At 43.9% G+C, this 144179-nt stretch overlaps 6 protein-coding genes across 12 annotated transcripts in view; 3 read left to right on the top strand and 3 right to left on the bottom strand.

The window, feature by feature from the left end:
- Nucleotides 1-27115, top strand: part of LOC311136162 (protein Shroom3-like) — a 116433-nt gene extending 89318 nt beyond the window's left edge. Inside the window, exons 11-17 of the mRNA XM_084170253.1 lie at nt 5866-5948; nt 9123-9375; nt 9922-10577; nt 10805-11209; nt 20751-20856; nt 21086-21370; nt 23042-27115. Of these exons, the coding sequence (XP_084026379.1) occupies nt 5866-5948; nt 9123-9375; nt 9922-10577; nt 10805-11209; nt 20751-20856; nt 21086-21370; nt 23042-23431 (2178 nt within the window). The 3' untranslated portion in view covers nt 23432-27115. The remainder of the gene's footprint in view (nt 1-5865; nt 5949-9122; nt 9376-9921; nt 10578-10804; nt 11210-20750; nt 20857-21085; nt 21371-23041) is intronic.
- A 1323-nt stretch (nt 27116-28438) lies between these two features.
- Nucleotides 28439-32560, bottom strand: sowahb (sosondowah ankyrin repeat domain family member B; the record flags this gene model as incomplete). The annotated part of the gene is given in 3 exon segments (XM_084170003.1): nt 28439-30090; nt 30092-30136; nt 30140-32560. Coding segments are annotated over 3 exon segments (2595 nt in total). The 3' UTR covers nt 28439-29961.
- A 9641-nt stretch (nt 32561-42201) lies between these two features.
- Nucleotides 42202-57592, bottom strand: ccni (cyclin I). 3 transcript variants are annotated; one of them, XM_084169939.1, is made up of 8 exons: nt 57166-57592; nt 56525-56690; nt 54777-54911; nt 52048-52122; nt 51446-51586; nt 46907-47143; nt 46204-46527; nt 42202-43242 (listed from the first exon to the last, which is right to left on the bottom strand). In XM_084169939.1, exons 2-8 carry the CDS (start codon nt 56645-56647, stop codon nt 43072-43074), a joined length of 1206 nt encoding a protein of 401 aa, XP_084026065.1. In that variant the 5' UTR covers nt 56648-56690; nt 57166-57592; the 3' UTR covers nt 42202-43071. The 3 variants fall into 3 exon arrangements, with proteins under 3 accessions (XP_084026065.1, XP_084026066.1, XP_084026067.1); XM_084169940.1 differs by having other exon boundaries at nt 46175-46527; nt 57166-57391; XM_084169941.1 differs by lacking the exon at nt 52048-52122 and having other exon boundaries at nt 57166-57252.
- Nucleotides 57593-58320: 728 nt separating this feature from the next.
- ccng2 (cyclin G2) lies at nt 58321-64168 on the top strand. Of its 5 annotated transcripts, none has more exons than XR_014613826.1 (9): nt 58464-58535; nt 59351-59494; nt 59830-59970; nt 60155-60405; nt 60977-61055; nt 61162-61260; nt 61607-61809; nt 63045-63474; nt 63650-64168. XR_014613826.1 is itself a non-coding variant. In XM_084169942.1 (8 exons), the coding sequence occupies exons 2-8, from the start codon at nt 59390-59392 to the stop codon at nt 63181-63183; spliced, it is 1017 nt and encodes a 338-aa protein (XP_084026068.1). In that variant the 5' UTR covers nt 58321-58535; nt 59351-59389; the 3' UTR covers nt 63184-64168. The 5 variants fall into 5 exon arrangements, 1 of the variants encoding a protein (XP_084026068.1); XR_014613827.1 differs by having other exon boundaries at nt 63045-63570; XR_014613828.1 differs by having other exon boundaries at nt 63045-63591.
- Nucleotides 64169-64440: 272 nt separating this feature from the next.
- On the bottom strand, nt 64441-76660 carry taf1c (TATA-box binding protein associated factor, RNA polymerase I subunit C). Its single transcript, XM_084169938.1, has 15 exons — nt 76226-76660; nt 75944-76058; nt 75761-75813; nt 75577-75672; nt 75420-75487; nt 74566-74813; nt 74096-74224; nt 73655-73772; nt 73284-73355; nt 70637-70772; nt 70183-70311; nt 69377-69557; nt 68927-69064; nt 67776-68668; nt 64441-65441 (listed from the first exon to the last, which is right to left on the bottom strand). The coding sequence occupies exons 1-15, from the start codon at nt 76358-76360 to the stop codon at nt 64680-64682; spliced, it is 3273 nt and encodes a 1090-aa protein (XP_084026064.1). The 5' UTR covers nt 76361-76660; the 3' UTR covers nt 64441-64679.
- A 7375-nt stretch (nt 76661-84035) lies between these two features.
- On the top strand, nt 84036-141642 carry LOC311136091 (phospholipid-transporting ATPase IC-like). The gene is made up of 28 exons (XM_084170174.1): nt 84036-84169; nt 95092-95272; nt 95687-95784; nt 98281-98394; nt 102481-102579; nt 102942-103003; nt 104050-104122; nt 104222-104292; nt 104802-104884; nt 108400-108558; nt 108868-108956; nt 112085-112275; nt 112776-112984; nt 113225-113268; nt 113368-113524; nt 113801-113989; nt 114190-114302; nt 114629-114793; nt 116670-116781; nt 117116-117191; nt 117304-117436; nt 126176-126464; nt 127991-128214; nt 129737-129820; nt 130609-130854; nt 131039-131177; nt 139494-139624; nt 139923-141642. Exons 2-28 carry the CDS (start codon nt 95119-95121, stop codon nt 140142-140144), a joined length of 3726 nt encoding a protein of 1241 aa, XP_084026300.1. The 5' UTR covers nt 84036-84169; nt 95092-95118; the 3' UTR covers nt 140145-141642.
- Nucleotides 141643-144179: the final 2537 nt, after the last annotated feature.

The following is a 144179-nucleotide window of genomic DNA, read 5'->3' as shown; positions in this document are numbered from 1 at the left end:
AGCTCATCTTAGCTTGGTGGTTCCAGCTAAAGCAGCTGATGCCTTCCTGCTGTGTGACCTGACTGACTGTGTCTGAGCTGGGGTTGGTGTCTGAGCTGGGGTTGGTGTCTGAGCTGGGGTTGATGTCTGAGCTGGGGTTGGTGTCTGAGCTGGGGTTGGTGTCTGAGCTGGGGTTGGTGTCTGAGCTGGGGTTGGTGTCTGAGCTGGCCTGGCTGGGAGCAGGCACATAAACCAAGGGCTGGATGATGAGTGTCCCAGGGGTGACAGGGCGGGTCTATATAGTGACCTAACCCTGAGGGGTGACAGGGCGGGTCTATATAGGGACCTAACCCTGAGGGGTGACAGGGCGGGTCTATATAGTGACCTAACCCTGAGGGGTGACAGGGCGGGTCTATATAGTGACCTAACCCTGAGGGGTGACAGGGCGGGTCTATATAGGGACCTAACCCTGAGGGGTGACAGGGCGGGTCTATATAGGGACCTAACCCTGAGGGGTGACAGGGCGGGTCTATATAGCGACCTAACCCTGAGGGGTGACAGGGCGGGTCTATATAGGGACCTAACCCTGAGGGGTGACAGGGCGGGTCTATATAGTGACCTAACCCTGAGGGGTGACAGGGCGGGTCTATATAGCGACCTAACCCTGAGGGGTGACAGGGCGGGTCTATATAGTGACCTAAACCTGAGGGGTGACAGGGCGGGTCTATATAGTGACCTCCATAGAGATAAATAGTTAAATAAGTTTATCTCTGTGGTGACCCTCGCCCCTCGCCCCTCGCCCCTCGCCCCTCTCCCCTCGCCCCTCGCCCCTCGCCCCTCGCCCCTCGCCCCGGCCTGGCCAGCAGCTCCACAGACAGGAAATACCCCAGATCCTCTGACTTCCTGTGTGGTGCCACTGGTCCAGGGCTGGCAGAACACTGACTGATCACAGACTGATAAGACAAACACACACACACACATACACACACACATAAACACTCACACACACACACATAAACACTCACACACACACAGCAGTGGGCCAGGGAGGAGCAAGCTATAGATACAGTTGAAGTCGTAAGTTTACATACATTTAGGTTGGAGTCATTAAAACTCATTTTTCAACAACTCTACAAATTTCTTGTTAACAAACTATGGTTTTGGCAAGTTGGTTAGGACATCTACTTTGTGCATGACACAAGTAATTTTTCCAACAATTGTTTACAGACAGATTATTTCACTTATAATTCACTGTATCACAATTCCAGTGGGTCAGAAGTTTACATACACTAAGTTGACTGTGCCTTTAAACAGCTTGGAAAATTCCAGAAAATGATGTCATGGCTTTAGAAGCTTCTGATAGGCTAATTGACATAATTTGAGGCCTACCTTCAAACTCAGTGCCTCTTTGCTTGACATCATGGGAAAATCAAAAGAAATCAGCCAAGACCTCAGAAAAAAAATTGTAGACCTCCACGTCTGGTTTATCCTTGGGAGCAATTTCCAAACGCCTGAAGATACCACGTTCATCTGTACAAACAATAGTACGCAAGTGTCCATAAAATGTACATAGTATGTATAAGCATGAAGTAGAGGCCTAAGCATTGTTGTTCACTAGTTTACTCAAATTAGGGAAGGGATGGTTGGGTTGGAAAGTAATAAAGGGAAATATATATATTTTTAAAGGATATGTATGTATATATATATGTATGTATATGCGTATATGTATGTATGTGTATGTATGTGATCTACACCCTAAAAAAATAAAAATAAAAAATAAATAAAAAATTGTACGCAAGTATAAACACCATGGGACCACGCAGCCGTCATACCGCTCAGGAAGGAGACGCGTTCTGTCTCCTAGAGATGAACGTACTTTGGTGCGAAAAGTGCAAATCAATCCCAGAACAACAGCAAAGGACCTTGTGAAGATGCTGGAGGAAACAGGTACAAAAGTATCTATATCCACAGTAAAACGAGTCCTATATCGACATAACCTGAAAGGCCGCTCAGCAAGGAAGAAGCCACTGCTCCAAAACCGCAATAAAAAAGCCAGACAACGGTTTGCAACTGCACATGGGGACAAAGATCGTACTTTTGGGAGAAATGTCCGCTGGTCTGATGAAACAAAAATAGAACTGTTTGGCCATAATGACCATCGTTATGTTTGGAGGAAAAAGAGGGTAGCTTGCAAGCAGAAGAACACCATCCCAACCGTGAAGCACAGGGGTGGCAGCATCATGCTGTGGGGGTGCTTTGCTGCAGGAGGGACTGGTGCACTTCACAAAATAGATGGCATCATGAGGAAGGAAAATTATGTGGATATATTGAAGCAACATCTCAAGACAGTCAGGAAGTTAAAGCTTGGTCACAAATGGATCTTCCAAATGGACAATGACCCCAAGCATACTTCCAAAGTTGTGGCAAAATGGCTTAAGGACAACAAAGTCAAGGTATTGGAGTGGCCATCACAAAGCCCTGACCTTAATCCTATAGAACATTTGTGGGCAGAATTGAAAAAGCGTGTGCGAGCAAGGAGGCCTACAAACCTGACTCAGTTACACCAGCTCTGTCAGGAGGAATGGGCCAAAATTCACCCAACTTATTGTGGAAAGCTTGTGGAAGGCTACCCGAAACGTTTGACCCATGTTAAACAATTTAAAGGCAATGCTACCAAATACTAATTGAGTGTATGTAAACTTCTGACCCACTGGGAATGTGATGAAAGAAATAAAACCTGAAATAAATCATTCTCTCTACTATTATTCTGACATTTCACATTCTTAAAATAAAGTGGTGATCCTAACTGACCTAAGACCGTTTTTACTAGGATTAAATGTCAGGAATTGTGAAAAACTGAGTTTAAATGTATTTGGCCAAGGTGTACGTAAACTTTCGACTTCAACTGTAAGTATGATTGTCTTTAGAAGCTCCCTTCGGGCCACAGCAGCTGTTAGGTCAGTAAGGCCGGTCAGGAAACCACCGCTGGGTCCTGAGGATGGATGGTTATCAAAAAGTCCTTTATCTCCCAGAGCGATTACAGCTAGAAATAACCACTGTCTCTCACTCTGTGGGAATGAATAAAACTGCTTTATCATGGGTAGAAATGAAAGAGTTTTGTAATATATATATATTCCTCTCTTTTTCCACTACCATAATAATAATTGTTGAAAACAGAAAGACAGCTGAAGCAAACACACACAGCCTATAGGACAGGGTTCCCCAAATTGAGGCCCGTGGGTGTTTTTATTTGGCTCCCCAAGTTATCTGAGCAAGAAATAAAATATATATATATATATATATCATTGTTTGCCATAAAATACTGTAAAAACACCAGGAAATCAGCTCCAAGTGATTTTAACTTTGGAAATCTGTTCCCAACTATCCCCACGCATAATAGAGAGATGTGATCGTATACAAATGTAAGCAAGGTTCGAAATGATTGTTTTAGTCTAACAATATATCGGTTAGGGCTTCTTGCAGTCAATTTGCAGTCTACAAATTATTTGTAATTATGTTCTGGCCCCCTGACCATCCGCTCAAGAAAAAATCGTCCCGAGGCTGAATCTAGTTGATAATCCCTACGATAGAATAACCTCTCAGAGGTCCTGCAGTGTACTGTAGTAAATGTAGCTATGCTCTCTGAGGTCCTGCAGTATAGGGTTGGGCAGTATCCAGATTTTCATATCGTCATATCGTCCTTCCCTTACCCGGTATTACCGGCTTGGTACACAAGGGGGCGCCAAAAACACAAAGCCCATTGGGCGTCTATTACCAGAATGCAAACAAAGCTGGAAGCTGCTAGCTAAATATGCTAACGAGCGCAAACTAAAATAAATGAATTGCAAAGACAGGCAATCCAGCGCATAAAGTTATACATATATAGGTAGGAGCTACCGAATGTCATTTTTGGTGAGTTTGGACATTTACAAGCGAATGTGAACGAGAGACATTGTGCATAATGAACAAAGTTTTGACGCATGCTTGTCTGAAGGAAGAACAGCACTGGCTCTGAAGCAGCATGTCTACAGGCTGTGTCTGTCTGGAGTCGCTAGGGCAACGGGCTTGCCTGCTCTGCTCTGCTTGGAGAAGAGAGGGGGAGGAGCAGACAGGACAAAAACAGAGAGGAGAAAAAAATGGAAGGAAATGAAGATATCAGTGGCAGCTGGACAGATAACTCATCCAATGGGCTTTGACTTCTCAAACACAACAGAATGCTAACGCAATATGATGTCCTGTCACCTTATTAATTCAGCCACTTACTTAGATAACAAGTTAAACGTAGGAAAAATATATAAAACACATAAGATATATCTTGCTGCGTTTCGTAAACTCAGATCTAAAATGCTTCTTAATGTTATTTCAGCTCGGTATCAGACTAATGTTGTGCTTCAGTTGCACTTTAAACTGGGATGAGAATTCACGTATGGGCAGAGTATCAGCAGAAAGCGCTCTGACTGATGTGGAGCGACTTTTATCTGTTGTAACCAGCCTATTTTTCTCCAGTAAAATGCTACATTAACTTTAAGCAAAACGTTAGGAAATGTAGCTGGCTACATTATTTCTATGATAGGCCTAAACATTAGAAATATGATGGCAAAAAAAAGACGTTTTTTTTTTTTGCAAAAAAAGACGTTGCTTTTTCATTTGTAAGCTCATTTACTTGTGCGACTGCCAGACAAATAGCATTGCACTTCTGTTGTCATCTGATGAAAATGAAGCTATTTTATGCCGAATGTGTTGCACTAATGTAAAATCTGTGAAGGAAAACTATAGTTGCACGTCCCTGATCACGCTATTGAAGCAAAAATACACTGTTGACTTTCATTATAAAACGCGACCCCTGTTAATACACAGCTGGACTCACCTGCTCCCGCTTTCTCCCGTTGTACTATTTACAAACAAACACGTGACTGGCTCAACAGTGCTGGGGAACTACGGTAAGGTTCATAATGTAAAATAATCTGACAGATGAAATGAAGAACGCGACCTGCTTTATCTCCTAACACATTGCACAAGTTGACTGCAGGTATTAACTTAAATATTCAAATGTATTGAAAAACTTCAAAGAAATCGTGTAAAAAAATTAAAAAATACATCCCATGGCTATTTCTAAATACCCGGTGTACGGTATATACGGTATACTGGCCAAGCCTAAATGTAGCTATGCTCTCAGGGGTCCTGCAGTATACTGTAGTAAATGTAGTCGTGTATGTATTTAGGATCTCAAAGGGGGATCTTGTGACTGCTTCTCACAGAACCCATACCAGTCAGGACACACACACACACACACACACACACACACACACACACACACACCACGTAATTAACTCTTAGGGTAGGTGTTGATTCAGGGGAACACATATGACAGGCACTCATTAGCAATATAGCCTAGTCGTTAGCTGGGTGAGTTGGCGGCCCGCGCAGTGATGTGGGCTGGTGTGGATAAAATGCCAGGGCCGAATTCTTGTCCCAGTCCGCCCCTGGGTTGACCTTATCCTCCTCCTCTCACCAAGTAAACTCTCTCTCTCTCTCTCTCTCTCTCTCTCTCTCTCTCTCTCTCTCTCTCTCTCTCTCTCTCTCTCGCTCTTTCCTTCTCTCTTTCTCTCCCTCTCTCTCTCTCGCTCTTTCCTTCTCTCTTTCTCGCTCTCTCGCTCTTTCTTCTCTCTTCTCTCTCTCTCTCTCTCTCTCTCTCTCTCTCTCTCTCTCTCTCTCTCTCTCTCTCTCTCTCTCTCTCTCTCTCTCTCTCTCTCTCTCTCTCTCGCTCTCTCTCTCTCTCTCGCTCTCTCTTTCCTTCTCTCTATCTCTGTCTCTCTCTCTCTTTCCTTCTCTCTATCTCTCCCTCTCTCTCTCTCACTCTCTCTCTCTGTCCCTCTCTCATTCCAGGACTTCATGGCAGGAGGAGATCAGAGGATGTTTGGGATCTACTCTACTGAGCCCAGGCATTTCACAAACAACGACAACAACAGGTCTGTTTCCATATAGATAGCACCCTATTCCCTAATATAGTGCACTACTTTTGACCAAGGCCCATAGGGCTCTGGTCAAAAATAGGGTACCACTTTAATTTCAATGAACTATCTACCAACCCTAACCTTTAACCCTTATCCTAGCCCTAACCCTAAACTTAACCCTAGCCTTAACCTTAACCTTTAACCCTTATCCTAACCCTAAACTTAACCCTAGCCCTAACCTTAACCTTTAACCCTTATCCTAACCCTAAACTTAACCCTAGCCCTAACCTTAACCTTTAACCCTTATCCTAACCCTAAACTTAACCCTAGCCCTAACCCTAACCTTTAATCCTTATCCTAACCCTAAACTTAACCCTAGCCCTAACCTTAACCTTAACCCTTATCCTAACCCTAAACTTAACCCTAGCCCTAACTCTAACCTTAACCCTTATCCTAACCCTAAACTTAACCCTAGCCCTAACCTTAACCCTTATCCTAACCCTAAACTTAACCCTTATCCTAACCCTAAACTTAACCCTAGCCCTAACCTTAACCTTAACCCTTATCCTAACCCTAAACTTAACCCTAGCCCTAACCTTAACCTTAACCCTTATCCTAACCCTACACTTAACCCTAGCCCTAACCTTAACCTTAACCCTTATCCTAACCCTAAACTTAACCCTAGCCCTAAACCTAACCCTAACCCTTATCCTAACCCTAGCCCTAACTACACTGCTCAAAAAAATAAAGGGAACACTTAAACAACACATCCTAGATCTGAATGAATGAAATAATCGTATTAAATACTTTTTTCTTTACATAGTTGAATGTGCTGACAACAAAATCACACAAAAATGATCAATGGAAATCAAATGTATCAACCCATGGAGGTCTGGATTTGGAGTCACCCTCAAAATTAAAGTGGAAAACCACACTACAGGCTGATCCAACTTTGATGTAATGTCCTTAAAACAAGTCAAAATGAGGCTCAGTAGTGTGTGTGGCCTCCACGTGCCTGTATGACCTCCCTACAACGCCTGGGCATGCTCCTGATGAGGTGGCGGATGGTCTCCTGAGGGATCTCCTCCCAGACCTGGACTAAAGCATCCTCCAACTCCTGGACAGTCTGTGGTGCAACGTGGCGTTGGTGGATGGAGCGAGACATGATGTCCCAGATGTGCTCAATTGGATTCAGGTCTGGGGAACGGGCGGGCCAGTCCATTGCATCAATGCCTTCCTCTTGCAGGAACTGCTGACACACTCCAGCCACATGAGGTCTAGCATTGTCTTGCATTAGGAGGAACCCAGGGCCAACCACACCAGCATATGGTCTCACAAGGGGTCTGAGGATCTCATCTCGGTACCTAATGGCTCTGCTGTAGCCGGCCGCAACCGGGAGACCAATGGGGCGGCGCACAATTGGCCCAGCGTCGTCCAGGGTAGGGGTGGGAATGGCCGGCAGGGAGGTAGCTCAGTTGGTAGAGCATGGCGTTTGCAACGCCAGGGTTGTGGGTTCGATTCCCACGGGGAGCCAGTATGAAAATTAAAAAAAGAATAATGTATGCACTAACTGTAGGTCGCTCTGGATAAGAGCGTCTGCTAAATGACGTAAATGTAAATGTAAAATGTAATGGCAGTCAGGCTACCTCTGGCGAGCACATGGAGGGCTGTGCGGCCCCCCAAAGAAATGCCACCCCACACCATGACTGACCCACCGCCAAACCGGTCATGCTGGAGGATGTTGCAGGCAGCAGAACGTTCTCCACGGCGTCTCCAGACTCTGTCACGTCTGTCACATGTGCTCAGTGTGAACCTGCTTTCATCTGTGAAGAGCACAGGGCGCCAGTGGCGAATTTGCCAATCTTGGTGTTCTCTGGCAAATGCCAAACGTCCTGCACAGTGTTGGGCTGTAAGCACAACCCCCACCTGTGGACGTCGGGCCCTCATACCACCCTCATGGAGTCTGTTTCTGACCGTTTGAGCAGACACATGCACATTTGTGGCCTGCTGGAGGTCATTTTGCAGGGCTCTGGCATTGCTCCTCCTGCTCCTCCTTGCAGAAAGTTGGAGGTAGCGGTCCTGCTGCTGGGTTGTTGCCCTCCTACGGCCTCCTCCACGTCTCCTGATGTACTGGCCTGTCTCCTGGTAGCGCCTCCATGCTCTGGACACTACGCTGACAGACACAGCAAACCTTCTTGCCACAGCTCGCATTGATGTGCCATCCTGGATGAGCTGCACTACCTGAGCCACTTGTGTGGGTTGTAGACTCCGTCTCATGCTACCACTAGAGTGAAAACACCGCCAGCATTCAAAAGTGACCAAAACATCAGCCAGGAAGCATAGGAACTGAGAAGTGGTCTGTGGTCACCACCTGCAGAACCACTTCTTTATTGGGGGTGTCTTGCTAATTGCCTATAATTTCCACCTGTTGTCTATTCCATTTGCACAACAGCATGTGACATTTATTGTCAATCAGTGTTGCTTCCTAAGTGGACAGTTTGATTTCACAGAAGTGTGATTGACTTGGAGTTACATTGTGTTGTTTAAGTGTTTCCTTTATTTTTTTGAGCAGTGTATAACCCTAACCCTTATTCTAAACCTAACCGTAACCTTAGCAAGCAGTTGCTTATCAACAGATAGTTTGTTGATAGTATGACCATCTGTAGAGCGTCTACGACTATCCAGATAAAGTGACCAACAGTAGTGCACTATAAAGGGAGTAGGGTGATGGGCTCTGGTTAAAAGTAGTGCACTATGAAGGGAATAGGGTACCATGGGACATTATTCTTTTAAACGCAGAAAATCTGGTGTTTCTATGTCAAACAGTTTTGTTACATTTCAGTCTTCTGTGATGTATATAAAGTGTAATATTGGGATGCAAACTCAAAATTGAATACATTTCAACTCCATATCTAACATGGTACAGGGGTCTTCTTTTTTTATGCCCATAACCATGTGTGTGAGGTGTATACTTTAGTTTCAAAGTAGATTTGTTTAATAATAATAAATAATAATATGCCATTTAGCAGACGCTTTTATCCAAAGCGACTTACAGTCATGCCATGAAACACTGTGTGACTCTGATTTAGACTGTTTGGGAAAGAGAGGTAACATGCCATGTGTGTGTGTGTGTGTATGTGTGTGTGTGTGTGTGTGTGTGCGTGCTTGCCTCCTCTGTGTGTATTGCAGATCTATGGACGACCAGCATTCTGACAGACCCGTCTCTGCCTCCCAGTCCCAATCTCAGTCCCAGTGTGTAGAGACCCGCTACCTGCTGAGCCAAAGCCCGTCCCAAAGCAACACCCCCGTGATGAGGAGAGAGAGACAGAGGAACCCCGACCACCAGCGGGCCCTTAGTGCCTCCAGCCTGGCTGCCTCTGTAGGTCTCCCCTGCCCCTTCTCTCCCCCGGGGACCAGCCCTACTACCAGCCTGGACTGGCAGGTATGTCAGTCTGTCTGTCTGTCTGTCTGTCTGTCTGTCTGTAAAATCAAGTCAACTCAGAGTTTATTTGAAGTGCATTTAACAGGGGTCACAACACACTTTACAAAATTCAAAAGAGGAACAGGGGAACACCATCATCAACAAAACAAAACAGGTCAAACATTGAGGAGCAGATAGTCCATCCTGTCTGAAGTTTGTCCTGGGATATATGTTGTAATACTGTCTGAAGTATGTCCTGGGATGTGTTTGGAGGGTTAATATAATTGGAGGGTTTATATAATTGGAGGGTGTATATAATTGGAGGGTTTATATAATTGGAGGGTTTATATAATTGGAGGGTTTATATAATTGGAGGGTGTATATAATTGGAGGGTTTATATAATTGGAGGGTTTATATAATTGGAGGGTTGTCTGTCTTTTTATGTATTTGTATATGTATGCCAAGAATGCCTGTGTCGTTGCCAGAAAAATGTCCCTATGGAGAAAATAAGTATTAATTAATTAATTCATCCATCCATTAATTCATCCATCCATTCATCCATTCAGGCCAGTGAGAGGTTGAGCCAGGCCAACCTGGATGCCATAGCCTTCCCCACCCTGCTGCAGACCGCCACTCCCAGGAACATGTCCCCAGAGGTCCAGGTTCACCCAGAGGTCAGGAGAAGCCCCACAGCACATCTACAGCATGGCATGGCCCAGGGCCAGAACCAGAACCAGGGTCTGCAGACCAGGACCAGACAGGGCTCTTCAGACACCAGCCCCTCAGAGGAGACCCTGAAAGACTTCCCCAGAGAGAAAGATGGGCCCTGCCCTCAAGCTTCAGCCAATAACCCAAAGACCACCCCACCCCCCATCCTGCCAAAAGCCTCCCCACCAGCACCCCCATCTAAAACCTCCCACAGACCACACACCCTGTTCTCCCTCCGCATCTCAGAGTCCACTCTGCAGGAGACCTCGGCCCTACAAGTAGCTCCACCCCTAGCCCCTCCCACAATCTCCCTACAGGACTATGGCGAGGTGTTCCTCCAGGAGCCGGCCCCTCCCTCCCCTCCTCCCCGTCCCCCCATCAGGGAGACGGATATCACAGAGGACTTCCCCCCCCCTCCTCCCCCTCTCCTGCCCCCCTCCTCACCCCCAGACGGAGAGGAGGAAGAGGAGCGTAGGGAGAATCATCATCGACCTGGGCTACAGCACCTCAACAGGTACACACGACCCTGGCTCCCACTAACACACATCACGGCACAATAACAATGAATGGTGCATTCCAGAGAGCCATATTACTGTACTGTATATGTATATGATCTAATGTAAAGGGACATAGTAACACTGAAAATATTCTAATCATCAATGTTAAAGCTTAGAAAAACCTAGACCGTTTATCCATCCAGTGTTGTGAACCGCTTGTCTGTTTGTGTTTCTGTCCATGCAGCTGTGAGTTCCCATCTCTCCCCTCCTCCTCCCGTCAGACAGTCCCCCCCTCTATCCACCTGTCTGGTTCTCCGGGACCTAGCCTAACCCCTGAGCCCCAGCCTGAGACCCCCACCCATCAGACCCCCATCAGCAGTCTCCCAGAGCCCCAGCAGGGGCCTAGCGGTGAGGAAAGCCTGGGGCTAGAGTACCATCTCTTGGCCAGGAGGGAGAGGTCTGCTGGGGAGCTGAGGGTGGAGGCCCTGGCCAGACAGCTGGTGTCCCGGGGGGATAAGACCCTGACCCCGGTGCTGGACAGCTGGGCAGAGGGCGGACAGACCATGGACCTGATGGAGGAGATCTTCCCCGCGGGGGGAGGGAGGTTACTGTGGCAACGCCGTAGGATCAGCACCTGTCTGGAGGACAGGTGAGGGACGGTTGAGGAGCGGGGGGAGGAGAGGGGAAGGGATAGGAGGTGAGCCGGGGGAGGAGAGGTGAAGGGAGATGAGAGGGGATTTGGGGAGGTCTGGTTATCCAGAGGGAATGAGGAAGTGTGAGTGTGTGCATTAATGCATTTGTGTGTGTGTGTGTGTGTGTGTGTGTGTGTGTGTGTGTGTGTGTTATTCATCCTATGTAACTAAATAATAGGTTAGACCGTTTGATCAGGGTTCATTACCAGGAGATAGAACAAAGGCCCTTTGTTGTTGAGGCTCATAACATTATGGCTCAGTTTATTACAGACCCCTGTTATCACAAGACAACTCTTAGGTTTTAGAATAGATACTGACATAAGAGCAGCTAGTTAAGCAAGGGAAAGTCTAGCATATCTCAGGGGTTTCAAGGTGAAATTGCAAAAACTATTTTCAAGTCAATCTGTTTTGTTTTCATCATGAACATATTGGATAACAGACAGGATAACAGTTGACTCTGACGCCACAGAATGATAACTGTTCATAACTGCTGATATTCTGGCTGTAAACTACAGCTCTCTGTCTCTGTCTCTCTCTCTATGTTAGAGCTAGGTAACGTCAGATCATACTGTCTCTCTCTATGTTAGAGCTAGGTAACGTCAGATCATACTGTCTCTCTATGTTAGAGCTAGGTAACGTCAGATCATACTGTCTCTATGTTAGAGCTAGGTAACGTCAGATCATACTGTCTCTCTCTATGTTAGAGCTAGGTAACGTCAGATCATACTGTCTCTCTCTATGTTAGAGCTAGGTAACGTCAGATCATACTGTCTCTCTCTATGTTAGAGCTAGGTAACGTCAGATCATACTGTCTCTCTATGTTAGAGCTAGGTAACGTCAGATCATACTGTCTCTCTATGTTAGAGCTAGGTAACGTCAGATCATACTGTCTCTATGTTAGAGCTAGGTAATGTCAGATCATACTGTCTCTCTCTATGTTAGAGCTAGGTAACGTCAGATCATACTGTCTCTCTCTCTATGTTAGAGCTAGGTAATGTCAGATCATACTGTCTCTCTCTATGTTAGAGCTAGGTAACGTCAGATCATACTGTCTCTCTCTATGTTAGAGCTAGGTAACGTCAGATCATACTGTCTCTCTCTATATTAGAGCTAGGTAACGTCAGATCATACTGTCTCTCTCTCTATGTTAGAGCTAGGTAACGTCAGATCATACTGTCTCTCTCTCTATGTTAGAGCTAGGTAACGTCAGATCATACTGTCTCTCTCTATGTTAGAGCTAGGTAACGTCAGATCATACTGTCTCTATGTTAGAGCTAGGTAACGTCAGATCATACTGTCTCTCTCTATGTTAGAGCTAGGTAACGTCAGATCATACTGTCTCTATGTTAGAGCTAGGTAACGTCAGATCATACTGTCTCTCTCTCTATGTTAGAGCTAGGTAACGTCAGATCATACTGTCTCTATGTTAGAGCTAGGTAACGTCAGATCATACTGTCTCTCTATGTTAGAGCTAGGTAACGTCAGATCATACTGTCTCTCTCTATGTTAGAGCTAGGTAACGTCAGATCATACTGTCTCTCTCTCTATGTTAGAGCTAGGTAACGTCAGATCATACTGTCTCTCTCTATGTTAGAGCTAGGTAACGTCAGATCATACTGTCTCTCTCTCTATGTTAGAGCTAGGTAACGTCAGATCATACTGTCTCTCTCTATGTTAGAGCTAGGTAACGTCAGATCATACTGTCTCTCTCTATGTTAGAGCTAGGTAACGTCAGATCATACTGTCTCTATGTTAGAGCTAGGTAACGTCAGATCATACTGTCTCTATGTTAGAGCTAGGTAACGTCAGATCATACTGTCTCTATGTTAGAGCTAGGTAACGTCAGATCATACTGTCTCTATGTTAGAGCTAGGTAACGTCAGATCATACTGTCTCTCTATGTTAGAGCTAGGTAACGTCAGATCATACTGTCTCTCTCTATGTTAGAGCTAGGTAACGTCAGATCATACTGTCTCTCTCTATGTTAGAGCTAGGTAACGTCAGATCATACTGTCTCTCTCTATGTTAGAGCTAGGTAACGTCAGATCATACTGTCTCTCTCCATGTTAGAGCTAGGTAACGTCAGATCATACTGTCTCTCTCTCTATGTTAGAGCTAGGTAACGTCAGATCATACTGTCTCTCTCTCTATGTTAGAGCTAGGTAACGTCAGATCATACTGTCTCTCTCTATGTTAGAGCTAGGTAACGTCAGATCATACTGTCTCTCTCTATGTTAGAGCTAGGTAACGTCAGATCATACTGTCTCTCTCTCTCCATGTTAGAGCTAGGTAACGTCAGATCATACTGTCTCTCTATGTTAGAGCTAGGTAACGTCAGATCATACTGTCTCTCTCTCTCTATGTTAGAGCTAGGTAACGTCAGATCATACTGTCTCTCTCTATGTTAGAGCTAGGTAACGTCAGATCATACTGTCTCTCTATGTTAGAGCTAGGTAACGTCAGATCATACTGTCTCTCTCTCTATGTTAGAGCTAGGTAACGTCAGATCATACTGTCTCTCTCTATGTTAGAGCTAGGTAACGTCAGATCATACTGTCTCTCTCTATGTTAGAGCTAGGTAACGTCAGATCATACTGTCTCTCTATGTTAGAGCTAGGTAACGTCAGATCATACTGTCTCTCTCTATGTTAGAGCTAGGTAACGTCAGATCATACTGTCTCTCTCTATGTTAGAGCTAGGTAACGTCAGATCATACTGTCTCTCTCTCTATGTTAGAGCTAGGTAACGTCAGATCATACTGTCTCTATGTTAGAGCTAGGTAACGTCAGATCATACTGTCTCTCTCCAGGTTAGAGCTAGGTAACGTCAGATCATACTGTCTCTCTCTCTATGTTAGAGCTAGGTAACGTCAGATCATACTGTCTCTCTCTATGTTAGAGCTAGGTAACGTCAGATCATACTGTCTCTTTCTATGTTAGAGCAGGGTAACGTCAGATCATACTGTCTCTCTATGTTAGAGCTAGGTAACGTCAGATCATACTGTCTCTATGTTAGAGCTAGGTAACGTCAGATCATACTGTCTCTCTCTCTCCATGTTAGAGCTAGGTAACATCAGATCATACTGTCTCTCTCTATGTTAGAGCTAGGTAACGTCAGATCATACTGTCTCTCTCTATGTTAGAGCTAGGTAACGTCAGATCATACTGTCTCTCTCTATGTTAGAGCTAGGTAACGTCAGATCATACTGTCTCTCTCTCTATGTTAGAGCTAGGTAACGTCAGATCATACTGTCTCTCTATGTTAGAGCTAGGTAACGTCAGATCATACTGTCTCTCTCTCTATGTTAGAGCTAGGTAACGTCAGATCATACTGTCTCTATGTTAGAGCTAGGTAACGTCAGATCATACTGTCTCTCTCTCTATGTTAGAGCTAGGTAACGTCAGATCATACTGTCTCTCTCTATGTTAGAGCTAGGTAACGTCAGATCATACTGTCTCTCTCTATGTTAGAGCTAGGTAACGTCAGATCATACTGTCTCTCTCTCTCCATGTTAGAGCTAGGTAACGTCAGATCATACTGTCTCTCTATGTTAGAGCTAGGTAACGTCAGATCATACTGTCTCTCTCTCTCTATGTTAGAGCTAGGTAACGTCAGATCATACTGTCTCTCTATGTTAGAGCTAGGTAACGTCAGATCATACTGTCTCTCTATGTTAGAGCTAGGTAACGTCAGATCATACTCTCTCTATGTTAGAGCTAGGTAACGTCAGATCATACTGTCTCTCTATGTTAGAGCTAGGTAACGTCAGATCATACTCTCTCTATGTTAGAGCTAGGTAACGTCAGATCATACTGTCTCTCTATGTTAGAGCTAGGTAACGTCAGATCATACTGTCTCTCTCTCTCTATGTTAGAGCTAGGTAACATCAGATCATACTGTCTCTCTCTCTATGTTAGAGCTAGGTAACGTCAGATCATACTGTCTCTCTCTCTATGTTAGAGCTAGGTAACGTCAGATCATACTGTCTCTCTATGTTAGAGCTAGGTAACGTCAGATCATACTGTCTCTCTCTATGTTAGAGCTAGGTAACGTCAGATCATACTGTCTCTCTCTCTCCATGTTAGAGCTAGGTAACGTCAGATCATACTGTCTCTCTCTATGTTAGAGCTAGGTAACGTCAGATCATACTGTCTCTATGTTAGAGCTAGGTAACGTCAGATCATACTGTCTCTCTCTCTCCATGTTAGAGCTAGGTAACGTCAGATCATACTGTCTCTCTCTCCATGTTAGAGCTAGGTAACGTCAGATCATACTGTCTCTATGTTAGAGCTAGGTAACGTCAGATCATACTGTCTCTCTCTATGTTAGAGCTAGGTAACGTCAGATCATACTGTCTCTCTCTATGTTAGAGCTAGGTAACGTCAGATCATACTGTCTCTCTCTATGTTAGAGCTAGGTAACGTCAGATCATACTGTCTCTCTCTCTATGTTAGAGCTAGGTAACGTCAGATCATACTGTCTCTATGTTAGAGCTAGGTAACGTCAGATCATACTGTCTCTCTCTCTATGTTAGAGCTAGGTAACGTCAGATCATACTGTCTCTCTCTATGTTAGAGCTAGGTAACGTCAGATCATACTGTTTCTCTCTCTATGTTAGAGCTAGGTAACGTCAGATCATACTGTCTCTCTCTATGTTAGAGCTAGGTAACGTCAGATCATACTGTCTCTCTCTCTATGTTAGAGCTAGGTAACGTCAGATCATACTGTCTCTCTCTCCATGTTAGAGCTAGGTAACGTCAGATCATACTGTCTCTCTCTATGTTAGAGCTAGGTAACGTCAGATCATACTGTCTCTCTCTATGTTAGAGCTAGGTAACGTCAGATCATACTGTCTCTCTCCATGTTAGAGCTAGGTACAGTGAGGAAAAAAAGTATTTGATCCCCTGCTGATTTTGTATGTTTGCCCACTGACAAAGACATGATCAGTCTATAATTTTAATGGTAGGTTTATTTGAACAGTGAGAGACAGAATAACAACAAAAAAATCACGAAAAACGCATGTCAAAAATGTTATAAAATGATTTGCATTTTAATGAGGGAAATAAGTATTCGACCCCTCTGCAAAACATGACTTAGTACTTGATGGCAAAACCCTTGTTGGCAATCACAGAGGTCAGACGTTTCTTGTAGTTGGCCACCAGGTTTGCACACATCTCAGGTGGGATTTTGTTCCACTCCTCTTTGCAGATCTTCTCCAAGTCATTAAGGTTTTGAGGCTGACGTTTGGCAACTCGAACTCCACAGATTTTCTATGGGATTAAGGTCTGAAGACTGGCTAGGCCACTCCAGGACCTTAATGTGCTTCTTCTTGAGCCACTCCTTTGTTGCCTTGGCTGTGTGTTTTGGGTCATTGTCATGCTGGAATACCCATCCACGACCCATTTTCAATGCCCTGGCTGAAGGAAGGAGGTTCTCACCCAAGATCTGAAGGTACATGGCCTCGTCCATCGACCCTTTGTTGCGGTGAAGTTGTCCTGTCCCCTTAGCAGAAAAACACCCCCAAAGCATAATGTTTCCACCTCCATGTTTGACGGTGGGGATGGTGTTCTTGGGGTCATAGGCAGTATTCCTCCTCCTCCAAACACGGCGAGTTGAGTTGATGCCAAAGAGCTCGATTTTGGTCTCATCTGACCACAACACTTTCACCCAGTTCTCCTCTGAATCATTCAGATGTTCATTGGCAAACTTCAGACGGCCCTGTATATGTGCTTTCTTGAGCAGGGGGACCTTGTGAGCGCTGCAGGATTTCAGTCCTTCATGGCGTAGTGTGTTACCAATTGTTTTCTTGGTGACTATGGTCCCAGCTGCCTTGAGATCATTGACAAGATCCTCCCGTGTAGTTCTGGGCTGATTCCTCACCGTTCTCATGATCATTGCAACTCCACGAGGTGAGAACTTGCATGGAGCCCCAGGCCAAGGGAGATTGACAGTTATTTTGTGTTTCTTCCATTTGCGAATAATCGCACCAACTGTTGTCACCTTCTCACCAAGCTGCTTGGCGATGGTCTTGTAGCCCATTCCAGCCTTGTGTAGGTCTACAATCTTGTCCCTGACATCCTTGGAGAGCTCTTTGGTCTTGGCCATGGTAGAGAGTTTGGAATCTGATTGATTGATTGCTTCTATGGACATGTGTCTTTTATACAGGTAACAAACTGAGATTAGGAGCACTCCCTTTAAGAGTGTGCTCCTAATCTCAGCTCGTTACCTGTATAAAAGACACCTGGGAGCCAGAAATCTTTCTGATTGAGAGGGGGTCAAATACTTATTTCCCTCATTAAAATTCAAATCAATTTATAACATTTTTGACATGCGTTTTTCTGGATTTTTTTGTTGTTATTCTGTCTCTCACTGTTCAAATAAACCTACCATTAAAATTATAGACTGATCATTTCTTTGTCAGTGGGCAAATGTACAAAATCAGCAGGGGATCAAATACTTTTTTCCCTCACTGTAACATCAGATCATACTGTCTCTTGTTGGAAGGTGATTGGCACTGCCGTCCACTGACATGATTTAACATAGCAGCTTGTAGAACAAAACGTGTCCATGCTTTTGTACATTCAAAAAAGGCTCAGATCCTATACTCTAAATCAGGGCGCTCCAACCCTGTTCCTGCAGAGCTACCATCCTGTAGGTTTTCACTCCAACCCTGTTCCTGAAGAGCTACCATCCTGTAGGTTTTCACTCCAACCCTGTTCCTGGAGAGCTACCATCCTGTAGGTTTTCACTCCAACCCTGTTCCTGGAGAGCTACCATCCTGTAGGTTTTCTCTCCAACCCTGTTCCTGGAGAGCTACCATCCTGTAGGTTTTCACTCCAACCCTGTTCCTGGAGAGCTACCATCCTGTAGGTTTTCACTCCAACCCTGTTCCTGGAGAGCTACCATCCTGTAGGTTTTCACTCCAACCCTGTTCCTGGAGAGCTACCATCCTGTAGGTTTTCACTCCAACCCTGTTCCTGGAGAGCTACCATCCTGTAGGTTTTCACTCCAACCCTGTTCCTGGAGAGCTACCATCCTGTAGGTTTTCACTCCAACCCTGTTCCTGGAGAGCTACCATCCTGGAGGTTTTCACTCCAACCCTGTTCCTGGAGAGCTACCATCCTGGAGGTTTTCACTCCAACCCTGTTCCTGCAGAGCTACCATCCTGGAGGTTTTCGCTCCAACCCTGTTCCTGCAGAGCTACCATCCTGGAGGTTTTCACTCCAACCCTGTTCCTGCAGAGCTACCATCCTGGAGGTTTTCACTCCAACCCTGTTCCTGCAGAGCTACCATCCTGGAGGTCAGGGCTCTCCAACCCTGTTCCTGCAGAGCTACCATCCTGGAGGTCAGGGCTCTCCAACCCTGTTCCTGCAGAGCTACCATCCTGGAGGTCAGGGCTCTCCAACCCTGTTCCTGCAGAGCTACCATCCTGGAGGTTTTCGCTCCAACCCTAATCTAGCACACCTGATTCTAATAACTACCTGGTTGATAAGATGAATCAGGTTAGTTACAACTGGGGTTGGAGCGAAAACCTACAGGAGGGCAGCTCTCCATGAACATGGTTAGAGAGCCCTGCTCTAAATTAATTTAATACATTTTAGCTTCAATTGTCTTTTGAAATAAATAGCTTTTAACAAGTTAATTATTATTTACAACCCAAAAAGATATATATTCTACATATTCTCTGCTGGGTTTTTGAGTGTTTTTGGGAGATATCTTAAGAATTTGTATCAAAAATACGTTTAAATATTAAATGTATTATATTAAAATAGAACCAGGGGACAGTTGGTTTGTTAGACTCCTCCGTGTCAGTGGAGGATTTAGTTGAGTGTGACTAAGTGTGACCTGATTCTACTGTGGAATGTTGTTCTCTCTGTAAAACATTCTGCCCTGCCTGTCCATGTCCGTCCTGCCCAATAGGCTAACCATGAAAACAAACCAGCCACAGCACATTCCTTATAGTAGTGTGTGTGTGTGTGTGTGTGTGTGTGTGTGTGTGTGTGTGTGTGTGTGTGTGTGTGTGTGTGTGTGTGTGTGTGTGTGTGTGTGTGTGTGTGTGTGTGTGTGTGTGTGTGTGTGTGTGTGTGTGTGTGTGTGTGTGTGTGTGTGTGTGTGTGTGTGTGTGTGTGTGTGTGTGTGTGTGTGTGTGTGTGTGTGTGTGTGTGTGTGTGTGTGTGTGTGTGTGTGTGTGTGTGTGTGTGTGTGTGTGTGTGTGTGTGTGTGTGTGTGTGTGTGTGTGTGTGTGTGTGTGTGTGTGTGTGTGTGTGTGTGTGTGTGTGTGTGTGTGTGTGTGTGTGTGTGTGTGTGTGTGTGTGTGTGTGTGTGTGTGTGTGTGTGTGTGTGTGTGTGTGTGTGTGTGTGTGTGTGTGTGTGTGTGTGTGTGTGTGTGTGTGTGTGTGTGTGTGTGTGTGTGTGTGTGTGTGTGTGTGTGTGTGTGTGTGTGTGTGTGTGTGTGTGTGTGTGTGTGTGTGTGTGTGTGTGTGTGTGTGTGTGTGTGTGTGTGTGTGTGTGTGTGTGTGTGTGTGTGTGTGTGTGTGTGTGTGTGTGTGTGTGTGTGTGTGTGTGTGTGTGTGTGTGTGTGTGTGTGTGTGTGTGTGTGTGTGTGTGTGTGTGTGTGTGTGTGTGTGTGTGTGTGTGTGTGTGTGTGTGTGTGTGTGTGTGTGTGTGTGTGTGTGTGTGTGTGTGTGTGTGTGTGTGTGTGTGTGTGTGTGTGTGTGTGTGTGTGTGTGTGTGTGTGTGTGTGTGTGTGTGTGTGTGTGTGTGTGTGTGTGTGTGTGTGTGTGTGTGTGTGTGTGTGTGTGTGTGTGTGTGTGTGTGTGTGTGTGTGTGTGTGTGTGTGTGTGTGTGTGTGTGTGTGTGTGTGTGTGTGTGTGTGTGTGTGTGTGTGTGTGTGTGTGTGTGTGTGTGTGTGTGTGTGTGTGTGTGTGTGTGTGTGTGTGTGTGTGTGTGTGTGTGTGTGTGTGTGTGTGTGTGTGTGTGTGTGTGTGTGTGTGTGTGTGTGTGTGTGTGTGTGTGTGTGTGTGTGTGTGTGTTTGAGTTTCACCCAAATAACACACACACCCAGAATACCATACTAATTGTTTTGGCATCAGACACACTATTCAACAGACTAGTGCTTGTTGCTTACTGCTTGTTTTGCAGTATGTGTCAGTTTCCTTATAGTAGTATGTGTGTGTGTGTGTGTGTGTTTGAGTTTCACCCAAATAACACACACACCCAGAATACCATACTAATTGTTTTGGCATCAGACACACTATTCAACAGACTAGTGCTTGTTGCTTACTGCTTGTTTTGCAGTATGTGTCAGTTTCGGGTCAGGAGTTTCAGGATCTAATGTATCAGTGTATTAATGCTAACTGTTGCTCCATTCTTGTGTCTCTGTTCCAGGCAGGGGCACCGTACTACTATGGCTGACCCTGTAAAACAACATATTTCACTGCACCTATCCAGTGCATGTGACAATAAAACATATATATATTTTTGTTCATTTTCTTGTAGAAGGCAAGATGGTGTCTGTTGTATAGGAAGCAGTCTGCTGCAGAGAACAGAGGGGGGAGGAGAGATGGACACGGATCTGGACGAGGCAGACCTCAATCAGAAGAAGGTTTGAACTCACTTTACATTCATCATCTTCTTTTTTGCGAACAATTGTTTTCATCAGATGAAATCAAAGGCAATACAATTACATGAATCTTTGAATGAACTGATTTTATATAAAAGTAAGGAAAATTAAAGACAAAGCCCATCCAACCTATGGTCCTCGGGATCCAGGAGATCTCTGGGTAAAGAGGAGTGGAGACAGTTACTCTGTGCTAACTCCTCCCATCCACTAGGTGGAGCTACTCCAGGCCATGACTCTGAGCATTGCCTCTTTGCGGGAGGAAAAGGAGGTTCTGGCGGAGGAGCAGAGGAGGTTCCGGGCCCTAGGGGGCCATATGGAGAGCCTGGTCCAGGAGCGCTGTAAGCCCAACGAGAGGGAGAAGTACAGGATGTTCATCGGGGACCTGGATAAGATAGTCAACCTGCTACTGTCTCTGTGTGGCCGGCTGGCCCGGGTCCATAACGCTCTCTCTGCCCTGGATAGAGAGGAGGAGACAGAAGACAGCCAAGAGGAGAGGGTGAGATATTAAACTACACTATACACTATACAATACACATTAAACTACACACTATACACTACACTATACACTATACACACTACACTACACAATACACTATACACTATACACTATACAATACACGATACACTACACTATACACACTACACTACACAATACACTATACACTATACACTACACACTACACATTAAACTACACACTATAATACACACTATACACTACATACTACACCACACCATACACTACACAGTATACACTACACACTACACATTATACACTACACTACACTACAATATACACTATACTACACTACACACACTACACACTACACTACACACTACACATTAAACTACACACTACACACTACACAACAATATACACTACACTACACACCACACTACACACTACTCTACACTACACTACACACTACACTATACACTACACACCACACTACTCTACACTACACTCTACACTACACTACACACTACACTATACACTACACACCACACTACACTACACTACACACTACACTACACTACTGCTTTATCAGCCTTACACTCCTCTTGTCTTTTGTTTTGCTGTGTTAAAGAGCGGTGACATCATGGTGCCACCTCCCTTAATGACGGGACGTGACGCTGTTAAAATGTGATTTACTTTAGTCACAGATACTACGGGGCTCCTCCCCTCTGAAACACGGATTCATTCTCTGACCTTTCTGCTCTGACCTCCTGAGAGGGTGTTCATTGTGTGTGTAGATACACATTCAGCCTGGGTTGCTTTAGTTTAACCAAATGGCATCATGTATTATCAAGGCTTTACTAATCTAGTGTCCTATCTCACTAATACTGAACATTTTTCCGGAGATGTGTCACATGACGGCCACTGGGTGGTGCCAGGTCATCGTGTCTCTGTATTGACTAATCTATCCCTTCCCCTCAGGAGTCTACAGAGGAGCAGCCAGGATGTCTATCTCTCTGTGTAAAGACTCTATTCACTTATCACTAACAGTCTCTACCCTCACAAGTCTGTGTAGTCAGCACCAGGATGTCTTTAATAATCTATATATCTCTGTTAACTCAGGAGTCTACAGCAGAAGCACCAGGATGTCTTTAATAATCTATATATCTCTGTTAACTCAGGAGTCTACAGCAGAAGCACCAGGATGTCTTTTAATAATCTATATATCTCTGTTAACTCAGGAGTCTACAGCAGAAGCACCAGGATGTCTTTAATAATCTATATATCTCTGTTAACTCAGGAGTCTACAGCAGAAGCACCAGGATGTCTTTAATAATCTATATATCTCTGTTAACTCAGGAGTCTACAGCAGAAGCACCAGGATGTCTTTAATAATCTATATATATCTGTTAACACAGGAGTCTACAGCAGAAGCACCAGGATGTCTTTAATAATCTATATATCTCTGTTAACTCAGGAGTCTACAGCAGAAGCACCAGGATGTCTTTAATAATCTATATATCTCTGTTAACTCAGGAGTCTACAGCAGAAGCACCAGGATGTCTTTAATAATCTATATATCTCTGTTAACTCAGGAGTCTACAGCAGAAGCACCAGGATGTCTTTTAATAATCTATATATCTCTGTTAACTCAGGAGTCTACAGCAGAAGCACCAGGATGTCTTTAATAATCTATATATCTGTTAACTCAGGAGTCCTTACAGCAGAAGCGCAGCCAGCTGTGTAGTCAGCATGAGGATGCCAGGGAGCTGAAGGAGAATCTGGACCGGCGGGAGCGTGTGGTTCTGGACATCCTGGGTGGGTACCTGACCGGGCCGCAGCTAAGAGACTACCAGCACTACGTCTGTATGAGACCAGCCCTGCTGATCCGACAGAGACACCTGGACGAGCTCCTTAAGCAGTGGGACGAGCAGCTCAGCAGGCTGGCCGAGAGTATCTCTCCTGGGGAGTCGGACCACCAGGGGCCTCCTGGCGACCACCAGGCCCAGCCCAGCTCATCTATCCCTGGGTCTAGCCTCGGCCCTGGCCCTAACCTTGGTCCTACCCATGCTGTCCGCTCCACCACTGTAACATCACTGTGACTCATGTCACCCCAACAACAACACTGTTCCTGGTCACTACCAGGGAACACACTACAGCCGCCCGTGTCTCTGACACAATGGGCGGAGCGCCATGAGTCTGGCAAGCAAGATACAACAGTACTTGATGAAGAGAGAGACAGAGACACAGAGACACAGAGAGACAGAGACACAGAGACACAGAGACACAGAGAGACAGAGAGACAGAGACACAGAGAGACAGAGACACAGAGAGACAGCATCTTTCTCCATATAGAGCCGAACTGGATGAAGGATGTCACCCTGTCTGTCCCCTTGTTGCAGACAGACAGACAGACAGACTATAAGACGTGAGCATGACCGATGCGTTCTTGTACCTCAATATATTTATGCCTCCTATGTTACTCAAGCTTTTTCACACATCTGTGTTCTGACTGGCCACTCGGCATGTCTTTGGTTGATTCAATACACTGTTGAAGTCCCTAGTCGTATTCATACGAGCAGATCAGAGCTTTGAGAGTAACGATAGTGGATGTACAACTGCCTGTCAATAAATGTTATTCCCCATATATATATATATATATATATATATATATATCAGTTTAACCATTACTACTGCCGTTACATTTGTATATCACTACAGCTGAGCACTTTGTTTTAGCAGTTTAACTACTGATTACACAGAATGGTCAGAATCACAGAACTAGAATAAATTATATTTCTCATTCTATTTCTATGGTCAGGAAGTTCTATTTCTATGGTCAGGAAGTTCTATTTCTATGGTCAGGAAGAACCAGACCTGTTTTCTTTAGCAACACAATAGCACGCGCTCACGCACATTAATATGTAGTCACAATCTAAGGCAGATTTAGCTTCAAGTACTTGTAATTCAGACACGAAAATGATAGTTCATGACAAAAGCTACCATGACATTGACAACTGCTATAATTATTTATATTATAAAAAAGGAATGTAAGTGGCTGTACATTTGGTGTCAGCTAACCTCATGATTTTTAGTATGTAGATGAAAAAAACATTTTTTTTTTTTTTTTTTTACTGAAACAAATTTGTGAAATTTTTAATCAAATGTGATTTCTCTCAGAGAAGGCAAGATGATGTCATAATGATGTAATGTTCTAGAACTTGTTCTATAATGTTTTAGAATTCTGATGATGAAATGAGGCAAATTTACAGTGGGCTTTCCAAATGACCTCTGTTCACATGGTCTTCCTCTAAAACAAGGCAGGCTTCTAGAAGGTAGTTAGATGTTCCTTAGCAAGATTGTTGCCCAGTAAGTACATGCATACTGTGGACGGAGCAATCTCATGGGCAGTGGTATCAGTTCTTAGGATATCTGGGTACATCAGAATAGATAATAATAATAAGGGTAAAATAAAGTAGCAGCAGCAAATGGGGTGTGTGTGTGTGTGTGTGTGTGTGTGTGTGTGTGTGTGTGTGTGTGTGTGTGTGTGTGTGTGTGTGTGTGTGTGTGTGTGTGTGTGTGTGTGTGTGTGTGTGTGTGTGTGTGAGAGAGAGAGAGAGAGAGTGTGGTTGAGTTGTCAACTAGCGTGACTCCAATGTGAAATCAACAAAACATTTCACCATGTCATTGGATTTAGATTGAACGTTGGGTGAAAAAAACAAAACGAAATATCCTTTTGTTGATTACTTTTTGCAAATCAAATTAGTTTTCTACGTTGATTCAACATCATCACATAGATTTGTTGGGTTGAAATGACGTGGAAACAACCTTGATTCATCCAGTTTTTGCCCAGTGGGAAGTGAGTGGAAGGTGTCAGTGTCTGTGTTGATGGTGTCAGTGTGTGTGTGTGTGTGTGTGTGTGTGTGTGTGGGTAGTGTCAGTGTGTGTGTGTGTGTGTGTGTGTGTGTGTGTGTGTGTGTGTGTGTGTGTGTGTGTGTGTGTGTGTGTGGGTAGTGTCAGTGTGTGTGTGTGTGTGTGTGGGTAGTGTCAGTGTGTGTGTGTGTGTGGATAGTGTGTGTGTGTGTGTGTGTGTGTGTGTGTGTGTGTGTGGGTAGTGTCAGTGTGTGTGTGTGTGTGTGTGTGTGTGTGTGTGTGGATAGTGTCAGTGTGTGTGTGTGTGTGTGTGTGTGTGGGTAGTGTCAGTGTGTGTGTGTGTGTCTGTGTGTGGATAGTGTCAGTGTGTGTGTGTGTGTGTGTGTGTGTGTGTGTGTGTGTGTGTGTGTGTGTGTGGGTAGTGTCAGTGTGTGTGTGTGTGTGTGTGTGTGTGTGGATAGTGTCAGTGTGTGTGTGTGTGTGTGTGTGTGTGTGTGTGTGTGTGTGGGTAGTGTCAGTGTGTGTGTGTGTGTGTGTGTGTGTGTGTGTGTGTGTGTGTGTGTGGGTAGTGTCAGTGTGTGTGTGTGTGTGTGTGGATAGTGTCAGTGTGTGTGTGTGTGTGTGTGTGTGTGTGTGGGTAGTGTCAGTGTGTGTGTGTGTGTCTGTGTGTGGATAGTGTCAGTGTGTGTGTGTGTGTGTGTGTGTGTGTGTGTGTGGGTAGTGTCAGTGTGTGTGTGTGTGTGTGTGTGGATAGTGTCAGTGTGTGTGTGTGTGTGTGTGTGTGTGTGTGTGTGTGTGTGGGTAGTGTCAGTGTGTGTGTGTGTGTGTGTGTGTGGGTAGTGTCAGTGTGTGTGTGTGTGTGTGTGTGTGTGTGTGTGGGTAGTGTCAGTGTGTGTGTGTGTGTGTGTGTGTGTGTCTGTGTGTGGATAGTGTCAGTGTGTGTGTGTGTGTGTGTGTGTGTGTGTGGATAGTCAGTGTGTGGATGGTGTCAGTGTCTGTGTGGATGTGTGAGTGTGTGGATAGTGTCAGTGTGTGGATAGTGTCAGTGTGTGGATAGTGTCAGTGTGTGGATAGTGTCAGTGTGTGTGTGTGTGTGGATAGTGTCAGTGTGTGTGTGTGTGTGGATAGTGTCAGTGTGTGTGTGTGGGTAGTGTCAGTGTGTGTGTGTGTGTGTGTGTGTGTGTGTGGGTAGTGTCAGTGTGTGTGTGTGTGTGTGTGTGTGTGGATAGTGTCAGTGTGTGTGTGTGTGTGTGTGGATAGTGTCAGTGTGTGGATAGTGTCAGTGTGTGTGTGTGTGTGTGTGGATAGTGTCAGTGTGTGGATAGTGTCAGTGTGTGGATAGTGTCAGTGTGTGGATAGTGTCAGTGTGTGTGTGTGTGTGTGTGTGTGTGGATAGTGTCAGTGTGTGTGTGTGTGTGTGGATAGTGTCAGTGTGTGTGTGTGTGGATAGTGTCAGTGTGTGTGTGTGGATAGTGTCAGTGTGTGGATAGTGTCAGTGTGTGTGTGGGTAGTGTCAGTGTGTGTGTGTGTGTGTGTGGATAGTGTCAGTGTGTGTGTGTGTGTAGAGTGTTGTAACTCCTTGCTTGTTTTCCCTCCCCAGAATGAACTATTGCCAATTGATATTGTTGTGTCCTTTTGAGAGCACCTTTTAAAGCATTTACAGATTATCCTAATTCGAGTCAAATAAACTGTATCGAGCACATATTCGTGTTAATATTTTCACCAATAATGGTGCCATCCAGATTTTTTTTCTTCATAGCTTTTCAGAAGCATAACTGAATTCTCAGATTTGATAGTTGTTGATTTTCCTAATCAAAATTCCATGTATCAATCTTGCTTCACGACGCGTAGGAGAGGGAGGCTGATTGGAAAACAGATCCTTTGTTTTACAAATAAATCTATTTTTAAACAGAGCCTTTGTTGTCTTTGTGGCAATTGTACTTTGACTAAGTATTCTATGATGTCATCAGCCATGTTGTATCTTAGAATATTATTGAGCTCCCGAGTGGCGCAGCGGTCTAAGGCACTGCATCCGTGATTGGGAGTCCCATAGGGCGGCGCAAAATTGGCCCAGCGTCGTCCGGGTTTGGCCGGTGTAGGCCGTCATTGTAAATATGAATTTGTTCTTAACTGACTCGCCTAGTTAAATAAAGGTTAAAAAAAAAATGTTTTATGAGATTAGATCAATTTTATTGTCCCTGAAGGGACATGTTAGCCTGGTCCCGGATCTGTTTGTGCTCTTGCCAACTCCATTGCTCATTGTCAAATGACAACCCAAACATGACAATGATAGCACCAACGGACTGGCACTCAGGCTAGGGACACGGAAGTCAAGTCATACTGCAACATGCTGCTTGTGTGAAGAGTGTGTTGCAGTTCACATTCCTCGTTCTATGTTTCTCATTTTAGAAGTTGACTGACTGTCCTAGTGACTTGACTTGTAGACCATTTGCCCTCACACATTATCCCAGTGTAAGGTGATAGCTCAACTTGGCAGTGTCAGACTTCTTACCCTTCCTTCCACTGTTAACGGGATAGTTCACCCAAATTACAACAAAAAATGTTTTCTCAAATTGTGATTGTGAAGATCAACGGTCACTTATAGATGAATTGAACATGATGCACGTTTACCGTGAACGCTGTCTCCGCGGGAACATCGAGCCCTAAACCAAAGCATGGATTGCTGTCATACCTTGTCCATAGACTCCCACAGGGTAAGGAAACCAATGTCTGGAATTAGGATAAACTATCCCTTTAATTCTCTCCTAGCTGCACAGCCTCTTGGATTACAGGGAGAAGAGAAACAGTCAAAAGAAACATGCTTGTTTATCAGGTCTGCATTCAGCATGGCACAACATTCTGGAACGTTCAGATAGAAATCGGTTTTGTAGAACAGACATGCCTCTGACATGTAGAGTAAATCACGTTCTGCTCTATTCATGATGTTTCTATCTGCAACGTTCCAGAAGGTTTGTTCTGGTGGTTCACAGGAATCAGACTACAAGGATGCTGCTACTACAGCTAACTGCAGAGGTTGGCACAAACCGGTATCATTTTTTAAAAACATTTTAGTCACATACATTTTCATACTGGCCCCCCCTGTGGGAAACGAAACCCAGGCGTTACAAGCGCCATGCTCTACCAACTGAGCCACAGCTATGGTATGTGCTGACAATAATCTTTGAAGAAATGCTAACAACTATAGCAGTTAATATACAATGATATGCTTTTATTCATACAAAAAGAAAGCTGTAGACATATAGATATATTATCACAGGTTATCCAATACACTGCTTGATTTAACTGCAGCCTTCCTTCCATACACACCCAGTGACTATATATATATTTTTTTTTTTTACTCTTTTTTTTCCATCAAGAGCAAAACAAATGTACAGTAAATGTAAGTTTTGAGTATTAGGCTGTGCGTCCCAAATAGCACCCTATTCCCTATATATGGGCCCTTGCCAAAAGTAGTGCACTGTATAGGGAATAGGGTGCTATTTGTAAATTAGCCTTTGTTAAACTTTAACTTGCAGAGAGAGGGTTAACACAGGTTAACGTTTGATTTTCATCAAAGACAGTAGTGTTGGATACAAAACAAAGAGTGCTTAAAAGGGATACTTCTACTAGCAGATACAATAGACTTTCAGTCATTGCGTTAATGTTAGTTAGCATTGGCTCGCAAAACTTCCTCTAACTTCCTTCATACTGGACAAAGAGACATAAAAATGGTATCCACACGTTCATCTCACTCTGGGGAAGTAGACAAATGGCCTCATTGCGAAAATCCAGAAGTATCCCTTTAGGGAAATGGCTTTAGAGCTACATCAAATACCAGTTTGGATTATTTTAGCACCTCAGGACATTATGCATCATGAAAACATCATTTAAGTGCACATGGAGAAAACTGTTCATACGAGTACTGTCTAAACTTTGTGGTGTCAATCACAAGTTAATAAAGCCAAGCAATCTATACTGAATGAACCTCAAACATTGTGCATGATAAGCAACCTGGTGCAACTGAAGGGAAGGATTCCTGACATTTTAGTCCTGTCAGATGATGCAATATACTCCGACAGGCCTTTGAACAAAAAAATATGTCCTCTCACTACCACATTCCAGTGTCAGGTCACATCACACCACTTGAACTCTGAACCCACATAAGCCCCGACAACTGACACACAGTACACCTTTGTTAGAGAAAAAGCTTTTTTTTTTTTTTTTTTAAAGTATTCTTTGGTCATTGAAAATGAGCACACTAGAATGGAAGCCATTTCCCCAGCAGCAAATAAACAAAAGCTTCTCACCACAATAAACTAAATTGCAAAGCAATTATACTGAGGTGTCATAATTTAATACAATCTCTTAAGAACTGCAACTCACACATAACTGATTCTATTGCTTTTTTTCATGATAGGATTTCACAAGTGATAGTTAATACCACGTCATATGCCAAATCACAATACGTTAATTTAGACAATAACATAATCCCCACCCTCTTATTCAATTATTTCATCTTAGATTTTTTTTAATGAATGGAAAAAAACATTTGAAATAACCAAGAAAGTTTTAAAGAGACAAATCAAAGTCGTCAAGACCCCAAACGGCTTACTTAGTAAGAGGCTTGAGCTGTGTGGCAGGTCTTGTCAGTCAGTTTGGTAGGTCTTTGTCAGTCAGTTTGGTAGGTCTTTGGTAGGTCTTGTCAGCCCCTGTAGCCACCCTCAGAGCAGGCAGACCCACCCTAATGCTCACGCTATTCTCACACAAAGGAGTCGGGCGACTGAGAACCCTCCCATCCTGGGAACTTCATTAGGGTCTTATGCTTGAGGAACTCAGTGATGGACGTGGACTTCTTTACCGCGGCCGAGGTTGTAGGGGGCCTTGGGGGGTCTCCCCCCTGAGGACTGGGGTGTGGAGCTACCCCCTGTGGAAGTCTAGCAGTGAGGGGCCCCTAGCATCTGTAGCAGGTCCTTGGGTCCAGTCTGGCCCAGATACTGCCAGGCCTTCTTCCCACTGGTATCCCTGAGGGCCACGTTGGCCCTGAACTTATAAACAAGCAGCCGGATCATCTTCTTGTTCCCGTGGATGGCGGCCAGGTGAAGAGGCGTGTAGCCACAGGTGGTCTTAGTATCCACGTCCAGTTTCAACCCGGCTTTGTTGACTCCGTACCAGAGTGTGTTGAGGACCCGGTGGTCTCCATGTTTAGCGATCCAGTGCAGGATGGTGTAACCAGTGATGAAGTCTCTCTTGGCGAGGAGGCTGGGTTCATCTCTGAAGAGGGTGTAGATGTCGGTCCAGGTCCCAGCGGCGCCCTTCACCAGCCAGTCATGTTCCTTGGCCTCCAGGGGGACCAGATTGTGGCGGTGGAAGTAGGCGCTGTCATGGCCGCCAGAGTTGGAGGCTCCGTTCAGGCTCTTGTTACTGGAAGCCCTGGAGTGCATCTCCCGCCTCAGGTCTCTGTAGCTGGTTGTGCGTGAGGTGGGGGTGGAGAAGGAGTGGCTGATGCTGAGGTTGGAGGAGAGGAGGAGGAGGCGGTTGTGCCGTGCCGAGACGACGTCCTCCGGGAACAGTTGGTCCAGGTCGGCTCCGAGGCTGCGGCACATACGGCTGCGGAACCGGCTGCTGATTCGCCGAACAGGGGGTCGGAGGAACGGCTCGGGGTCTGAACCAGGAAGAGAGGTGGACTCAATGGACTCGGACCCGTCGTCATCATGGAGATTACCTGTGGAGTGGTGCCATGACGATACTCTGTCCGCCTTGTCGTCAAGGTAACCGGTGGAGTGATGGTGAGGCCAGGGGACTCTCCTCTCAGCGCGGTGCATCTGAGAGAGCATTTGGGCCTCCTGGCCACGGCGGAGAATCTCGTACACTTTGACCCTCTGCTGCTCACCTGGGTAGTTCAGGTCCCGGTAGCTGAGGGTTTCATCGCTGGCCCACTCCTCTCTAGGGGAGCCCTGGGTCCACTCATCCCTGGAGTCCAGTGATGGGGGTAGGGGGAGGCTGCTGTGGCTGTGACTGGAGGAGAGGCCAGAGCTGGCCTGGTAGTGGTGGTGGTGGTGGTGGTGGTGCTCAGGGTTCCCAGAACCACCAGTAGACCCAGCAGGAGTGTGGTACTGGTAGGCAGAGTCCAGGGGTAGGCTGTGCTGGAAAGGCAAGGGCTGGGTCCTGGACTGGGCAACAGCAACTCTTCTCTCTTCCGGATACTGGATGTCAGGAACAGGGACTGGGACTCCATCCTTCTGTGGACTAGGTAGGCCGCCGTTGGTCTGCGTCAGCTGAGAGGCAGGTGTAGCGTGTAGCGGAGCCGCTGGGAGTCCATCTTGTTTTGGTCTGGGCCGCTGTGGAATCCTATGGTGGAGGTGGTAACTGCCATCCAGGTTGCCGTTGCTCCGCGTCACCTGGAGGCCAGTGGGAAGGGGAACGCGTGGAGCTTCAGCAGGAGGACTGTGACCATCAGCTATACAAGGAGAGGAGCTGGCATGCTCTAGAGTGGTGAACAGTGGCCATGCTGCAGATGGTCTTCTGTGGTCAGCTTCAGAAGTCTTCCTCTGCGGCTGCACTGCATTCTGTTGCACGTGTGTCAGGTGAGGCGCCTGAGGTTCCACCTCTGTGTATAGGAACTCAGGGGGCGGATAGGACCTCTTCCTCTTTGGTTCTTTTGACTGCTGGCCAAGTTTGGAACCACTGATGTAAATACCTTTGTGATTCAGGTCCCCTTCTGCTTCAAAGCTCTGACCACTCCCATCTTCTGACCTCTTTGATATTGCTGCATTGTAAGATGGGAGGAATGGTGCTTCTCGGTTGAATACAGGAGGTGGAGCATGGTCTAGAACATGTGGCGTGGAGCTTTGGATAGGCTTTTCGAAATTGATAGTTGTTTCCACATTGTTGTTGTTGTTGTTGACAATTCCAGCCGAGGCTAAAACCTTGTCGGCGAGTTGGTTGGTGTCGCCTGGTGGAACGTGTAATTCATAAAAGTGCGTCTCAATCAGTCCCTTCTGACCTCTCTCCTGGTTTCGGCTTACGGGAGCTCTCGGTGAGTGGTCTCTCTCTCTCGGTCTCGCCTGTGGCGCAGGTTGTTGTCTAGCGGGGGGCTTTGCTGAGTGGTATGCGGCAGCGATGTCTCCAGCAACCTGCCCCAGACATTTCTTCCTGAGCACCACGTATGATACTCCCTCCTCTGGTTTCACCACAGCCACAGAGTTCACAAACTTTTTAAACAGTTGCCGGTTGTGCGTCTGGTTCTCGTGGTCCCGAAGGAAAGTTTTGAAGTGCGCCAACAGTTCAGAGTTCTTCACTCTCCCACCCTTGAATTGGAGAAAGTACAACACCGAATCCTGTGTAAAATCGGTGGCCATTCTGTCTGTTTGCTCCAAGTTTCAAAGTTCAATTGATTGTCACGTTTTTTTTCTGCGCCAGCAACAATTAACTCCACCCCATCCGAACATGTTTAACTCCACATGCACACCTGAGCTTTAGTCAATATGCCGTTAGCCTTGCTCATGAAATGTTACGATATATAAATTGCCTACCATATGCTGGGACCGATGTAAAGACAAATTCAGGTTGGATATTCCCCTGTATTATTCCTTACGTCCACCAACAGCAGTTAGGGACCGTCAACATAGTGACAAATCTAATTTTTCAGATTTCAATAGCTCTTTAACCATTACTCCTAAAACTTTCTAAACGGGTTATAGCTAACCCTATGGCAGAGACACATATCGCACTATTTAACATTTAATTTAAAAAAAATTAAAAATCAATAGCGCCTTGGTCATGTGACCCACACTCCTCAAACACCCTTTTGCATCTCATGAGATTTTAAGATAATTGTTTAAAGTTTCACATTTCAATAACTCCTTAGTCATATGACCTACAACCCTCAAACTGCTGTCAGAATATCCACTGACTAGCCTTATATATTGCACACCCTTTTGTTTGTCCATTTTCATCTCAGGTGATTTTACATTAATTTTTATATGTTTTTCATTGTTTTCGAATTTCAATAGCTCTCTGGTCATGTGACCTACTGACCTCAAACATTTACATTTTAGTAATTTAGCAGACGCTCTTAGCGACTTACAGTTAGTGAGTGCATACATTTTCATACTGCCCCCCCCCCCCCATGGGAAACGAACCCACAACCCTGGCGTTGCAAGCGCCATGCTCTACCAACTGAGCTACAAGGTTCAGAATGCCCACTGACTACCCTTCTATAGGCACACTCTTGTTTGTGTACTGTGATCTCACGCTGTGTTACATAAATGTTTCATAGTTTTGAATTTCAATAGCTCCTTGGTCATGTGACCTACTGACCTCAAACAGGGTTCAGAATGTCCACGGACTACCCTTATATATTGCACACTCTTGTTTGTGTACTGTGATCTCACGCTGTGTTACGTAAATGTTTCATAGTTTTGAATTTCAATAGCTCCTTGGTCATGTCAATTACACACCTAAGAAGTATTCTGTGGATATATACCCATATTGCATAACCTCTAGTTATGTATCTTCTATATTGTTGTACATTAATATTAGTTTGACAATTAGGGTTCAGTCCAGTGTTGTGTTGACCCTTTTCTTTAATGTTTATCTATAATAATTGGTAGTTCTGAGTACTTATTTTCCCTTTCCTTAAGTCTTTATTTTGCCACAGTATTTAACAGCGGTACACAATAGGAGAGAGAAAGAGAACATCTTCTTTCATCGTTAATATCAACCATAAAGGAAAAGGGCAAAGTACATTATTATTATTTTTTAAATAACTCTTAGTTATTAATTGTCCAAAGCAAAGATGGAGAGTGAACTGCACGGCCAGTAAGGTAGGTTGCAGTGGGTTTGCTGGTCAATACACACACTACCGTTCAAAAGTTTGAGGTCACTTAGAAATGTCCTTGTTTTCGAAAAGAAAAGCAATTTTTTTGTCCATTAAAATAACAGTGTAGACATTGTTAATGTTGTAAATGGCTATTGTAGTTGGAAACGGCAGATTTTTAATGGAATATCTACATAGGCGTACAGAGGCCCATTATCAGCGACCATCAGTCCTGTGTTCCAATGGAACGTTGTGTTTCTTGAGACTAGTTGAGTATCTGGAGCATCAGCAATTGTGGGTTCAAAACAGGCTCAAAATGGCCAGAAAGAAAGACATTTCTTCTGAAACTCATCAGTCTATTCTTGTTCTGAGAAATGAAAGCTATTCTATTCGAGAAATTGCCAAGAAACTGAAGATCTCGTGCAACGCTGTGTACTACTCCCTTCACAGAACAGCGCAAACTGGCTCTAACCAGAATAGAAAGAGGAATGGGAGGCCCCGGTGCACAACTGAGCAAGAGGACAAATACATTAGAGGGTCTAGTTTGAGAAACAGGCGCCTCACTGGTCCTCAACTGGCATCTTCATTAAATAGTACACGCAAAACACCAGTCTCAACATCAACAGTGAAGAGGCGACTCCGGGATGCTGACGTTCAAGGCAGAGTTCAAAGAAAAAGCCACATCTCAGACTGCCCATCTTAATCTTTTATTTTTATTGGCCATTCTGAGATATGGCATTTTCTTTGCAACTCTGCCTAGAAGGTCAGCATCCCGGAGTTTGCGCTGTTCTGTGAAGGGAGTAGTACACAGCGTTGTACGAGATCTTCAGTTTCTTGGCAATTTCTCGCATGGAATAGCCTTCATTTCTCAGAACAAGAATAGACTGACGAGTTTCAGAAGAAAGTTATTTGTTTCTGGCCATTTTGAGCCTGTAATCAAACCCACAATTGCTGATGCTCCAGATACTCAACTAGTTTCAAGAAGGCCAGTTTTATTGCTTCTTTAATCAGCACAACAGTTTTCAGCTGTGCTAACATAATTGCAAAAGGGTTTTTTAATGATCAAAATGATAAACTTGGATTAGCAAACACAACGTGCCATTGGAACACAGGACTGATGGTTGCTGATAATGGGCCTCTGTACGCCTATGTAGATATTCCATAAAAAATCAGCCGTTTCCAGCTACAATAGTCATTCACAACATTAACAATGTCTACACTGTATTTCTGATCAATTTGATGTTATTTTAATGGAGAAAAAAATGTCTGTGACCCCAAACTTTTGAACGGTAGTGTATACTGAACATGTAACCACAATAATGGTGGCCAGATAATCAATGAATTAAAATGAATATTGACAAATTAAACAGAAATTGTAGATCTTTAATATTTTCCAACATGTCAACAGACACTTTAATTCAAATAAGTACAAAACATTTCACAGTGTTAACTTTCTCTTTATCCCTGGTTGATTTCATTTCATACATTTCAGAGCCTCTTCAGTGTGGATGGGGTTTAGCAAAGACAGCCCTTCCAATTTGTGTTCTTCACTCTGTTGAACTGTTTTGTATTCATCCCTAGGCACAGCACATGGAACCACCGTTGGCATGCAAAACATTCAATCTAAAACATAGTAAATCGTAACACGTTATAAATCAAATCAAATATCAATGCAGTATGACGAATTAGCCATCCATTGTGTTATATTATAAATTGTCTTACATGCCGAAAAGATTATAAACATGTTAACCTCTTAAGGATCAGGCCCTTTTTTTCAATTTTGGCCTAAAATGACATAGCCAAATCTAACTGCCTGTAGCTCAGGACCTGAAGCAAGGATGTGCATATTATTGATACCATTTGGAAGGAAACACTTTTGAAATTAATGTAGGAGAATATAACACATTAGATCTGGTAATAGGGGGCTCCCGAGTGGCGCAGCGGTCTAAGGCACTGCATCTCAGTGCTTGAGGTGTCACTACAGACCCCCTGGTTCAATTCCAGGCTGTATCACAACCGGCCGTGATTGGGAGTCCCATAGGGCAGCGCACAATTGGCCCAGCGTTATCCGGGTTTGGCCGGTGTAGGCCGTCCAGTTAATAATTTGTTATTAACTGACTTGCCTAGTTAAATAAAGGTAAAATAAAAAAGATAATACAAACAAAAAAACATGCATTTTCTATTTATTGAAATGCAAGAGAAAGGCCACAATATAATATTGCATTTTAGGCACAGTTTAGATTTTGGCCACTAGATGGCAGCAGTGTGTGTGCAAAATTTCAGATTGATCCAGTGAAGCATTGCAATACTGGACTATTTTGTATAAAGTCTGCCCAAATATGCCGAATTGGTCAATTGATACATTTTCAAGTACATAACTATAGAGAACATACAAAAATGATATGGTAATACAAAATGTAAGTTTACACACTCCCAGGAATGTCATACATGAATGTCATACAATGTCATACATGATCAGGGCAAAACTAAACATGGCGGTGTTCACCCTAGCAATCTTATTAGGATAAAGACCTCCTCCATTCCTGCCATTATTGAAAGAGATCGTGATACCTCACATCTCAAAATAGGGTTACTTAATGTTAGATCCCTCACTTCAAAGGCAGTCATAGTCAATGAACTAATCACTGATCATAATCTTGATGTGATTGGCCTGACTGAAACATGGCTTAAGCCTGATGAATTTGCTGTGTTAAATGAGGCCTCACCTCCTGGTTACACTAGTGACCATATTCCCCGTGCATCCCGCAAAGGCGGAGGTGTTGCTAACATTTACGATAGCAAATTTCAATTTACAAAAAAAAAAATGGCGTTTTCATCTTTTGAGCTTCTAGTCATGAAATCTATGCAGCCTACTCAATCACTTTTTATAGCTACTGTTTACAGGCCTCCTGGGCCATATACAGCGTTCCTCTCTGAGTTTCCTGAATTCCTATCAGACCTTGTAGTCATAGCAGATCATATTCTAATATTTGGTGATTTTAATATTCACATGGAGAAGTCCACAGACCCACTCCAAAAGTCTTTCGGAGCCATTATCGACTCAGTGGGTTTTGTCCAACATGTCTCTGGACCTACTCACTGCCACAGTCATACTCTGGACCTAGTTTTGTCCCATGGAATAAATGTTGTAGATCTTAATGTTTTTCCACAAAATCCTGGACTATCGGACCACCATTTTATTACGTTTGCAATCGCAACAAATAATCTGCTCAGACCCCAACCAAGGAGCATCAAAAGTCGTGCTATAAATTCTCAGACAACACAAAAATTCATTGATGCCCTTCCAGACTCCTTCTGCCTACCCAAGGACGTCAGAGGACAAAAATCAGTTAACCACTTAACTGAGGAACTCAATTTAACCTTGCGCAATACCCTAGATGCAGTTGCACCCCTAAAAACGAAAAACATTTGTCATAAGAAACTAGCTCCCTGGTATACAGAAAATACCCGAGCTTTGAAGCAAGCTTCCAGGAAATTGGAACGGAAATGGCGCCACACCAAACTGGAAGTCTTCCGACTAGCTTGGAAAGACAGTACCGTGCAGTACCGAAGAGCCCTCACTGCTGCTCGATCATCCTACTTTTCCAACTTAATCGAGGAAAATAAGAACAATCCAAAATTTCTTTTTGATACTGTTGCAAAGCTAACTAAAAAGCAGCATTCCCCAAGAGAGGATGGCTTTCACTTCAGCAGTGATAAATTCATGAACTTCTTTGAGGAAAAGATCATGACCATTAGAAAGCAAATTACGGACTCCTCTTTGAATTTGCGTATTCCTCCAGGGCTTAGCTGTCCTGGATCTGCACAGCTCTGCGAGGGCCTGGGATCGGGAGAGACACTTAAGTGTTTTAGTACTATATCTCTTGACACAATGATGAAAATAATCATGGCCTCTAAACCTTCAAGCTGCATACTGGATCCTATTCCTACTAAACTGCTGAAGGAGCTGCTTCCTGTGCTTGGCCCTCCTATGTTGAACATAATAAACAGCTCTCTATCCACCGGATGTGTACCAAACTCACTAAAAGTGGCAGTGATAAAGCCTCTCTTGAAAAAGCCAAACCTTGACCCGGAAAATATAAAAAACTATCGGCCTATATCGAATCTTCCATTCCTCTCAAAAATTTTAGAAAAAGCTGTTGCGCAGCAACTCAATGCCTTTCTGAAGACAAACAATGTATACGAAATGCTTCAGTCTGGTTTTAGACCCCATCATAGCACTGAGACTGCACTTGTGAAGGTGGTAAATGACCTTTTAATGGCGTCAGACCGAGGCTCTGCATCTGTCCTCGTGCTACTAGACCTTAGTGCTGCCTTTGACACCATCGATCACCACATTCTTTTGGAGAGACTGGAAACCCAAATTGGTCTACACGGACAAGTTCTGGCCTGGTTTAGATCCTACCTGTCGGAAAGATATCAGTTTGTCTCTGTGAATGGTCTGTCCTCTGACAAATCAACTGTACATTTCGGTGTTCCTCAAGGTTCCGTTTTAGGACCACTATTGTTTTCACTATATATTTTACCTCTTGGGGATGTTATTCGAAAACATAATGTTAACTTTCACTGCTATGCGGATGACACACAGCTGTACATTTCAATGAAGCATGGTGAAGCCCCAAAATTGCCCTCGCTAGAAGCCTGTGTTTCAGACATAAGGAAGTGGATGGCTGAAAACTTTTTACTTTTAAACTCGGACAAAACAGAGATGCTTGTTCTAGGTCCCAAGAAACAAAGAGATCTTCTGTTAAATCTGACAATTCATCTTGATGGTTGTAAAGTTGGACCTAGGCGTTACTCTAAAGGACCTAGGCGTTACTCTTGACCCTGATCTCTCTTTTGACGAACATATCAAGACTGTTTCAAGGACAGCTTTTTTCCATCTACGTAACATTGCAAAAATCAGAAATTTTCTGTCCAAAAATGATGCAGAAAAATTAATCCATGCATTTGTTACTTCTAGGTTAGACTACTGCAATGCTCTATTTTCCGGCTACCCGGATAAAGCACTAAATAAACTTCAGTTAGTGCTAAATACGGCTGCTAGAATCCTGACTAGAACCAAGAAATGTGATCATATTACTCCAGTGCTAGCTTCCCTACACTGGCTTCCTGTTAAGGCAAGGGCTGATTTCAAGGTTTTACTGTTAACCTATAAAGCGTTACATGGGCTTGCTCCTACCTATCTTTCCGAGTTGGTCCTGCCGTACATACCAATACGTACGCTACGGTCACAAGACGCAGGCCTCCTAATTGTCCCTAGAATTTCTAAGCAAACAGCGGGAGGCAGGGCTTTCTCCTATAGATCTCCATTTTTATGGAACAGTCTGCCTACCCATGTGAGAGACGCAGACTCGGTCTCAACCTTTAAGTCTTTACTGAAGACTTATCTCTTCAGTAGGTCATATGATTGAGTGTAGTCTGGCCCAGGAGTGTGAAGGTGAACGGAAAGGCTGGAGCAACGAACAGCCCTTGCTGTCTCTGCCAGGCCGGTTCCCCTCTCCACTGGGGTTCTCTGCCTCTAACCCTGTTGCAGGGGCTGAGTCACTGGCTTGCTGGTGCTCTTTCATGCCGTCCCTGGGAGGGGTGCGTCACTTGAGTGGGTTGAGTTACTGACGTGATCTTCCTGTCTGGGTTGGCGCCCCCCCCTTGGTTTGTGCTGTGGTGGAGACCTCTGTGGGCTATACTCGGCCTTGTCTCAGGATTGTAAGTTGGTGGTTGGGGATATCCCTCTAGTGGTGCGGGGGCTGTGCTTTGGCGGAGTGGGTGGGGTTATATCCTTCCTGTTTGGCCCTGTCCGGGGGTTTCTTCGGATGGGGCCACAGTGTCTCCGGACCGCTCCTGTCTCAGCCTCCAGTATTTATGCTGCAGTAGTTTATGTGTCGGGGGGCTGGGGTTAGTTGGTTATACCTGGAGTACTTCTCCTGTCTTATCCAGTGTCCTGTGTGAATTTAAGTATGCTCTCTCTAATTCTCTCGTTCTCTCTTTCTCTCTGAGAACCTGAGCCCTAGGACCATACGTCAGGACTACCGGGCATGATGACACCTTGCTGTCCCCAGTCCGCCTGGCCTTGCTGCTATTCCAGTTTCAACTGTTCTGCCTGCGGCTACGAAACCCCTACCTGTCCCAGACCTGCTGTTTTCAACTCTTAATGATCGGCTATGAAAAGCCAACTGAGAGACCTGAGCCCTAGGACCATACGTCGGGACTACCGGCCGTGGTGACTCCTTGCTGTCCCCAGTCCGCCTGGCCTTGCTGCTATTCCAGTTTAAACTGTTCTGCCTGCGGTTATGGAACCCCTACCTGTCCCAGACCTGCTGTTTTCAACTCTTAATGATCGGCTATGAAAAGCCAACTGAGATTTATTCCTGATTATTATTTGACCATGCTTGTCACTTATGAACATTTTTGAACATCTTGGCATGGTTCTGTTATAATCTCCACCCGGCACAGCCAGAAGAGGACTGGCCACCCCTCATAGCCTGGTTCCTCTCTAGGTTTCTTCCTAGGTTTTCGCCTTTCTAGGGAGTTTTTCCTAGCCACCGTGCTTCTACACCTGCATTACTAGCTGTTTGGGGTTTTAGGCTGGGTTTCTGTACAGCACTTCGAGATATTAGCTGATGTAAGAAGGGCTATATAAAATAAAATTGATTGATTGATTGATTGATGGATCATTAGCTTATACACTAACTTTCACACATCTAGATGGCCGGGCGGGGTGGGTGTGGAGCCAGAGACAGCAGGGATTCAAACTGTAGAACCCAGTTCCTACATTTGAATATAAAAATTGATTTTATCAAACAAAACTAAGTTCTGTGCAACTTCCTTGGTCATCTACACCAAAAAAGAAAATAGAGTTTTTAACCTAATTGTCACATAACAGCTAACCATTCATTATTGAAAATACAACTACAAACCTGAAGGTGTCCTGCTGCATGGTGGGAGATATTTCCCCTACTTTCCACTTTATGTCCACCCAGTCGTCTTTCCCATGGCGGGATCTTCTCATTTTGAAGTATTCTATTTTCTATGTAAACATAATGGAATTCTGATTAGTTATAGGCAAATGAATACACAGGGCAAAACTGTATGCTGTTTTCCTTACCAGCATAATCTAGTAGAGGTAATTTCCTTTATGCCCCATTCTACACACAGCCTAAAATATATTTATATATATAGGCACTGAATAATTTACAGGAGATTTAAAAAAAGTAGCTATATACTCTCTTTTTCCCCAAATGACTTCCGAGTGTGGGTGTCCACTGTGCAGCAATGTCCATACCTACTGGGTCTCATGCTTACAGATTTAAGTCTAATAGAGTGAGATGAAAGTAGACAAACAACAGATTGTGCGATATGAAGGCTTAGTGAGTGGACAATCATGTATTTAGGGTGGTAGGTCACATGACCAGGGAACTATTGAAATGGAAAAAAAAACGTTAAAAAAAATTAATGTAAAACTGTGTGAGATGAAAATGGACAAACTAAAGGGTGTGCAATATAGAAGGGTAGTCAGTGGACATTCTGAACCTTGGTTGAGGTCAGTAGGTCACATGACCAAGGAGCTATTGAAATTCGATTGTAAAAAAATAAAAAATAAAAACATACTTTGTTTACTAATTCAACTAGGAATAGGAATGCTGCTCACATTTCCACCTTTATTAGCTTTGGAACGCGAATTAATGTCCAAATCGTGAAAATAAGACCTGTGCAATGTTGTGCGCAATTTTTCCAACATATTTGGAAGTCTGTGGCTCAAGTGGTTTGAAAGCGCAAATATCCAACCTGAAACTGCCTTCACCTGGGTTATATGCTGGGCTACATTTCAATTTAGAAATTTGAAAGAAAGGTCAAATCACAACCTACTGCCTTTGTCTGGTCAACACCTATCACTCAAATGCATGCTGCAGTCAGGCCTGAATCCATTCATTGCAGGAATCTGTTCTCTTATCATACACATTAACAATAGAATCTATTATAGGGACTGGGAAAACGACCCTGAATACGTCCCAACTGGCACGGTGCCATTGGGACGCAGCCCCTATCTCAATTAAAAAGGTAGTCACCCTTCCACCGTGTTTTTATGAAGTTAATGCACATTGTATATGTTCTGCAATATGCTGAAGAAAACTTTTAAATAGAGTAACAAATGACATGAGATGATTAAAGGTGTTTCTTTATTGGTGCCACAAGGTGAACCAGCAGAGCATCGGAAGTTAACCAGCACCCCAGAAAAAGAGAGAGCTGCTTTTTGCAATAAATACAAAACAAAACATTTCTGAACAGTGAAGACACGGTATTATGGTGGATACATCTTTATCCCTCTTGACACAAAGCTGTTCATCTTCAGACAACGCACAAACTGGGCAAAACCAAAAACATTGCTTCAATGAGTAAAATTAACGCTCTTTCGTCAGTAATACGAACCTGTTCCTTCTTTGGTTTTACTTCGACAACACTTTGATGGGACAAAGATAGGAAGGTTGTGGATATTTAGATTAAGTTAACAAAAATCTTATAAACAATCAGTCAGTACTTCACACATATCACTTCTTTCCTACCTGGACGGGTTAAGACAGTCATCTAGTCTAAACACACTTCCATTCAATCAAACTCTGAAGGATTAAAAGACAACAAGCTGAAGAACATGCTGATGGAAAGAAGACGTATATATGTATTGTAATTTACAGAAGTGGTTAGGACAGAAATAAGATGACATGACCTTACATTAGTCAAGAGAAATCTCTTACACACAGAATCAAAATGGGAGAAGAAGTCATTCTAACTTTTTTTTGAAGGACAAGATTTTTTTCTTTTTAGTTATATCAATATTTTAGTTATCCTTTTATATTCAACAAATAGTTATGAAATAGCAGCATTTTTTTTTTGTGTGTGACTTTTTTTTGGCTCCGTCTAGGCCTGGGATGGTGGATTAATGCCCATGACTGCTGAAACACTGGGAACACTTGGGACGCCTCTTCCATGCAGCTCAGATAAGATGACGAGAAGGCCTTGGTTTCTTTCTCTTCTCTATGTGAAACTGACGGGTTGGAGAGGGGGACAGGGGGAGGTGTTACCCTCCCGCCTGACTAGCAGAGGCCCCTCCCCCGTTACCACGGTCCCCTCCGGAGCACCCCCGCTCTCTTCGCTGTAGAGCCGTTTGATCCCGTCGTAGAATTCGTCGACCTCCATCTCCTCCACCTGAAAAATAATTATATAATTTTTATAACATTTAAATTTGTAATAGCGCTTTTCATTGGAGTTCTCAAAGCTACTTAGGCAAAAACATAATACAAATCAAATGTTATTGGTCACATGACCGAATTCGACAGGTGTAGACTTTACAGTGAAATGCTTACGACATTCCCAACAATTCAGAGTTAAAAAGACAAATATGTGCACACCAAATAATTAACGAGGCTATATACAAGGAGTACCGGTACCGAGTCAATGTGCAGGTACTTCAGGTAATTCAGTGCGGGTAGGGGTAAAAGTGACTAGGCAATCAGGATATATAATAAACAGAGCAAGATCAATGCATGTGAAGTGTGAAAGTGTGTCCATGTGTGAGTGTGTGGCGTCAGTATGCATGTGTGTGTGAGCGTATGTAGTGTGTGTGTGTGTGGGAGTGTGTAGGTAGAGTCTAGTGAGTGTGTGTGTGTGTGGGAGTGTGTGGGTAGAGTCTAGTGAGTGTGTGTGTGTGTGGGAGTGTGTGGGTAGAGTCTAGTGAGTGTACATAGAGTCAGTGCAAAACAAGACAAATTAATAAATAATAAAGGGTGTTCATGTAAATTGTCCGAGTAGCGATTTGATTAACTGTTCAGCAGTCTTATTGCTTGGGGGTAGAAGCTTTTCAGGTGCCTTCTGGTCCCAGACTTGGCGCTCTGGGACCGCTTGCCGTGCGGTAGCAGAGAGAACAGTCTGACTTGGGTGGCTGGAGTCTGACAATTTTTAGGGCTTTCCTCTGACACCGCCTGGTATAGAGGTCCTGCAATGTTTTATCGGAGTTCGAGACGAGGTGCCCTCTGTCGGCGCCATCTTGCCATGATGGTGTTGGAGTCGTGCGCGGCCTTGCAGTCGTGGGTGAACAGGGAGTACAGGAGGGGACTGAGCATGCACCCCTGAGGGGCCCCAGTGTTGAGGGTCAGCGTGGAGGATGTTGTTGCCTACCCTCACCACCTGGGGGCGGCCCGTCAGGAAGTCCAGGATCCAGTCCCAGGGTCCTTAACTTAGTGATGCGCTTTGAGGGCACTATGGTGTTCAACGCTGAGCTGTAGTCAATGAATAGCATTCTCACGTAGGTGTTCCTTTTGTCCAGGTGGGAAAGGGCAGTGTGGAGTGCAATAGAGAACGCGTCATCTGTGGATATGTTGGGGCGGTATGCGAATTGGTTTCTGGGATGATGGTGTTTATGTGAGCCATGACCGGCCTTTCAAAGCATTTCATGGCGGTAGTCATTTAGGCAGGTTACCTTGCCGTTCTTAGGCACAGGGACTATGGTGGTTTGCTGGGAAAATGTAAGTATTACAGACTGGTAATCCGTCTGGCCCTGTGGCCTTGTGAATATTAACCTGTTTAAAGGTCTTACATTGGCTACGGAGCGCGTGATCACACAGTCCTCCGGAACAGCTGGCGCTCTCACGCATGGTTCAGTGTTGCTTGCCTCGAAGCGAGCATAGAAGGCATTTTGCTCGTCTGGCTCGCGTCACTGGGCAGCTCTCGGCTGGGTTTCTCTTTGTAATCTGAGATAGTTTGCAAGCCCTGCCACATCCGACGAGCGTCAGAGCCGGTGTAGTAGGATTCGATCTTTGTCCTGTATTGACGCTTTGCCTGTTTGATGGTTTGTCAGAGGGCGTAGCGGGATTAATATAAGCATCCAGAAAATGGTCCTGCTCCTTGATAGCAGCAGCTCAAGCCTTTAGCTCAGTGCGGATGTTGCCTATAATCCATGGCTTCTGGTTGGGATATGTACACATGGTCACAACGTCGTAAATGCACTTATTAATGAAGTTGGTGACTGATGTGGTAAACTCCTCAATGCCATCGGATGAATCCACTTCATCGGACCACTTGCGTATTGACACTGGTACTTCCTTGTTTGAGTTTTTGCTTGTAAGCAGGAATCAGGAGGCTAGAGTTATGGTCCGATTTGCCAAATCGAGGGCGGGGGAGAGCTTTGTATGCGTCTCTGTGTGTGTGTGGCGTAAAGGTGCCTCTAGAGTTTTTATCCCTCTATTTGCAGAGGTGACATGCTGGTATAAATGAGGTAAAACAGATTTCAATTTTCCTGCATTAACATCACTGGCCACTAGGAGCGCCGCCTCTGGATGAGCATGTTCTTGTTTGCTTATGGCCCTATGCAGCTCGTTGAGTGCGGTCTTAGTGCCAGCATCCATGTGTGGTGGTAAATAGACAGCCCACGACAAATGCTGATGAAAACTCTTGGTAAATAGTATGGTCTACAGCTTATCATGCGGAACCAGGAGACTTCCCTAATATTAGAGTTCGCTCACCAGCTGTTGTTAATAAAGACACCCCCCCCCCCCCCCCCCGATCTTACCGGACTGTGCCGTTCTGTCCTGCCGATGCATAGAAAAACCAGCTAGATGTATATTACCCATGTCCCTGTTCAGCCATGACTCCGAGAAGCATAGGATATTACAGTTCTTAATGTCCTATTGATAGGATAGTCTCGAACGGAGCTCGCCAATAGAACAGAGGGTAGAGGTGATTTATTCATTCTCCGCTGTAGTCTCATCAGGGTGCATGCGGCCGCACCGGCCTCTATAGCGCTATGTTCTCCTTTTTCAAGTGTCGGGGATTAGGGCCTGGTCCGGGATAATCAATATTTATTTAGCCTCCGACTCGTTGAAGTAGAAGTCCTCGTCCAAATGGAGGTTAGTGATCTCTGTTCTGATGTCCACAAGCTCTTTTAGGAAACGATGGCGGAAACATTATGTACCAAAGAAAGTTAAGATCAGCGCAAAAAAATATACACAATGTAGCACAATTGGTCAGGAGCCCATAAAACGGCAGCCATTCTCTTCATACCATAAAAACAACATGCATTTAGAATCAAGGCAGGTGAAATAGCAATGGTAGGCTAGGTAGGTAGGTGTTACAAATACTTTACTCCGGTTGATGGAGTAGCCAAGCTCTCACCTTGCGCTTGGCTGAGAGCTTGCAGCGCAGGTGGACTTGGTGGGGGTGGTGGCTGGGCATGGGCGGACCGTGGCACTGGAGCAGGGCGGTGGTGGAGGAGACCCTGGAGAGGCTTCGGTCCCTGGGGGCCGGGGCTGGTGGGTCTGTGACTGGGGAGAGGAGCCTGGTGTTGGAGTCTCCTTCCCCTTCGTCGCAGGGGCCCGGGGCCACACTGTGGTCCAGGGGCTGGTAGATGTATACAGTGTTGGGAGGCAGGGAAGCTTCCTGTGTGGACAGGCGACGTGACACCAACTCTCGACAGCGGATGAGCTGAGAACTATCGATCTAGGAGGGGGAGTAAAACGAGAATCTTGATTATAATTCTGTTATTGTGCGTAAAAATTATGAAACCAATGGACAGCAACGGTTCACAAGGGCATCCTGATAACACCGCTGACATTTTTTTAAACCGTGGATTCAATACGTGGGAGGGACTACAAAATCCCATCTTTTTCTCCCCTGTATTTGTTATGATTTCATTGAACAGATGGTGAGAGAACGAGAGATGGGAGGTGAGTGTGTCCGACTGGACTCCACGTCAACACCAGTACATATGTGTGCTGTAGGCAGAAGTCCTCACTGCCCCCTATCTAAACATGCCATTATACTGTACTGCAGGCCTTCCGGTGCTTTCCTGAGCAGGAGGATAGTGAACATTTAGTACCTGTGCTTTGCTGAGCAGGAGGATAGTGAGAGCCAGCCAGTCAGGGCAGATATTCTCCAGCTCCAGGGTGATGAGGGCCAGTGCCAGCATGGATCCCCGGGAGAGGGGCTGTAGCAGGGTGCTGTCGGCCAGGCAGTAGTGCAGCTGCTGGGTCAACACTGACAGGTGCTGCGACGGGTTACAGCCCACCAGACCAACCAAGAACTGGGACTTGCAAGACAGCACCATGGCATGGAACTGAAGGGGAACAGCAGTGTGTAAGAGAATGATGCCAGCAACACCAAGGTCATGGGTTCACAACATTTCATCCCCACAGGGATCTCATTTCCATAATAAACATACTAAAAATGTCTGCACTCAGTTACCTGAGGGAGAACAGCAGGTTATAGACAAACAGTGATAGAGTTCAAGGCATTTAGCTGAATAACACAAAACGGAGTTTGTTAATAAAGTAGTCAGATACCGCTCATAAACAGGGCGGTATTCTGGTGGACACGGTCACGGGCAGGACCGAGCCAGAACCGCCACTGTTTACTTCAAGCCTCTAGTGGAGGTTCTGGTTAGGACTATGAATGAATGTGGTGGTGGAAGAACAGCAGGTAAGGGACCATTCAGGGAGGGCAGGAGGGGGATAGGGGGAGGGAAGTGACCATTCAGGGAGGGCAGGAGGGGGATAGGGGGAGCAGGTAGCTGGCTAGTGGTGGCTATTCAGCAGCCTGATGGTCTGGGGGTAGAAGCTATTGGCCAGTCTTCCAGCGGGGAGAACAGGGCATGGCTTGGGTGGCTGGGGTCCCCGATTATCTTCTTGGCCTTCCTGTGACACCTGGTGTTGTAGGTGTCCTGTAGGGCAGGCAGTGTGCACCAAATGGAGCCTTCGGCTGCACGTATCACCCTCTGAAGAGGCTTGTGGTCCGCGGCGGTGCAGTTGCCGTACCAGGCTGTGATGCAGCCCGACAGTATGCTCTCGATGGGGCTCCTGTAGAACACGGCGGTGCAGTTGCCGTACCAGGCTGTGATGCAGTCCGACAGTATGCTCTCGATGGGGCTCCTGTAGAACACTGAGGGCCCTCGGGGACAGGCCGGATTTCTTCAGCATCCTGAGGTTGAAGAGTCGCTGTCGTGCCTTCACCAAGGGTGTCTGTGTGGTTTGACCATTTCAGCTCCTCGGAGATGTGCACACAGAGGAATTTGAAGTTATTGACCGTCTCCACGGTGGCCCCCGTTAATGAGGATGGGGGCGTGTCCAGCCTGGTTCCTCCTGAAGTCCACAATCAGCTCCTTTGTTTTGCTGACGTTGAGGGGAGAGGCTGTTTACCTGCCCATCTTAATCTTTTATTGGCCAGTCTGAGATGTGGCTTTTTCTTTGCAACTCTGCCTAGAACGTCAGCATCCCAGAGTCGCCTCTTCACTGTTGACGTTGAGATTGGTGTTTTGCGGGTACTATTTAATGAAGCTGCCAGTTGAGGACCTGTGAGGCGCCTGTTTCTCAAACTAGACACTAATGTATTTGTCCTCTTGCTCAGATGTGCAACGGGGCCTCCCATTCCTCTTTCTATTCTGGTTAGAGCCAGTTTGCGCTGTTCTTTGAAAGGAGTAGTACACAGCGTTGTACGAGATCCTCAGCTTCTTGGCAATTTCTTGCATGGAATAGCCTTCATTTCTCAGAACAAGAATAGACTGACGAGTTTCAGAAGAAATGTCTTTGTTTCTGGCCATTTTGAGCCTGTAATCGAACCCACAATTGCTGATGCTCCAGATACTCAACTAGTCTCATGGCCAGTTGTATTGCTTCTTTAAATCAGCACAACAGTTTTCAGCTGTGCTAACATAATTGCAAAAGGGTTTTCTAATGATCAATTAGCCTTTTAAAATTATAAACTTGGATTAGCAAACACAACGTGCCATTGGAACACAGGACTGATGGTTGCTGATAATGGGCCTATGTAAATATTCCATTAAAAATCAGCCGTTTCCAGCTACAATAGCCATTTACAACATCTAACTGTATTTCTGATCAATTTGGTGTTATTTTAAATGGAAACAACTCTTCCTAAGTTAAAACATTAGTATTGTGTTGTTTAAAAATGAACATGAACTTATTTTCTTTGCATTATTCGAGGTCTGACTACACTGCACCTGTTATTTTGACCAGTTGTCATTTTCTGCAAATAAATGCTCTAAATGACAATATTTTTATTTGGAATTTGGGAGAAATGTTGTCAGTAGTTTATAGAATAAAACAAAAATGTTAATTTCACCCAAACACATACCTATAAATAGTAAAACCAGAGAAACGTATATATTTTTGCAGTGGTCTCTTAATTTTTTCCAGAGATGTATATACACACACACAAAAGTATGTGGACACCCCTTCAAATTAGTGGATTTTCGCTATTTCAGCCACACCCGTTGCTGACAGGTGTATAAAATCGAGCACAGAGCCATGCAATCTCCATAGACAAACATTGTCAGTAAGTACCTGTAAGTCGCTCTTGATAAGAGCGTCTGCTAAATGACTAAAATTTAAAAAAGGCCGAGCTGTAGTCGATGAACAGCATCCTCACATATGCATTCCTTTTGTCCAGGTGGGTGAGGGCAGTGTGCAGTGCAATGGCGATTGCATCATCCGTGGATCTGTCAGGGCGGTAGGTAAATTGGAGAGGGTCGAGTGTGTCGGGGAGGGAGGAGGTGATATGGTCTTTGACTAGCCTCTCGAAGCACTTCATGATGACGGAAGTGAGTGCTACTGGTTGGTAGTCATTCAGTTCAGTTACTTTCCCTTTCTTGGGTTCGGGGACGATATCTTGAAGCAGGTGGGGATATCGGCCTGAGCTAGGGAGAGATTGCTATAACTAGGAAGCTTGGTCTTGCAAGCGCGACACAAACCAAATGCATAGCTGGATATATATTGTGGTTAAACTCAAATATACTAATTGATTTTAAAAAACATTTTTTGAAAAAAATGTTTAAGAAAGCTATAATCTTCGTAAATGATATCGTAGGTAGGACTGGTGGAGTTATGTCGCACATGCAGCTAACAAAACCATATGGAAATGTCTGCTCTACCCAAAATTACAACCAAATAATTGCAGCATTACCGCAAAAATGGAAGAGGAAAGTGGAAGGGGGAAAAAGTAAGGAACTTGTCTGTCGGCCTTGCATTAAAGAACATAATTGGTTAAAGAAAATTGTGATAAATAAAAAAGTATATCAGTTTCATTTAAGGACCAAAGGATCATCAGCCGTCCCATATAGATTGCAAAATAGTTGGGAAGAGATTTTTGACGTACTGATCCCATGGCATAGTGTTTATGAACTGATACGCAAAACGACACCAGATTCAAAACTTAGAATTGTTCTATTTAAATTATTATACAAAATTCTTGCAACCAATATAATGTTATTTGTATGGGGGATACAATCTTCCCAGCTCTGCAGATTTTGCTGCGAAGAGACAGAATCATTAGATCATTTGTTTTGGTTCTGTCCATTTGTAGCTTGTTTTTGGACACAGGTCCAGGAATGGCTGAAGGATTGCAATATTTACCTGGAGCTAACCCTGCAGATAGCACTACTAGGTGATCTGAAAAGTCATAGTCAATCGATCAATAATACTTTTAGCAAAAAAAATATATTTTCAATTTACAATCTGTAGAAACACTGAGAATAGAAAGGTTCAGAACTTTTGTGAAACATCACAGCACAGTTGAAAAATATATGGCAAATAGAAATCCAATATGGATGGTGTTAAGAGATAGATGGGAGGTGTTGAATGGAGCTGAAGGTTGGGACTAATAACAACAACAAGATAACTAATGTAAAGCATACTGTGTCCATAATAAGTATATAGGTTAAGAACTTTTGTGAAAGAGCACAGTTAGAAAGATATGGCATATAGAAGCAAACCGGATGGACATCATGAAAATGATTGGAGAGGTTGAGGGTAGAGGAAGTTCAGGAGTAAAAACAAACAAAATATAATTATTGTAAAATTGACTGTGTCCATAAAATGTATATAGTATGTATAAGCTGGAAGTAGAGGCCTAAACGTTGTTGTTCACTAGTTTACTCCAATTAGGGGAGGGGTGGTGGGGTTGGAAAGTAATAAAGGAAAATATATATTTTTTAAGGATATAAATACACATATATATATATTTATGTGTATGTATGTATGTGTATGTATTTATGTGTGTATGTGTATATATATATGTATACAATCTGCAATATTAAAGCTGATCTACCCCTAATAAAAAATATAAAAATATATATTTAAAAAATGCATAGCCCTGAGCTGGATGTCATTCATTTGCCATATCTTAAATAGTTAACTGATATTTATAAGCAGTGGCGTAGCAATGCAGTATACGGTATACCGCCCAAGCCTTTCCCTCAATCAGGGCAGTATTCTGGTGGATACAGTCACAGGCAGAACTGAGCCAGAACCTCCACTAGAGGCTAGTTTATGGTTAAAGTGGTGGTTCTGGCTCGGACAGGAGTATAAATACAATACAATACAATACAATACAATACAATACTCACAATGTGTAGAAATTCCAGCGGTGTTGCAGCGTGCAGATCCCAGTTGAGTTTATCCAGAATGATCCTCTCCATTCTCAGGATCTCTGATGGGGAGCAGCCACAGCTACTGCTGCTTGCCAAGTCACGCAACAACGGCACACGCTGCACAGACAGAGAGAGAGAGGGAGGGGGAGAGAGGGAGAGGGAGAGAGAGAGACAGAGACAGAGACAGAGACAGAGACAGAGACAGAGACAGAGACAGAGACAGAGACAGAGACAGAGACAGAGACAGAGACAGAGAGAGAGAGAGAGAGAGAGAAAGAGAAAGAGAGGACTTTGAGTTAGTTGGGTTCAACCCACTTTCTCCACCTGCCAACTTGCTGTCTAGCTCTCTGGACTTCATCTAGCATTAAAACTATTGGAGCCAATCTTCATAGTGAGCGACATTTCAGCATTTGGAAAATAATTTTCGTTGGGACATTCATTGACAGTTTGTTTTTAATACAGCTGCAAATCATATTGCCAAATGTTTGGACAACAAAGCTGAATAGAAAGAAACCAATAATGTGAATAGCGAAGCACAATAAGGAAGGACTGATGGTGTGACGCTAGGATGTAATCACCTCGTCTTCCTCGCTGCTTTTGGCAGCCAGGAAGTAACAGGCGATGGCAATGCAGCGGAGGTACTTTGGACGGGCCTGAGGAGAGGAGAGAGAGACGGGGTCAGGAGGACTAAGTGACGTCACTAGTACCCAGTGGCTAAACTCAGCACCCTGGGTTCTACCCGTTCCCTGTACAGACAACTAGCCAGGGACACACAGAAAGGGAACCAGCCTGTCACTTTGGACGGGCCTGAGGAGAGACTGGGTCAGGACGGACATCTGATTCACACCATTAAGCCAGACCAGACCAGTAGCTTAGCTTAGCTTAGCTCGGTTGGGCTCTGTTGAGCAGGGTTGGGGTCAATTCCATTTAGATTCTAGTCAATTCAGGAAGTATACTGAAACTCCAATTATCTTCAATGCTTTTCAATAAGGAAAACTTCCAATTATAATTTTTTTGACTTTCTGAATTGTCCCAAACCCTGCTGTAGAGAATAGACAGGGGAGACTGGATCATGACTCATGATTGTTCCCTCTACAGACAACCTGCCAGGGACAGACAGACAACCTGCCAGGGACAGACAGACAACCTGCCAGGGACAGACAATGGCACCCTATTCCCTTTATAGTGCACTACTTTTGACCAGAGCCCTAGTAGTGCACTATATAGGGAACAGGATGCAATTTGGGATGCAGTCACAGAAGGGTTAATAACTAGGGCAGAAGGTCCTGTTCCCCACTTTATAGGACTCCTACTCTGTAAGGGAGCCAGCCCAGGTTAAAGACATTCTCCAGGACTCCTACTCTGTAAGGGAGCCAGCCCAGGTTAAAGACATTCTCCAGGACTCCTACTCTGTAAGGGAGCCAGCCCAGGTTAAAGACATTCTCCAGGACTACTACTCTGTAAGGGAGCCAGCCCAGGATAAAGACATTCTCCAGGACTACTACTCTGTAAGGGAGCCAGCCCAGGTTAAAGACATTCTCTGGTACTTTGTATACATTTAAGTCATAAGTGGTCCTCGAAAATTGCCTACTGTTCTCTCTCACTCAATCAAATGGCGAGGAGCTGAACCTCATTGGCTGGAACTTGAATTACTAGGGGGCTGGCCCAAGTGAATTAAAACGTAAGAAACAAAACGGGCTGCGAGCGTCAACGGCGTCAAGCACAAAGCGCATCAAATTAGAAAGCAAGTCTAGATTTCTCGCGTCTACGCAGAGCAACGCTGCTAAAAAAATATTTTTTATTTTACCTTTATGTAACTAGGCAAGTCAGTTAAGAACAAATTATCATTTACAATGACGGCCTACACCGGCCAAACCCGGACGACGCTGGGCCAATTGTGCGCCGCCCTATGGGACTCCCAATCACGGCCGGTTGTGATACAGCCTGGAATCGAACCAGGGGGTGTGTAGTGACACCTCAAGCACTGAGATGCAGTGCCTTAGACCGCTGCGCCACTCGGGGTGTGGGTCGTTTGTAGCAAAGGAATTTGAGAAATTGTTATGATCTTCCCTATGTAGACTAGCTTAAGATGTAGTTTAAAATCTATTGGGCTGTAAGATAAGGTTTCAGTCAAATAGGCTATATATTTTCTAACAATTGCAGCCTACCAGTGTTGATTTCAATCGCATATAGCCTAGGCAGGCTGGAAAATTCAAGGACTCCAATTTCAAGAGAGAACATTGTTATGTAGAAAGAACGAGACTAGCTAAATTCTTTATTAACTGCTCGGGTGTATCTACAACTCTCCTCACGCTCGTGAGCTAACATAACATCTAGTGCAGTCAGGTATGGTGGCTCCGGTAGGAAATATAAGGTGAGTCAAAAGGAACACACAACAATAATTCACAAGGGCTACATAGCGAACATAACAAATACAAACTGTTTATATGGATTCTCATGAAAATTAATGTGGCATACGCTACGCATGCTAACTTACGCCCTCTACTCTCGCTTACAAAATGTTTACGCCCTTGACGGCGTCTCTCCGTGTGGTTTCGGCTATGACGTTCGTCTCTCACCCCTGGATTTATGGTATTACTGGCTTAGTACACAAGGGGGCGTCAAAAAAAAACCAAAAACCCAGTGGCTTCGATTACCAGAATGCTAACCCAATTAGCATAAATAATAATAAACTAATCGCAAAGACAGGCAATCCAGCTCAAAGTTATACATATACAGGTAGGAGCTACTGAATGTTATTTTTGGTGAGTTTGGACATTTACAAGAGAATGTGAACGAGAGACATTGTGCAAATGAGCAAAGTTTTGTCGAGATCGGTGTGGAAGAACTTGACTGGCCTGCACAGAGTGCTGACCACGACCCCATCGAACACCTTCAGGATGAACTGGAACACCAACGGCGAGCCAGGCCTAATCGCCCAACATCAGTGCCCGACCTCACTAATGCTCTTGTGGCTGAATGGAGGCAAGGGCTGGGCTGAGCAGAGTAGGCAGGCCCGTTGCCCTAGCGACTCCAGACTCCACACAGACACAGCATGTACACATGCTGCTCCAGTGAACTCTAGAGTGTAGGCTACTTCCTGCAACATCAGGTTTGGTAAGCTACAGATTAATTTAAAAAAATATATATATAGCTAACTCATAAAACCGTAAAATCTAGTCCAAGAGTAGTCACAGTGAACATAAGAAATATACCCTAGCCTACACAGCTGGTAAGGTTAAAGATGCTGTTCACATTCTATATAGACCTATAGCTGATAAGACTAAAGATTGTGTTGCCATCTTACCTTTATAGCGCCTAAAAACCTGTCTAAAATACTGATGGCCAGGGAGAGAGTCTCTGGATAGAGCTTGGTGTCACTGTGCAGGTCAATGAGCCAGTACACAGCCTCATCACGCTGGGCAGGGGAGATGTCTGTATCCTGGGAAGAATCACACAGGGGTCAGTTAAAATGACAGGACACATCACAGGTCAGTTACAGAGGAGACATAGCACGAGCATCATCCCTTTCACATTCAGGGAAAATAAACTCAAAAGTTCCAATTAGGCTACAATATCAATGTCCAATGTATTAAAACCACTCACTTAAAATCATTAACAAAAGTCTCAACCAAAATCAACCAAAATCAAATCATAGACTTGATTAAAGTACAGAAACAATCATTCTTGAAGGGGTGCCTGAATGTCAATTAAAGAAACAAATACAGTCAACATTTCAACTAAAAGGTCAAGCTGTCCCTTGAAGACAAAGAATGACTTGAGGCAAACAGAACAACCAAACCAGGGAATAAGTAAAAGAGAATGTTAGACTTTCTGAACCGGCCTGTAACCTGACACTGGTCTAACCAGCCCTGCCCCCACTGGAAGCTTTTAGCCTCAGACATAGGTTTCGTCCCAAACGGCACACTATTCCCTATTTAGTGCACTACTTTTGTCCAGAGCCCAAGTGTACTAGGGAATAGGATGTAATTTGGGATGCAGAATTGCTTTCAAGTGACCTGAACTCTAGCTTTGCCCTAAAGCCACTTCTCACCATTATGTTGCCTTGTTAAAGAGAAATTATAGTGAAATGACTCAACGAGCAAAACAACCAATCTATTAGGACCCCGTTATTGTCTTCACTGACTGGTTTACCCCTTTTACTGTACTCTGTTTTGGGACAGGTTGTATCTGCTCCTGAGTGGCGCAGTGGTCTAAGGCACTTCATCGCAGTGCTAACTGTGCCACTAGAGATCCTGGTTCGAATCCAGGCTCTGTCGCAGCCGGCCGCGACCGGTAGACTCATGGGCGGCGCACAATTGGCCCAGCGTCGTCCAGGGTAGGGGAGGGAATGGCCGTCAGGGATGTAGCTCAGTTGATAGAGCATGGCGTTTGCAACGCCAGGGTTGTGGGTTTGATTCCCACGGGGGGCCAGTATAATAAATAAAAATAAAATATGTAATCACTAACTGTAAGTCACTCTGGATAAGAGCGTCTGCTAAATGACTAAAATGTAAATGTAAAAATGTTACTGCACTCTGCTTTGGGACTGACTTGCCTAGTTAAATAAAGGTTAAAAAATATATAAAAATAGCTTATCTTAGCTGAGGAGGTTTTAGCAACGTGTTGATGACCCACACTGTGTACATGTGTACTTTTAGGCTAATCAGATAGATAGAAGCTGCTGCAGTGAGTCAGCAGGAAAGAGCCTCAGATTAACAGTCAGGCAGGCATCCTTTTCAAATCCTGTTAACACCTTCAGCAGGTTTCTGTTGCTAGGCAGAGATCAGGGCAGGTCTGTTCGTTGGACTAATGAGTAGGGTGGAAGTGAAAGCATGAACCTCAGCCACAGCAGGTGCTTCAGTCAATGCCCCTTTGCACTCACAAACGAAAGCAAATGGGTCCTCCTCATAACTCTGACCTTAGGCGATATAGATATCTGTACCAAGTAAATAACCTAAGAAAGATACCACCTCCAAACAAAGTTTAACATGACCTGCTGCATGCCCTTTCATATGGACAACAGCACTGTGTTTTATGTGTTGTGGGATTCACCTGAACGCTGGTATACGTCTTTTTGGGCACGTACGCTTTCCACATCTGGGCTTCCCTAGAGGCGGCCTTTTTCAGAAGAAAAGACAGCCTCTGGCTTTCCAATGGTTCGGCAAACTTCATCATTGCGTCCCCTGGATACGCCTACCTCCCCACTGGATACAGCTACCTGTAAATGGCACAGCAAACACACAGAAGAGAACATGTTTCACAACATGTTTATGAATTGTAATTACACCCTAGTTAAGGGTGATACAGTAATCGTAAGAATGTTTGGTAACCTGGTTTACGGACACTGATCCCCACCAAATATGCTCATTCATTTTCCCAACTAGCGAAACGCTTGTCTGTAGTAACAACAGTGAAGAGGCATTAGACGATTCAGGCTAATATTACCGTGTGCAACAAACTAGCCAACACTAGCGAGTTACGCTAACATTAGTTAGCCAGTTAGTTGACGTAACAGTTAGCTAACTACCGAACTATCGAGAACAGAAACAAACACTAACCGATGGTAAACGTTAGTTAGCTAATAAGGAAATGTTTCATTAATAGACAACGTCCATTATCCAAGATAACTTCATTTATTCATAAAAACGACATGGCTAGAAAGCTCTACTTCATGCTAGCTAGCATTAGCTTACCTTCCCTGCAAAGCTGTGGGAATCACAGTTCGACTTGGAAATCATCCGGTCCATTAAACTGAGGTAAAACAAAAAGGTAAATCGGGTTTTAAGTTACTCCATCTTCGATTCCATGTTGTGTTTTATTTTGGGGAGAAATGGGGGTCTTCCAAATGAAATGTATATGAAAATGGTACGGAATAGACAGAGACTCTTCGGAGAGAGCGAAATCGATCCGCATACGTGCATTACGCAGCTATTCCTGAAAATGAATATTGTACCAATATTTGGGACAAATGTTATATTTATTGATTTATTATGCTTAATTAAAAAGACAATTGTTGTTTAAGGGTTTATCATGAATTTGAGCTATGACATTACATTTGTTTTCCATTGTATTCGATGTTTGGTAGGCCTATTTTCTATTGCGAATGAATCCTACTACAATGTTATGTAATACGTTTCAGCCGTTTTCTTTACCCTTTGCCAACCACGACTGAATATGACAGATTTGTATAAATAAATAAACCACTATTTGTGATAATACTGTGCATAGGGGACATGAATACATGAGCCTGTGATATACAAATAAAACAGAGAGACCACATACTTACACCTTGTTCTTGATAGTAATCATAAACCTGGAAAATTATTTACTGCCAATGCTTCACCGCTAAATGAATGAATACATCTTTCCTTTTCTTTGAATTATTGAATTTGCTTTATAAAACCACCTCAAGTGCTTAGGGTTTTGTGTGATGTGCAGGAACAGTAATACATTATCATGACTATAACAGTATTCTCATAAATTCCCTTAATCATCGCTGAACCAATGCCCAAATATTCTGCAGACAGTTGGTTGGACCAGAAAAACCCCCCCACATATCTGGTAGTTTTATCTTTTTAAATGCCCTACAAACAATCCGAGCTAATTATTTCTAACCAATCGTGAGTAAAAGGGTTTGTCCAGGCATCCAATAGAAATGAATAGTTTTGGGCGGACTATTTGAACGGGAAAAAAGGAGAAAGATGATTGGCTCGTGGAAGTGTCAATATCGAGCTGGTATAGAATAACAATACGCCATACTAAATCCATTGTAATCCATAAGTAACGTTTAACAACGTTACTTATTACAACATTAAATTTGTCTTGCACTATCAACTCTTTTAATACGTACTTCATTGTAGGAAACTACAAAAGGAGGCAGACCTTTCTCGACAAATCAAACCAAGGTGGATAGCTACGTACATGATTGGCTAACGCGACATTGACGTCAGTTTCTGGGTGTGGAAATTCTCAACATCAACAAAAAGAGAAAGGATTGAGAAACTAAAGATTAACAGGAACAACAGAAGTACCTTATAATATGTCGATGTAACTAACATAACAGGTAAATATTGAAATTCATAAAGTGTGCATTAGATGCAAGAAAACTGAATAGATGTGAGGTCATGTGAAATGTTCTGCTGTTGTAAAACTATTTTATCTGGTTGAATTAATTCCTTCCTGAAGCCAGGATTAGATGTTTTTGTTATCAAGTTTATGATATGCTTTTAAAACGACGCTGTAATCTCTGTTGGTCTTGCCTTTCATGGTTGTCGATGAAATTGGCATCTTCAATTGATTTTGTCACTACGAAAAATCTAGCTAACCCAGTTAGCTACCTTGGCTTTGTTATTCATCTTCTCTGTGTAATGTAAACTAGTTGGCTGGTTTAGTTCGCGCTGCTTCCTCGTCGGGCAACCGAGATTTTACACAAAAACAGGTTGTTTTTGTACATCACCGACTAGTAGCTGCAAACCGCTTTTATTAGACTACAATTTTATATCGATTTAACATCAAGATCTATGAAAAATCGAATGATTGCCAGGGAATGAACTCTGACCTAGGCAAGAAGAAGAATAACGCCCCACACCCCGTCGACGATTTGAAGCATTATTAGCTATCCAATGGATTCAAGCGAACGCCGTTTTTCTAGTGTCTCACAAAATAAAAAATGTGGCATAACAAAAATATTTTTTCACCCAATGCTAAATAGGATTTGTGTATTTGTTCTGATGTAAGTAAGCGTTTACCGAAGACATCTGACACCGAATCCCAGTTGAGAGAGGGGGGTTGGGCAAACCTTGAACCTATCGCCTGGGTGAATGAATGTAACGTTAGCAGACAAACATTTCTTAACATCACACGCTTCTTGTTTTACAGTGGAAAGATTTCAGATTGCTGTAACAATCCAGTCCAGACATGGAAGCCGTCAAACTTATGAGGGAGCTGAAAACCAATTTTGAACAAGAGATGAATTATCTACCGAAGGAAACGGGGCTCTGCCTGATCGAATCCACCAGAGAGGTAGATATTCACTGCAGTACAGTAGATATACTGTACGACCGGTAAAAAAAAAAAAAGTACAATTGTAAATACAAATGCTGTATCAATAACATTATGGTAAAACAAATCTTTAAAAAGTATCACCTATTACATATTAATACACAGTTACCCCCCCCCCCCCCAAATAAATAAATAATAATACATAATATTATATATATATATATATATATATATATTGTAAAGTGGTTGGCCCTCTGGCTATAAGGTGAATGCACCAATTTGTAAGTCGCTCTGGATAAGAGCGTCTGCTAAATGACGAAAATGTAATGTAAATGTAACATGTTTTATGATTACAGAATGACCGCCAAGGAATCTCAGGCAAATGTAGGGACGCCAAAGTGGAGGACCTCTGGAGCCTGACCAGTTTCTTTGGGTATAGCACCCAGACCTTCGTTCTGGCAGTCAACCTGCTGGATAGATTTTTGGCCATGATGAAGGTAAGATAAAAAATAAAAGCGGACCGGGGAAAGAATTGAAACCCTTTGAAATGTGTAACGTTTGTTTTCCTTTCGTGACAAAAACGACCATGACACAATGTAAAAATGCGCGTGGATATTAAAAATGAAAAGAAAAGGGAGGTGGCCACTAATTCCAAGCCTTTGTGTGTGACTTCCTCTTCAGGTCCAACCCAAACATCTAGCCTGCATTAGCATCAGCTGCCTCCACATCGCAGCCAAAGCAGTCGAAGAGGAGTGCAACTTGTCTTCCACCAACGAACTTATTCGTATCAGTCAGTGCAAGTTTACAGTCTCGGACCTCACTCGCATGGAGAAGATCATTTCAGAGAAACTCAACTTCCAACTCAAAGCCATCACAGCCTTAACCTTTTTGCACCTATACCATAGAATCACTCTCTCACACACCTCAGACAGGTAAGGCCCTCATTATGACAGATATTACAATTCACCTAATAATGAAGATTGCAATGGTGTGACATAATGAACTAGACATGAACTTTAAGCAGCTGTTGACATATCTGGCTTATCATTAGGGCTGGCACAATTGCCATATCTGACCAATTACTGTCATCCAAAATTCCATGACATCACTGCCCTACTTATCATTATGGCGCTTTTCAAGACAACTGGGAACTGTGAGGGGAGGAGGAGATGAAATCATGACATTAAGGGATCTTGAGGTCGGAGCTCTAGAAAGAGGCCCGGGTTCTGGAGTTGGATGACCGTAAAAAAAAGAGAAAAGAAACCCAGTCCGAGCTAATTTCCCCGTTGTTCGAAAGCGCCATTAGTCCTTACTGTGAAAGGGCAGCACTGGTTTTATCTATCGGAACAGCGTTGTACTGGACATTTTCAGATAGTATGGTGGTGGGGACATGTTACGTAAACAAAGTAGCCTAATCACCTTGTTTTCACATCGAACTGATTTTCAAATGAATTTGGTCTAAGTATTTTTCCCTTTTGTGTCTTTTTTTTTTTTTTTTTAAAGGAAGGAGGCCCTGAACCTCGACACTCTAGAGGCCCAGCTCAAAGCCTGTCTATGCCGCATCACATTCTCCAAAGCTAAAGTAAGGAGTTACCCCAGAGAGTATACACCCAGTTCCATATTCCAGTAAACCTCTAGGGCAGCAGTCTAATGTGACGCATTGTTTTCTTTCTTTGGTTCTCTTCCAGCCGTCTGTCTTGGCCCTGTCCCTCCTCAGGCAGGAGCTTGAAGCCATGCAGTCTGTTGACATGGTAGAAATAGCACGTAGTGTTCAGAGACATCTCAAGGTAAGCAATTGCTGTTGTGTGTCAAAAGCCTTGAGGCCTTATCACAAAGCAAATAACGTATTCCTTTGGTTAACAAAGTAACACAAATCACAGTTTCCTGTCGTATTTGCACACAAACGTATTTTGCCCTGGAAACAGTGTTGCACATTGTGTGCCCTAAAGCCCTAGTCCATAAGGTTTCAAATGACAACTGACCCATATGGAAGGAAATGTAGGAGGGCCCTTTTTACATTCCCGGCTGCCAATCGTTTTACAACACCTGGAATCCATCCCAACGGTTTTTGCTGACCCTGTCAATTATGGTACACGGTGTCCAATGTTACGATGCACTGGTCTTCTTTTACAGATCGCTGACGTTGAGCTGCTACACTGGAGGGGACTAGTGGCCAAGTGTATGTCCGACTACTCTTCCCCTGAATGTAGCAGACCCAACAATAAGAAGCTAGTCTGGATCGTGTCGAGAAGGACAGCTCAGAACCTTCACACCAGCTACTGCAACGTCCCTGAACTGCCAACCATTCCTGAGGACTGCTGGGACGAGAGCGAAAGGTAAATCAGGAATACGTTATGGACTGTTCTGTCGAGGAAGAGATACTTCCAACATGCTGATCAAAAACACATTCACACAGTAGGCCTACATTCCAGAATAGAACATTTTCAAATAAATTCAGTGATAGGACACAGTATTAAGAGATTAGTCTATATACTGTATTGAAGAAAACGCTTTGGAAAATCCCCAGAATAACAGAACTATACTGAACAAAAATATAAACGCAACATGCAACAATTTCAAAGATTTGACTGAGTTACAGTTCATAAGGAAATCAGTCAATTGAAATAAATTCATTAGGCCCTACTATGGATTTCAGATGACTTGGCAACCAGGCCCAGCCAATCGGAATGAGTTTTTTCCCCCACAAAAGGGCTTTATTGCAGACATAAATACTTCTCAGCCCCCCTCCCCCCTCAGACAATCCCGCAGGTGAATAAGCCGGATGTGGAGGTCCTGGGCTGGTGTGGTTACACGTGGTCGGTCTGCGGTTGTGAGGCCGGTTGGACATGCTGCCAAATTCTCTAAAAGGACGTTGGAGGCAGCTTATGGTAGAGAAATTAACATGAAATTCTCTGGCAACAGCTTTGCCAATTTCACACTCCCTAAACTTGAGAAATGCTCCCTAACAGGGATGTAAACAAATTTGTGCACAAAGTTTGAGAGAAATAAGCTTTTTGTGTGAATGGAACCTTTCTGGGATTTATTTTATTTCAGCTCATGAAACATGGGACCAACACTTTACATGTTGCGTTTTATATTTTTTTTGTTCAGCGTAAAAAGGCACATTAAGTACCACCCCCCAACAATTAAGCCCCTCCCCACTCCAGTGTATGGCCACTCCTAGTTTCAGTTCTTACAGCATACTATAGTAATCCTGGTAATTCAACCTGTGACTCGTAGGGGGAGTTTCGTACGATCTGTGACATCACAGCCCTGCCTGTTGCATCAGCTAGGATAGCCCAACAGCCTTTCTACAGAGGCCCATCCCGGTCTGCCCGGCTCCATATTACTCACTAACACTCAGACATGACATGTATGCGAGTGACTTGTCACTTCCTACCTGCCTAGCAACCAGCTGCCATAACTGCTCAAAACACATCGTTGCACAACCAGTTAAACCTCCACATAATAAAGATGACTTGAATGTTAGGAATGTGGGATAGGTCCCATAGTCCAGAACCAATTTAAATATAGAACGCATACAAATGTTTCTTTCCTTTTGTTGTTTCAGCGAGGACTCGTGTGAAGACATGAGTTCTGGGGAAGAGAGCCTGAGCAGTTCCCTGGGTTCCGACGCGGAGGGACCATACTTCCCTTCCCACTTCATCTGCCAAAGCAACCAACGAAACAAATACCACCATACCCCTTAGAACAGACCCCTCTGGAGGGAGCCACAACCACCGTTTATACTGTAGGGTCATGTTCATTAGTGAAACGTTTTGTAGCCTTAGTCACGTTTAACCTGTGACAGCCCATTTTGGTTCCTAGTGAATACGACCCAGAAGATACGTTTATAGGAAAGCTATCTTCATTTTTTTGTTACTTCAAATGGGGCTACCAGTGTAGCCTGTTACAAACCAATCAATATACTGTATCTATCTTATTTGAAAGACTTGAACAATCCTGACAGGCAGCAGAATCCATCGACTCAAAGATAAAAGGTTTTGAACTCTTTTTTTTTGTAGATCTAGCGTTGGAAAAGAGATTGTTGGGTGGTGCATGTTTGGATTTGTCACATTCCAGCCACATCAGACAGTGTACATCCCAAATCCCAAATGGCACCCTTTATAGTGCACTACTTTTGACCAGAGCCCTATTGACCCTGGTCAAAAGTAGTGCACTATATAGGAAATAGGGTACCATTTAGAATGTATTATAGAACACAGCCAAGGTACAGTAGACTGTTGTGAAACAAGGACTGTTGTCTGGGGAGTTACTAAACCTGGAAAACGTACATTGCACAATTTTTGTATAACAAGTAATCGTTGAGTAGCAGAGGGGAGTTATGATCACTGCCTGGTGGTCAGGCTGGTTTGGTTATCCCCCTACAAGGTTGAACTAAAAGCCAACATCTGATTGCATGTTACTATTCAGAAAAACGTGTGTTTTATCTTAAAACCTCGAAATGTGTCAATTTTCAGGTCGTAGGGTAACAATATTTGGAAGGTATGTAGCTAGCTCTGTGGATGAAAAATGTATGTCAAAAGAAAGTCACATTTTTAAACTAATTGTACATTTATATAATGTTTAAAAAAAAACTACACAAATGCTGTGAATAGTACCTTTGTAGATATTAACTTATTTATAATTTTTTGCCACGTGTATGACAAAAAAAATACTATTTTGACATCTGAATCTCTGGTCTTTGTCTTTGACTACTGACTATCAAAAATCCTTATTTGAAATGAAATGTTTTGCTTCAGTCAGATTATGCCTGTACATTGAGTGATGCTTTAGAATTTTACAGATATTGCAAAAACATTGAGTGGTGTTCTAGGCCTAGAGATTCCAAATGTCTTATGACCAGAAGTCGGTAGCCAATTCGCACTTCAGTACTGGCCCATAACACATGAAGTCACTCAACCAAACCTGCTTCAGTCAGAGATTAGTGATGGCCTAGAACAATATTAATGAATACATCTTTATTTTTGTACCAAAAAAAAAATATTCCCTGACTGATGCTATTGGTTTCTAGAATATCCCAGAAATCTCTCAACAGCCAACTCACACTTCACAGTCCTGTCACAAAACACATGAAATCAACCTAACAAAAAAAACAAAGGTTAAACAAGATCCCTTGCCATAGTTCCATCATCTCGTTTGAAAATAACTGTTGTTGGTGAGGCTACATCCACCAACACTAAGATCAGAAACCCATGCGAGACTTCTTTCTTTTGAGTTGTGAGGAGGTTAGTCCCACTTTAGGGTTCCTCTGTGAGGTAGAGACGGAGGACAGCTGAGAAGAGGTGGCCAAAGGAGTACTATGGCTGCTCTCATTAAACCCTCCTCCCTGTGAGGCCTCCGCAGGCTCCTGGGATCCAAAGAGAGAACTTAAATAATCCTGATTCTGTGGCTTGGGCTTCTTCTGGGATGCCACCGCCGTTCTCAAAATGGCCGTCGAGGTGGCGTCAGAACCTACTGTTGTCCAGGGCGATATACGACCAACGGTGGGCTGTTTTTGGGGTGTAAACAGTGGCTCAGATCTAGTGAACTGTGTATGGGGGATAGTTGGCTGTGAACTACTACTGAATTGTGTATGGGGGATTGTTGGCTGGGAGAAGAAACTACTAAGCTGCTCCAGTGGTGTAGTAGGTCTTGAACCACTACCAAACTCCCTATGAGGTGTTGTGGGTTGTGAAATACTGGTCTGTTTCTGTGGCGTAGGTGTGAAAGCCCTCGGTGTCCCCGGCTCAGAGAGGACATCCCACTTGGTGTAGTAGCAGCTTGTAGCCACACTGTCTACGTCGGAGCAGGCGCCCTGACTGGCTGCAGACGACCAACCGGAGAGAGAGGCGCTGTCCAGGTCTGATTGGTAGCTGACGGACGAGGTGAAGCTGCCTGATAGGTCGATACGACTGTGACCCTTTGCCTGTTTCTGCCTCCTCCTCTTCCTCCGCAGAGCTTCCACCTTCAAATCAACCAATTAATATGTCAATCAATCTCTCCATTGTCCCAATTGGGAAATGTGTAGTGTAGTCAGGGTCAAAACCAACATTAAAAACAACCACCACAACAGGGGCGCATTCAGCAGGAAACAACGTTTTGGAACATTCAAATGGAAATATATATATATATATATATATATATATATATATATATATATATATATATATATATATATATATATATATATATATATAAATATATACAGTGGGGAGAACAAGTATTTGATACACTGCCGATTTTGCAGGTTTTCCTACTTACAAAGCATGTAGAGGTCTGTAATTTTTATCATAGGTACACTTCAACTGTGAGAGACGGAATCTAAAACAAAAATCCAGAAAATCACATTGTATGATTTTTAAGTAATTAAAAATAAGTATTTGATCACCTACCAACCAGTAAGAATTCCAGCTCTCACAGACCTGTTCGTTTTTCTTTAAGAAGCCCTCCTGTTCTCGACTCATTACCTGTATTAACTGCACCTGTTTGAACTCGTTACCTGTATAAAAGACACCTGTCCACACACTCAATCAAACAAACTCCAACCTCTCCACAATGGCCAAGACCAGAGAGCTGTGTAAGGACATCAGGGATAAAATTGTACACCTGCACAAGGTTGGGATGGGCTACAGGACAATAGGTAAGCAGCTTGGTGAGAAGGCAACAACTGTTGGCGCAATTATTAGAAAACGGAAGAAGTTCAAGATGACGGTCAATCACCCTCGGTCTGGGGCTCCATGCAAGATCTCACCTCGTGGGGCATCAATGATCATGAGGAAGATGAGGGATCAGCCCAGAACTACACGGCAGGACCTGGTCAATGACCTGAAGAGAGCTGGGACCACAGTCTCAAAGAAAACCATTAGTAACACACTACGCCGTCATGGATTAAAATCCTGCAGTGCACGCAAGGTCCCCCTGCTCAAGCCAGCGCATTTCCAGGCCCGTCTGAAGTTTGCCAATGACCATCTAGATGATCCAGAGGAGGAATGGGAGAAGGTCATGTGGTCTGATGAGACAAAAATAGAGCTTTTTGGTATAAACTCCACTCGCCGTGTTTGGAGGAAGAAGGATGAGTACAACCCCAAGAACACCATCCCAACCGTGAAGCATGGAGGTGGAAACATCATTCTTTGGGGATGCTTTTCTGCAAAGGGGACAGGACGACTGCACCGTATTGAGGGGAGGATGGATGGGGCCATGTATCGCGAGATCTTGGCCAACAACCTCCTTCCCTCAGTAAGACCATTGAAGATGGGTCGTGGCTGGGTCTTCCAGCATGACAATGACCCGAAACACACAGCCAGGGCAACTAAGGAGTGGCTCCGTAAAAAGCATCTCAAGGTCCTGGAGTGGCCTAGCCAGTCTCCAGACCTGAACCCAATAGAAAATCTTTGGAGGGAGCTGAAAGTCCGTATTGCCCAGCGACAGCCCCGAAACCTGAAGGATCTGGAGAAGGTCTGTATGGAGGAGTGGCCCAAAATCCCTGCTGCGGTGTGTGCAAACCTGGTCAAGACCTACAGGAAACGTATGATCTCTGTAAAAGTTTCTGTACCAAATATTAAGTTCTGCTTTTCTGATGTATCAAATACTTATGTCATGCAATAAAATGCAAATTAATTACTTAAAAATCATACAATGTGATTTTCTGGATTTTTGTTTTAGATTCCGTCTCTCACAGTTGAAGTGTACCTACGATAAAAATTACAGACCTCTACATGCTTTGTAAGTAGGAAAACCTGCAAAATCGGCAGTGTATCAAATACTTGTTCTCCCCACTGTGTGTATACATTTACATTTACGTCATTTAGCAGACGCTCTTATCCAGAGCGACTTACAGTTAGTGAATACAATTATTATTTTTTTATACTGGCCCCCCGTGGGAAACGAACCCACAACCCTGGCGTTGCAAACGCCATGCTCTATCAACTGAGCTACATCCCTGCCGGCCATTCCCTCCCCTACCCTGGACGACACTGGGCCAATTGTGCGCCGCCCATGAGTCTCCCGGTCGCGGCCGGCTGCGACAGAGCCTGGATTCGAACCAGGATCTCTAGTGGCACAGTTAGCACTGCGATGCAGTGCCTTAGACCACTGCGATGCAGTGCCTTAGACCACTGCGCCACTCAGGAGAGTATTATATATATAAATATCACGACCGGAACAAAACATGCCTTTCCGACACGTACAACAAGGAATCATGTCGGCTCTATTGATGGCATTTCTATCTGCAACGTTTTACAACTGAACGTGGCCCAGATACACACACACACGATAAATAGCAATAGAGATTGGTTACCTTCTCCTCTCGGTTCAGCCCCAGCCTCTCCTCCCACCAGTGCCTCCATCCCCCCAGCCCAGGTTCCCACGACGCGCTCATCCTCTCGCTCAGCGCATCAGCCCACTCAGAGGGTTCCACGGGCGCCGGGACAGGCACCAGAGCCAGGGGTTTGAGATAGGTGTTCCCGTGGACGAGAACATTTCCATTCCTCATGGTCTCCCTCAGGTCCTTCCTCAGGCTCCGAAGACGGTCGTCTTCCAACGGGTCTCTCTGAAGGTTGTCGTCGGGTAGGAGACCCTTGGTTTTTATGGTCCTGTGTGGGAGATTGCGGCGCTTCTTGGGGCTCTTGAACAGTTTGAGGAACCACTTCCTCCAAACCAACAGAGCCTCATCACTGACTTTAGCCTTCGGCCTTGGTCTGACGGGGTTAGTATTAACAGTAGTGTCCAAAGACTGGGCTGTAGGTGGTGGAACAGTAGCAGCGGTTTCCTGAGTGTCGGTTAATCCTGTGTTTGTCTCTAGCGACAGGTACGGGTCGTCATGAGGGTCATTGATAACCACCTCCAGCCCAGCCATGTCCCACGGCTGCCCCCTTCCTTCGAACCCAGAGTCATCCGCAGGAGACGGGGGTCCTGAGGAATACCATGTCTCATCTAGGGCTCTGCCTCTTGACGTTTCTAACGTTTGATGCAACTGTTTCCTTAATGTTTCAACTGGTTCTTTTAATCTCTGCACAGCTCCGATACGTCCCTCAGGTCCCACAGAGTCCTGGGTTGGTGCTGGTGGGTCCTCTTTACTGAAGGACTCTGTCTGGGACCTTAGCGTGTGGTAAAATATGTCTCCGGCCCCAGTGAGTTGCAGCACACAGATACACTCCTCCTTACCTTGGCTCTGATGGATGACCGCAAGACCTGAAAGGAGAGAGAAAATCCATCGATTAAGAGTATATTCAACATAAAGCACAGACTTCACTCATTATTACACTCAATGAGAAAACTAAACTGAAAGTAATTCCTCCAGATATGTAAATATTTAAGTGATGGTGGATTTGGCCATAGACAGTTACATCTCACCAAACACATCTACAATAACATCCCAAAAACAAACATAACACATTAGGGACACATTTTCAATACAATTTGATACAACTTTATTTACACAGTCCTTACCAGAAGCAGGCTTGGCTAGTCTGTCCTGGGCCTGGTGCTGTCTGTGGGGGAGTTGGACAGGCAGGTGTCCCAGGCTGTCTCTGGGGCTGAGCAGGGCCTGGGGTGGGCCTCTGGTGACGCAGGCATTTTCCCTACCACCTGGAGAACCAGGCGGAACAGTAGTAGACGTTACAGAAAGTCAATACACAGGACATTGATCAAAATAGCCATTACGTCAGCATTTCTGTTCACAGTGACACAGATAGCCCTGGGTTCAAATAGTATTTGGTTTTATTTCAAGTGCTCCAGGAACTCCAAGCTCAATGACAAAAGTATTTTAGATTATTTTATTTTTTTATCCAGGTGCACAGTAAAACTGGTTGGTCAGCAGTAGCCTGAGGCACAGCGTTCACTCAAATAAAACACCCACCCTGTCACACACACACACATTATTAGAATGACTGTACACACCTGAGTACTGTAGCAGGATCACTTCCTGTGATCGCTGAGAGCCCAGCAGCACTTTAGTAGTCCCGCCCCCTGACGGCAACCCCGCCACGACCTGGGCAAACATGGGAGGATGCTCCATCATGTGATCCCACTGGATCATGGGGAGGCAGGGGAAGCGCTCATCCATGACGTACGCAGTGTGCTGCGAATGACAAAGATCACAAGAACACCTGAAGAAACGTATAGGCTCACAAAAAAAAGCCGATGGTTTTGTTTATCTTTTAGGTTAAAAGCACGAGTCTTCGGCTGTCAATGGCCCATTGTGATGCTTGTGTCTCACAAAGAGAGTTGTTCAAATGCTGCCTGCGTCTCCGGAAGTTTCCTTAAGAGCTGGAATACAGCCGGATACATTCCAGAACTGTGATGTGACAAAGGAACTGGCAGAAAGGCTGTCAAGAAGACAACATCAGATATACTTTATAGTCCATACGCGATGGAAATGTGTCAACTGCTTTAACCCAACCCCTCCGATAAGGTGAGTTCATCAAGACCAGTTCAAGATACACCACATCACCCGTAGTACAAAAATGAATCCTTTGAGCTGCAAGGAGCACGCGTTCGCCTAAGTTGGAAAATGTAGGTGCACAGAAACAAATGTAAGAGCTAGAATCTTAAAATATTTCTAGGTGCACTGGTGCTCCTAAATTTAAAAAAAAAATCCATTGTCGCACACCTAAATATTTTGCCGATATATGCAAATAAAATGGTTGCACTGTAGAGCCCTGATATGATAGGCCAATTAGAACGTAGCTCAAAGGGTACTGCACCTGTGTGATGACGAGGTGGTGGAAGGTGTGGACCTCTCTCAGGTAATTGGACAGGATGACTCTCTCTCCACTCTTACAGTCTGGGGTTTGGCAGATACGAAACAGCGTGTGACTACAACAGTCTTTGGTCTGTAAAGACAGAGAGACATGCACACATAAACAACGGATTTTTACACACACTTACAATGTTAACATCTACCAAACTTCAGGTCACTCCATATTTCTCAAAACCAAGATATGTTTTTTTTTTTTTTAATAGCAGACATGTTGTTCCATTTCCAATTGTAAACAGGTAAGAGTTGATCTCATATCGCTAGGTTAAAACATTCAGAATAGCAAGATTCTCAATCCCAGAAATCCCGGTTAGGAAATGAGTTTGTCAATCAGCGCAGCAACACAGTTACAAAAACAAATCAACAAGTACTCATGGAGTGGCTTTACGGTCTTCCATTACCCTGATATCAGTGAGCTCCACACCTGTCCGGTCAGCATACACCATCACCCTGGGGTGGCCAGAGAAGTCACACCATCTCCATGACGACTTAGAATTGAAGTACAGGTTACTGTCCTCCTGACGGAACTTCTGCAAACTAAAATATGACAAGAGGGAATCCTGTTAGGGATACGGGTAACATGTCCTACACGCAGAGAGATGATATGGGAAACATGTCCTACACACAGAGAGATGATACAGGTAACATGTCCTACACACAGAGATGATACAGGAAACATGTCCTACACACAGAGAGATGATACGGGTAACATGTCCTACACACAGAGAGATGATACAGGTAACATGTCCTACACGGCGAGAGATGATACGGGTAACATGTCCTACACGGCGAGAGATGATACGGGTAACATGTCCTACACACAGAGAGATGATACGGGTAACATGTCCTAAACACAGAGAGATGATACGGGTAACATGTCCTACAAGGCGAGAGATGATACAGGTAACATGTCCTACAAGGCGAGAGATGATACGGGTAACATGTCCTACACACAGAGAGATGATATGGGTAACATGTCCTACACACAGAGAGATGATACGGGTAACATGTCCTACACACAGAGAGATGATACGGGTAACATGTCCTACACACAGAGAGATGATACAGGTAACATGTCCTACAAGGCGAGAGATGATACAGGTAACATGTCCTACAAGGCGAGAGATGATACGGGTAACATGTCCTACACACAGAGAGATGATACAGGTAACATGTCCTACAAGGCGAGAGATGATACGGGTAACATGTCCTACAAGGCGAGAGATGATACGGGTAACATGTCCAACACACAGAGAGATGATACAGGAAACATGTCCTACACACAGAGAGATGATACAGGAAACATGTCCTAAACACAGAGAGATGATACAGGTAACATGTCCTACACACAGAGAGATAATACAGGAAACATGTCCTACACACAGAGAGATGATACAGGAAACATGTCCTACAAGGCGAGAGATGATAAGAGTTGCATCCTTATCTACCTGTTTTACAGTTATTTAGCAGTAGGGCTGACCCCATTTAGTCGACAGGCTGTTTGTTGGTCGACAATTTTTTAGTCGAGCAGTAGAATCATGTTTTTAAAAATGTATGGCACACGAGACACCTGTCTGATTCACGCCTGTCTGATTCACGCCTGTCTGATTCACGCCTATCTGAGCCACCTGTCTGATTCACGCCTATCTGAGCCACCTGTCTGATTCACGCCTGTCTGATTCACGCCTGTCTGATTCACGCCTGTCTGATTCACGCCTGTCTGAGAGACCTGTCTGATTCAGGCCTGTCTGAGTGGATCAATCCATTGTGGAGGCTACACACCAGTATCACCAGTTGTACATTTACCCTTAATTCCCATAACTTCGAATCTACAATGTTTGTTTGGTTACCGTAATTTCTGTTAATACTTTCAATATATTATTAGTACAGTCTTACCGTTCTCATTGTAGGAGTGGACACGTTGTTTGCAGAGCGCACAACCTAGGCTACACTTGTGAGGGAAAAGTTTTAAGAGTTGTCAATTTATTAATTGTCTTTTGTTTGGAGCGGTCCTGTCAATCTTGAGTAAGGATGAAACTGATTACGTATACAATGTTGCAAGTTTTCTAGCACAAGCTGCTTCGGGACCGGAACAAGTTAATAGTTGATACAATGTTTCAAGTTCCTTGCAGATAGGCCATGTGTAGCCAATGTGATTTATAGGATATATATATTTTTTTAAATCAGGATATTTTCTACCAGGTTATTTTATTTTATTTATTTGTTGGCTTTATGATGTAGGCTATTTTTACATATTGGCAATGGCAACAGAAGTTACTTCTAGATTTGTATCATTTTCATTTAGATATAATTTTAATTAACCACATGACATCGATTTTGAGATATGAAGACTTAATATAAATTAAATGAAACTGTTCCATGAAAATGTGCATACGCAGATCAGTAGAAATGGTACGATAACTTCGCACTCCAAATGGAAAAAGTTGCCAACCGCTGGTGTAGACTATTACCGGCATCTTCAGGAGTGTAACGATTCTGCGAAGGCCAACGGGAGGAGGAGGCTGGGTCAGGAACAGGTTCCCTCTCTCCTATGGTTAGGCTATATTGATCTCTGGCTCCCTCGAGTCATTTGTGTGTCTTCATTTTTTAATCACAGTGCTTAAAGCATCAAGCTAGCTCAGTAGCCTACATATAGTCGATTTTATTCAAACATAGGGTGTGTCTACATAAAGCAAAATTCACACAATTAAAAATGTCTACCAATTGATCGGTCGAAAGAACAGACTACTCTCGGTCGACCAAGATTCGTTTTTGTTCGGGGTCAGCCCCCCATTTAGCAGACATTACTTAGGCAAGGCATTCAACCCTTCTCCCCAAGTGTGCACACTCCCAGTCCCTTTCATGAATTTAACAAATGGTGGAAACTCACTCCTGGTAATGCTAAACAACAATCCAATGGTTTTAAACCCCTGATGTAGAGTGTGTAAGTGTGCACTTTACTTAGGGAGAGGGGTCATGGAGAACAGGAGAAGGGTAAATAATTGGGACAGGGCCATAAGTTCAGTGACGGGTATCTACGCCCCTTACCCTTTCCCCACCGTCCATAGATAGGCAGCTCCACTCTCACTGGCCACCAGAAGCTCTCCCTGAACATGGGGACTAAAAGACAACAAATCACCCGTTTATACCAATGTTTAGATTTTTTTTTTTTAAGAGTCTGTAGCATGGTTAGGGTCAATTCAGGAAGTACACTCAAATTTCAATTCCACACAAACTCAAGTGCCTCGGGAATAGCACTGATCACACACAAACACAAGTGCCTCGGGAATAGCACTGATCACATACAAACACAAGTGCCTCGGGAATAGCACTGATCACACACAAACACAAGTGCCTCGGGAATAGCACTGATCACACACAAACACAAGTGCCTGGGGAATAGCAGTGCTCCAACCTACCTGGCACTGAGGCACGTAGCAGGCTGCTTGGTCTGAATGACCTCCAGAGTCTTAGGCACGTTCTTCTCACTGACCTTCCAGACACCACACAGGTGGTCAGAGCGCACCCCAACGTGGCCTACATTAAGAACACAACTACTAGGTCAGTTCAACAGACAGGAAGAGTTCGGGCCAAATGTCCGTTCAACAGCAAGACAATTGTTAAAACTCAAAACTAGAGATAAAGGAAACGGAGGAAGAAAAATATTATGACCAGAATTAGGGTTAACTCGGTTTAATTCGGGAAGTAACCGGAAATTCCAAATGTTCCCTTTACCATGAGGAAATTGGAATTTCAGTTAAACCTACTTCATGAATTAAACGTCAACCACAAACCAAACAAGAAACAGGATCCAATATTGCACATGCATTTATGGATGATAATGATGTTACTGTGCTTACATTCATCCTGCTGAAGGCCGATGGTGATCTGTCTGATTGTCCCATTGAGCTGGACTGAGAGAGGCTTGTGGCTCACATCAAAACATGGAGGCTTCCCTTCTTGGAACTCAAGTATTACCCTGTGGAAGTCTGGGGTACTGCATTAAAGGACTTTTGATGTGGTTCTTGAAAGGTAAGGGGGATACCTAGTCAGTTGTACAACAATGCATTCAACTGAAATGCGTCTTCCCCATTTAACCCAACCCCTCTGAATCAGAGAAGTGCTCCTACCCTCCAGGCTTGAAATGGCATCTTCTGAATAAAAGTGAATGGAATACTGAAATATTCTGAGAATGAAAAAAATATATCACCAAAAATGTCGCTACGGCTGTTAACCAGGTTGTGGCAGCCTCAATGCGACGGGGAAAGGGCAGCCAGCCAGTAAGGTTATTTCAAGACTGATATTTCAGATAGATTAGATTGAAGGATACTAAGGTTGTTGAGGCCAGGTTTCCCAGGGTACACCAGACAGCCTTGCTGAGAGGTACTGGTGTTGGTAAAGGAAAAGTACCCTATGGCGCCCCCTGTGGCGTGTTCAGAGAACTGCTCCTGCTCCCTCTGATAGGTCAGCTCCTCATGGAGGAGATCAGCTAGCAGGGCCGGAGGGACGTCATGGATCACGTCTGAGAGCAAGTTGTTGTACCTTTTGGCCTGCCGTCCCATATGAGTCAACTCGCACCTAGGTACAGGATAGAGAATGTTTTAGATAAACTTGAATGCAACGATGGACGTACAGCCAGGGGAGCTAACGGTCAGAGGGCACCACCAAGGAAAAGAAGAAGTGAATAAAGAATGCAATATTTTGTTTGCTAAACGCAACAGCTTCTTGCGTAGCAGTAACCCTTCTGGGTAGGGCGGAGGTGGATGAAAAACGGGGTTGTGTGATGACCAGTAAAATCAGAAGCCATCGCAACAGCATGGGGCGGCAGGTAGCTTAGTGGTTAAGAGCGTTGTGCCAGTAACCGAAAGTTCGCTGGTTCTAATCCCCGAGCTGACTAGGTGAAAAAGCTGTCGATGTGCCCTTGAGCAAGGCACTTAACTCTAATTGCTCCTGTAAGTCGCTCTGGATAAGGGCGTCTGCTAAAATGACTAAAATGTAAATGTAAACAGCACTGGCCACATGAAACGCCATGGTAGGATCAGGATATTGCATTGCAGGGCCTTTCAAATAGCCTTAGGGTGAATGTGATGTGCACAGCCTACATCTGTAAAACTACGCAGGACGGATGGTGGAGCAGTGTCTCGGCTAGGACACAAAGCCTACAGTTCCTCACTATGGACTTACTTTTTGTATTTCAATGTTTGCATGAAGTGCTCCGTCTGCCACATGTGAACAGCCTTTCTTTCACTTCCCTGGAAAAATGACAAAACAAGGGGTCAAACTTAATTGCATATAAATGTCTTACACACACTCAGCAAACAAACAAACAATAGACAGTCACCTTTCTCTTCCCCTGTCCAAAGTGGAATTTCTCCCCTAGGAGATGGCTCATTGTGTAAAACGCATCCTTGGTGTTATACTGGTAGAAGTTCTGCATCTACGAAGGACAAGTCATCCAAATATAAATAACTTTACTTCAGTGTGTGTTCACAGTGCAAAATCAGGAAGTAAAAAAAGGTTCTTACATGCTCTGAAAAGTCCAAAGGATCCGAGAGAGCGGTTGATGACCATTTGCTGGCTATAAAAAATAAAAATAAAAGAGTAAATTATAAAAGTTCAAATATTGAGTGACGTGCACAAGAGTAACATCATTGTCTAATAAATCTTAACCTTATCAAACAATATGAAACGCAGTGACGGGCCACTACCTCTTTTTGGTCTCAGAAGTGGTATTGCAATAGGTTCCGCTGGCACCCATGTCTCTCCCGTCACTTGGTGTTGAGATTCGAACTTCCACTCTACTTTTGGTAGACTAGCGCCTTTCTAAAATTATAAAACATCAACTCCAGTAAAATGGCAACGGACTTTCAGGGTGAAAGTGATTTTAATCAAGATTGTCTGGCCTATGATCATCCATATCATAGTAGGGAAAAACAGTGTATCATAGCATACATTCTCCAGCCAGCCATGAAGCCAGCATCACAACTCACCTCGTGTGGAGCGACGTTTACTTCCAACACTTGACCATACGAACCCCAGCCTCCGACGTTATGTCTAAACGTAGAACTGGGAGGCCCAGAGTTGAAATAAACCGGGAAAAGTTTCTGTGGAAATGTGTAATCCATGTCTGAAACAAATCGCAACCTATCGGCCTTGTATGACAGGTCTGGGCATGTTCTCCTAGCTAGTTACTGTGCACCATGTGGCTAGGTTAGCCACCGCTAGCTTGATAACTACGTATCTGCTCTCATTGCCCCACTTTAAAATTCCTACGCCAACACAATATCTGAAAATAAACGTCCAGTAAATCCTAAAATATGCAATTTTTTTGGAAGATCCAGCGATAGAAATCCAGCGATATTGATGGGACACGTGCAAAACAAAAAATAGGCTCCGCTCCAGCTGGGCGAAAAACGAGCATAGGAAATAGGCTTTCCACTGGTTACCACAGTCACAAAGTCACATTTGGCTATATCGTAAAAATGAATTAAAACAAAAATGTGCTATTTGGTCTTATTTTAAGATTAGGGTTAGGCATAAAGTTATCAGTGTGGTTAAGGTAAGGGTTAGGTTTAAAATCACATTTTAAGAAGATTAATTGTAGAAATTGGCGGGGTTATGTGGCTGTGGTAACTAGTGACGACCGGATAATAGGGATGAGGTGCAGTCGAAAATAGCCAACGTCATTGGAGGGACGGGCAGTTTGGCCAATGAGATCTGCGTACCTACAGAACACATTTTTTAACGTCTAGGTTGAACATGACAGCTGTTAATATTTATTGTTTATTTCACTTTGGTTTACTATCTACTTCACTTGCTTTGGCAATGTTAACATACGTTTCCCATGCCAATAAAGCCCTTACATTGAATTTGAATCACAGAGTTTCTTAACCCAGAGGCGCAACATCGCAAGACTTCCCGGAACGCTTGCGAAACAGACCAAACAGACGAGGCCGGGGTTTGGGATTTGAGAAGTCAATGAGAAGTAAAATATTCTGCCTTAGTTGTTTACCTAGGAACAGCCTAGATTTGAGTCAATGTCTTAAGTAGTTGAACATGTTATTACTCCAACCTTGTGAAAGAGACAAACAGATACGTTTATATTTTTGTCAAGAAACAACTTTATATCGAAAGAGTACCTTTGATTTTGACGGCCTGCACATACGCAGTTCGGCACTAGAGGACCGTTAGACCCAATTTCGCCATGACATCGCCTAAAAGTGTGATCGGAGATTTCTATTGGATTAGCATTTTTAGCCTATTTTCATACTGTATTGTCTATTTTATAACGAGGGGATTCGATTATCTGGCCCGGGTTACCCGGTAGAAGGTGTTTGACTGGGTGAAAAGTGATTGTATTCGTTTGGGAACTGGTCTGCCTCCCGGGCGTTAGCCAGGTGCACCGTTCAAAAGCCACTGCAAAATCGCCTCAAAACAAAAGTGAAGTAGCCTAGAGTAATGAGTAGGATTCTGTGTTTTCACAAAAGTCATTGCTGTTGATAAAAAACGCTTTATCTGCCTTCCAAATTAAAACAAGTTAGAACATTCGAATATAGGCCTATATATTTATGGAATAGATATGTTATATGTTTCTGGAGGATGCACCATGCTGCCTTGTTGACAACATGACTGGAGGGCAGAATACTGTTCCATTGAAAAGGGAGCTCCTCCCTCACAACTTTTGCCCGTTCACGTCACAGGCCATAAACCTGTGCAGCGCAGCTCAGGTTACAGAAGAAAAAACTTTAAGCACATTTTCAATTGACTAAGTACAACACACAAAACCACACAGTAACTTTTTCACCAAACCTAATCAGTGTTTCATCTAGAAATACCTTTCATATAAAGTAATTGCCTTTCACAATGCTCTCAATACTTTTCATATGATTCTCTTATCATTTCTTTAAATACATTTGACCATCACTTCATCCAACTGAGCTTAATGGTTAATCACTTAACCGTTTGGTAAACCTATATATTTTAAACTGGTTTGTCTACGGAAAGCATTCAGACCCCTTGACTTGTTCCCCATTTTGTTACGTTACAGCCTTACATTTTAGTCATTTAGCAGACGCTATTATCCAGAGCGACTTACAGTTAGTGAGTGCATACATTATTTTTTATTTTTTCATACTGGCCCCCCGTGGGAAACGAACCCACAACCCTGGCGTTGCAAACGCCATGCTCTACCAACTGAGCTACATCCCTGCCGGCCTTTCCCTCCCCTATCCTGGACGACGCTGGGCCAATTGTGCGCCGCCCCATGGGTCTCCCGGTTGCGGCCGGCTACGACAGAGCCTGGATTCGAACAAGGATCTCTAGTGGCACAGCTAGCACTGTGATGCAGTGCCTTAGACCACTGTGCCACTCTGAAATTGATTGAATAGTTTTTCCCCCTCATCAATCTACACACAATAACCCTTAAATACAAAGCAAAAACAGGTTTTTAGAAAAAAACAGAAATATCACATTTACATAAGTATTCAGACCCTTTACTCAGTACTTTGTTGAACCACCCTTGGCAGCGATTACAGCATTGAGTCTTCTTGGGTATGACGTTACAAGCTTGGCACACCTGTATTTGAGGAGTTTCTCCCATTCTTCTCTGCAGATCCTCTCAAGTTCTGTCAGGTTGGATGGGGAGCGTTGCTGCACAGCTATTTTCAGGTCTCTCCAGAGATGTTAGATCAGTTTCAAGTCCGGGCTCTGGCTGGGCCTCTCAAGGACATTCAGAGACTTGTCCCGAAGCCCCTCCTGCGTTGTCTTGGCTGTGTGCTTAAGGTCGTTGTGAACCTTCGCCCCAGTCTGAGGTCCTGAGCACTCTGGAGCAGGTTTTCATCAATGATCTCTCTGTACTTTGCTCCGTTCATCTTTGCCTCGATCCTGACTAGTCTCCCAGTCCCTGCCACTGAAAAACATCCCCACAGCATGATGCTGCCACCACCATGCTTTACCGTAGGGATGGTGCCAGGTTTCCTCCAGACGTGACGCTTGGCATTCAGGCCAAAGAGTTCAATCTTGGTTTCATCAGACCAGAGAATCTTGTTTCTCATGGTCTGAGAGTCTTTAGGTGCCTTTTGGCCAACTCCGAGGGTGCTGTCATGTTCCTTTTACTGAGGAGTGGCTTCCGTCTGGCCACTCTACCATAAAAGCCTGATTGGTGGAGTGCTGCAGAGATGGTTGTCCTTCTGGAAGGTTCTTCCATCTATTTATTTATTATTTTATATTTTTGGGTACTTTTTACCCCTTTTTCTCCCCAATGTCGTGATATCCAATTGATAGTTACAGTCTTGTCCCATAGCTGCAACTCCCGTGCGGACTCGGGAGAGGCGAAGGTCGAGAGCCATGCGTCCTCCGAAACACGACCCCGCCAAGCCGCACTGCTTCTTGACACACTGCTCGCTGAACCCGGAAGCCAGCCGCACCAATGTCTTAACCCGGAAGGCAGCCGCACCAATGTCTTAACCCGGAAGCCAGCCGCACCAATGTCTTAACCCGGAAGGCAGCCGCACCAATGTCTTAACCCGGAAGCCAGCCGCACCAATGTCTTAACCCGGAAGCCAGCCGCACCAATGTCTTAACCCGGAAGGCAGCCGCACCAATGTCTTAACCCGGAAGCCAGCCGCACCAATGTCTTAACCCGGAAGGCAGCCGCACCAATGTCTTAACCCGGAAGGCAGCCGCACCAATGTCTTAACCCGGAAGGCAGCCGCACCAATGTCTTAACCCGGAAGGCAGCCGCACCAATGTCTTAACCTGGAAGCCAGCCGCACCAACGTGTCTGAGGAAACACCGTACAGCTGGCGACCCAAGTCAGCGTGCACTGCACCCGGCCCGCCACAAGGAGTCGCTAGAGCGCGATGGGACAAGGACATCCCAGCCGGCCAAACCCTCCCCTAACCCGGACGACGCTGGGCCAATTGTGTGCCGCCTCATGGGGCTTCCAGTCGCGGCCGGCTGCGACACAGCCCGGGATCGAACCCGGATCTGTAGTGACGCCTCTAGCACTGCGATGCCCTAGGTTCTCCCATCTCCACAGAGGAACTCTAGATCTCTGTCAGAGTGACCATCTGGTTCTTGGTCACCTCCCTGACCAAGGCCCTTCTCACCCGATTGCTCAGTTTGACCGGGAGGCCAGCTCTAGGAAGAGTCTTGGTGGTTCCAAACTTCTTCCATTTAAGAATGATGGAGGCCTCTGTGTTCTTGGGGATCTTCAATACTGCAGACATTTTTTTGGTACCCTTCCCCAAATCTGTGCCTCGACACAATCCTGTCTCTGAGCTCTACGGACAAATCCTTTGACCTCATGTCTTGGTTTTTGCTCTGACATGCACTGTCAACTGTGGGACCTTATATAGACAGTTGTGTGCCTTTCCAAATCATGAGGGGGTGTAGGCTTTGTCGTGCCCTCTTCACGATTGGTGTGTTTGGACCATGAAAGTTTGTTGGTGATGTGTACAGCAAGGAACTTGAAGCTGTCAATCTGCTCCACTACAGCCCCGTCGATGAGAATGGGGGCGTGCTCAGTCCTCTTTTTCCTGTAGTCCACATCATCTCCTTCGTCTTGATCACGTTGAGCTAGAGGTTGTTGTCCTGGCACTTCGCGGCCAGGTCTCTGACCTCCTCCCTATAGGCTGTCTCATTGTTGTCGGTGATCAGGCCTACCACTGTTGTGTCGTCGGCTAACTTAATGGTGGTGTTAGAGTCGTGCCTGGCCATGGAGTCATGGGTGAACAGGGAGTACAGGAGGGGACTGAGCACGTACCCCTGAGGGGCCCCCGTGTTGAGGATCAGCGTGGCAGATGTGTTGTTACCTACCCTTACCACCTGGGGGCGGCCAGTCAGGAAGTCCAGGATCCATTTGCAGAGGGAGGTGTTTAGTCCCAGGGTCCTTAGCTTGGTGACGAGCTTTGAGGGCACTATGGTGCTGCTGAGCTGTAGTCAATGAATAGCATTCTCACGCACGTAGGTGTTCCTTTTGTCCAGGTGGGAAAGGGCAGTGTGGAGTGCAATAGAGATTGCATAATCTGTGGATCTGTTGGGGCGGTATGCAAATTGGAGTGGGCCTAGGGTTTCTGGGATAATGGTATTGATGTGAGCCATGACCAGCCTTTCAAAGCACTTCATGGCTACAGACATGAGTGCTACGGGTCGGTAGTCATTTAGGCAGGTTACCTTAGTGTTCTTGGGCACAGGGACTATACTATGGTGGTCTGCTTGAAACATGTTGGTATTACAGACTCAGTCAGGGACAGGTTGAAAATGTCAGTGAAGACACTTGCAAGTTGGTCAGCGCATGCTCGGAGTATACGTCCTGGTAAGCCGTCTGGCCCTGCGGCATTGTGAATGTTGACCTGTCTAAAAGTATTACTGGCATTGTGATCACACAGTCGTCCAAACAGCTGATGCTCTGATGCATGCTTCAGTGTTGCTTGCCTCGAAGCGAGCATAGAAGTAATTTAGCTTGTCTGGTAGGCTCGTGTCACTGGGCAGCTCGCGGCTGTGCTTCCCTTTGTAGTCTGTAATAGGTTGCAAGCCCTGCCACATCCGACGAGCATCAGAGCCGGTGTAGTACGATTCAATCTTAGTCCTGTATTGACTCTTTGCCTGTTTGATGGTTCGTCTGAGGGCATAGTGGGATTTCTTATAAGCGTCCCGGTTAGAGTCCCGCTCCTTGAAAGCAGCAGCTCTACCCTTTAGCTCAGTGCGGATGTTGCCTGTAATCCATGGCTTCTGGTTGGAGTATGTACGTACGGTCACTGTGCGGACGATGTCATCGATGCACTTATTGATGAAGCCAGTGACTGATGTGGTGTACTCCTCAATGCCATCGGAAGAATCCCGGAACATATTCCAGTCTGTGCTAGCAAAACAGTCCAGTAGCTTAGCTATTACTATTTGATGCACAGGCCTGTCAAGGTGAAGGGGTCGCCTATGTCATTGTGTGGGACAACGTCAGGTTCCACCATGCAGAGGAGGTTCAGGCATGGTTTCGGGCCCATCCCCAACTCGTGACCCTATACCTGCCCCCATACTCTCCTTTCCTCAACCCTATTGAGGATTTTTTTTCAGCATGGAGGTGGAAGGTATACTATCGGTATCCCCATGAGCGTGCCACCATCCTGCTGGCCATGGATGAGGCATGTGATGACATCAATGCAGACCAATGTCAAGCTTGGATTGTGTCGCCATGCCAAGGGTTATTTCTGCGGTGCATGAACAATGGGGATATTCACTGATGTGGATGAGAATTTATGGCCAAATGTTCAAGATAAGCTTGACGCAAATGAATGTGTGCTATACGTTTTTATTTTCATTCAATTCGTTTTATTTAATTTCTTACATTTCATTAGACAATACACCTATGTTGCAATTATATATGAAAAAAAAAAAAAGAGAGGATGTGTTATTCGATCACACCTTTGATTACACATTGGATAGATATTATGGAAATGATAGATTTTCTGTCAATTTTGTTGTTGGGTAATGTAAGTGTATTGCATAATGTGAACTGTCATTTACAGCACTGTAGCGTATTACTTTCAGCACTTCTAAGGTATGAAAATAATAATGTAGTCGCTCTGGATAAGAGCGTCTGCTAAATGACGTAAATGTAAATGTAAATGTAAGGGCGATTTGAAACACCTATCTTGCATTGGATTAACTGGTAATTAAAACGACTAAATTGAAAAGATGTTAAACCAGTGTTCTCATTACATTTGACAAATTTATATTTTGAATCAAATGGTTGTGTGGGGAGAGAAGTCTACAATTGAAATGAATGCACAATTACAGGTTTTGAATGAAGACTGGCTGCTTTACAAGTGTGACCAGTTTTGACTTTTGTCCTAAGAGTTGTGAAAATGTACCACATAACTTGTGAAAATAGTACCAAAGCTATTAACACAAACTGTAATATAACTACCTCATATCAGATAGCCGCCAGGCAAAGTTAGGATTTTAGGGCAAGTGGCATTTCCTAACATAGTTTAAGCATCCCTATCAGTACAATTGAACTAGCACAACACACTTTTTGGCAGAGGCGGGATTAAAGAGCTGGTGGCCAATGAATAAAGTCTAATCCAATTCACCTATCACTGGGGGGCTAAAATAAAATTGAGGATAATTTGATTGTATTCTTAACATATCGATACATTTGCCTAATATTAATGTGGTTAATAGCAAATTAACTATAAGAGCATGCGATTTACATTAATATACAAATGTTTATAATAGGAACACTTTACAATTAAACTTTTTATACAGTAATATAGCTAATGTCATTGTGAGTTGTCTTTGGGGGCAGTCTTTTCATAGACTTTTATTTACGGATATAAAGCAGTTCATGCAACTGATTCATGTCCTGGCGAGATGAGATATAGTTTGTCAAATTAACATCAATTATTTTTTATTTTAGCATTTTAGCGTACCCTAACCCATTTTCTAGCCATAACCTACAGTGATTCCCATAGCCTGCTACGCGAATTCTCCTAACCTGCTACGTAAATTCTCCTAACCTGCTACGAAAAGTCCATTTTGACAAACAGGATCCCTTCTTGCCAAAACCTCTTTATTCCGTTTGATTGTGAATGGGATTACATCTTTACCTGGTTGGTCACGTGTGTATCAGTCAATGATTGGTAGTGGGAAACTGCATGTCATTTCAGCGCCGAAATGTCTAGTAAGATGACATAAAAAGCTTTTTATAGTCGTTTGTTTGAATGAAACAGTTATATGTCAAACTCATCCTGTCAGACCAGTTTTCAAATGTCAGGGTAGGTAGGTAGGTAGGTAGCCATTACGCAGGTAAAGGGAGTGAACAAAAACTCCACAATTGTTTGTGGCGAGGACAGAACAAACATGGTACATGAACCACAAACTGGAAGACCACACTGAAAGAAAAAGGAGAAATTATCGACGGAGAAGGAATACTGGTGAGTAGTTAGTTGTATTATCCGCCGCCAAATTAAAGCTATTTTCAAGGATTTGTTCAGTGTGACGTTGACGTTATTTCATACACTGACATAATCACAAAATCGAAAACTGAATGAAGTCGTATGTCGGTTTTCTCACAAGATCTAGTTAATCCAAATTTAAATGCGATTTAATTGATCACTTATTGTCAATACAGGCCACTTATGATGTTTCCAGACGTTCTGAAACAGATTTGCGTTGTTTCTGTGTAGTTGAACTTTTCCACATCCTCTCTTTTTTTTTTTTTTACACTAATTGTTTGTAAACAATGTATTATGATTCTCTACACGGGATGTGAATTACATTTAGTTGTAGTCTTGATACTCTTCCTGGAGACAGTCTGTCTCCAACACAATCTATAGGGTTGCTTCAGGATGGAGAAGAGTCTCACTTTCTCTGTCTAACTCTCTCACACACACACACACACACACAGCGGACAATGTCCTGCACTGGCCGCTAGATCTGCACTATAGGCTTGGATTGATGTGCATTCCCGGTAATACACGCGTGTCCCCCATGGACCGGCTCATTCATAAAGCATCCTCTATTCAGGCTGCGAAGGCATCATTTCCCTCCTTAACTAGCTTTAATGGCGAGTCGTGGGGGAAAAAAAAAAAACTGGAAAAATGTGTACTGTCTTAATAAAACACAATTTTCCACCACCACTTTCTGATTTTTCAGACAATTTAGGATGTTGCACACCCTTGGCTGAACACTGTGTGGAACATCCTAAATTGTCAGAAAATGGTGATGGAAAATTGGGTTTTATTAGAACAGTACATGCACACACACAGGCCAGTTTATTAGGTACACCCATCTAGTACCAGGTTGGACCCCCTTTGCCTCCAGAACAGCCTGACATTTTCGGGCGTGGAAACGTTGCTCAATTGGTATCAAGGGACCTAAAGTGTGCCAGGAAAACATTCCCCACACCATTACACCACCGCCATCAGCCTGTACTGTTGACACCAGGCAGGATGGACCATGGACTCACACCAAATCCTGAGTCTGCCGTCAGCATGACTCAACAGAAACTGGGATTCGTCGGACCAAGCTCAAAGTTGCTTAGGTCACTTGTTTTGCCCGTTCTAACGTTCAATCGAACAGTAGCTGGATGCCTGCCTGCCTGCTTTATATAGCAAGCCGCGTGACTCACTGTAGGTGCAAAACATTTTCGTGAACAGGGTGGTGTACCTAATAAACTGGCCTCAGTGTATATTCCCACTGTTTCATTTTAAATTTTTAGTCATTTAGCAGAAGCTCTTATCCAGAGCGACTTACAGTTAGTGCATACATTTTCATACTGGCCCCCGGTGGGAAACGAACCCACAACCCTGGCGTTGCAAGCGCCATGCTCTACCAACTGAGCTACACGGGGTAGGATCTGTGTAGGATCTGTTCCTTAAGAGGACAGCCTGAGGTAGGGCCAGTCAGTGATGTGTAGGATCTGTTCCTTAAGAGGACAGCCTGAGGTAGGGCCAGTCAGTGATGTGTAGGATCTGTTCCTTAAGAGGACAGCCTGAGGTAGGGCCAGTCAGTGATGTGTAGGATCTGTTCCTTAAGAGGACAGCCTGAGGTAGGGCCAGTCAGTGATGTGTAGGATCTGTTCCTTAAGAGGACAGCCTGAGGTAGGGCCAGTCAGTGATGTGTAGGATCTGTTCCTTAAGAGGACAGCCGGAGGTAGGGCCAGTCAGTGATGTGTAGGATCTGTTCCTTAAGAGGACAGCCTGAGGTAGGGCCAGAGACCGTACAGTATGAAGATTGGTGGAAACTGCTTGTCCAATAGAAAACCCTAATAACGCTTGTAGGTGACGTTGGCTAGCTAAGCTGATGCGCAGGAAAACATAATTGGGTCTACCGGTCGTCTTGCGCCGAACTGCTTATGTGCAGGCCATTCAAATCAAAGGCACTCCTTCGATATAAAGCAGTTTCTGACAAATGAAAGTGTCAGTTTGCCACGGTCACGGGTTGGACTAATAACATGTTAAACTATTTAAGACATTAGCTCGAATCTAGGTTGTGCCTTATAGATTTTGAGAAAATGTAATAATTTAAGGAATAATTTTTTACTTCTTCACTCATTGACTTCTCATACCACGGCCTAGTCTGCTTCAAATAAAATACAATTGTCACATGCGCCGAATACGACAGGTGTAAACCTTACAGGGAATGCTTACTTACAAGCCCTTAACCAGCAATGCAATTTTAATAAAGAATACCATTAAAAAAAAAAAAAAATTAAAGAAATAACACAAAATAAAAGTAACAAATAATTAAAGAACAGCAGTAAAAATAACAATAGCGAGGCTATATACAGGGGGTACCGAGTTAATGTGGGGGGGCACTGGTTAGTCGAGGTAATTTAGGTAATATGTACATGTAGGTAGAGTTATTAAAGTGACTATGCATAGATAATAAACAGAGTAGCAGCAGCGTAAAAGTGAGGGGGGGGGGCGCCATTTGACTAGATGTTCAGGAGTCTTATGGCTTTGGGGTAGAAGCTGTTTAGAAGCCTCTTGGACCTAGACTTGGTGCTCCGGTACCGCTTGCCGTGCGGTAGCAGAGAGAACAGTCTATGACTAGGGTGGCTGGAGTCTTTGACAATTTTTAGGGCCTTCCTCTGACACCGCCTGGTATAGAGGTCCTGGATGGCAGGAAGCTTGGCTCCAGTGATGTACTGGGCCGTACGCACTACCCTCTGTAGTGCCTTGCGGTCGGAGGCCGAGCAGTTGCCATACCAGGCAGTGATGCAACCAGTCAGGATGCTCTCGATGGTGCAGCTGTAGAACCTTTTGAGGATATGAGGACCCATGCCAAATCTTTTCAGTCTCCTTAGGGGGAATAGGTTTTGTCGTGCCCTCTTCACGACTGTCTTGGTGTGCTTGGACCATGTTAGTTAGTTTGCTGGTGATGTGAACACCAAGGAACTTGAAGCTCTCAACCTGCTCCACTACAGCCCCGTTGACGAGAATGGGGCCGTGCTCGGTCCTCTTCTTTTTCCTGTAGTCCACAATCATCTCCTTGGTCTGTATCGCAAGCGTTCCCAGAAGTCTTGTGATGTTGTTCCTCTGGGTTTAGAAAAACTCTGTTGTTAGGGCCTATTGTTTATTATAGGTCTGAAATCTACACCCTAGGACATGTTGAGGGCTACAAGTCACAGCACAGTAACACAAGCTAAGGCTGAGAGAGATAACAAATTCTTGTTCCTGCGTTTGCCCAGGAAGTTATGTGGGTTTGACAGGGATAGCATAACGGCTAACGTTCTTCAACTGTCAGACAAAAGGTGTGATGTTGAGTCTTGTTAGTTAGGTGATAAACCGAGCTGACCATGGTGGTGAAGGCCGGTGATGGAGACTACAGGCAAAGCAAGTCTCACCCCTCTGATTAGGAAAATGTCCCATTCCTTTCCTTATGGAAATAAATGTCCCTCGAAAGGGTACCAAGAAAACAAGATTTGAATCCTGACTTTGAAAAGGCAAATGTTGTGAAGTCAAGTGTGTTTTTTGCTTGAAGACCAACCTCTCTTCCTTTATCAATCTCCATTTTCCTTATAGCTTCTTTTAAAGCATGGTGTGTACTCCAGTTGTCAGACTGATAGCATGGTGTGTACTCCAGTTGTCAGACTGATAGCCTGGTGTGTACTCCAGTTGTCAGACTGATAGCCTGGTGTGTACTCCAGTTGTCAGACTGATAGCCTGGTGTGTACTCCAGTTGTCTGACTGATAGCGTGGTGTGTACTCCAGTTGTCTGACTAGCATGGTGTGTACTCCAGTTGTCAGACTGATAGCCTGGTGTTAATTTCTGTTCAGTGATAGTGTGAAATGGATGTCAGTCAGGTTGTTGTTGTTGTTCTCCATAGCAGAAATTCATCCACAGCAATGCAGTTATAAATTATCATATGCTGGATGGACCTGATATGATTTTGCATCTAACTGTTCACATGGCTCATCTATCATTTCCATACTTTTGTTTTGGATATTTTATTAGAATATCCTTGGTGGCACATGTTTGATCAAGTCACTCCTCCAATTTGATTCACGAATGAATGGTATGATTCCCCCCCGTTGAGCCGGATAGTCATTGACTGTTACAGTAGTTAATACACTGAACCTGATGGGGACTGGTAGCTAAAAACTCAGAGCAGTGTGTTTCCCCCTGACCTCGCTCCTCCTCTCCTCAGGGGAGCATTGGCTGTTGGGTGAGGGACAGTTGGGATATATTAAATATTGAGATGGGGGTGGAAAGCCTTTGTGAATGACTTGTCTCAGGTTACAAGCCAGCCAGGCAGGTATGTGAGGCAGGCAGCCAGGCAGGTATGTGAGGCAGGCAGCCAGGCAGGTATGTGAGGCAGGCAGCCAGGCAGGCAGCCAGGCAGGTATGTGAGGCAGGCAGCCAGGCAGGTATGTGAGGCAGGCAGCCAGGCAGGTATGTGAGGCAGGCAGCCAGGCAGGTATGTGAGGCAGGCAGCCAGGCAGGTATGTGAGGCAGGCAGCCAGGCAGGTATGTGAGGCAGGCAGCCAGGCAGGCAGCCAGGCAGGTATGTGAGGCAGGCAGCCAGGCAGGCAGCCAGGCAGGTATGTGAGGCAGGCAGCCAGGCAGTGAGGCTCCTTTTGAAAGGTGTTCTGAATGCCTGTTGTCCCTCTCTCCCCCTCCCCTCTTCCGCATTGTTGCCATGGCAGTGTGTCGGGCCAGACCTGTTTGCCGACTGAGACCGCCAAACATCACAACAAACCGCAGTATGTGTAGTGGAGGAGGACAGTGACTATCATATTTTACACCTCGGAGGGCTCTGGTCTAAAGTAGTGCACTATAAATTAAAGGGTGCCATTTGGGACTTAACCCCTAAGTCATATTTAACATTTAGTCCATCCCACTGATTAGTGGTAGTGAATTTCAGGGAATGTGGGTCTAGAATATAGTTGCCTTTTTGATCTTGATTGTTCCCATTTCTCCTAATAGAAAGTGTGTAAATTGATTTATTTGTGTGGATTTGGTGATATTCTCCATGGTGATCCATGTTAGCGCTCTCAGAATCATAGAATAGCAGAATCCTCATCGCAGTGTAAAGTCAGAGGCTCACTGTCCTGAGAAGTGCATTCCTCGCTTTGTTCTCTGCCAGAAACATGTTCTTAAGAATTTGGAAAACAAACTGTTTCACAACACTCACTACTGTACACAATCAATTCACAACCTCAAACACTTCAATGTGCCACGTTAAATTGGTCCTGCATTTGATCATATCATACATGCGGTTATAGATGTAGTCCTCACACAGTAATGTTATAGGGCCTATCCTCTCCTCTCCACAAGCATTCTGGTATTCAGGAACTTGTTGTCTCTCAAATCACAGCATGGCCATAGACAACCTGCCAGACAGACTGCCAGACAGACCGCCAGACAGTCTTATTTGATTTTAGTATTTTATAGTATTTACACAAGATGGTCATGGAGACGAGTTGCATTACCAATAATCTGTCCTTTCTCCCGGCGTGTGTGCTTGTTAACTTCCCTTGATGGATTTGAAACTAAATCACTGGTAGGCTATATGGAAACTCTCTAGGCCTTGCTTAGACCAATCCAATGCTTTTACATTTGTGGGGAGAAGTGAATGGGCACGTTCGAGCGGATACATTTTGTCTAGTAAGTGACCATCGTTGGTCACCGCCTTTCAAAGTGTGACTCAAACAGGGAACCAATTCTAATGCTACAGGGGATACAAATGAAAGTGATATGAGACCTTCTCTCTAACCAATGAATTGTACACCCATTTTATGTTTTCAGTTTGAGTGTATGATTTGGGGGTAACAAAGGTTATTTGACTTTTATTTATTTATTTAATAAACGTTTATTAACAATAGCAGCTATGTTGACACTGCCACGTTGATCATAGCCTTGCTGCTGGAGGAAGGAGAGATGATTTTAGACAAATGAGTACTACACAGCAGGAAGGAATGGTAGAAGTGGAACTGCAGAGAGTGAGCGAGAGACCTTGCTTACTTAGTCAAATAAGGGTGCGCCCTACCTGCCTGCCTATCGCCTACCTGTGTCTAACTCTCCCCTTGGGTGTGGAGCTAAGGTACGTTCTACCGTACCGTACTTTTTTGTTTGTTTGTTTTTCACTTTTAGTTTATTTTATTTTTTAATATTTTCATAACTATTTTCTTGAACTGCCTTGTTGGTTAAGGGCTTGTAACTAAGCATTTCACGGTAAGCTCTACACCTGTTGTGTTCGGCGCATGTGACAAATACAAATTTGATTTGATAAAATTACAGTGCAATATACAGTGCATTCGGAAAGTATTCCCGACCCCTTGACTTGTTCCACATTTTGTTACGTTACAGCCTTATTCTAAAATGGATTAAATGAAAATTTTCCCTCATCAATCTACACTAAATTCCCCATAATGACAAAGCGAAAACAGGTTTTTAGAAATGTTTGCAAATTTATACAAAATCCAAAGCAGAAATACCTTATTTACGTAAGTATTCAGACCCTTTGCTATGAGACTCGAAATTGAGCTCAGGTGCATCCTGTTTCCATTGATCATCCTTGAGATGTTTCTACAACTTGATTGGAGTCCACCTGTGGTAAATTCAATTGATTTGGAAAGGCACACACCTGTCTATATAAGGTCCCACAGTTGACAGTGCATGTCAGTGCAAAAACCAAGCCATGAGGTCGAAGGAATTGTCCGTAGAGCTCCAAGACACGATTGTGTCGAGGCACAGATCTGGGGAAGGGTACCAAAACAAAAAAATCTGCAACATTGAAAGTCCCCAAGAACACAGTGGCCTCCATCATTCTTAAATGGAAGAAGTTTGGAACCACCAAGACTCTTCCTAGAGCTGGCCACCCGGCCAAACTGAGAAATCGGGGGAGAGGGGCCTTGGTCAAGGTGGTGACCAAGAACCCGATGGTCACTCTGACAGAGCTCCAGAGTTCCTCTGTGGAGATGGGAGAAGCTTCCAGAAGGACAACCATCTCTGCATCATTCCACCAATCAGGCCTTTATGGTAGAGTGGCCAGATGGAAACCACTCCTCAGTAAACGGCTCATGACCGCCCGCTTGGAGTTGGCCAAAAGGCACCTAAAGGACTCTGACCATGAGAAACAAGATTCTCTGGTCTGATGAAAGCAAGATTGAACTCTTTGGCCTGAATGCCAAGCGTCACGTTTGGAGGAAACCTGGCACCATCTCTACGGTGAGGCATGGTGTTGGCAGCATCATGCTGTGGGGATGTTTTTCAGCGTCAGAGACTGGGAGAGACTAGTCAGGATCGAGGGAAAGATGAACGGAGCAAAGTACAGAGAGATTCTTGATGAAAACCTGCCCCAGAGCTCTCAGGACCTCAAACTGGGGTGAAGGTTCACCTTTCAACAGGACAACGACCCTAAGCACACAGACAAGACAACGCACAAGTGGCTTCGGGACAAGTCTCTGAATGTCCTTGAGTGGCCCAGCCAGAGCCCGGACTTGAACCCAATCTAACATCTCTGGAGAGACCTGATTATAGCTGTGCAGCGACGCTCCCCATCCAACCTGACAGCGCTTGAGAGGATCTGCAGAGAAGAATTTGAGAAACTCCACAAATACAGGTGTGCCAAGCTTGTAGCGTCATACCCAGGACGATTCGAAGCTGTAATCGTTGCCAAAGGTGCTTCAACAAAGTACTGAGTAAAGGGTCTGAATACTTATGTAAATGTGATATTTCCATGTTTAAGAAATATATACATTTACAGTAATGTCTACAAACCCGTTTTTGTTTTGTCATTATGGGGTATTGTGTGTAGATTGAGGGGTAAAAAACAATTTAATCCATTTTAGGTCTGAACTTTCTGAATGCACTGTACATGCCACTTCCACTCCATCCCAGACTATTACATCCTAAAGGTATTTTCTAAGGTGTATACTGTCTAGGGGAGAGAGAGACATTTCACAGATTTTAGTGATGCTCATTATGATTTAACAACATCACGTAGGCATGTTCTTGCTTTATCACGTAAGGTGAGTTGAATTGTCCTGGAGTCCTTTTGTCACATGGAAAACCTAAACTAACTTAAGTTGTTGTTGTGACAAAACCGATAGCTACCCTACTGATTTTGCTGACTCATCCTGTCTAGGGGTCTTAGTCCTAGTTACATGGTCTGTAACCTGACTTGGTGTGTGCTTAAATGTGGGAAGTAAGTGTGTGTGCGACCAGGTGTTGAATGTATGTATCCAGGAAACAGCCACTTTTCCTTAGGTCCAGCTACTTCTTGACCTCTTGGTCGGCCAGTCCAAGCGGATTATTATTTGTCCTAATGGGGACGAAACATACGTACAAAAAATCCAAAAAGGAGTGCCCAAACTAACGATTCAAAAGGCGTCATGGCCACCAAACAAAACCCAGCAGCCTCACGGCTCTGCCAGCTGGTTATCTGACTGACATCAGCTGATGTGCTCGTCAAGGCTTCCTTCTAGCACAGCATTTGGACATGGTTGGTGCTGCCACCTGGGGGTGGAGTGTTGAAGTGTATCCTGGTAGTATGTTGCTAACACTAAACTACATAACGTTATCAAACAAATTTAAAAATATAAAGTAGCCTATGTTTTTTTATAAACTTTGTAATGGGCCCAAAACACTCGTCAATCATGACCTCGTCTAGCGTGAAGAGGCTAAAAGACATTGGTGCCAAAAGGCTAACACTGAGTACTTAGACATTTTAGGTTGTTTGGCCATTACCCATTTTCGTGCTCTAATCTAACAAGACATTGAAAGCCTTATGAGTTAACTATATTATAGTGTGCTCTGTGTATTATGGTTAGTAGTAACCTAGACTATATAATGGCACAAACTGCTTACTTACATGTTATTGGCTCAATAAATACCCCAAGTTGGTGTGCTGCCATTGCCGTTTTGGCTTTGGCAGTACAGTTGAGTGGGCACGGGGCTGGGAGGAGAAGCGTGTTTTTGAGTCGCGTTCCGTGGTTCATTTCCAGCCATTGGTTTCTCACCTGAGCTGGAATAATGGAATAATGTCGACATGGCATTTCTGACTGTGGTGTCACTGTGTGATTTTTATGATGTGTGTAGTTTTGGCATGGGGTTGCCTACAGAACAGCATAGTCACCTGAAGGGGCTGGCTGCATCCCAAATGGCCATCTACATATACCCTATATAGAGCACTAGCCCTGGTCTGAAGAAGTGCGTCTATAAAGGGAATGGGGTTCCATTTGAGACTCAACTGCTTTCTGTCTGTAGAATGCTTCTGTGTCAGGGTTAAACATGAGGAATGCGGTCGCCACCTTGCTGATCAAGCTCCATTACCACCATCTCCTTAAAACGGGTAGGGTTAGTGGTTAGTGACGGGGAATGGAAATTCACCTGGGGTATTTGGCTATATTCAAACCTGTCGGCTTTCCTTTTTAGGTTTTACGTAGGTGAAAGATTGGGGAAATTTATTTTAGTTTTGTTTTTGTTTCCGTCTAGTTTCTTTTTGTGGACTCAAGGTTTTATCTTATTTTTTATAGCGAAAGCAACACAGTCTATTTTTTCCTCATGGTTATACACTACAATGTCTTAAGTATGAGGACACCTGCTCGTCGAACATCTCATTCCAAAATCATAGGCATTAATATGGAGTTGGTCCCCCCTTTGCTGCTATAACAGCCTCCACTCTTCTGGAAAGGCTTTCCACTAGATGTTGGAACATTACTGTGGGTACTGCAGCAAGAGCATTCATGAGGTCGGGCACTGATGTTGGGCGATTAGACCTGGCTCGCAGTCGGCGTTACATTTCATTCCGAAGGTGTTAGATTGGGTTGAGGTCAGGGCTCTGTGCAGGCCAGTCAAGTTCTTCCACACAGATCTTGACAATCGTCTAGCACAAACTATGAAAAACAGCCCCAGACCATTATTCCTCCTCCACCAAACTTTACAGTTGGCATTATGCATTGGTGCAGGTAGCGTTCTCCTGGCATCTGCCAAAACCCAGATTCGTCCGTCGGACTGCCAGATGGTGAAGTGTGATTCATCACTCCAGAGAACACGTTTCCACTGCTCCAGAGTCCAATGGTGGCAAGCTTTACACTACTCCAGGTGACGCTTGGCATTGCGCATGGTGATCTTAGGCTTGTGTGCGGCTGCTCGGCCATGGAAACCCATTTCATGAAGCTCCCGACAAACAGTTATTGTGCTGACGTTGCTTCCAGAGGCAGTTTGGTACTCAGTAGTGAGTGTTGCAACTGAGGACAGACAATTTTTACACGCTTCAGCACTCAGCGGTCCCGTTCTGTGAGCTTGTGTGGCCTACCACTTCGCGGCTGAGCTGTTGTTGCTCCTAGATGTTTCCACTTCACAATAACAGCACTTACAGTTGACCGGGGCAGCTCTAGCAGGGCAGACATTTGACGAACTGACTTGCTGGAAAGGTGGCATCCTGTGACGGGTGCCACGTTGAAAGTCACTGAGCTGTTCAGTACAGGCCATTCTACTGCCAATGTTTGCCAATGCATGGCTGTGTACTCGATTTTATACACACATTTGAAGGTGTGTCCTTATACTTTTGGCCATGTAGTGTATCTAGTATGACAGCACATGTATCTTGTGTATGACACGTGATTTCTTTAGTGTCCTTTCCCTGTCAAAGATCTAAGTGGACTTGACTGTTTAGTGTACTTCAAGTCCTCTGACATGCTTTGTTAATGTGAACTGAAACCAGTTTTGCTTTGGAAGAATGAGTTGGCAAAATAATTAGCAAGGATTAGTGGCTATTTCAAAATACTCCTTGATGAAAATTCTCTCTCTCCTCTCTCTCACTCGATCTTTGCTCTCTCTCTCTCCTGTCCTCTCCCCCTCTCTTCTCCTCCCTCTCCCCTCGCCCCCCATCCATCCCCCCCAGTGAGCGACCTCCAGACGTTTCTCCACCATGAGTCGGGAGCGAGTAGACTCCCAGGAGTCACTGGGGCCTGACGATGAGGTCATGCCGTATAGTGACGACGAGACGGATGATGAGTTGGACCCCGGCTCAGACGAAGAGAGGCCCCCAGGGGGGCCACAGGCTGAAGAGCCCAAGAGCGCCGGTAAGAGACTGGGAGCAGACACTAGAGAAGAGCTGCACACACACACACACACACAGGAAGACACACACACACACACACAGGCAAACACACACACACACAGACAGACACACACACACACAAACACACACACACACACATCCATTACATTTTTTGTCATTTATCAGAAGCTCTTATCCAGAGCGACTTACAGTTAGTGCATACATTTTCATACTGGCCCCCCGTGGGAAACGAACCCACAACCCTGGCGTTGCAAGCACCATGCTCTACCAACTGAGCTACAGGGGACTGTTTATGAGGAAACACCCTTAATAGTTGTGATACCACCTTCGATTCGTTTGGAAATATTCCAGTTTCACCATTCAGCTGCCATATTCTTCAGGTTTGCCAACTGACTGTCTGTTCTTCTGTTTCCAGAGTCTGGTTGGAGAGTCAAAGCAAATGACAGAGCCTTCTGTAACCTGCCAGAGTTTCAGAAAAAATACTTGTTTTGTCTCAAGAAGAGCAAATACGCAGTAAGTCCCCTCTCTCTCCCAGTTCCACCCAGGACTGCTGGTTCAAACCTAGGTCTTGTGCGTTAGGCACCACACGAAGACAATGGACTGAAACAGGAAAGCTGTAACCTGGAAATTGTTTTGTTTTCCGTTGTAAAATGGTTTAAAACCTTTTCAGTTCCATGCCCTAATGAACACCACCCTAATGAACACCACCCTAATGAACACCAGCCTCAGACTGAGTAAAACTAAATATTTACTAATGAAACAAGCTTTATTTTTAGGAGTAATGACAGTTGCTGGCAGGAGTGCGACCATAAAGGACAAGACTCAGGTCGGCAGAAACCTATCTCTGTAATGTGCTTAGGAGGAGCTCGATGTCGTCCCTTTAAACAAGCCCATATTTGAGTGTGGTAGCAGACAAAATGCCAGTGCTATGTTGAGCTTTTATCCTTTTGGATTGCCTCATACACGACTGTGTGTGCTATTACATACTTTCCAATGGCGGTAGTAGGTCCAGTGCATCATGGACAATAAGGAAGTTTGTTCTTTTATTTGATCAGTTATTCTGGTTGTTCCTACTTCCTCCTTACTGTGCTGATGTGTCTGTCATACCGGCCGGACCACTTTGTATATAATACAAAGATTCTTTATTACAGCTCCATAAAACACACAGACTGGGCTGAAAATAACAATGAGGTATTTATCAGATGCCGAGGTATTTATCAGATGCCCAGGTATTTATCAGTTGCCCAGGTATTTATCAGTTGCCCAGGTATTTTCAGTGACTGCCAGACTGTGCCAGGACAGGACTCATTGTTAGTCTGTGGTCTTTCCTTTCTGTGGCGATAGAACTTCTTCTCTTTTGTGTTCATTTACTTGTTAGTCACCATTAGACGTCATGTTACCACACTCCCTAGTGTCGATCATCAGAGAGTTAGCCTGAAATCAAGGCTACCATTTATCGTAATGAGGTGATACAAATCTCATTCAGTTGTCTAAACAAACAAACAAATGGGTAAATAAATACATTTTCCAACTGGTGACCGAAGTAGTTTTTTGTGTTTGGGGTCATCCCCCACATGGATAAACTGATACCACAGTGGAGTTGACCTGTATTCGAGGAGGAGTGCCACTGTTAACAGTTCGCCTGGTCCCAGATCTGCCAATCCTGCCAACTTCTATGGGCGTTGTCACGTCACAAACAGATCTGGGACCAGGCTAGTTAGAATGCTAACTGCAGGCACATTGTGGGACAAAGTACAGATGTCAAACTATGACTTAGGTATTTTGTGACATCTGAAAATAGCTCCGCTTTTGTTTGCAGCTAGTGATCTGTGGTTGTGCGCTCTGCCTGCGGTAAGGCATTGGGACACAGGAAATTCCCTGTACACAGTAGACACTCCCATAAAAACCAACACCTCACCTGTTTCTTCGGTTAATAACTCTTCCTTAAAGGAACGGACAGAGCAAGTGTAGGTGTTTTTGTTTGTAACTAAATGTGCCGCTTTCCCTGGTTTTTAAATAAATCATGAAAATAAAGAGCAGAGAGGCTGGGCTATAGACATTCAGACACTCCCTTTCAGCGCCACGCCTAAGCCCCGCTCTTATCCTTAATGGTACTTAACCTAAGCTGCTGTTTCCACTTACCCTTGGTTAAAGACTGCTCTTTATAAAGTCACTGACCACTACACCGGTGTCCTAGTCCTACTCTGCTCTTTTTACTTATTAGTCACGTTCTAGGACACATGGATGGCACTCTATTCCCTTATATACTGAACTACTTTTCTGCCCTGGTCAAAAGTAGTGCACGTTATAGGAAATAGGTTGTCATTTGGGACTGGGGTTTAGCAGAGTGGTTTTGTCTAATCGTTTGCCCCCCCCCCCCCCCCCCCCCTCCTCGTCCTCTCAGGATTATGGCTGCTGTTTTGTTGTTTATGCGAATTGACATGGAAAGTTCTACCTAGTGTGACAGAGGGAGAGAGAGAGAGAGAGAGAGAGAGAGAGAACTGTTCCACCCCAGAATACCACACACACACGGAAGATGTGTTCTAGCCGCACCTAGGGGAATGCACACACACACACGGAAGATGTGTTCTAGCCGCACCTAGGGGAATGCACACACACACACGGAATATGTGTTCTAGCCGCACCTATGGGAATGCACACACAACTAATAATAATAATATGCCATTTAGCAGACGCTTTTATCCAAAGCGACTTACAGTCATGCGTGCATACAGACCAGAGGACTGCCTGTTAACATAGAACTTCCCTAAAGTCTCCCTAATGTTAATGGCCATAATAGTCTAAACCAGTCTGTATCCGTAAAGCCTTTCTGTCTTCCCAGAAACCTTTAGTAAAAGCAGAGTTTGTATGTATAAGAGCCTCAAGTCTCTATATGGACATTTTAAAGTGGAGATTTTCTCCCTGTTTTGATTTAACCGTGTTTATGTACCTTTCCTTATTTCTTTAGTTCATCTTCTGACCAAATGCGTTGTTGTTTTGTGCCCTAAGGGGAATGGAATCAAGACGTACAAATACAACGCCTTGACCTTCATCCCACTGAATCTGTTCGAGCAGTTCAAACGAGCTGCCAACCTTTACTTTCTGGCCCTGCTGATCTTACAGGTAAGTCTGCTAAATACCGCTGCGTTTCAGCCAGCGTTGAATAATAACTGGGTACGAGGTAATTGAGGTAGATATGTACATATAGGTAGGGGTAAAGTGACTAGGCACCAACACTCAAACATCATTTAAAAACGAAGCATTTGTGTTTAGTGAGTCCGCCAGATCAAAGGCTGGAGGGATGTCTTATTGTTAAGTGTGTGAATTGGACAGTTTTCCTGTCCTGCTAAGCACTTGAAATGTAATGAGTACTTTTGGGTGTCAGGGAAAATATATGGAGGAAAAAGTACATTATTCTCTTTAGCAATGTAGTGAAGTAAAAGTTGTCAAAAATATATAAATAGTGAAGTACAGATATTTTTGACACCACTGTGCATCGGTGCTGCTTGCCTTGCGGTAGCAGAGAGAACAGTCTATGGCTTGGGTGGTTGGAGTCTTTAACAATTTTTTGCCCCTTCCTCTGACACCGCCTGGTATAGAGGTCCTGGATGGCAGGGAGCTGAGTGATGGACTGGGAAGGAGTGAGCTTGTGTTGTTTTTTTGTGATGCGAAGCAGTTTAAACTAATTATTATAAAAAAATATATTCACATTTTAAATTTCTGCCCCCCTTTTCTCCACCAAATTCGTGATATCCAATTACGATCTTGTCTCATCGCTGCAACTCTCCAGCAGGCTCGGGAGAGGTGAAGGTTGAGTCATGCGTCCTCCGCTACATGACCCGCCAAGCCATGACCCGCCAAGCCATGACCCGCCAAGCCATGACCCGCCAAGCCGCGCTACTACTTATCACCCGCTCGCTTAACCTGGAAGCCATACGCACCAATGTGTCGGAGGAAACGCCGTTCAACTGACGACTGAAGTCAGCTTGCAGGCACCCGGCCCGCCACGAGGAAACGCTAGAGTGCGATGAGCCAAGGAAAGTACCCCGGCCAAACCCTCCCCTAACCTGGACAACGCTGGGCCAATTGTGCGCCGCCCTATGTGACTCCCGGTTAATACTGTGATGCAGTGCCTTAGAACACTGCACCACTCGGGAGGCCCCAGTTTAAACTAATTTACATAGCATTTACATCACATTTTAAATCTATGCCGCATTGTTACAAGCTGGCACTTAACGAACTATAAACAAGCAGGAAAACGTACATACAGAGACTGCTTTTCTGGTTGCCGGCGATTTAAGACATGCGATGCCCAACTTCCATCATCACGTGTCCTTCGCCACTAGGGGCAATAAAGTCCTGTTATTCTACCCACAAGCAAGCTTACAAAGGCCCTCCCTCGTCTGCCATTTGACAAATCCGATCAAGACTCCCTACTCCTGCTTCCTGTTTACAAGCAGAAGCTCAAACAGGAAGTACCCGTGACTCGCTCCGTTGCGAAATGGTCACCAGAATCAGGGATTATGCTACAGGACTGCTTTGGTAGCACTGATTTGAAATACAGGTATGTTTCGAGCTAACCACCTCAGTCACCGGCCTAATTAGGAAATGCATGGGCGACCTTGTCCCCACAGTGAAGGTTCCTGGATTAATACAGAGGTTGGCACTAAAGGACAGGGCTGTGAGCCTGAGGCTATGGCTGAGGACAGGAATACCTACAGGAAGTCCCACTACGACCTCCGCAGATTCATCAAACGAGCAAAAGGGCAATATAGGAATAAGGTGGAATCATGTCACACAGGCTCTGACACCTGAATGTGGCAGGGGCGACAGACCGTTACGGATTACAAAGGAAGACCCAGCCGTGATCTGACCAATGATGTCTCTCTACCAGACAGACTCGACGCATTTTATGCACCCTTTGACAACAACAACATCGTGGTGGGGGTGAGGGCCGCCACCGACCCAGAGGATTTGGATGTGAGGACAGCCCAGTACATCACTGGGGCCGAGCACCTTACCACTATACATATCTACCTCTATCACTCCAGTATCCCTGCACATTGTTAATATTGACTGCACATTGTTAATATTGAACTAACCCTGAATATAGTCACCTTACCCCTATACATATCTACCTCTATCACTCCAGTATCCCTGCACATTGTTAATATTGACTGCACATTGTTAATATTGGACTAACCCTGAATATAGTCACCTTACCACTATACATACAGTGGGGAGAACAAGTATTTGATACACTGCCGATTTTGCAGGTTTTCCTACTTATAAAGCATGTAGAGGTCTGTAATTTTTATCATAGGTACACTTCAACTGTGAGAGACGGAATCTAAAACAAAAATCCAGAAAATCACATTGTATGATTTTTAAGTAAATAATTTGCATTTTATTGCATGACATAAGTATTTGATACATCAGAAAAGCAGAACTTAATATTTGGTACAGAAACCTTTGTTTGCAATTACAGAGATCATACGTTTCCTGTAGGTCTTGACCAGGTTTGCACACACTGCAGCAGGGATTTTGGCCCACTCCTCCATACAGACCTTCAGGTTTCGGGGCTTTCGCTGGGCAATACGAACTTTCAGCTCCCTTCAAAGATTTTCTATTGGGTTCAGGTCTGGAGACTGGCTAGGCCACTCCAGGATCTTGAGATGCTTCTTACGGAGCCACTCCTTAGTTGCCCTGGCTGTGTGTTTCGGTTCGTTGTCATGCTGGAAGACCCAGCCACGACCCATCTTCAATGCTCTTACTGAGGGAAGGAGGTTGTTGGCCAAGATCTTGCGATACATGGCCCCATCCATCCTCCCCTCAATACGGTGCAGTCGTCCTGTCCCCTTTGCAGAAAAGCATCCCCAAAGAATGATGTTTCCACCTCCATGCTTCACGGTTGGGATGGTGTTCTTGGGGTTGTACTCATCCTTCTTCTTCCTCCAAACACGGCGAGTGGAGTTTAGACCAAAAAGCTCTATTTTTGTCTCATCAGACCACATGACCTTCTCCCATTCCTCCTCTGGATCATCCAGATGGTCATTGGCAAACTTCAGACGGGCCTGGACATGCGCTGGCTTGAGCAGGGGGACCTTGCGTGCGCTGCAGGATTTTAATCCATGACGGCGTAGTGTGTTACTAATGGTTTTCTTTGAGACTGTGGTCCCAGCTCTCTTCAGGTCATTGACCAGGTCCTGCCGTGTAGTTCTGGGCTGATCCCTCACCTTCCTCATGATCATTGATGCCCCACGAGGTGAGATCTTGCATGGAGCCCCAGACCGAGGGTGATTGACCGTCATCTTGAACGTCTTCCATTTTCTAATAATTGCGCCAACAGTTGTTGCCTTCTCAACAAGCTGCTTGCCTATTGTCCTGTAGCCCATCCCAGCCTTGTGCAGGTCTACAATTTTATCCCTGATGTCCTTACACAGCTCTCTGGTCTTGGCCATTGTGGAGAGGTTGGAGTCTGTTTGATTGAGTGTGTGGACAGGTGTCTTTTATACAGGTAACGAGTTCAAACAGGTGCAGTTAATACAGGTAATGAGTAGAGAACAGGAGGGTTTCTTAAATAAAAACTAACAGGTCTGTGAGAGCCGGAATTCTTACTGGTTGGTAGGTGATCAAATACTTATGTCATGCAATAAAATGCAAATTAATTACTTAAAAATCATACAATGTGATTTTCTGGATTTTTGTTTTAGATTCTGTCTCTCACAGTTGAAGTGTACCTATGATAAAAATTACAGACCTCTACATGCTTTGTACGTAGGAAAACCTGCAAAATCGGCAGTGTATCAAATACTTGTTCTCTCCACTGTATCTACCTCTATCACTCCAGTACCCCTGCACATTGTTAATATTGACTGCACATTGTTAATATTGAACTAACCCTGAATATAGTCACCTTACCCCTATACATATCTACCTCCATCACTCCAGTATCCCTGCACATTGGAAATATGGTACTGGAACTGACCCTGTATATAGTATGCTTACTTACTTTCTCGTGTTCAACGCACAGGACCCTGGCCTGAGCAGTGATGAAGCATTGTTGGTCAACAGAAACCGCAGGGCAATAAAGATGGGGCATTATAATCAGATTATTCCTGCGGTCACCACGCTCCCTTGAAACTTTTAACATGTTGGATAAAGGAATAGATTATGTGATATTAATGCACTTTTATTATTATTCACCAGATTATTCCTGAGATCACCACGTTGCCTTGGTACACCACATTAGTGCCTTTAGTCCTGGTGTTGGGAATCACAGCCATCAAAGACCTGGTGGACGATCTGGTGAGTGACTCCATCCTCTCTCTTCCCGCTGGCTGCATCTCAATTCTCCAACCTTCTCCCAAAGTGTGCATTTGTAAACACTCCCCATCATGGATTTTAAGCATAGGATTTGGTGTAAGCGTTGGCGAGAAGTTTTCTTGAAGTATGCAAAGGGGGGGAAAAAGTGGGAAAATCAGGACATGGCCACTGTCCAGACTCTGTTCATTTCACTCAACCACGGTGTCCTACGGATGAGACGGACCAAGAAAAATGTCTATTTTTCGTTGATGGCATGTGCAGTACACTCCATTTGTGAAGAGAACATTGTGGTCCATTTATCTAGTGCTGAACCCTGGTTGGTGTTTTCCCTTCCTCTCCAACAGGCCCGCCACAGGATGGACAACGAGATCAACAACAGGAAGTGTGAGGTCCTCCTGGATGGCAGGTAATGACTATGAACCATAGAGATGGATAGAGATCACTACTTCGATATAACCAGTTTTAGCATGGGCGGCTCCATTGAGGGTTTACACCATTTTTTAAAATAGTCAACTGGGTGCGACTTCCAATGTTTTTAAGGAAGGATCACATAATTCCGTCCAGGTCATCAGGAGGGATTAGCCAATGAATTACACTTGTGAGCAAACATTCCATAACTGCAGAGGGCAGTAAATCGGCGACCTTGGCTGTATATCTTTTCAAACAACACGTTCCAGGTGGCAGTATGCACCCTTTTCAGTTTGTTTACCAACTCCTAGAAGTAATCGAAGAAGAAAATTGACTACGGCGAAATGGAGAGGACCTCGATGGCTCTGCCGACCTCTGACCCCATAATGGGACAGATACAAATAAGCTTTGTCTATCTAAGTCTATGGTCTGAACTTAGAAACTATAACAGTGTTATGTCTTTTTCACAGTGTTGTGGGAACAATGTTCAATTGATTAGATAGGTAATTATTGGTGCTGCAGAGTCTGAATAACAAGGATTCCAGTATGTCGAGGGAGCTTTCTGAGGTTTATCTTAGAATGATTGATAGGTGTAATATACTGACTTGGGGTACAAGGTAATACCATCCAAGAAGGGAGTGCCAACTGATGGTTAACAGATGTTGTTGAAGAAACGTGTAAAACATGAAGTGTATAAACTAAGAGATTTCCTTTGTTCAGTAGTTGTGGATAACGAGGCAAAGCATGTGCCGTTTGTTAGACGAACCACGGTACCGTGTCTATTAACTATTTGTATGAACTCTCCATATAAGTGTTTTAAGTATATTCTTGCATCCTGAATTACTTGATACCCGAGAAACTCAACATAACAGATAGTATTGTGTTCTATATCTGTGGGTCTGGATCTCCGCAGTTCCATAGTGCAACAGCATACCATTTTTAATTTCTTAAATAGTTTTTGTTGTAATGTCTGTGCTATGCATCAAGACAAACTTCATGTTTTGAACATCTGAATAGCTGACTGAAACTTTTTTTCCAAACCAGGTTTCAAGTGTCGAAGTGGATGAATATACATGTCGGTGATGTGGTTCGTTTGAAGAAAAATGATCACATCCCGGTAATGTCACACATTTGTTCTCTGGCTATAAACCAAACCAGCCATTTTATATAATTCAGTTACAGTATTTTGATCTATTTGCTTTTCGTTTTCACTCAGGCCGACATTCTGTTGTTGTCCAGTTCAAACCCCAACAGTCTTTGCTATGTTGAAACAGCCGAGCTCGACGGGTAAGATGTTCTCCAATAAATGTTAATTTATGGTTCTGTCCCAAATGGTATCATGTTCCCTATATAGTGCACTACTTTTTTGACCAGAGCCATATGGGCCATTGGTCAAAAGTAGTGCGCTATCCCGTATAGGGAATACAGTGCCATTTGGGACACAGACCAGGTCTTAAAACCTTTTTTTTTTGTGTGTAATCTGTAATTTCATATTGCGTTTGTCAATAACTACCCCTTAGTGACATGAGAAATTACGTTGCCAGAACGTGCTTTTGTGTAAACATTAAAATGTAGAGGTGAAGTGAGATAAAAAAGGTTTTGACTTGTCACCGGCTGCTTCAGCCTGTAGATTAGATAACTCGTTAGTCAAACAATACTATCAAAAGCCCAGCATGGTTCAGTTAAGGATCAGGTTATTGTCCCTGTGTACAATGTACAGATGTTGCTGTTTTTATATACTGGATTTGTGCTCGAAAAGTCCACTGAAATGTCAATGTACATTTATTGTTTTGCAGGGAAACCAATCTGAAGTTTAAAATGGGTCTGAAAGTGACAGACGAGAGACTTCAGGAGGAGCGCCAGCTGGCACAGTTTGATGGTAATATACTGCTGTACTATAAAGTGTGTACTGGCCGCCTTTACTAACAGATAACGTTAGATACTGTACATTTATTTACTTATGTGTGGTGGGTCTTAAGATGAAAGCACTAACTGTAAATCGCTCTGGAGAAGAGAACCTGCAAATGACAAAAATGTAATATAAAATGTGTGTATTTTGGAGAGGGGGTGGGAGAGAGAATCCCCATACAGCCATGATAGTGTGGTCACTGTTCCCTTGTTTCCCCCATACAGCCATGATAGTGTGTGGTTACTGTTCCCTTGTTTCCCCATACAGCCATGATAGTGTGTGGTTACTGTTCCCTTGTTTCCCCATACAGCCATGATAGTGAGGTCACTGTTCCCTTGGTCCCCCTACAGCCATGATAGTGTGTGGTTACTGTTCCCTTGTTTCCCCATACAGCCATGATAGTGAGGTCACTGTTCCCTTGTTTCCCCATACAGCCATGATAGTGAGGTCACTGTTCCCTTGTTTCCCCATACAGCCATGATAGTGAGGTCACTGTTCCCTTGTTTCCCCATACAGCCATGATAGTGAGGTCACTGTTCCCTTATTTCCCCATACAGCCATGATAGTGTGTGGTCACTGTTCCCTTGTTTCCCCATACAGCCATGATAGTGAGGTCACTGTTCCCTTGTTTCCCCATTCAGCCATGATAGTGAGGTCACTGTTCCCTTGTTTCCCCATTCAGCCATGATAGTGAGGTCACTGTTCCCTTGTTTCCCCATTCATCCATGATAGTGAGGTCACTGTTCCCTTGTTTCCCCATACAGCCATGATAGTGAGGTCACTGTTCCCTTGGTCTCCATACAGCCATGATAGTGAGGTCACTGTTCCCTTGTTTCCCCATTCATCCATGATAGTGAGGTCACTGTTCCCTTGTTTCCCCATACAGCCATGATAGTGAGGTCACTGTTCCCTTGGTCTCCATACAGCCATGATAGTGAGGTCACTGTTCCCTTGTTTCCCCATTCAGCCATGATAGTGATGTCACTGTTCCCTTGTTTCCCCATTCAGCCATGATAGTGAGGTCACTGTTCCCTTGTTTCCCCATTCAGCCATGATAGTGAGGTCACTGTTCCCTTGTTTCCCCATACAGCCATGATAGTGTGTGGTTACTGTTCCCTTGTTTCCCCCATACAGCCATGATAGTGTGTGGTTACTGTTCCCTTGTTTCCCCATACAGCCATGATAGTGAGGTCACTGTTCCCTTGTTTCCCCCATACAGCCGTGATAGTGTGTGGTTACTGTTCCCTTGTTTCCCCCATACAGCCATGATAGTGTGTGGTTACTGTTCCCTTGTTTCCCCATTCAGCCATGATAGTGTGTGGTTACTGTTCCCTTGTTTCCCCATACAGCCATGATAGTGAGGTTACTGTTCCCTTGTTTCCCCCATACAGCCATGATAGTGTGGTTACTGTTCCCTTGTTTCCCCATACAGCCATGATAGTGTGTGGTTACTGTTCCCTTGTTTCCCCATACAGCCATGATAGTGTGGTTACTGTTCCCTTGTTTCCCCATACAGCCATGATAGTGTGGTTACTGTTCCCTTGTTCCCCCATACAGCCATGATAGTGTGTGGTTACTGTTCCCTTGTTTCCCCATTCAGCCATGATTGTGTGTGGTTACTGTTCCCTTGTTTCCCCCATACAGCCATGATAGTGTGGTTACTGTTCCCTTGTTTCCCCCATACAGCCATGATAGTGTGTGGTTACTGTTCCCTTGTTTCCCCCATACAGCCATGATAGTGTGTGGTTACTGTTCCCTTGTTTCCCCATTCAGCCATGATAGTGTGTGGTTACTGTTCCCTTGTTCCCCCATACAGCCATGATAGTGAGGTCACTGTTCCCTTGTTTCCCCATACAGCCATGATAGTGAGGTCACTGTTCCCTTGTTTCCCCATACAGCCATGATAGTGAGGTCACTGTTCCCTTGTTTCCCCATACAGCCATGATAGTGTGTGGTCACTGTTCCCTTGTTTCCCCATACAGCCATGATAGTGAGGTCACTGTTCCCTTGTTTCCCCATTCAGCCATGATAGTGAGGTCACTGTTCCCTTGTTTCCCCATTCAGCCATGATAGTGAGGTCACTGTTCCCTTGTTTCCCCATTCATCCATGATAGTGAGGTCACTGTTCCCTTGTTTCCCCATACAGCCATGATAGTGAGGTCACTGTTCCCTTGGTCTCCATACAGCCATGATAGTGAGGTCACTGTTCCCTTGTTTCCCCATTCAGCCATGATAGTGAGGTCACTGTTCCCTTGTTTCCCCATTCAGCCATGATAGTGAGGTCACTGTTCCCTTGTTTCCCCATACAGCCATGATAGTGTGGTTACTGTTCCCTTGTTTCCCCATACAGCCATGATAGTGTGTGGTTACTGTTCCCTTGTTTCCCCATACAGCCATGATAGTGTGTGGTTACTGTTCCCTTGTTTCCCCATACAGCCATGATAGTGAGGTCACTGTTCCCTTGTTTCCCCATACAGCCATGATAGTGAGGTCACTGTTCCCTTGTTTCCCCATACAGCCATGATAGTGTGTGGTCACTGTTCCCTTGTTTCCCCATACAGCCATGATAGTGAGGTCACTGTTCCCTTGTTTCCCCATTCAGCCATGATAGTGAGGTCACTGTTCCCTTGTTTCCCCATTCAGCCATGATAGTGAGGTCACTGTTCCCTTGTTTCCCCATTCATCCATGATAGTGAGGTCACTGTTCCCTTGTTTCCCCATACAGCCATGATAGTGAGGTCACTGTTCCCTTGGTCTCCATACAGCCATGATAGTGAGGTCACTGTTCCCTTGTTTCCCCATTCAGCCATGATAGTGAGGTCACTGTTCCCTTGTTTCCCCATTCAGCCATGATAGTGAGGTCACTGTTCCCTTGTTTCCCCATTCAGCCATGATAGTGTGTGGTTACTGTTCCCTTGTTTCCCCATACAGCCATGATAGTGTGTGGTTACTGTTCCCTTGTTTCCCCATACAGCCATGATAGTGTGGTTACTGTTCCCTTGTTTCCCCCATACAGCCATGATAGTGAGGTTACTGTTCCCTTGTTTCCCCCATACAGCCATGATAGTGTGTGGTTACTGTTCCCTTGTTTCCCCATTCAGCCATGATAGTGAGGTCACTGTTCCCTTGTTTCCCCCATACAGCCATGATAGTGTGTGGTTACTGTTCCCTTGTTTCCCCATACAGCCATGATAGTGTGTGGTTACTGTTCCCTTGTTTCCCCATACAGCCATGATAGTGAGGTCACTGTTCCCTTGTTTCCCCCATACAGCCATGATAGTGTGTGGTTACTGTTCCCTTGTTTCCCCATACAGCCATGATAGTGTGTGGTTACTGTTCCCTTGTTTCCCCATACAGCCATGATAGTGAGGTCACTGTTCCCTTGTTTCCCCATACAGCCATGATAGTGTGTGGTCACTGTTCCCTTGTTTCCCCCATACAGCCATGATAGTGTGTGGTTACTGTTCCCTTGTTTCCCCATACAGCCATGATAGTGTGTGAGGAGCCGAACAACCGTCTGGATAAGTTCACTGGGACCATGCGCTGGAGGAAGGACCGGTTCCCTTTGGATCTGGACAACATGATGCTGAGAGGATGCAGGATCAGAAACACGGATGAGTGTCACGGACTGGTCATCTTCGCAGGTATATACCTCACACACACACACACACACACACACACACACACACACACACACACACACACACACACACACACACACACAGCATTTCACTGTTAGTCCACACCTGTTGGTTACGAAGCATGTGACGAATAACTTTTTTGATTTGACACACCCACCACACACAGACATCTTTTCAGGTAAATACGTCACACACCTTTTCAAATATTTCACACACCAACAACATGGGCATGCAATAATGTAAATATGCCGTCTTGGACTTCATCTCATGCAAAACCCCTTACTCGTTTGTTTGTTGACTGTTTTGATGTAGGCGCTGACACTAAAATCATGAGGAATGGTGGTAAGACCAGGTTCAAGAGGACTAAAATCGATGAATTGATGAACTACATGGTGTACACTGTAAGTGATATTAAATCATCCACTACACCTCACAATATTTCACCCTTTTATGAAATTGAGTCTGTTAACAGCCATTTACATCAGAGCGCGACGTATGTTGAACGCTGAATGAGAGACCTCGGTTTATTGTTTTTGTGTAAAGTTGTGACAGTGTTTGCTCGCAAAGCTTGGTTTATGTATTTGTTTTTATGGATTTTGGATCACATAACGCAGTTATTTTCAGTTGCTGTGACTGCTACTGTCTGTCCCGGGATCCTGCCAGACCAAAAAGTCTGAAGTTGTTTGCCGTAGCTAGCTACTAGCCTAGCTGATAGCTCTCAGTATCAAGCTAGCAGGGTTTGTGTGTGCTGTTTTCGTTCACTTAGTTGAGAATTCCCTGTAAGGAGAGAGACACGGAAACCCAGCTAGCCTAGCTAGCCGACAGTCTCAAATGGAGGTCGCTATTGAACGTTTTCAACGCTGCAGGAGCTGTTTATTTTTGCTCTATTCCTGGACAATGTGGACCGCCCGGTCTTTCAATGTATCCACTGTTTGCTTGCAGAGGACTACAGGGGCGAAGTGGCTACTTTTAGCAAACAAGTTAATGAATTTACACAAGCTCCTGGGGGAATCCTACACAAGCTACTGGTCAATATTTAGGTCACCCAGAAAATATACCTCTCTGTTGATATCGCATACATTATCAAGCATTTCACACATTATGTAGAAACTAAGAGGTCCTATGTTGATGTAAAGAATATTTGCTGGTGTGTAATGGGGAGCAACCAGACGCTACACTTGACACATTTACGAAATGTCTTACTCCAGTTACTAATAAGCATGCACCCATTAATAAAATGACTGAGAACAAAAATAAGAAACTATACTATGAAACAAAGATAAATTATATAAAGAATAATAGTAAAAAGCTTTGGAGCACCTTAAATGAAATTTTGGGCAAAAAGGCAAACTCGGCTCCATCATTCATTGAATCAGATGGCTCGTTCATCACAAACCCACTGATATTGCCAACTACTTTAATAATTTTTTCTTTGGCAAGATTATCAAACTCAGGCATGACATGCCAGCAACAAACGCTGACACTACACATCCAAGTATAACTGACCAAATTATGAAAGACAAGCGTTGTAATTTTGAATTCTGTAATGTGAGTGTGGAAGAGGTGAAGCAATTATTGTTGTCTATCAACAATGACAAGCCACCGGGGTCTGACAACTTGGATGGAAAATTACTGTAGATGATGGCGAACAATATTGCCACTCCCATTTGCCATCTCTTCAATCTAAGCCTACAAAAAAGTGTGTGGCCTCAGGCCTGGAGGGAGGCAAAAGTAATTCCGCTACCCAAGAATAGTAAAGCCCCCTTTACTGGCTCAAATAGCCGACCAATCAGCCTGTTACCAACCCTTAGTAAACTTTTTAGAATGCAGATACAATGCTATTTTACAGTAAATAAATTAACAGACGTTCAGCACGCTTATAGGGAAAGGCATTCAACATGCACAGCACTTACACAAATGACTGATCGGCTGAGAGAAATTGATGATAAAAAGATTGTGGGGGCTGTTTTGTTAGACTTCAGTGTGGCTTTTGACATTATCGATCATAGTCTGCTGCTGGAAGAACTTATATGTTATGGCTTTACACCCCCTGCTATATTGTGGATAAAGAGTTTCCTGTCTAACAGAACACAGAGGGTGTTCTTTAATGGAAGCCTCTCCAACATAATCCAGGTACAATCAGGAATTCCCCAGGGCAGCTATGTAGGCCCCTTACTGTTTTCAATCTTTACTAATGACATGCCACTGGCTTTGAGTAAAGCCAGTGTGTCTATGTATGTGGATGACTCAACACTATACAAGTCAACTACTACAGTGAGTGAAATCACTGGAACACTTAACAATGAGCTGCAGTCAGTTTCAGAATGGGTGGCAAGAAATACATTTGTCCTAAATATTTCAGAAACTAAAAGCATTGTGTTTGGGACAAATCATTCACTAAAGCCTAAACCTCAACTAAGTCTTGTAATGAATAATGTGGGAGTTGAGCAAGTTGAGGAGACTAAACTGCTTGGAGTAACCCTGGATTGTAAACGGTTATGGTCAAAACCAGCGGAGGCTGCTGAGGGGAGAACGGCTCATAATAATGTCTGGAAGGGACCAAATGGAATGGCATCAAACACCTGGACACCATGTGTTTTTATGTATTTAATACCATTCCATTGATTCCACTCCAGCCATTACCATGAGCACGTCCTCCTGTGGTCAAAACATATTGAAGCAACAGTAGCTAAAATGGCGAGAGGTCTGTCCATAAAGCGCTGCTGTGCCGCCTTAACGACAATCTCAACAAGGCAGGTCCTACAGGCCCTAGTTTTGTCTCACCTGGACTACTGCCCAGTCGTGTGGTCAGGTGCCACAAAGAGGGACCTCGGAAAATTACAACTGGCCCAGAACAGGGCAGCACAGCTGGCCCTTAAATGTACACATAGAGCTTACATTGATAATATGCATGTCATTCTCTCATGGCTCGAAGTAGAGGAGAGATTGACTTAATCACTACTTGTTTTTGTAAGAAGTGTTGACATGCTGAATGCACCGAGGTGTCTGTTTTTTAAACTACTAGCACACAGCTCGGACACTCACGCATACCCCACAAGACATGCCGCCAGAGGTTTCTTCACAGTCCCCAAGTCCAGAACAGACTATGGAAGGCACACAGTACTACATAGAGCCATGACTACATGGAACTCTATTCCACATCAAGTGACTCACAGAAGCAGTAAAATCACAATAAAAAAATACACCTTATGGAACAGCGAGGACACACACACCGGTACAAACACACACATACAAACACACACACACATACACACAATAGACAAATATACATGGATTGTGTGTTGTAGTAGCGGCCGGAGGGCACACTCTTAATGTATTGTGAAATCTGTTGTAAAATGTATTTTAATGTTTAAAAATTGTATTATAAGGTACATTACTGCCTTAATTTTTGCTGGACCCCAGGAAGAGTAGCAGCTGCTCCGTAATAAATACAAATAGAGATGGAAAAATAGAGCGAGTGGAAACGCTGTCGAAAAGCTGATTCAATTCCTTCTCTTCCCCTCTCCAGATCTTTGTAATCCTGGTCCTGTTGTGTGCTGGCCTGGCCATCGGAAACACCTTCTGGTATGAGGAGGTAGGCAGCAAAGCCTGGTATCTGAATGACGGTAAGGACCAGACTGCTTCTTACAGAGGTTTCCTCAGCTTCTGGGGATACATCATCGTGCTCAATACCATGGTGCCCATCTCCCTCTACGTCAGGTGAGTATAGAAATAGAATCAAAGACGCATTGACTTGAATAGGGATACCTGTTCTAATAATGATGTGTCTCTGGGTGAGTCACTCTCAAACCCAGGCAAGTGTTCAGTAGGGCACGTCGTAGCAAAACTTTTTGCAACGGAAAACAGAAATCGGTGTTCTTATTGGAACAAGTTTGTGTAGAACTTCGCTGTTTTTATTCTGTTTCAAAACGTTTTCTGCCTACTGCACACGACCAAGCTCTTTATTGTACCGTCTACCACCTGCTTTTACAGAGGGCTTTATTTAGTCAAAGAATCAGAACTGTCATATTATCTCTTAGTATCTAGTATCCTAACACCCATGTACCTGAGGTAGTAATAATCATAATAATAATAATAATAATAGTGAATTGAGTCATGATGAGAGTATTTCAGGTCCCCCCTTACAAAATAGGTTTCTAATCAAGGGTCTTTCCTGATTTTTAAATAAAGGTTAAATATTTCCAATTTCCTCTGTCCAGTGTGGAGGTGATTCGTTTGGGCCAGTCTAAGTTCATCAACTGGGACCTTCAGATGTATTACCAGGAGAAAGACACCCCAGCCAAGGCCCGCACCACCACCCTCAACGAACAACTGGGTCAGATCGAATACATTTTTTCAGACAAAACCGGTACCCTCACACAGAACATCATGGCCTTCAAGAAGTGCACCATCGCTGGACGCACCTTTGGTAAGACTAATTGTTTTATCCTGGCTAGAATGTAGCCTGGTGTTCCCAGATCTGATTGTGCTGTCATTGTCAAGGTTGTTGTCATTGCCAAATGACCATTTAAGGTCTGGTACCTCAAGTCTTGCTTGAATGGACATCATGGTCAACTCTGCATTGTTTTGAACTAAACAGATTTCACCTGTAAACATTGTTTAGAAGCTTGTGTTATGACATGATTATTAATATATTTTCATTTTTCAGGTGACCCTACTAATTCTGAGGGTGTAACTCTGGATCGTGGAAGGGTACATTTGACAAACTGTGTTTTTATTCAGATTGACACATACAGTGCTTCATCTATGGCGTTGTCTTGATGGTTATTTATTTCCCCCTGTCCTTCACAGCCAGTGGACTTCACCTGGAACAAGCACGCGGACAGGAAGTTTGAGTACCTGGATCATTCCCTGGTGGCCTGCATCCAGTCCAAGAAGGACAAAAACGCCCTGGAGTTCTTCAAACTGCTGTCTCTCTGTCACACTGTCATGGTGGAGCAGAAAGAAGGTGAGACACCTGCATAGTGTTGATAGAGGTCAAAGTTCAATCAACTGCATAGTGTTGATAGAGGTCAAAGTTCAATCAACTGCATAGTGTTGATAGAGGTCAAAGTTCAATCAATAATTGGCTGATTTATTGATGGTCAGTTCAGAAATCACTGATCACACACATACAGTATGTGATAGTCCTGTTAATTGAACACACCTAGGAAGACTAGGTGGCCTTCCTTTAGAGTACCATGGTGCTGTGGCCCCAGACTTGATGTGCGTCTGTTGTCTTCAGATGAGTTGGTGTACCAGGCAGCCTCTCCTGACGAGGGGGCTCTGGTGACGGCCGCCAGGAACTTTGGTTTTGTGTTCCTGTCCCGTACCCAGGACACCATCACCATCAGCGAGATGGACCAGGAGATGACCTACGAGATGCTGGCCCTGCTCGACTTTAACAGCGACCGCAAACGCATGTCCATCATCCGTGAGTGACCGTTTTAAGACTGTGACCATGGTGTCCCTTCGTGGGTTGTAAAGCTCTGGGAAGTTCTGAGGTTTATTGGAAGTCCTAGTTGGAGGATTCCCCCTCTGCTTATTCCTTGATGACTTGGAAATCTTCAAACCGACCTGGATTTTTGGGACCCATCTACCTAACATGCAGTCTTCTCTCTCTCTCTCTGACAGTGAGGTTCCCTGACGGTCGGATCCGTTTGTACTGCAAAGGAGCGGACACGGTCATCTACGAACGCCTCTCTCCTAACTCCAGATACAAGGAAGTGACCCAGACTGCTCTGGACGTAAGTCACTGATGTCTTTTTAATAGGCTATATGTACTGGATGGTTTTCAGTCTATGTAGAGTAGTAGGGGCCAGACTATGAAGCACTTGTGTGGTTGTATTTTGAGCTAGGACATTCTAGACTTTTTTGGTTGGTCACTTTATTGAATGAAGCTTGGCTCCAGTAGTTTCACAATGGTGAAAATGCACCTTTTTATATATCCCCCTGTACCTGTGTATTCATTGGTTCTCATTCAAGTAATTCCATCCTGTGCACGTCTGCCATATGTGCCAAGATGTTCAAATAAACCTAAACCAAAAAAAAAAAACCTTCTCTTCCGTTGTAGATCTTTGCTAACGAGACTCTCCGGACCCTGTGTCTGTGCTATAAGGACATCAGCGAGCAGGAGTTTGATGCCTGGGCTAAGAAGCACAAGGCCGCCAGTGTTGCTATGGGCAACAGGGAGGCTGCTCTAGACAGAGTGTATGAACAGATTGAGAGCAACCTCATGGTAGGACGCTCTCCCATTACTGCTACTACAGATAATGATAATGAGCTAAACAAATTTGTCAGTTAAATCTAGGGCCTATTTTTAAAGGACTGATTCACTGAAATCTATGTCATATCTTTTTGGGTAGTAGAATACAGTGCATTCGGAAAGTATTTAGACCACTTGACTTTTTCAACATCTTGTTACGTTACAGCCTTATTCTAAAATTGATTAAATTGTTTTTTTTCCCCTCATCAATCTACACACGATACCCCATAATGACAAAACAAAAACATTTTTTCAGAAATGTAGGCACATTTATTCAAAATAAAAAATTATCAAATTTACATAAGTACTCAGACCCTTTACTCAGTACTTTGTTGAAGCACCTTTGGCAGCAATTACAGCCTTGAGTCTTCTTGGGTATGACGCTACAAGCTTGGAACACCTGTATTTGGGGAGTTTCTCCCATTCTTCTCTGCAGATCTTCTCAAGCTCTGTCAGGTTGGATGGGGAGCGTTGCTGCACAGCTATAATCAGGTCTCTCCAGAGATGTTCGATCGGGTTCATGTCCGGGCTCTGGCTGGGCCACTCAAGGACATTCAGAGACTTGTTGAGAAGCCACTCCTGCGTTGTCTTGTCTGTGTGCTTTGGGTCGTTGTCCTGTTGGAAGGTGAACCTTCACCCCAGTCTGTGGTCCTGAGTGCTCTGGAGCAGGTTTTCGTCAAGGATCTCTCTGTACTTTGCTCCGTTCATCTTTCCCTCGATCCTGACTAGTCTCCCAGTCCCTGCCACTGAAAAACATCCCCACAGCATGATGCTGCAACCATCATGCTTCACTGTAGGGATGGTGCCAGGTTTCCTCCAGACGTGACGCTTTGCATTCAGGCCAAAGTGTTCAATCTTGGTTTCATCAGACCAGAGAATCTTGTTTTTCATGGTCTGAGAGTCCATTAGGTGCCTTTTGGCAAACTCCAAGCGGGCTGTCATGTGCCTTTTACTGAGGAGTGGCTTCCGTCTGGGCACTCTACCATAAAGGCCTGATTTGGTGGAGTGTTGCAGAGATGGTTGTCCTTCTGGAAGCTTCTCCCATCTCCACAGAGGAACTCTGGAGCTCTGTCAGAGTGACCATCGGGTTCTTGGTCACCTCCCTGACCAAGGCCCTTCTCCCCGATTGCTCAGTTTGGCCGGCAGCCAGCTCTAGGAAGAGTCTTGGTGGTTCCAAACTTCTTCCATTTAAGAATAATGGAGGCCACTGTGTTCTTGCGGACCTTCAATGCTGCAGAAATGTTTTGGTACCCTTCCCCAGATCTGTGCCTGGACACAATCCTGTCTCGGAGTCCTACGGACAATTCCTTTGACCTAATTGCTTGGTTTTTGCTCTGACATGCACTGTCAACTGTGGGACCTTATATAGACAGGTTGTGTGCCTTTACAAATCATGTCCAATCAATTGAATTGACCACAGGTGGACTCCAATCAAGTTGTAGGAACATCTTAAGGATGATCAATGGAAACAGGATGCACCTGAGCTCAATTTCGAGTCTCATAGCAAAGGGTCTGAATACTTATGTCAATGTGATATTTTGTTTTTTTTATTTTTAATAAATTAGCAAAAAAATCTAAACCTGTTTTTGCTTTGTCATTATGGAGTATTGTGTGTAGATTGAGATTATAAAAAATATATATATACATTTTAGAATAAGGCTGTAACATAATAAAATGTGGAAAAAGGGAAGGGGTCTGAATACTTTCCGAATGCACTGTATATTCTACAAGTTCCAATAGTTATTTTTGACATACATGCTGTTCAGAGCTTTGGCTCGCCCAAAAGTTGCTGATTCCTTCTACTCTTTTTAAAAGAGACACGTTAGCGTTGTTTTGTCCTGATCTGCAGATGATTGGAGCGACTGCCATCGAGGACAAGCTACAGGACGGGGTTCCTGAGACCATCGCCAAGCTGGCAAAGGCTGACATCAAGATCTGGGTTCTCACTGGAGATAAGAAAGGTATGAGAGAAAAGACGGAAAAAGAGAGTAAAGAGAAGAGGTATGTTCTCAGGGGCGGCGTCTCAGTGATGGCCAGCCTCTGTGGTGGGAGAGCATCTGGAATGTTCATCTCTATGCAACCAGAGACTGGGGTTCTCTATATAGTGGTCAGGGCTCATAGTAATGCACCATAGGGTGCCATGTTTACCTCCCAACAATGTTTTACTGTTGATTTTAAGTGTTGCGATCAAACCTTCTCTTGTGCTGCTACTTCACTGAGTCTGCAGCTTGATGGATTAAATGTGTATTGATGTCTGGGATGGAAAGAAACATGGAGACATTTCCTCCCTTGCAGAAACGGCTGAGAACATTGGCTATTCCTGTGAGTTGCTTACCGATGACATGCAGGTCCACTATGGGGAGGATGTCAAGTAGGTTTGGTTTTCAATAATACTTATATCCTCTGGGATCAAATATACATCGTGTTGATATACAGTGTGTTATTTTTAACCCCCAAATGAAATCATTCTGTGTTTGTGACAGTGAGAAGCTGCGGATCAGACAGGCAAACAGAAGGGACCAGCTGCCTGCTTTCGGTCGGACCAGGAAGAAGGTACCGGATCCGTTCTTCCCCGAGCCTGGCAGGAACGCCCTCATCATCACTGGAGGCTGGCTGGTGAGTGTAGGAGCCGACTGCATCATAGTTGGTCTTACTATTCAACTTAGGGCTGTCCCCGACTGAAAACAAATCTTGGTCGTCCGAAAGTCGTGTATTTTTCCATATATAGACACACCGTATGTATTTGAGTAAAATCAACTATATGCATTGAGCTTGTCTGACGCTTTAAGCGCACTGTTTGATGAAATAAGACAGTGACTCAAGAGGGAGCCAGAGATCAAGATAACACTAATAAAATAAAATAAACTGTACTTGACCCGACCATCCGCTTCTCCCGCTCCTGTTGGCCTTCTGTGTTACTCTGGAAGGTACCGGTAATAGGCTACACGAGGGGTCGGCAAACCTTTTTCATGTGGAATGCCAATTTATCTCACCATTTATACCAATCTGCGTGCCAGTTATGGTTTTCATATGCACATTTTCGTGGAACAGTCATTTAATTTATAATAACATAATGTCTCAAAATCATTGTCATGTTGTTAATCAAAATTCTATCAAAATGAAAATACAAATCTAAAAACGTACTTCTATTACCATTGCCAACTATGTAAAGATAGCCTACATAAAGCCAACAAATAAAAACATTGCAGGTAGAAAATATCCTGATTTAAAAATAAACATCCTATAAATCACATTGGCTACGCATGGCCTGCCTGCAACAAACTTGAAACATTGCATCAACTATCACCAGAAGCTCACGCTAGCAACATTGTATAAAATATTCTGGGCCCTCTGAGTTTCCCGTGCCAGAGAGCTCCAGACATTTTTACATTTACGTCATTTAGCAGATGCTCTTATCCAGAGCGACCTACACATTGGTGCATTCACCTTTATAGCCAGTGGGATAACCACTTTACAATATTTTTATTTTTATGGGGGTGTGGGGTAGGGGGGGGGGGTAGAAGGATTACTTTATCCTATCCCAGGTATTCCTTAAAGAGGTGGGGTTTCAAGTGTCTCCGGAAGGTGTTGAGTGACTCAGCTGTCCTGGCGTCGTGAGGGAGATTGTTCCACCATTGGGGTGCCAGAGCAGCGAACAGTTTTGACTGGGCTGAGCGGGAACTGTGCTTCCGCAGAGGTAGGGGGGCCAGCAGGCCAGAGATGGATGAACGCAATGCCCTCGTTTGGGTGTAGGGACTGATCAGAGCCTGAAGGTACGGAGGTGCCGTTCCCCTCACAGCTCCGTAGGCAAGCACCATGGTCTTGTAGCAGATGCGAGCTTCAACTGGAAGCCAGTGTAGTGTGCGGAGGAGCGGGGTGACGTGAGAGAACTTGGGAAGGTTGAACACCAGACGGGCTGCGGCGTTCTGGATGAGTTGTAGGGGTTTAATGGCACAGGCAGGGAGCCCAGCCAACAGCGAGTTGCAGTAATCCAGACGGGAGATGACAAGTGCCTGGATTAGGACCTGTGCCGCTTCCTGTGTAAGGCAGGGTCATACTCTACGAATGTTGTAGAGCATGAACCTACAGGATCGGGTCACCGCCTTGATGTTAGCGGAGAACGACAGGGTGTTGTCCAGGGTCATGCCAAGGCTCTTTGCACTCTGGGAGGAGGACACAACGGAGTTGTCAACCGTGATGGCCAGATCATGGAACGGGCAGTCCTTCCCCGGGAGGAAGAGCAGCTCCGTCTTGCGGAGGTTCAGCTTGAGGTGGTGATCCGTCATCCACACTATGTCTGCCAGACATGCAGAGATGCGATTCGCCACCTGGTTATCAGAAGGGAGAAAGACAGATACATCTTTAGGCTATTTGTGCAGGGATAAGAGGTAATCAGGTAGGCCTATTTTATGACGTTTCCACTGGATCAGAGCATTACATTTTTCCCAAATGAAGGAGAGCTGGAAAGATTTTTCAAATACATTGAGGAACTATTGTCATTCTCAATGGATGTAAAATCAAACTTTGTTTGCTTGGTGTTTTGAGGTGAAGAAAACAACATTACTTTGCGAAGCTCCACAGTTCATTAGTGGTGGTTAGTTAAGACAATCAGAAATACTATCAGATCCCCAAATGGGCACATTGACGAGCAGGCCAGGTATCTACTTCAATGCGTGACAGGAGCGCTCCAAACAAAAGACGATGAATAAATTGACAAAACTCATAAATGGGATGAAATGAACCAAAACGTGTTTCTCACAAGTATAGCATAGGTTGTGTGCTCTGCAAACAACGTGTCCACTCTGACAACGAGAATGGTAAAAGACTGTAATAATATATTTAATGTATTAACAGAAATGACCGTAACCAAAATAACATTGTAGATTCAAAATTATGGGAAATAACGGTAAGTGTACTGGTGATATATGTAATGGAGGAATTGATAGACGCTAACAATCAAATGCAAAAAAATTCACACAATGACGTTATGAAACAAATGTGCACAAATTGGCAGGAGGGAGAGCATTCTGGAGAGAGAAGTGCATTGTGCATCTTAGCCACACACCTTCTTCCTGGACTGTGCCATTCTGGAATTTTCTAAGCTGTTTAAAGGCACAGTCAACTTAGTGTATGTAAACTTCTGACCCACTGGAATTGTGATAGTGAATTATAAGTGAAATAATCTGTCTGTAAACAATTGTTACTTAAAATTACTTGTGGCATGCACAACATAGATGTCCTAACCGACTTGCCAAAACTATAGTTTGTTAACAAGAAATGTGTGGAGTGGTTGAAAAACGAGTTTTAATGGAGGCCACAATGGATTAGTCCACTGAGACAGGCGCGAATCAGACATGTCTCGTGTGCCATAAAAAAAAGATATACAGTTGAAGTCGGAAGTTTACGTACACTTAGGTTGGAATCATTAAAACTCGTTTTTCAACCACTCCACACATTTCTTGTTAACAAACTATAGTTTTGGCAAGTCGGTTAGGACATCTATGTTGTGCATGCCACAAGTAATTTTAAGTAACAATTGTTTACAGACAGATTATTTCACTTATAATTCACTATCACAATTCCAGTGGGTCAGAAGTTTCCATACACTAAGTTGACTGTGCCTTTAAACAGCTTGGAAAATTCCAAAAAATTATGTCATGGCTTTAGAAGCTTCTGATAGGCTAATTGACATCATTTGAGTCAATTGGAGGTGTACCTGTGGATGTATTTCAAGGCCTACCTTAAACTCAGTGCCTCTTTGCTTGACATCATGGGATTTTTTTTTTTTTGTAGACCTCCACAAGTCTAGTTTCCAAACGCCTGAAGGTACCACGTTCATCTGTACAAACAATAGTACGCAAGTATAAACACCATGGGACCACGCAGCCGTCATACGTACTTTGGTGCGAAAAGTGAAAATCTATCCCAGAACAACAGCAAAGGACCTGGTGAAGATACTGGAGGAAACGGATACAAAAGTATCTATATCCACAGTAAAACGAGTCCTATATCGACATAACCTGCAAGGCCGCTCAGCAAGGAAGAAGCCACTGCTCTAAAACCGCCATAAAAAAGCCAGTCTACGGTTTGCAACTGCACATGGGGACGAAGATCGTACTTTTTGGAGAAATGTCCTCTGGTCTGATGAAACAAAAATATAACTGTTTGGCCATAATGACCATCGTTATGTTTGGAGGAAAAAGGGGGTACCTTGCAAGCCGAAGAACAACATCCCAACCGTGAAGCACGGGGATGGCAGCATCATGCTTTGGGGGTGCTTTGCTGCAGGAGGGACTGGTGCACTTCACAAAATAGATGGCATCATGAGGAAGGAAAATTATGTGGTCCTCTGTAGCTCAGCTGGTAGAGCACGGCACTTGTAACGCCAAGGTAGTGGGTTTGATCCCCGGGACCACCCATACACAAAAAAAAAAAAAAATGTACGCACGCATGACTGTAAGTCGCTTTGGATAAAAGCGTCTGCTAAATGGCATATTATATTATGTGGATATATTGAAGCAACATCTCAAGACATCAGTCAAGAAGTTAAAGCTTGGTCGCAAATGGGTCTTCCAAATGGACAATGACCCCAAGCATACTTCCAAAGTTGTGGCAAAATGGCTTAAGGACAACAAAGTCAAGGTATTGGAGTGGCCATCACAAAGCCCTGACCTCAATCCTATAGAACATTTGTGGGCAGGACTGAAAAAGCGTGTGCGAGCAAGGAGGTCTACAAACCTGACTCAGTTACACCAGCTCTGTCAGGAGGAATGGGCCAAAATTCACCCAACTTATTGTGGGAAGCTTGTGGAAGGCTATCCGAAACGTTTGACCCATGTTAAACCATTTAAAGGCAATGCTACCAAATACTAATTGAATGTAAATTTCTGACCCACTAGGAATGTGATGAAAGAAATAAAAGCTGAAATAAATCATTCTCTCTACTATTATTCTGACATTTCACATTCTTAAAATAAAGTGGTGATCCTAACTGACCTAAAACAGGAAATGTTTACTAGGATTAAATGTCAGGAATTGTGAAAAACTGGGTTTAAATGTATTTCGCTAAGTTGTATGTAAACTTACATTTTAGATTTTAGTCATTTAGCAGACGCTCTTATCCAGAGCGACTTACAGTTAGTGAGTGCATACATTTTTCATACTGGCCCCCCGTGGGAACCTCCGACTTCAACTGTACAGTACCAGTAAAAAGTTTGGACCCACCTACTCATTCCAGGGTTTTTCTTAATTTTTACTATTTTCTACATTGTAGAAGAATAGTGAAGACATCAAAACTATGAAATAACACACATGGAATCATGTAGTAACCCAAAAAGTGTTAAACAAATCTAAATATATTTTAGATTTTAGATTCTTCAATGTAGCCACCCTTTGCCTTGATGACAGCTTTGCACACTCTTGGAATTCTGTCAACCAGCTTCTTGAGGAATGCTTTTCCAACAGCCTTGAAGGAGTTCCCACATATGCTGAGTACTTGTTGGCTGCTTTTCCTTCACTCTGCGGTCCAACTCATCCCAAACCATCTCAATTGGGTTGAGGTTGGGGGATTGTGGAGGCCAGGTCATCTGATGCAGCACTCCATCACTCTCCTTCTTGGTCAAATAGCCCTTACACAGCCTGGAGGTGTGTTGGGTCATTGTCCTGTTGAAAAACAAATTATAGTCCCACTAAGCCCAAACCAGATGGGATGGCGTATCGCTGCAGAATGCTGTGGTAGCCATGCTGGTCAAGTGTGCCTTGAATTCTAAATAAATCACTGACAGTGTCACCAGCAAAGCATCATCACACCACCTCCTCCATGCTTCACGGTGGGAACCACACATGCAGAGATCATCCGTTCACCTACTCTGCGTCTCACAGACACGACGGTTGGAATCAAAATCTCAAATTTGGACTCATCAGACCAAAGAAAAGATTTTCCACTGGTCTAATGTATATTGCTTGTGTTTCTTGGCCCAAGCAAGTCTCTTCTTATTATTGGTGTCCTTTAGTAGTGGTTTCTTTGCAGGAATTCGACCATGAAGGCCTGATTCACGCAGTCTCCTCTGAACAGTTGCTGTTGAGATGTCTGTTACTTGAACTCTGTGAAGCATTTATTTGGGCTGCAATTTCTGAGGCTGGTAACTCTAATTAACTTATCCTCTGCAGCAGAGGTAACTCTGTGTCTTCCTTTCCTGTGGCGGTCCTCATGAGAGCCAGTTTCATCATAGCGCTTGATGGTTTTTGCGACTGCACTTGAAGAAACTTCCAAAGTTCTTGACATTTTCCGGATTGACTGACCTTCATGTCTTAAAGTAATGATGGACTGTCGTTTCTCTTTGCTTATTTGAGCTGTTCTTGTCATAATATGGACTTGGTCTTTGACCAAATAGGGCTAGCTTCGAATTGAGGGACATCAAGATTGTTTTCTAAATGTGCATGTTTTTCTCTCTCTCAGAATTTAAGTGCTTTATTGGCACGTACATTGCCAAAGCAAGTGAAATAGATAACAAACAAAAGTGAAATAAACAATAAATTAACATTAAACATTACACTCAGAAGTTCCAAAATAATAAAAACATTTCAAATGTCATATTATGTCTATATTCAGTGTTATAATGATGTGCAGTACAAAAAGGAAAATAAATAAACATAAATATGGATTGTATTTACAATGGTGTTTGTTCTTCACTGGTTGCCCTTTTCTTGTGGCAACAGGTCACACATCTTGCTGCTGTGATTGCACACTGGTATTTCACCCAATAGATATGGAAGTTTATCCAAAATAGACTTGTTTTCGAATTCTTTGTGGGTCTGTGTAATCTGAGGGAAGTATGTGTCTCTAATATGGTCATACATTTGGCAGGAAGTTAGGAAGTGCAGCTCAGTTTCTACCTCATTTTGTGGGCAGTGTGCACATAGCCTGTCTTCTCTTGAGAGCCAGGTCTGCCTACGGCGGCCTTTCTCAATAGCAAGGCTATGCTCACTGAGTCTGTACATAGTCAAAGCTTTCCTTAATTTTGGGTCAGTCACAGTGGTCAGGTATTCTGCCACTGTGTACTCTCTGTTTAGGGCCAAATAGCATTCTAGTTTGCTCAGTTTATTAGTAAATTCTTTCCAATATGGGAAGTAATTCTCTTTTTGTTTTCTCATGATTTGGTTGGGTCTAATTGTGTTGCTGTCCTGGGGCTCTGTGGGGTCTGTTTGTGAACTGAGCCCCAGGACCAGCTTGCTTAGGGGACTCTTCTTCAGGTTCATCTCTCTGTAGGTGATGGCTTTGTTATGGAAGGTTTGGGAATCGCTTCCTTTTATGTGGTTGTAGAATTTAACGGCTCTTTTCTGGATTTTGATAATTAGCGGGTATCGGCCTAATTCTGCTCTGCATGCATTATTTGGTGTTTTACGTTGTACACTGAGGATATTTTTGCAGAATTCTGCATGCAGTCTCAATATAGTGTTTGTCCCATTTCGTGAATTATTGTTTGGTGAGCGGACCCCAGACCTCACAACCATAAAGGGCAATGGGTTCTATAACTGATTCAAGTATTTTTTAGCCAGATCCTAATTGGTATGTCAAATTTTATGTTCCTTTTTGATGGCATAGAAGGCCCTTCTTGCCTTGTCTCTCAGATTGTTCACAGCTTTGTGGAAGTTACCTGTGGCGCTGATGTTTAGGCCGAGGTTTGTATAGTTTTTTGTGTGCTCTAGGGCAACGGTGTCTAGATGGAATTTGTATTTGTGGTCATGGCAACTGGACCTTTTTTGGAACACCATTATTTTTGTCTTACTGAGATTTACTGTCAGGGCCCAGGTCTGACAGAATCTGTGCAGAAGATCTAGGTGCTGCTGTAGGCCCTCCTTGGTTGGTGACAGAAGCACCAGATCATCAGCAAACAGTAGACATTTGACTTCAGATTCTAGTAGGGTGAGGCAGGGTGCTGCAAACTGTTCTAGTGCCCTCGCCAATTCATTTATATATATGTTGTAGAGTGTGTGGCTTATGCTGCATCCCTGTCTCGCCCCACGGCCCTGTGGAAATAAATTTTTGCCAATTTTAACCGCACACTTGTTGTTTGTGTTCATGGATTTTATAATGTCGTATGTTTTTCCCCCAACACCACTTTCCATCAATTTGGATAGGAGACCCTCATGCCAAATTGAGTCAAGCTTTTTTGAAATCAACAAAGCATGAGGAGACTTTTGCCTTTGTTTTGGTTTGTTTGTCAATTAGGGTGTGCAGGGTGAATACGTGGTCTGTCGTACAGTAATTTGGTAAAAAGCCAATTTGACATTTGCTCAGTACATTGTTTTCACTGAGGAAATAAACTAGTCTGCTGTTAATGATAATGCAGAGGATTTTCCCAAGGTTGCTGTTGACGCAGATCCCATGGTAGTTATTGGGTTGGAGGGTTTGTATTTTGTCCTGTAGTTCATTCAATGTAATTGGAGAATCCAGTGGGTTCTGGTAGTCTTTAACAGTTGATTCTAAGATTTGTATTTGATCGTTTTTGCTGTTTGTTCTTTGTTATAGGGCCAAAAAGATTGGATAAGTGGTTTACCCATACATCTCCATTTTGGATAGATAACTCTTCGTGTTGTTTGTTTAGTGTTTTCCAATTTTCCCAGAAGTGGTTAGAGTCTATGGATTCTTCAATTGCATTGAGCTGATTTCTGACGTGCTGTTCCTTCTTTTTCCGTAGGGTATTTCTGTATTGTTTTATTGATTCACTAGAGTGAAGGCGTAGGCTCAGGATTTCTTGGTGTCTGTTTTTGGTTGGATAGGTTTCTCAATTTCTTTCTTAGGTTTTTGCATTCTTCATCAAACCATATGTCATTGTTGTTAATTTTCTTTGGTTTTCTGTTAGACATCTTTAGATTTGATAGGGAAGCTGAGAGGTCAAATATACTGTTTTAGGTTTTCTACTGCTAGGTTTACACCTTCACTATTACAGTGAAACGTTTTGTCCAGGAAGTTGTCTGAAAGGGATTGAATTTGTTGTTGCTTAATTGTTTTATTGGTAAGTTTCTACGCTACTTTCCTTTAATCTATAGCATATCTTAATATTATTCAGTTCCTTTGGCTTTGATGCGTCATGATTGAGTATTGCTCTGTTCAAGTAGACTGTGATCTTGCTGTGGTCTGATAGGGGTGTCAGTGGCCTGACTGTGAACGCTCTGAGAGACTCTGGGTTGAGGTCAGTGATAAAGTAGTCTACAGTACTACTGCCAAGAGATGAGCTATAGGTGTACCTACCATAGGAGTCTCCTCGAAGCCTACCATTGACTATGTACATACCCAGAGTGTCTCTCTCTCTCTCTCTGTCTCTCTGTCTCTCTCTGTCTCTCTCTGCACAGAACGAGATCTTATACGAGAAGAAAAAGAAGCGTCGCCGTCTTCGATTGAAGCGGCTTGGTAAGAGACCTGCCTCCACCACGCCCCTGGATGCCGCCCAGCCAATTGATGACTGGGAGAAGGAGACTCGTCAGGTGGACTTTGTGAACATGGCGTGCGAGTGCGAAGCGGTCATCTGCTGCCGTGTCACGCCCAAACAGAAGGCCAACGTGGTCAGTCTGGTGAAGAAATACAAGAAGGCCGTCACGCTGTCCATCGGAGACGGAGCCAACGACGTCAACATGATCAAGAGTACGGAAGGATATTTATTTGATTTTACTTTAAATTATTAATCATTTATTAGTAATTGTTAAAGCTAGAATCCTTAATTGAAAAAAAATTACAAAGCTGTATTTTTTTTATTCATAGACTGCTGTGGATGCAACTGACTGATATCAAAATGATAGTTTTAACCATGGTTTTGAGGCTATCCTCTGTAGCTCAACTGTGTTTGAGGCTATCCTCTGTAGCTCAGCTGTGTTTGAGGCTATCCTCTGTAGCTCAGCTGTGTTTGAGGCTATCCTCTGTAGCTCAGCTGTGTTTGAGGCTATCCTCTGTAGCTCAGCTGGTAGAGCTGTGGTCCTCTGTAGCTCAGCTGTGTTTGAGGCTATCCTCTGTAGCTCAGCTGTGTTTGAGGCTATCCTCTGTAGCTCAGCTGTGTTTGAGGCTATCCTCTGTAGCTCAGCTGTGTTTGAGGCTATCCTCTGTAGCTCAGCTGGTAGAGCACGGCGCTTGTAACGCTAAGGTAGTGGGTTCGATCCCCGGGACCACCCATACACAAAAAATAATGTATGCACGCATGACTGTAAGTCGCTTTGGATAAAGGCGTTTGCTAAATGGCTTATTATATTATTATTATTTATTTACATTGTTTACAAACATTGGAGTAAAACAAGCTAATATTCTGGGTTCTGATGGGACTGTTGAACTAAGATCATGAGGCATTTATAAGTTATATTCTTCAAGAATCAATACGTGTACAGTATATCATTAATTTGATGTAGCAACTAAAAGATTCTAGCTTTAAAGATGAATTTGATTTTACATTTACATTACATTTTAGTCATTTAGCAGACGCTCTTATCCAGAGCGACTTACAGAAGCAATTAGGGTTAAGTGCCTTGCTCAAGGGCACATCGACAGATTTTTCACCTAGTCGGCTCGGGGATTAGAACCAGCGACCTTTCGGTTACTGGCACAACGCTCTTACCCACTAAGCTACCTGCCGCCCCATTTTCACCACACAGGTTAATTACCATAGGGTTAGAACTTTATTACCTTGAAATTAATATTGATAGCTGTTATACTCTTGACCCCATTTTACTTCAAACTAAATGTATACTTATGTGATGTTTGAGATCGATTCTGCGCCTCGCCCTGCTCAAATGGATCCCCTACACCAGGGTTTCCCAAAGTCGGTCCTGGGCCCCCCCGGTTTTTTGCCCTAGCACTACACAGCTAATTCAAATAATCAAAGCTTGATGATGAATTGGTTCTTTGAATCAGCTGTGTAGTGCTAGGACAAAAACCAAAATGTGCACCATTACTGACTTTCTCTCTCACCCTTTCTCACTCTATCTATACTTCTCCCTGTCTCTCGCTGTCTCTCTCTCGCCCAGTTCAATTACATTTGAATTCAATAGACTATTGACATGGCAAGTTAAATCACTTACGTTGTCCAAGTACATAACAACAACGGTGGGACTAACAGTAATATTTAAAAGTAATAGTTATAATGATAATGTCTCTCCCTCCACCTCCACCTTCTCTCGCTCCAGCTGCAGACATCGGTGTGGGTATATCCGGGCAGGAGGGCATGCAGGCGGTGATGTCCAGTGACTATGCCTTCGCTCAGTTCCGCTACCTGGAGCGTCTCCTGCTGGTGCACGGCCGCTGGTCCTACATCCGCATGTGCAAGTTCCTCCGCTTCTTCTTCTTCAAGAACTTTGCCTTCACCCTGGTCCACTTCTGGTACTCCTTCTTCAGTGGGTTCTCAGCTCAGGTGAGGGAATGTTCTAGAGGTAGGGTGTGCACCAAATGGAAACTTGTTTCCTATATCAGGGCTGCCAAATCCTGTTCCTGGGGATCTGCCCTCCTGTAGGTTTTCACTCCAACCCCAGTTGTAACTAACCTGATGTAGCTTAGCAGCCAGCTAATTAATATAATCAGGTATGTTAGTGTTGAAGTGACTGTAGGTCTCCAGGAATGGGGTTGGGCAGCCCTGCCCTACATAGTGCCCTGTGGGAAAAAATCAAAAGTAGTGCACTAAAGGGGGAACGGAGTGCACTAAAGGGGGAACGGAGTGCACTAAAGGGGGAACGGAGTGCACTAAAGGGGGAACGGAGTGCACTAAAGGGGGAACGGAGTGCACTAAAGGGGGAACGGAGTGCACTAAAGGGGGAACGGAGTGCACTAAAGGGGGAACGGAGTGCACTAAAGGGGGAACGGAGTGCACTAAAGGGGGAACGGAGTGCACTAAAGGGGGAACGGAGTGCACTAAAGGGGGAACGGAGTGCACTAGGATAAAATAACATGTTATTTATCGCTTTGTAGACAACCGGTGTGGACTAGCAGTGACATGCTTACTTACGGGTCCTTTTCTAACAATACGGAGTTAAAGATGAGAAGATATATATATATATATATATACAGTGAATAACAATAACGAGTAAAAACAACATGGCTATATATAGGGAGTAGAAAGTAACATGGCTATAAACAGGAAGTAGAAAGTAACGTGGCTATATACAGGAAGTAGAAAGTAACGTGGCTATATACAGGAAGTAGAAAGTAACGTAGCTATATACAGGAAGTAGAAAGTAACGTAGCTATATACAGGAAGTAGAAAGTAACGTAGCTATATACAGGAAGTAGAAAGTAACGTGGCTATATACAGGGAATAGAAAGTAACGTGGCTATATACAGGAAGTAGAAAGTAACGTGGCTATAAACAGGAAGTAGAAAGTAACGTGGCTATAAACAGGAAGTAGAAAGTAACATGGCTATAAACAGGGAGTAGAAAGTAACGTGGCTATAAACAGGAAGTAGAAAGTAACGTGGCTATATACAGGGAGTAGAAAGTAACGTGGCTATATACAGGAAGTAGAAAGTAACGTGGCTATATACAGGAAGTAGAAAGTAACGTGGCTATATACAGGGAGTAGAAAGTAACGTGGCTATATACAGGGAGTAGAAAGTAACGTGGCTATATACGGAGTACCAGTACCGAGTCGATGTGCAGGGGTACATGGTATTTGAGGTAGCCATGTACATATAGGTAGAGGTAAAGTGACTAGGCAGCAGGATGGATAACAGACAGTAGCAGTCTCGCTGCCTGTCTAAACTGCATTTTCACATATTCATTGACCACTTATCTAGACTGACTTCAAAAACCCCCAATTACTTCTGTACCTTTCCGTAACATCTACTATGGTAAAGATCATTTATCCTAAATGTGGACATGTATTTGATGACAGAAGAATGAATTATATTATTTTATTTATGAGTTTTTGTTAACTCTCCAGGTTGCCTATGAAGACTGGTTCATTACTTTGTACAACGTGATGTACAGCTCCCTTCCTGTCCTGTTGGTTGGCTTGTTGGATCAGGTAAGCTTTAATATTGACGCACTGGCGATGGTCTGACGTCCAAAACATTTGTCTTGGTCTTGGCCATATTAAAATGAATATATAGCATAAAATAACATAGTTACAATTTTGAATTTGTTCTCTACGTATTTTTAATGGTGAACATTGAATCAAAATCCTTTGTTGTTTCATCACTCAATGACTCATATGTGTCGTATGATCTGAAGGGGACAATGTTTAACTAATTCTGAGTTCAGGAGGCCGTTGCGCTAAAGCAAACAAAGGAAAGGAGGGTTGCTCAACAACAATGACAAAAAGCATGAGGCTTACCAAGAAAAACTTCCAGAAAGTACTAATTAATTTGAGGTAAAAAGGAGTTGGAGCATAAATACAGATTTATTTATTTTAGGTCACTTTAATACAAGGTCACTTTAATACATTGTTCTTCAAGATTAGTACAGGTGACTGATGTTTCGACGTCAAGCTGACGTCTTCCTCAGCCCTGTGTGGGATCTCCTGAAATGTAAATTGGGAGCCCTGAGAAAATATTTAATCTTCTTATCAAACAAATACTTGTGTCTTCAAATGGTTATAGAACACAACCTCTTAGTGTCAACTAAGGACGTTTTACACTATTAAAATGCGTGAACTAAAATTGAGGTAATATGAACACACAGCGTTAACTAGGGAATATCATTTTTCCAAGTGGGGTCCCCTGCATTTTCAAGTGTCAATTTGGGGTTGAGTGCAGTAAAAGTTTGAGAACCCCTGAGCTAATATGTCATTTCTATTTCCTGTTTCCTTTGAAGGACGTGAACGACAAACTGAGTAGAAAGTTCCCCAAGTTATACCTCCCTGGTCAGCAGGGGGCGCTGTTCAACTACAAGAATTTCTTCATCAGTCTGTTCCACGGCATCTTCACCTCTCTGGTGATATTCTTCATCCCGTACGGAGCGTTCCTCCAGACCATGGGGCAGGACGGAGAGGCACCCTCCGACTACCAGTCCCTCGCTGTGGTCATGGCCTCGTCTCTCATCTTCACCGTCAACCTGCAGGTAGCTGGAGAATGATTGGTTGATTTGATTAGTTGGTTGGATTGGTTAGTTGATTGATTCCCAGCTGTTCTTTTTATAAAACTGTTCAGCTCAAATGCAAGACTGATAAGAGACCGATTTTATAGCTGTTAGCAAGTGATGTAGAGTTGTTTTTATTTTCCTGTGTCTCTTCTGTTCTCTCCAGATATCTCTGGAGACGTCCTACTGGACCTTTGTGAACTGCTTCGCTGTCCTCTGCAGTATAGCTATATACTTCGGGATCATGTTCGATATCCACAGTGCAGGAATCCACGTCATCTTCCCATCAACCTTCACCTTCACCGGTGAGTTCTGCTTAATATCTGTGGTGTATTCATCAGTGTACACCGTAGCGAAATGTTTTGCAACTAAAAAAAAAGTTTTACAACAAAAATGGGCGTTTCTTATTGAAAAGTTCAGGTTAGTGCCGCCCCCGTTTAAGCTGTTGGTTTCCGTTTGGCTCCTACAAACGGACTGAAACAGGGAGAGTCTATCTGTACCTGTCCAATAAGAGACGCTAATGTTTTGTTTTTCGTTGCAAAACGTTTTAAAATGTTGTGCTCTAATGAACATGACCCAGGCCATACGTCTCTTGTCACTGATGGTGGTGATGACGATCAGGGCACAGCATTTAAAAAATAATTCATTGGTAGCACTGGTGCTGCCAATTTTAAAGTTAGGAGCACAACATTAAATATAGGAGCACCAGATATACAGTGAGGGGAAAAAAGTATTTGATATCAAATCAAATTTTATTGGTCACGTGCGCCGAATACAACAGGTGCAGACATTACAGTGAAATGCTTACTTACAGCCCTTAACCAACAGTGCATTTATTTTTAACAAAAAAAGTAAAAATAAAGCAACAACAAAAAAAGTGTTGAGAAAAAAAGAGCAGAAGTAAAATAAAATAACAGTAGGGAGGCTATATATACAGGGGGGTACCGGTGCAGATTCAATGTGCGGGGGCACCGGCTAGTTGAGATAGTTTAAGTAATATGTACATGTGGGTAGAGTTAAAGTGACTATGCATAAATAATTAACAGAGTAGCAGCAGCGTAAAAAGGATGGGGTGTGGGGGCAGTGCAAATAGTCCGGGTAGCCATGATTAGCTGTTCAGGAGTCTTATGGCTTGGGGGTAGAAGCTGTTGAGAAGTCTTTTGGACCTAGACTTGGCACTCCGGTACCGCTTGCCGTGCGGTAGCAGGGAGAACAGTCTATGACTAGGGTGGCTGGAGTCTTTGACAATTTTGAGGGCCTTCCTCTGACACCGCCTGGTATAGAGGTCCTGGATGGTAGGAAGCTTGGCCCCAGTGATGTACTGGGCCGTACGCACTACCCTCTATAGTGCCTTGCGGTCGGAGGCCAAGCAGTTGCCATACCAGGCGGTGATGCAACCAGTCAGGATGCTCTCGATGGTGCAGCTGTATAATTTTTTGAGGATCTGAGGACCCATGCCAAATCTTTTCAGTCTCCTGAGGGGGAATAGGCTTTGTCGTGCCCTCTTCACGACTGTCTTGGTGTGTTTGGACCATGATAGTTCGTTGGTGATGTGGACACCAAGGAACTTGAAGCTCTCAACCTGTTCCACTACAGCCCTGTCGATGAGAATGGGGGCGTGCTCAGTCCTCTTTTTTTTCCTGTAGTCCACAATCATCTCCTTTGTCTTGGTCACGTTGAGGGAGAGGTTGTTGTCCTGGCACCACATGGCCAGGTCTCTGACCTCCTCCCTATAGGCTGTCTTGTCGGTGATCAGGCCTACCACTGTTGTGTCGTCGGCAAACTTAACTGCTGATTTTGAACGTTTGCCCACTGACAAAGACATGATCAGTCTATAAGTTTAATGGTAGGTTTATTTGAACAGTGAGAGACAGAATAACAACAAAAAAATCCAGAAAAACGCATGTCAAAAAATGTTATGAATTGATTTGCATTTTAATGAGGGAAATAAGTATTTGACCCCTCTGCAAAACATGACTTAGTACTTGGTGGCAAAGCCATTGTTGGCAAAACCCTTGTTGGCAATCACAGAGGTCAGACGTTTCTTGTAGTTGGCCACCAAGTTTGCACACATCTCAGGAGGGATCTTGCAGATCTTCTCCAAGTCATTAAGGTTTCAAGGCTGACGTTTGGCAACTCGAACCTTCAGCTCCCTCCATAGATTTTCTATGGGATTAAGGTCTGGAGACTGGCTAGGCCACTCCAGGACCTTAATGGGCTTCTTCTTGAGCCACTCCTTTGTTGCCTTGGCCTGTGTGTTTTGGGTCATTGTCATGCTGGAATACCCATCCACAACCTATTTTCAATGCCCTGGCTGAGGGAAGGAGGTTCTCACCCAATATTTGACGGTACATGGCCACGTCCATCGTCCCTTTGATGTGGTGAAGTTGTCCTGTCCCCTTAGCAGAAAAACACCCCCAAAGCATAATGTTTCCACCTCCATGTTTGACGGTGGGGATGGTGTTCTTGGGGTCATAGGCAGCATTCCTCCTCCTCCAAACACGGCGAGTTGAGTTGATGCCAAAGAGCTCGATTTTGGTCTCATCTGACCACAACACTTTCACCCAGTTCTCCTCTGAATCATTCAGATGTTCATTGGCAAACTTCAGACGGGGCTGTATATGTGCTTTCTTGAGCAGGGGGACCTTGCGGGCGCTGCAGGATTTCAGTCCTTCATGGCGTAGTGTGTTAACAATTGTTTTCTTGGTTACTATGGTCCCAGCTGCCTTGAGATCATTGACAAGATCCTCCCGTGTAGTTCTGGGCTGATTCCTCACCGTTCTCATGATCATTGCAACTCCACGAAGTGAGATCTTGCATGGAGCCCCATGCCGAGAGGGATTGACAGGTCATTTGTGTTTCTTCCATTTGCGAATAATCGCACCAATTGTTGTCACCTTCTCACCAAGCTGCTTGGCGATGGTCTTGTAGCCCATTCCAGCCTTGTGTAGGTCTACAATCTTGTCCCTGGCATCCTTGGAGAGCTCTTTGGTCTTGGCCATGGTGGAGAGTTTGGAATCTAATTGATTGACTGCTTCTGTGGACAGGTGTCTTTTATACAGGTAACAAGGTGAGATTAGGAGCACTCCTAAAAGAGTGTGCTCCTAATCTCAGCTCGTTACCTGTATAAAAGACACCTGGGAGCCAGAAATCTGTATTTGACCCACTCTCCCACTCTCTGATTGAGAGTGGGTCAAATACTTATTTCCCTCATTTAAAATGCAAATCAATTTATAACATTTTTGACATGCATTTTTCTGGATTTTTTTGTTGTTATTCTGTCTCTCACTGTTCAAATAAACCTACCATTAAAATTATAGACTGATCATTTCTTTGTCAGTGGGCAAACGTACAAAATCAGCAGGGGATCAAATACTTTTTTCCCTCACTGTATATATTTTTTTATTGATTGAGATATTATTAAATACATATTGGGCCCATATGGATTCTAGCTGCTTTTGAAGCACATGTTGTGTTCTAGAAACTAATATTTAACCCTGTAAAGACATTCGTTTTATTATAAAAACCTAAAATGTTGATAGAAAAACTTGAAATGACCAAGTAATTTGTGGAATATTAGGTTTCTTTGAGAGCGTCAAGTTTGTGAGCGACGACATGCAAGAGATCAGTCATTCATTCATTGCTATGATCATTGATCTTCTAAAGCAGGGGATCCCCAACGTTTTCACTCAGACCCCCCTTCCAGCATTGGGGAACTCCCTGCTCCCCCCTGTGTACGTGCCCCATGTCTATTTCTAAGGGCACAAGCATGACACAAACTCATGTTGGCAGAGGGAATATTTTGCAGGTTTAAAGCAAATCCATTTGGCCATGGGATGGATACTTTTTTTGTTGTTGTTGCCATTTTAAAGGTCATTTCCTGCAATTCCACACATTTTGTCATGAGGTACAGATAATTTTTCAGTTTTTAAGCGAAGTTCCTACAATTCTACACATTTTGCCATTTCTTATGCGTGTTCATGTGATATCTGAGTGACTCAAACATTACAACAAAGTCAATGGGCTAAAAAACGTTAGCTGACATGGGCTAGTTGATCTGGACATTTCCAACACGTTATAAATGGCTCTCTAAGGTATGCAGTGACTGACATGACAAGAGGAAAACTGCTGATGCACTACCCAATTTTGAAATTGTACCTTGTGTATTCTACTATTACAACTTTCAGGAGTAAGTTGAAAGCTGGACTGAGTTCCTTAATAAAAAAAATAAAAGGGAAAGCTTCTTTAGAAAAATGGTTCCCGAACTGTGGGGCCCCCCTGCCGACTGGCATGCCCCACAGTTTGGGAATCACTGTTCTAAAGAAGCAATCCCTTTTGCTTTCTTTCTGTGCCCCCAAATGTTTAGATGTACTGGTAAAGTTTAATTTGGATTCCGCAACGCGGTTAGCCTCAGTTGCTGGGACCGCTACTATCTGTCCAGGGATGCTGCCAAACCCTGGTCTGACGAGCTGCTGCTTGGCGAAGCAGCTAGCCTAGCTGCTAGCTAGCGATCAAGCTAGCCAGGTTTCCTTGACAGTTTGAACACAAGCCGCGACGCGGGTAGCCCTTGTGGCTGGGACCGCGGATAGTCCCGGGCTTGTGGCTGTTTAAATCCCTGCTGTTTGTGGCTGTTTCCATCAGCCCTGCGAGCTGTGCTGGTGTTAGGAGAGGACAGTGTTTCGCTATTACAGACCACTGGGAAATCAGACTATCTAGCGGGACAATCCGTGAGGAATAACATTGTTGTGGATGGCATACCAGAGTCTACACATGAGACCTGGACGGAGTCTGAGGAGAAAGTGAGAAAAATTATCACAGAAAATCTGCAAGACTGATCATAGGAAGATTGAGGTGGAGCGCGCCCACAGGTCTGGGGAAAACCTGTTATGAGCCCAGATAACAGACCCAGGCCGATTTTAGTGGTCAAGTTCCATAGGTTCAAGGACAAGATGACTGTTCTGGAGAGAGAGCCAAGAACTTAACAGGAACCAACATCTTCTCTGAAGCTGAAGCCCCAGAGCCGTAAAGAACGTAATTCCATCTATGAAAGCTGCTAGAGAACGTGGGGACGTTGCTTACATCCCCTACGACAAGCTCATTGGCCACCCTCCCTCCCAAAAGCCTGGCAGGAGACCGAGCCTAGCTTCCGTGTCAGTAGCTTCAGCCCCACGTCACATTGACACATACACCAACTGACACTCACAAGCACCTGAACATAACATTGTGGCAATAACAAGGACAGCCAAAGTGCCAAAGGTTGGGCCTAAAGTAATTAATAAGAGATCATGCAAGAAATGTTCTCTTGACTCTTTTGTTGAAGATGTAAAACAATTATTTTTTTGGTCTGATGTGTATGAGGAAGTGAATCCAGATGCAGCATTTTGTAAAATTTGTAAAATTATTCTTGCCAATTGTTGACCAGCATGCACCTGTTAAGAAATTAAGTGTGAGAGCTGTTAGAGCCCACTGAATTGATGATGAATTGAACAATTGTATGGTTCAAAGAAATGATGCAAAAGAGGTGTCAAACAAGTCAGGCTGCCCAGCTGATTGGTTGACATACTGTCAATTGAGAAATGTGGTGACTAATTACTAAATTATATTACCAAACCAAGATAAATGACATAAAACACAATCGAAAAAGACTTTGGAATACCTTAAATGAAATCATGGGCAGAAAACCCTATTCATCTCCATTGTTCATTGAAGTTGATTGATAATTTATAACAAAACCTTTCGATTTTTGCCAATCATTTCAATGACTATTTCACGAGTAAGTAGAAGAACTCAGAAGTGAAGTGACAACATTGAACAGTGAACCATCCTGTTTTTGTTCAAAGGTGTAGTAATGGAAGAGACAGATTGCTATTTTGAATTTGGTCAAGTAAGTGTGGGAGGGGTGAAACAACTGTTATCCATCAATAATTATAAGCCACCAGGTATAGACAACCTTGATGGGAAACTATTGAGAATGGTAGCAGACTGTATTGCCACCTAAGTAATTCCACTGCCTAAAAATAGTAAAGCACCCTTTGATGGCTCTAACAGCCGCCCAATAAGTTTGCTGCCTGCTCTTAGTAAATGGATGGAGAGAATTCTTTGACCAAATACAATGCTATTTTTCAGAGAACAAGTTAACTACTGACTTTCAGCATGCATATAGAGAAGGGCACTCAACTTGTACTGCCCCAAATAATTGTTTAAAAGAGATGGATAATAAGATGATAGTCCGAGCTGTATTGTTCAATTTCAGTGCAGCCTTTGATGTTATTGATCATAAATTGTTATTGAAGAAACTCACTCGCTATGGTTTTACATCACCTGCCATCACATGGTTGGAGAGTTATTTATCCAATAGAACCCAGAGTGTTCTTTTAATGGAAGCTTCTCTAACATCTGATATGTACAGTGTGGTGTCCCTCAGGGCAGTTGCCTTGGGCCATTACTCTTCTCAATTTTTTTTACAAATGATCTGCCACTGGTCTTACACAAAGCTAGAATGACTACGTAAGCGGATGATTCCACACTCTACATGTCAGAACACAAAGCCAGTGAACTCACTTAAATTCTAAAAAAGGAGTTAGTCAGTATCATCTAAAACTAAAAGCATTGTATTTTGTTAAAAATAAACATTGAATACCTAAACCTCAACTGGAGTTGTTGTATAAAGTGTGTGACCATTGAGCAAGTTGAGGAAGCTAAACTCCTAGGTATAACATTGGATGGTCAATTATCATGGTCAAGTCATATTGACAAAGTTGTAGTGAAGATGGGGAGGGGTATGTCTGTTTATAAAAAGATGGTCTGTGTTTTTGACACATCAACTGTACTAGTTGTTCAGGCTCTGGTCTTGTCCCATCTTGATTACTGTCCGGTAATATGGTCAAGTGCAGCAAAGAAAGACATAGCAAAGCTGCAGCTGGCTCAAATGCCTTGCCCTTAACTGCACATACAGAACTAACATCAACAACATGCCTGCCAGTCTTTCCTGGTTGAGGATTGACGAGAGATTAATTTATTCTCTTCTAGTTTTTGAGAAGTATTACTGTAATGAAGATTTCAGATCGTCTGCATATTGAAATAACATTCCACTCAGACACCCATACATACCCAACAAGACATGCCACCAGGGGTCTCTTCACAGTCCCCAAGTCCAAAATGAATTCACGGCAATGCACAAGATTATACAGAGCCATGAGGGCGGCAGGTAGCTTAGTGGTTAAGAGCGTTGTGCCAGTAACCGAAAGGTCGCTGGTTCTAATCCCCGACTAGGTGGAAAATCTGTCGATGTGCCCTTGAGCAAGGCACTTAACCCTAATTGTTCCTGTAAGTCGCTCTGGATAAGAGCGTCTGCTAAATGACTAATTATTATGATCACATGGAACTCCAATTACTCAAGCAAACAGCAAAATTACCTCATGGACTGTGAGGTGACACACACAAACACACATTCTGTTTTTAGTTGTATTGTTTTTAAATGGTTTTTGTATTGTTTGTATATCATTAAATGTGTGACTGTCCTTGTCCATCAGTGTACCAGTGTTTTTGTAACCTGTCATGTTTTTTCTGGACCCCAGGAAGAATAGCTGCTGCCACTGCAAAAGCTAATGGGGATCCAAATAAACAAATAAAAGCTACCAGGTTGTTAGCTAGCTAACTAATGAGGTAACATGACTGAACAAGGTGTAAACAAATGCCCGTGAGTGGTTTAGGAATGACCCGCGACATCATTTATGAACATTTCCTAAAAACTAACTTCATGGTCCACCAGGTAGATGAAAAAAACAACAGAATTCTTACCAGCTAATACATTTATTTGCCATAATAACACCAAAAAACACAATAATACGTTTTTCTTGTTTTAGTTTTTCCAGTTTTTGGAGTTCCCACAGTTTTTTTTCAGGTGTTCACTCTCAAAATGACACTTTAAAAAATTTTTTGAACATCCAATTGTCCACAACAATGCTTAAACCACATCAGGAGACCACTTTTGAGGTCTGGGGAAAAAATTTAAATAAATATTTTGGAGGGTACAGTTGCCCTTTTTAATGTAAATTGCGCCTGCATGCGCATTGGCAGAGTTTGCAAAACGAAAGACCACTTGATACAAATCATCATGATATCATATTCTGCCAGGTAAGCCTACTTTGCAGTTTAACATTTTAATTTGGAACGTTTTATGGGAAAGCCTTTAGAAATGACTGTATCGGCTTTGCTAACTGGCTACAATGATTGGTAGACACAGGCATTCCCATGTCGTTACGTCTTCAGAAAGTTGCAAGAAATACAAAATCACTGATGCATTCTTTAAATTCTTTAATACTCTTTTAATATTCTTTACATATAGGCTTTGGATTGAACGAATCTGAGCATGCTTTTTTTTCTCTAGGGCACTTGGAAACAACTGCACAGTGAAGCGTCTCATTACACCAATTATTATCTGGGTGATTGTTCTCCTGGTTGCACTGGTGCTCTCAAAATAAAAATGTTAGTTCTGCACTGCGAAATATCTATAAGCATATGCGACCCAAAATGATCGCTATTTAGAGCCCTGACTGATAATGTTTAATTGTTGAGCTTTTATAAACCAGCATATGTTTTGTTTTTCCCATGTGTGTTAGGAGTGGCTTCTAACGCGCTCAGACAGCCTTATCTGTGGCTGACCATCATCTTGACTGTGGGGATCAGCCTGCTACCTGTCATCTGTATTCAGTTCCTCTACAAAACCATATGGCCATCCGTTGGAGATGACGTAAGGCCTAGCTACTACTAACCAAAGAGGACTTTACTCATAATGCGTTGATATCGGCAACATTTTGGCATGACATGTCATTGATATGTCCATGGTACACATGATGGGCTCATTGCCACTGCAATATTGTTAGAGATTTTTTTAGCAGAGATCAGTGTATAAAATGGAGCACAAAATCTGGCAAACTACATCCCAAGTTTGAAGTGCTCTTGAATGAAACCCACCACACATCCATATTTAAAAAATGTTTATAAATGATGTATGAATGTTTATGAATGATTTTTGTTTTTTTCCGCAGGTCCAGAGGAACAGGAAGAAGTATGAGATGGAGGAAGAGGAGAAGAAGAAGCCTCCCTTCCAGCGCGGAAGACAGTCCCGCCGCTCAGCCTACGCCTTCTCTCACTCCAGAGGCTACGCCGACCTCATCGCGTCCGGCCGCAGCATCAGAAGACGGCCTGCCTCAGCCCGCCCCAACCCCAGGGACAGCATCCGAGAGATCCCCCAGGCCGAGAACATATGAGAGGGGGGGGGGCTCACCGGCAGGGCCTGGTCCCAGATCTGTTTGTGCTGTCTTGCCAACTCCTATGGTCCTACAACTCCTGTGGTAAATGTCAGTTTTGACCATAGGAGTTGTCAAGATGGCACAAACAGATCTGGGACCAGGCTAACCTGTCATTCCTATACTTTTTGAGCTGAGAACATATTTGAGGCCTCCCCGGCATGATCTTACTACGGGAAGATGCTTCCATCCAAAAGCTTACCGGAGCCCTATTGCATTGGGGATTTAATGTTTAGGGTTTTGTGTAACAGACAATGTTGTTTATCTCTGGATTTTTAAAGCCTTATTTTAGTTTCCCTCTCCTGGATGGTTGCAGCATTACTCGTCATTACTGGGCACTCCTGACATACCTTGGCCTGTATTCATGAAGCCTCAGTTGGAGTGCTGATCTAGGATCGGGGCCCAGAGTTATTGGTTTGACTGGAGTTGGCCTTGTTTAAACTGACAAAATGTAATATATTGTGAATATTATTGATGGTTTGTATTGCAATGGATCAGTTCTCAAATGTATACTTGCAGTCAGAAGTGTGTCATAATCATGATTTTTTTCAAATGTACAAGAATTTCAGCTTTATTTTCTGTTCATAATGCTGGATCCTAGAAGTAAATTATTTCCCACCGTTTGTATTTTATTTTATGGTGTCCTTCCTTACTGCTGTAAGTCATTTAACACACTTTATATGGACATGGATTCATTGTATACATGCTTTTTAAAGCTGAACCAGTTGTTTACATTGATCCCATAGGACCCTGCTGCACCTATGGATTGCTTGCTGTAGTTTCACGTTTTAGCGGAGCCAACCCCCCCCCCCCCCCCCCCCCCGATCATAAACGGATGCAAATAGCTTCTTGCGTTCTTCAATGAATTGAGCTAGTAGTCAGCCATAACGCTTATTCTAATATCAACACTATCCATCCACTCTTTTGGTTATTATTGTGTTTTTGTAACAGGATCGTTATTATTCTGGCTTTGGTGTGAGTGGTAATGTTCTGAAATGTGCTCAATATTGACCGTGCCCCAAATGACATTTGACTCCCTATTTAGTGCACTACTTTTGACCAGGGCCTGTAGGGTTCCGGTCAAAAGTAGTGCACTAGGGAATAGGGTGCAATTTTGGTATGCAACCCATTGAAATGAATGAATGAAATTGGCAATTTGCAATATTTGCTATGAATAACTTCCTGCACAGACATTACAATTAGTTTCATATTTCGACATGGGCTGTGACTCAATCCACAGGATGCAGGCTTTGGATTGAGACTCAGCCATGGCTATTTTATTGGCCTAATGCATTGTCAGCCTTCTATCAATATGACCCCTATCAAACAATACTCTGTTTAATGTTTATAAAATACTTTGTTATTTTACTTACTTCATCATGCTGTATAACAAATGGACTTTGTAACTATATTTTAAAGGTTTGTGTACACATTTGCTACTAAAGAAAACTGAGTGGTCAACTGGGCAACTATTATGACTACCTTTTTTAATACTTGTTTTTAATATATTAATGATATAAAATACTTTGTAAAATGACTTTGAATAAAGACTAACTATACAGAGAAGCAGCATCTGAGGTGACTTATAACACAAATTGTAGAGAAAAGGTAAAGGTTTATTTATAATCTTTGAGTTGTTTTGATGTGTTTTCCCACTTTTTTTCCCCTCAGTGGCGTATCCACTAGCAACCAAATATAATGAAATGGGGGACAGGCGGCACGGTCCTACGCGAATTTGTCCGATAGAAACTGTCGTTTTCGGTACAAAAAGTTCTCCGTTTTAAGAACTATTTCCGTTGCAAAACGTTTTGCAACTGTTTGCTATGGTCTTTGTCTTGTCGGATTCCATTGCAAAAGTTTTTGCAATGGAATCCATTTACTCCAAAAATAAAACGTTATACAATGAAAACTAGAGTTTCTATTGGACCAATTCAGGTAGGTCCCTCCCCGTTTCATTTGCTCCCGTTTAGTTCCTTTTCTTAAATGGAAGCAAATGAAACAAGGGTCCTAACTGAATTTGTCCAATAGGAACTCTTGTTTTGCTCTGTTTGTTTCCATTTGGTTCTTAAACGGTTTCCGTAATGAATACGCCCCAGTTCTCCATGTCTGTAAGACAACAGTTTCATATTTTATAAGACAATGACATTATTGTTCAGTGTTAAGCTGTGTATGTAGGCTACTCCACCCATGCGCATACATTTTTCCCGTTTGTATATGTCACCAACTCCACCTGTGGGACATGTACTCCACCTGCAGGCCCATTGTGCAGGCCTCACCTGAGTACATCCACTTGCCTCAACCAAGATGGCTGCCAGCAGTGTTTACTGCAGTAATATCCACTGACGGCAGCGCCGTAAACTGTTGTGGAATCAGCTGACCACCATAGAGCCTCTGCACAGGGTAATAAACAAGACCAATTAAAAATACTGGTGACCTAAACGGACCGAGAATTTCAGCGAAGTTGCTAAGGAAAGGAAATGTTCCAGTAGAACCTGTCGCATGTAAGTGTTTCGCCGTATCTGTGTCAGTACGACCATTTTAGCCATTTTGCTAACCCTGAAACTGCGACATTGCAGGTTCTTTAATGTTGTAATCTAGCTAGCTATCATCTGCTAGCCAACAGTGTTGATAAATTGTGCATTACAGTGACTAAAATAGCTGCACAACGGGTTATGGAACACACTCATAGCTAGATATTATAGTTATAAGTTGTGTCTTTCAACGTCTCAGGTGTTAGCGTAAATAGCTCACCTGTGTCAACCCAACCCATGGATTAATCGAATGTATGCGTCAAATTTTAGGCGTAGACTGCTTGGTTGAAATGGTAGCAGAAGGTGAATGTTGAGTTTTTGTTGCACACATATCCAGATGATGCTGCGTACCATTTTGCGCAATGACACTAGGTGTGATCGAGGCGCTAGCCCGCCGACTAAATTCAACTCCACGATTTACGATGTCAACTGGCTAATAAGATAAACTAGCGACCGAGCTAGCTAGACAACTGTCATCGATTTGCAACCAACTGCCATGTAGATAATAATCTATAACCTCAACGCCTTGGTCACACCGACAGTGTCATTGCGCTAAATGGTACGCAGCATCATCTGGATATGTGTACAACAAAATATCAACGTTCACCTTCTGCTACCATTTCTGTCAAGCCGTCTACACATAGTTTGATGCATAAATCCGATAAATCCAATGTATGCAGCACACAGAACACACTGCCTCTGCAACTCAATGCTCCAAGGCAAACACAGCGTTACATTGGAAATTAATGTACTTCTGGTGTACCAAAATGCTATCGGTGTGATCAAGGCGTAGACACATTAAAATGTGCATACCGCCCCAACACATGACGCAATTTCAATTGCACTCCATCCTGCCCTCACCCATCTTCGAGAGGAGAGGAATACCTATGTGAGAATGCTGTTAATTGACTACATCTTAGCGCTCAACACCGTAGTCCCCTCCAAGCTCGACACCTCCCTGGGACCGAACACCTCCCTCTGCAACTGGATCCTGGACTTCCTAACGTCCCCAGGTGGTGAGGGTAGGCAACATCACCTCCGCCACGCTGACCCTCAACATGGGGTCCCCACAGGGATGTGTTCTTAGTCCCCTCCTGTACTCCCTGTTCACCCACAACTACATGGCCACGCACGACTCCCAACACCATCAAGTTTACTAACGACACGACAGTGGTAGGCCTGATCTCCGGCGATGATGAGACAGCCTACAGGGAGGTCAGTGACCTGGCAGTGTGGGGGGGGGGGGGGCGAGCGAGCCCATCCACATTGACTGGGCTGCTGTGGAGGGGTTTGAGAGCTTACAGTTCCTTGCTGTCCAAATCACTAAGGACTTAAAATGGTCCACAAACCTATGGCTTTGCCTTTTCTTCTCTGATACTATGCATACAAGGACGCCTATCGTCTTACAGTCAAAAGGCTATATAGCCTGTTATTGAACATGCAACTCCTGTAATGAAGCAGCAAA

Source organism: Coregonus lavaretus (genome assembly GCF_964263955.1).
Source record: "Coregonus lavaretus genome assembly, chromosome: 10".
Lineage (NCBI taxonomy): Eukaryota > Metazoa > Chordata > Actinopteri > Salmoniformes > Salmonidae > Coregonus > Coregonus lavaretus.
This window is presented reverse-complemented; position numbering and strand designations above follow the sequence as displayed.

What these genes read in the sequence shown, in the direction of transcription:
- ccni (XM_084169939.1), bottom strand. Translation starts at nt 56,647, where the DNA reads ATGATGAAGTTTGCCGAACCATTGGAAAGCCAGAGGCTGTCTTTTCTT. An exon ending in AGACGTATACCAGCGTTCAG is followed by an intron (nt 54,912 to 56,524) that starts GTGAATCCCACA and finishes GATTCTTCCCAG; the next exon opens with GATACAGACATCTCCCCTGC. An exon ending in CGCTGGAATTTCTACACATT is followed by an intron (nt 47,144 to 51,445) that starts GTGAGTATTGTA and finishes GTTCCCCTTCAG; the next exon opens with TTCCATGCCATGGTGCTGTC.
- ccng2 (XM_084169942.1), top strand. Translation starts at nt 59,390, where the DNA reads ATGGAAGCCGTCAAACTTATGAGGGAGCTGAAAACCAATTTTGAACAA. An exon ending in CTCTCACACACCTCAGACAG is followed by an intron (nt 60,406 to 60,976) that starts GTAAGGCCCTCA and finishes TTTTTTTTAAAG; the next exon opens with GAAGGAGGCCCTGAACCTCG. An exon ending in GTGTTCAGAGACATCTCAAG is followed by an intron (nt 61,261 to 61,606) that starts GTAAGCAATTGC and finishes CTTCTTTTACAG; the next exon opens with ATCGCTGACGTTGAGCTGCT.
- LOC311136091 (XM_084170174.1), top strand. Translation starts at nt 95,119, where the DNA reads ATGAGTCGGGAGCGAGTAGACTCCCAGGAGTCACTGGGGCCTGACGAT. An exon ending in GAAACAGCCGAGCTCGACGG is followed by an intron (nt 104,293 to 104,801) that starts GTAAGATGTTCT and finishes ATTGTTTTGCAG; the next exon opens with GGAAACCAATCTGAAGTTTA. An exon ending in TGGTTGGCTTGTTGGATCAG is followed by an intron (nt 129,821 to 130,608) that starts GTAAGCTTTAAT and finishes TTTCCTTTGAAG; the next exon opens with GACGTGAACGACAAACTGAG.
- taf1c (XM_084169938.1), bottom strand. Translation starts at nt 76,360, where the DNA reads ATGGATTACACATTTCCACAGAAACTTTTCCCGGTTTATTTCAACTCT. An exon ending in ACTTCTGAGACCAAAAAGAG is followed by an intron (nt 75,814 to 75,943) that starts GTAGTGGCCCGT and finishes TATTTTTTATAG; the next exon opens with CCAGCAAATGGTCATCAACC. An exon ending in ACTAGCCAAGCCTGCTTCTG is followed by an intron (nt 68,669 to 68,926) that starts GTAAGGACTGTG and finishes CTCTCCTTTCAG; the next exon opens with GTCTTGCGGTCATCCATCAG.